This window comes from Ochotona princeps, chromosome 16 (genome assembly GCF_030435755.1).
Source record: "Ochotona princeps isolate mOchPri1 chromosome 16, mOchPri1.hap1, whole genome shotgun sequence".
In the NCBI taxonomy this organism is placed as follows: domain Eukaryota; kingdom Metazoa; phylum Chordata; class Mammalia; order Lagomorpha; family Ochotonidae; genus Ochotona; species Ochotona princeps.
The window spans coordinates 46,258,481-46,399,693 of record NC_080847.1 but is presented as its reverse complement, the minus strand read 5'-3'; the positions used below and the strand labels follow the sequence as shown (position 1 = coordinate 46,399,693).

At 54.4% G+C, this 141,213-nt stretch overlaps 1 protein-coding gene across 1 annotated transcript; it reads left to right on the top strand.

Moving 5' to 3' along the window:
- Positions 1-35,227: 35,227 nt before the first annotated feature.
- Positions 35,228-137,852, top strand: PEPD (peptidase D). Its single transcript, XM_004595013.3, has 15 exons — positions 35,228-35,316; positions 44,365-44,548; positions 46,745-46,872; positions 53,612-53,675; positions 60,473-60,520; positions 62,080-62,141; positions 72,857-72,901; positions 83,990-84,065; positions 84,987-85,033; positions 119,313-119,381; positions 120,712-120,789; positions 128,454-128,602; positions 134,600-134,784; positions 137,304-137,495; positions 137,702-137,852. Exons 1-15 carry the CDS (start codon positions 35,300-35,302, stop codon positions 137,837-137,839), a joined length of 1,482 nt encoding a protein of 493 aa, XP_004595070.2. The 5' UTR covers positions 35,228-35,299; the 3' UTR covers positions 137,840-137,852.
- Positions 137,853-141,213: the final 3,361 nt, after the last annotated feature.

The window sequence follows — 141,213 nt, the reverse complement described above, 5'->3', positions numbered from 1 at the left end:
TTGCTTCAAATATCTTGGATTTCTGTTGTTAGGTGCCTATGTGTTCATAGTTGTTAAATGTCTCACGACCACTGAACCTTTTAAACAATCAGTATAACTTCTTTTTTTTTTTTATTATTACAGCCAGATATACACAGAGGAGGAGAGACAGAGAGGAAGATCCTCCGTCCGATGATTCACTCCCCAAGTGAGCCGCAACGGGCTGGTGCGCGCCGATCCGAAGCTGGGAACCTGGAGCCTCTTCCGGGTCTCCCACACAGGTGCAGAGTCCCAAGGCTTTGGGCCGTCCTCCACTGCTTTCCCAGGCCACAAGCAGGGAGCTGGATGGGAAGTGGAGCTGCCGGGATTAGAATTGGCGCCCAAAAGGGAACCCCGGGGCTTTCAAGGCGAGGACTTTAGCCGCTAGGCCATGCCGCCGGGCCCAATCAGTATAACTTCGAAAGACAAATGTCTATCTACTTATCCTTTATCAACCTGCCGATTGTCTCTATAGTGTATCATTTTGATTACCTTTCCTTTTTTGTATCTTTTTTCATTCTTAGGGGTGACCTTTTGGATTTTTAATTAACATTTAAAAATTTATAGCAACAAAATATGAATAATGCTAATCAAATTATATTTCAATCAAATACAAGCATTCTGCTTCTATAGCTCTATCTCTCTGCATTATTATTATTGTGGTTTTCACATTTGCACGTAGGTGACCAGTAACAGATTTGCAACTATTGTTTTGTGCATTTGCCTTTTAAATTATATAGGAACAAAGGAGAGGGGACAGATTAAATCGAAATAAGTTATAACCAGGCAATATAATATTCATTTTTATATTTACCTGCTGCATACCTGTGTGGTTGTCTTTACCAGAATTGCTTCCTACTGTGGCTTTAGCTTACTGCCCAGTGTACTTTTATTTCAGTCTAAAGAATCCTTGTAGCATGTCAAGCGAAGGCCATTAACTTTTGCTTATCTCAAAATGTCTTAAAATCTCCTTCATTATTGAAACATAGTTTTCCTAGATGTAAAATTTCTAGTTGCACTCTCTCTTTCTCTTTCTTTTGAGGCTTTGATATGCTAGCTCAATACTTTTTGAGCTTCGTGGGTTTTGATGAGAAATTAGGTGTTAATTTTACTGGGGATATTTTATGTACATTATTTCACTCCTTTCATGCTTATTTCAAAATCCTTCAACTTTTGGGTTTCAAAAAACTATATATTATGCAAGTTCATGGAAAATGGAATTCAAGAATAAGTTTGCTTTGGTGCAAAGATATTCTCAAATCCACTCCTAGTTTTTCACAGTGTGGCTTCCTAGAGCTTTTTGAAGATCTATCATGTGTCTCAGTGTGGGTCTCCGAGTTTATTCCACTTGGGATTTGTTGGACTTCTTGGATGTTTATTTCATACCTTCTTCTGGTTTGGGAAGTTTTGTGAATTTTTCAGATCATTCTGCAAGGTATGAATGCCTTGTTGCATGTGATCATTTATTTCCGAGATTCCCTTAAATATTTGTCTCCTGAAAGTTCGGGGAAGGGAGAGTTGAAGGAACAGAGTGGGGAAGTGCTGTCTCTTTAAAGCTCTTCACAGAGGAAAATCTGCTTTACCCCCTGGGACCTGAACCAGCAGCCAGCCTCCAGGCCAGCTTCTCAGTGATCAAAAGCAGTGATGTGCAATCAAAACACACAGCACTGCTTTGGGAGGTCAAGGTCCTCATTCTACCTTGGCACCAGCAAGGTAAACACAGGTCCCTTCAGCTGTCTGCCAAGAAGCTGGTGGGTAGGCAGTGGCTGTCACGAGGAAAACCTCAGCGTGTCTCCTGGACACTGCGAGTGTTCAGTTAGGCTGTAGTTTCTAACACAGCTGATTTGGACAGCTCCAGAAGCTCACTAGCCATCTGGGCAGGATAGGCGCCTGTGGCTTCCAATGCTGCCATCTTCTGTGACGTCTCCCAGTCACCATGTCTTAGTATTCCTAAGTCCCAGTCCCAGCCCCAGCTTGCAGAAGCCAGCCCCTCTGTTACAGCGTAGGGTGGGCTAACACTTCAGACCCCTCCAAAGCCTCTCAGGTGTCTCTTTCTCCATTTTCCCCGGTCCAGTGGACTCCTCCCACTTCTGTCTGCTTTCCAAAACTCCCCAAAGGTTTTTGCCACCTGTTAACCTCTTCGGTGGTGTTTGTCCTTAACTGGCTTCTACCATTCTGAAGCATTGCTTCCCTTTTACAATGGCAAGATTTGGAAGGAGATGGGAAAAACAGTGCTTGAGATGGAGTCTTTGTTTTTATTTGTTGACCACACACTCATATCCTCAGATGCCCCCACAATGGTCAGGGCTGGGAGCTGGGATCACAATTCAGATCTCCCACTGTGGCAGTAGGGATCCAATTACTGGGACATACCAGGAAGCTGGAGGTAGGAGCTGGAGGTGGGAATGGAACCCCGAGCCCTCGGTAGCTCATCACTGGACTAAATGCCTGTTCCCACACCCCCCAGGTTTTAACAGAAACTCCAGGCTTGGCTCCTTGCCCCTGCCTCATTCCAGTGCAAGGCAGCCCTGTTACAATGGGCTGTCATTGTGCTCCTCTCTGCAATGACTTTCATGGTTAGTGGGGAAGAAGGCAGTGGAGCAGAAGCTTGCAAGGTGTTGACCAACCATTGTGGCCATGGGAGGGCATGAAGTTCAGCCCGGGGTTGTGTGTAGGGGCAGACGGGTCAGGGCAGGCTGCCGGGGGCTCTGCTCCATGGTGGAACAGCATGCTATGGCAGCTTTATTTTGTGTCTCACCTCGGACTGAATGTCTGAATCACAGGTGCTTTTGATGAGCTGGGAGGGTGCCTGCTCCCTCTGGGTGCAGAAGGAGTGCATGAGCCCTTCCATAACTCTACCAGACCAAGGGAAGGCATCTCTTTTTTCTCTTCTTCGGTGGTTAATATTGGGTTTCAGCCCAGCTCATGATCACAGCTGCTGTCAGAGGACCTACAGGAAAATCCATTTTTATTGAAGCTGAAAAGGTCAGTTTTCTTGGGTGTCTCCATGGTGAAAATAATAAATGCAGCACATTCATGCCCTCATGATATTTAGTCGCTCCAACTGCAATGACCCTTGGGAAAAGGCGCCTGAGATTTTAATTATGTTTCCTGTGTTTTCAGACCACAGTTGCTGCGGGCAAGACTGTCTGCTGGCCACTTCCCTCCCTGGGTCATTCAGGGGACAGGTGGCTAGGGATGAGCAAACCGGGTGGTACCTGCTTTATCCTAGGTGAGTTCCCGGGAGACGCAGTGGCTCAGAGGAGAGTGCTTCATTTGGGTGGTCTTAAACGTGGCTTAGCAGTTGTGTAGCTGGATTTGTTGGAGGACTGCTCCCACTCCCCAGTCTATCCAACTCCCACCTGCAGGCAGGGGCACCCTTCTTGGAAACACTCGAGATGAGGCTCAGCCTGTTGCCAGCCTCTGGTGCCTGAGGACCAGACACTTCCTACCGAATAGCCTGGTGTAGGAGCACTAGATGGAAAAGCACATGTCACTTGGATCACCTGATGATGGGCTCAGCAACCAGACCAAGGGGCAGTCCAGAGGGCAAAGAAAGAGATGCTTCGAGGACAGGGTGAGCCTCTAATCCAGAGAAGACAAGACAGAAGGGGTTGCAGAGAGAGACGCCAAGAGCAGCCTGGTATGTGTTTCTTTGCACTCATTCGTCCTCAGCTTGAGAAATCTGGGAGATCATTTCGCCATCTGTCTTTTGATGTGTGTCTTAGTGTGTATTTATTTATTTGAGTATTACAGCAGAATACCTGAGGCCTGAGAATTTATAAAGGATAGAAGTTTCTGGAGGCTGGGAAGCTCAAGAATGTAGGGGCTGGGATTGGGTGAAGGCGCTGTATTGTTTTTTAAGATAGAATTTTAATATCTTTTAAATGCTTATTTATTTTCATCTCCTTGAGGGATGGAGGGAGAAAGAGAGAGAGAGAGGGAAAGGGGGATATCTTCTATCTGCTGGTCCACTCTCCAAATGTCAGGCTTGGCCAGGGTGAAGCCAGGGGCCAGGAATTCCATTCAGATCTCTTACATGAATTGAGTGCTTAAGCCATGACCTACTGTCTCCCAGGATGCATTAACAGGGAGCTGGGTCAGAACCCAGGGGGCTGGATCAGAACTGGCACTTCAACTTGACATAGCACAAACGGCAGCTTAAGTCCCCCGTGAAACATGCCTTCTCTGGGCAAGTCCTTCCTAATGCATGACCATGTGGCAAGGACATCCCATGGCATATCAGAATGAGTGTGTGTGAGTGCAAGTCTCACTTCCTGTTCTCATAAAGTCACTCATGCCACCCTGGGGTCTCATCCTCATAACCTCATGATCTCGTCTAGCCCCAGCTCCTCCCAAAAGATCTGTGAATGCAATTAACACGAGTTTGGGGATTGGGTTGGCAATATATTAACTTTCGGACAATGCATGCAAACCACACAATCATATTGGTTCTTCCAAGTACACGGGGATTCCTTCCACCTGTAGACTGGGATCTGTGTTTTGTTTAGCAAAAGTGGTTTTTAATGTAACAACCCTTGCATTTATTGGCTCTCCAATAACTTCTACTTCTAGCTTCTCGTGCTGCTTTTTTGGCTGCATTCTAGAAAAGCCTCTCTGACTCATTCCCTGTACCTCTGGGTCAGATGTCCCAGGGTTTCCGGATTCTTACCATCACGCATGCCTTTGGAAACTGCCATGAGGCATTTGTATTCTTAGACAGTGTGCCCGACTTCTAGTTTTTTTGTGTCAGGCTTCGTTGCCATGTTCTCTTCATCTCCTAGTTTGCAGAGTCATTTTTCAAAAACTTATTTTTCTCAGAGTCAGAGACAGCGAAAGCGACAGAGACAAACAGTTGTAGCTCCCATCTCCTGGCTCATTTCCCTGAAATCACAGCAGCTCAGTCTGGGTAGGACTGAAGCTGGGAGCGTAATCTAGGTCTCTCACTTGGGCAGCAGGAATCCAGTTAGTTAAGCCATCACCGCTGCCTTCTCAGAGTGTACGTTAGTGGGAAGCTGAAGCCAGGCACTGGAGCTAAAAATTGAACCCAGGAACTTCGATGTGGGACAAGGACATCTTAACTGGCATCTTAACCACTTGATCAAACACCCACTGTGAGTCAATATTTTTTCTTTTGAACAAGCCCTACGGCTGTTTCTCAGAGTCAATATTTTTAGAATTCTGTTTTTCCTTTTCTTTAATAATACAGTTGTCTCCTGGTATCCACAGGAGACTGGCTCCAGCATCCCCTTATATGAAGTAGCATAGTATTGGCATAGAACCTGCACACAGCTTCCTGTAAGCTTTAAATCATCTCTTCTTACTTCTAATACCCACTACAATGTAGATAGCTATTAGGTTGCATTGTTCAGGGGATAATTATGAGAAAATTATCTGAGCACATTCAGTACAAATGCAACTTTTTGATAGTTCATCGGCCAACTCCTTGGGTGCAGAACCTGAAGCCAAGGAGAGCTCAGTGCACAATGTGGTTTTGTGCCCCCACCATCATGTCTTCAGGCTCTGCACAGCAGAGCTGCTTGCAGGTCTATCCATCTAGCTGAGGACCTGCTTCATCCCATCGTGGGAGGCAGGTGCAGCTCTTATGCAGGCCAGGTGTCCCTAAGGGCAGACTGAGCACACGGTGCTGAAGTTAAAGAGCCCTGGCTGCAGGATTCTGTGCATGGTGAACTCCGGGAGCTCCCAAGCCAACAGCCTGTGCATGGCCAGCACCTATGTCAATCCCTGTTCTGCAGTGAGACACAAGGACGTGTTCCACAATACAAGGTATCCACGACTGTTTCTCAGAGCAGACAAGACTGTGCTCCTGAGCTTGGGGTTGGGGCCTCTGGAGGCTTTGGGGCATGGAGGGAAGTGGCCTAAACTGCTCCTTCACTGTACCCTCAATATGCCTTGGCAGGGAGAGAAAACCACAGATGTGATGTTCCTCCAGCCTTTCCCCCTAGAACACACTATGTCCCCAGGAATGAGGGTTGCAGCTCAGCATAGAACAACCACTTTCCCTGCTCAGCTCTGGGTGGTTGTAAAGGGCAGTCGGCACCTCCCTTGGGGTCTAGTTACTGTGCTACTCAGCTTTTTACCACTGCAGCAGGACACCTGAGGCAACTAACTCTGTGAAGATAGGAGGCTTACTTAGCTAACCGCTGGGGTACCTGGGGAGGGCAGTAGCGGGCATGAGTGGGGGAGGAAGAGTCACTTGGTGATCCAGGAGTGTGAGTGTGTCCAGCTCAAGCTTTGGCAATAACTCTGTGGCAAGAACAGCCTTCCGCAACCACCTCCGTCCCTCCACCTCGGAACTGCCTCCTGGACCCATCTCCTCAACACTATGATAGGCTGGAATTGCATCTCATTCAACTTATGAGTTTGGGGTCCATACCCTAGCATACATTTAGGAGTCAGATCCTATTCAAATCACAGTAGTAGGACTTTGTCAACACCCCCTACCTTCCTCTCATAAGGCCTTGGTTTTCACCACACTTTTCATTTACACATCTTGTGCCTGTTGTTACACACTGTTGTCAATGATGATCCTGAGTACCTTTTGAAAAGCACAATGACAGAGATAAGGAGGGACTTTTCCATCAGCTGATTCACCCACCAGATGGCTGTAATTACTACGGCTGGGCCATATCAAAGCCAGAACCAGGAACTCCATCTGGGTCTTCCGAGTGCATGGTCCATTCTCTGCTGCTTTTCCCAGGAGAATTTGCAGGGAGCTATATTGGATGTGGGGCAGCTGGGACTTAAACCAGCTCTCATCTGGGATCTGCCATCACAGACAGCAGCTTAACCCACCGCACCACAACACTGGCCCTGCCTTGAATACCTTTTCTACACGCAGCTATTGCCAAAGAATTGGATGGATTGTTTTTCTTTTATTTATTTATTTTTTACTTTTTATTGGAAAGAGATTTACAGAGAGAAAAGATCTTCCATCCCTTGGTTCACTCCCCAAATAGTCACAATGGCTGCAGCTGAGCCAATTCGAAGCCAGAAGCTTCTTCCAGATCTTCCACACAGGTGCAAGGTCCTAAGACCTTGGGGCATCCTCTACTGGTTTTCCCGGCCACGTGGAGGTAGGTGGAAGGGAAATGGAGCAGCCCGAATATGCACTGGTGCCCATATGGAATCCTGGCACATATAAGGTGAGGACTTTAGGCACTAGGCTACTGCCGGGTCCAGATGGATTGTTTTTCACATGAAACCTGAATAAGGGACAAAGATAATTTGTGCATGAGATCAGGTGGATGACACATCTCCAGGGAATTTGGAGATGGAGAAGCAGTTCAGCCTCTTCCCTGGAGGTGGCAAGACAGTCACATTCACCTCAGATTCAGTGGCTTGAATCCGTTGAGACAACCAGGTCCTGTGAAGGCCTCAGCACACTGCTAATTTCCTTTCCTTCAAGGTAAATTGCTGTGGTATGGCTAAGTCACCCTCTGTTATATTTACAGGGATAGGCACAGCAAGTGTCCAATACACAGATGGCCTAAAGTTGGTATTAGCCTCTTCCCATTCAAGGCCCTGGGAACTGTTACCCAAAAACATGGGAGGATACGCTCTTCTGAGGTGAAAGAGACCACTGAGCTATTTGGGTTTATCCTGTAAAGCTAGCCTTGCTCTCAAATGCTTCTAGGACTATTACAGAAAATACAGATGCCTGTGTGGATGATATATATGGAGTCATGTGTCCCAGCAGGACCTTGCTGTCAGTCATGGACTGTATCTACACAATGGCAGTCCCATAAAGTTGTCAGGCAACTGGCGGTGGGGGTGGCGGTGTGGGGGGTGGTACTTATGCAGTGTAGGTTAAGATGTTGCCTTCGACACCAGCATCCCATGTCAGAACGCTGGCTTGAGGCCTGGCTGCTCCACTTCTGATCCTGCACCCTGCTAATATGCCTGGAAAGCAGTGGAAAGTGGCCCACATGCTTGAAGCCCTGCACTCATGTGGGAGAGCAGGATGGAGTTCCTGGCTATTGTCTTCAGCTGAGTACAGACCTCATTTTTGTGGCCATCTGAGGGGAGAACCAGCAGCAGAAAGATTCTCTCTCTGTCTCTCCATGTGTCTGTCTTTCTTGTCTCCTACTTTCTGTTGCTCTTTCAAATAAATACTGTTTTTAAAAAGAATTTGCAAGGGAACTGAGAAGTTCCTGTCCCTTGGGGACATCATCAGCACACTGGTGCTTATGGTGCTGGCCTGGGTGAACACATCCTCTGGGCTGCAGTGTGTACGTGGACAGCCCAGACAACCACGTCCAGAACGTAGTACGTGACCCCAGATCATAAGCAACTATTTGCTGGCTAACTGCTTTACTCGATGTTTACCATAACTTGAGAGTATGCAACCTGCTTCCAGATCTAAGGACTAGCAGCCTCAGTTCCAGGTTTGCCTTGAGTGAATGGAATGCCTGACCCATGCCCCCCCAGGTGCCCTTGGTATCCACACAGAGGTGACAAAAGTTTCTTATTGATACAGTTCTTAGAGAGTTTCCTGTCCCCAAAGAGCACACGATGATAAATGTCCCCAGGTAGTCCCACACGCACACAAGGTACAGAGGGACTGACCTACCTAAGTCAGCAGCCCAATCATGCCCAATGAAATTCAAGATTCATCTGTAGGACCCACTTTTCCGTGTGGAACCTCTGAATTGGGGGATGCACCGGACAGCCCAGAACTCCACTTTTGCTAAAAGTCAACTTAAGACTGTGAGCAAACAAAGCCAGCTCTGCAAATAGGTCTCTGTGCAAAGAGCAGTGTGGGCCTCTGCCCAGCGTGGGCGTGGACCAAGGTCTGACTCTGCTAAGTGGTGTGGTGACCCTGCTCCAGAGCTGAGGGACAGGAGATGAAGACTTTAGGGAGGAGGGGCCACTGTGACCCTCACCTTCCCCCAGCAACAGCAATGCAGCTTGCAGCTCTCATCGCACGGGTGACCACACAGCCTCTGTGTTTTGGTTTCTTGGCCTGAGATATGGGTTCACAACATGATTTCAGAATGAAAGGGATTTCTGGGGAGAAGAAAGGTGCCCTGCAGACAGATCAGCTCTGTTGACTGCCTCCCCACCCCCAGGCCTACCCGGTTGCCTCTCTGGCCCAGCTATGCCATGGGCTGGGCGGTCAGCTCTCAGGTCTGCACCCCTGGTCACCCCTGGGTCCTTGCAGTCAGACCTCTACAGCTGGCTATTCACATCGCAGCTGGCAGGCTCCACCCACTCAATCACTAAACCCCTTAGCCTCCCCCCACCTCTTCCCCTGCCACACATCACGGAGAAATAGGGAGCCCAGTTCAGCCGAGTCAGCAGACTCTGGAAGCCCGATAATGGCCCTGTCCCTGCAGGCCCTGCCATCAGGGAAATCCCATGTTGAGCCATTAAGAAAGCGACAGGCCTCTGGGGCCCACCGTGAATCCCTGTCCTAGCAAGGCTGTGCAGCATGTCGTGATGGACATCCTGGGCCCACCAGGCACTCTTCGCAGCCGTTAGCACAGGCTGTTCTCCACAGGCACTGCTGCCGCCCGCTCTGAGCCCAGCACGGGGAAGGACAGGAACGCATGTCTGCTCGGCTCCCTATCCCCAACGTCATCCTCTCATCTGGGTTAAGAGCCATGCTCACATCAGGAAATGCAGACCACGTGTAGACACAGAGCACAATGGGACTTCAAAAAAGTGTGTGGGAAAAGGAATGAAAGGATGCTTTTTCTTGTGCAAAATTACTGAAAAGCATGCAGAGTTTGTGTAAAAATGTATATGTATAAATATGAATATAATTTGCATTCGCTGTGCACTTTACCCACTGCACCACAATGCCAGCCCCTCTTACATGTTTGATCTTCATGTGTGTATACATTCATACATGCACTCACACTGAGAGATGCGCCCAACGTAGACACAGGTGCCCTTGTTCACACAGATATGAACACACACATTTTCATATGCACAATCACACACATGCATGTGCACAAGCATGTGTGCATGACAGCACATTCATCATACATGCATGCACAGGGACACACACAAGAACCAAAGTGGCTCGTCATCTGCAGCCTTGTTCTGGGATGGGTACTGTGCTGAGGGCCAGGCTGACCAAGAAAAAACAGCAGACACTGATCTGCCTTCAGACTCCCGTCTCTGCCCGTTGTCCACCAGGTGATTGGTTCCAATCCCTCTCCCCAACAGACACCATTTTATGCTCTGGGCACCCCAAGTTCCTCTCCCTCCCACAGCCCTGGGGTGGGGGAAGGAGTGGGTGCTTTTGACAGTTACTCCTCTTCCTCAGCAAGTGCATGCCTCCTCCAACTCCCATGCTTCCCTCAAGGCTGGCTAGCATGGCCCCTTCTCTGATCTCCCCACTCCAGGAACTACCTGGGGTCCCCCACCTGCTGCCCCTGAGCTAGGCAGCCATGCCTCTGTGCCTGTCCTCATCACACTGTCAGACAAGGCTCTTCTGTGTCTTGTTTTGCCAGTTCGAGCCCTCCTGGAGGGTACAGACCACACTCCCCTCACCTGGATGTATCAGGAACCTGGTTTGTAGCGAGCCCTCCTCAGCGAGTGTCCATTGGTGGGGACAAAGGGACAAGCTGAAGTCAGCTTTGTGCTGCCTGGAGCTGGGGCGGCAGGGCCTGCTGGACAAAGCTGCCTCTTGGCTCCGCTGCTCTTGGCTTTAGCTGTGTCCCTGGAGGAAAGATTCTGCAGAGGAAGCTCAGCCCTGGAAATGCCACCTCCTCGCTCGACTAATCAGGAAATACCCACCCTTCTAGGGAAGTGTCACTCGAGGAGTGTAAGGGGGACATCACATCAGATGTCCTGCATTCAGATCTACATGGGTTTCAGATCATTGCATGGAAACTCTGGGTTATCATCCAGCTGTGGCTGAGATGAGATGCCGAGCCACACAGAGCTCGGGAACGGCACACCGGAGTGGAAGGCCTGGTGACAAAGGGAGGGGAACGTTCCCACGGCAATGAATCTGATAGGAGGATGTTGCATCTCCTATCTGTTTCCATAAGCTGAACCTGTGCCCAGCGGCCAGTGCAGGTGGGAAATTGCATCCCATGTCTTTCATTAGTTCTTATGCTCCATTCCTTATCAAGACCAAACTCCTCAAACCCCACCTAGGACCACTCATTCCCATCTCGGCTTTTGCCTTTCCAAGACACTTCTGATATCTCAGTTCTAACTTCCCAGATTTATCATTAAAGCAATTATCAGTGAACAATTCTCTAGTTCCCCAAATCTGCGGGAGTATATTGGAAGATATAAATAATGCCCTTTCTCCCTGCTACCTACTTGCGGTGCTCTATAAATCTTAAGGTGTGCAAATTTCATCATTACTAATGTTCTTGGAAATGTAATACAACTTTTCTCATTAAAGGAGCCAGCCAATCAAATTGCACCCCTTACCAGCCCTCCGCCGTAGACCTACAGTATTTGCATTGCAGAACAACTGTAATTTTATTCATGGGTTGGCATAGCCTCGGCCCATCAGTAATTAAACAAGGAACAGCTGTCACTCTGCAGCATCCCAGGCAGCCTAGATGGAATAATGAGTCTCTATCCATGGCTCAGGAGTAGGGGGCTGGCATGGACGGGAGGCTGCACTGGAGGGGGTTAGTACGGGCAGGGACTGGCATAGCTATGGGATCTCCCTGCTCTCCCCTGGTCACGCATCCCAGATTCCCCTCCTGGATTTTGCAGAGAGAAGGGCACATGGGGCATAGGCAGGAGAGGGACTCCAGAGGGGGTTGCTCATACGCACACGGTTCCCAGAGGAGCCAGGCTTGCAGGGAGGTGGAGGATTCTTCCAGCTTCCACCTTGTATCTTTCTGTGCTCTTTGAAATATGTTAACAAAACGAGCAGGTATTCCATTTGAAATTCACAGAGAGCTGGAGAGAATGGCTAAAGAGGAAGAAGGCACAGGAACCAAGCTGGGCACCTCCCACCTGGGACCAGTGACTCTGGCAGTGGCAGGGATACAAGGATCCAAATGTGGCAGAAGTATGGCTGCTGGTCTCCTTGTTCCCCTCTTGTCAGGTGCTTGGCCCAGTTTCTCCCAGCTCCCCCATGCCTGTGCTCTGTAGGATCAATACAGCATTGATGTGGGCGCAGTCAGGGGCCCTGGTGGAGCACGATCAATTGAGTCAGGCCCACAAAAGAGGGGCCCTGTTGAGCAGGCAAAGGGGTACTGCCAAACCCTAGGATCCTGTGGGGCAGTGTGTCCTCCTGGGCTGCAATATCTCCCTGTAGTACCTCTCTGTCTCTTCCTCCCATACCTGGGACTCCTGACAAGCAACCAGCTCTCCCTGATACCCCTAACCATACTCACGGCCCTGCTGCTTGAGTGGCTTCTCTATACTGTACAAGTGCTCTGTGCCTTGAGCAGACAAGCCCAAGGTGTCTCCTCTCCTGACCCTCCACAGGTAAGGAAACAGAGGCTGGCAGGCATCATCTTTTTTTTTTTAAATTTTATTTTAAATTCATTAATTACATTGTATTATGTGACACAGTTTCATAGGTACTGGGATTCTCCCCACCCCTCCCCAAACCCTCCCACCATGGTGGATTCCTCCACCTTGTTGCATAACCACAGTTCAAGTTCAGTTGAGATTCTCCCATTGCAAGCATATACCAAACATAGAGTCCAGCATCTTATTGTCTAGTCAAGTTCAACGGCTTCTTAGGTATACCCTCTCTGGTCTGAAGACAGAGCCAGCAGAGTATCATCCCGATCAATTAAAAGCTCCAACATACCATCAGCAAAAATTTACATCATTATGGAATTAATTGACATAGTAATGAGTAACCAATATGTTAAAAGTAAATGCGATTTCTTATCCACCTTCTGTGACCATCTCATTGACATTTCAATTTTGGTTTATACACAACATATAACATTCATAACATAACTTGTTATACATAACATCATATCATCTTAAATTAAGGCAAACATGTGGTATTTAACCTTTTGGGATTGGCTCATTTCCCTTAGCATTATGGTTTCCAGTTTGGCCCATTTGGCCACAAAGAACTGCATTTTGTTTTTTTTTAATAGCTGAGTAGTATTCCATGGAGTAGATGAACCATAGCTTTCTTATCCAATCCTCTGCTGATGGGCATTTTGGCTGCTTCCATGTTTTTGCAATTACTGATTGTGGGCAGGCATCATCTTGACAGGACTCTTGGTTATAGTGAGCAAAGTCCAGACTTAGGCTCACACACTGGTTCACATGTCAAAAAAAACTCCAGGGGTGTTCTGAGCTCCAAGCATAACCACTAGAACCTTCTTTCTTCCCTGGGGCTCAGCTAAGCCTTTCTCCATATTGGCACCATTCTCCAGCTCTATGTGCAGGCAACATGGCAACCAGTGGCTCCAGGCCCTCATTGGCCCAGGAATCAATCCAGCGGGATGGGCAGGAGCTGTTTCATTGGTCCCATGCTTAACCTTAAACCAATCATCATGGCTGGGGAATGTGCTGCTCAGATTGGACCATCCCAAACCAGAAGAATGAGATGATAGGAAAGTGGATGAGTCCTTGCTGGTAGCAAAGCACAGATATGTGTTTCCAAGGCCAAAGCAGACCCAGGGTTTGGGCCAGCTCCAGGCCCCCCGGGGCCCTTCCTGCACTTTCTTACAGTGTTCTAACATCCCTGGATCTGCCTGGCTGTCCCCCTCCTCCACCTCTCCAGCGCATCACTTAGACTCCTGTGTGGGCCTCAGATCTTGGGGAAGGCTACATCAGTCAACAGGACTTCCACTTGAGATTTTTGGGAGACACAGGTTGCTGGTGGCCAGGACAAGGGATCCCTGGGCACAGGCCTTTTGAGCTGGAGCCCTGGGGAGCCCAGTGAAATTGCCTCTGCAGTTGCCTAAGTTAAATATATGGGATGTAATTATTTTTGGAACTATACCAATAAAATTGTCTCTGATTATTTTAGTCACAATACAAATAGCCTCAATTAGAGCAGAAATAGGGCACGGGTTGATGGCTCCCATGAATCTGAGAGTAACCTCAGCTCTGAGGCGGAAAAGCCTGCAGCTCCCTCCAGGCCCTGCCGTGAATCCTGCAGCACAATGGTCCCAAAGCAGCTTGCAGAGGTGGCAGCTGGAGGAGTGAGAAGGGGAGCTCCCTGAGCTGCTGGTGCAAAGCCTGGGTTATAACAGCTGGGCCCAGGCCTGTTGGGAGTGGGGAGGTTTCCAGGCCTACAAGTGGGATGTATGAGAGTCCAGAGCCTCACACCACATCACCTGTTTGTTTCTCTATCCCTCTGTAGTGGTGGTGGTTGAGGGTGCTGGTAGGGAGTTGACACTCCAGGGCTTGGATGGAGTCCTACTCTAGACGAGATTGTTTCTCTCTCTCTCAAGCTCTCCTGGACTTGCAGCCTTAAGATCTGGTCTAGCCAGCTGCACATCTAGGTTTCCCTGAATAAGGCAGTGTTTTCCACCTGCCAAGAAAAGCAGCTCCAGTTGGAGAGCCCTGAATCCAGCCCAGCTCCCTGGTTACAAATGGAGCAACTGAGGCATTAGGGGGAAGCATAATTTAGATCACACCACAGGGTGTCAGGAGACCATGGGAGAGTGTCAGGATGGGGGTCAGCACAACTTAGTGGCCAAGAGGCCAGTCCCTACCAATCCTCCCATCCTGCCCTCTCCTCTCCTTTTCTCCTGAAACCCAGCTTCCAGAAGTGTCAGCAATACATTTCTGTTGTTGATGAGCCACCCAGTTTACAGGATTTTGCTAGTTGCTGCAACACATGAACAGGTCCCAACCCTGGTCCATGGTCACCTGGTGCCATGGGTGGAGTCACTCTTCCCCCAATGGCAGTGGGATGGTGGGTGCACATGGCTGTGGACAGTACCCTGGGCTACTCACCAGGAGCACAGTGCCACGCCCCGCGTGTCCCATTGCCAGCACAGCACCGGGCACCTCATGGTTCCTGTGCCCATGGTGATGATCTTGGACCCTGCAAAGAGCACAGGGTGCTCCACGGCTGCAAGGTTGTGCAGGCACATCGCAGTGGGTGACCACGGGTCTGCTCCTCAGCCCAGCACACCTGCTCTCTGGTGAACGCCAGCACTTTTCTGTCCAACTCCAATGAAAATGCTTTGGCAAATTAGAAAACATAAATTAGAATTGCAAAAAAAAAAAAAATAACCAGAATCCTCCTGTTTTGTGTTAAGTTACTAGCATGTACGCTTTGAAGGAGGCCTTTTGAAATGTCACTTTCGGCTCAGCTCTCCCACCAGCAGATCCACAATGGATCTCTTTGTCATCTGCCAGGCCACCTTTGCAGGGGTTCTGAGTGGTGCTGCTTGTTTTGAGATGAATTCTCCTACATTTTCTAGGAAAATAGGAACACCTTATCTGCCAAGAAAGATAATACTGTCCCGGCCTTTCTGACCTTCAGACTGTGTTTCTGTCCCATCTCCCTGTGGTGCTCTCAGCCCCTTGTGGGATACAGGAGTGACTTACAGCTTCTCAGGTGACAGAGTTGGACCCCAAAAACTGGCTAAGACTCCTGTTACAGAGGCTTTCCCCAGGCCTGCAGCCCCCTTGTCTCCAGAGCTCATGCAGGAGATATTCCTGTTCTCAGATTCTCCAGGTGCCCCTCAGGAAGGTCTCAGAGCCGCAGGCAAAAATCCATTGCCTGGGTCCCCCCTCCAAGGGGTGTCATGCAACCCTTCCTTCGACACATGTTGACTGAACCACCCATCATCTTCCCCACCCAGGGCAGCAACTGCGGATGACCATGAGGAAGAAGAATTTGCTCATCATGCGGGTACACCTTGGGTTGGGATGGGGGAGGGGTGGACTTTGGATCTAGGTGGGAGAAGGACTTCTCAGAGGGTGGAGTGGGATGGCTAGGGCACTAGATGCAAGAGCAGGCCAGGCAAGCAAGAGGCCAGAGGTGTGAGGGAGCAGCTCCCAGGGCTGGGGCCCAGCCAGACAGGATTTGGGGCTGGGGAAAAGAGGCCACAGGGATGGAGGTTGGTGAGGAGTTGAGCAAGGAGGCTTGGGACAAGAGCTTTATCTGGAAGATGAGGGGCCTAGGGGTAGATGTGGGGAATTTCAAGGCTGTTTCTGGCTGGAGAAAAGAGAACCAGAATGGAGGACATTTCTGGGGGAGTTAGCCACTACCCCTGCAGGCACGGCATCTTGATTCACCCACTTAGCAATCGACCCAATGTCAGATGGGTTCATTCCTCTCCACCCAGAGGAAAGGAGAATCAGACAACCCACTGTCCAGCCCATCTGCCCTTCATCTCTGCCCAGTCTCCAGGTTGGAGAAAGACAGTCTGCAAGGACAGGGTTCATTTCACAGAGTTACATCATGCACTCGCGATGCTGAAAGCACATTGTGCAATGTTGGATGTTTGGAGGGGACAAAGTTCAGGGTGCCTGGGTTGCAAGACACACCTGCACACGTGTACTCTGCCCACGCTTCTCTCTCTCTCTTTCTCTCTCTCTCTCTCTCTCTCTCTCTCTCTCTCTCTCTCGGAGCTCCCCAGCAGTCATGTTTGTGCTGCAAACCTGGCCAAGCTGAGCCAGCAGTCCTGTTCACCCTCAGAGCACAGAAGATCCTGGAACCCCAGCCCCTGGGCTCTCAGGACCCCCTGATTCTATTCATCTCTCTGCAATTCAGGAGCTACCCTGCAAAGCACATGTGGGTTGGGAGTGGCCCAGCACCAACTTCCATTGCCAGGGGTCCTGACTCCCCCATGGGGGTCACTACTCCCCACCTTCCCAGCTCACATGCTGCAGGTGGAGCTGCACCCTACGTAGGAGCGGCAGCAGATGCAGGACCTGAGCCAGGCAGAGCTCTGCTCTCCTGGGGTTGCAGCAACTGGCCCTGGCATGTGCAGTCCCTGTTACAGCTAATCTCAGGACTTTGGCCTGAGCAACTGGGAAGCAGTACATGCCATATCTTAACAGATGTGCACCTGCCCAGGTGTAGGCAACCACCTGGCCATCCTGCAGAGCCCAGCAGAGTCAGCTGGAGCCCAGTGGCTCTGGCTGAATGCAGCCTGCTGCCCTGCTGGCATCTGCTCAGCCCGGAGTGGGCTGACTGTTCTGTCCTCCATGGCCCCAGAGGTGGCCCTGTGGCCAGCAGCCTTCTGGTAAACCTACCTCTTCTGGATTAAGTGTATCTGAAAGGGCTGCCTTGAGTAGCAGATGCATGCATGCAGGCAGCTCCAGGGTTAGGGGACTCTGACTGGTGCCAGGACAGCTCCCCGCCACCTGGGCTTCTGGAGGAAAGGACAGGAAGTAACACAGGTCCAGGGGTAGGTCAGCAGTGTAGGAGGCTCAGAGAAAGGTGCCTTGACTGGACCTTGGTGGTCTCTGGGTGAGGTAGGGCATACCACTGTGGGAAGCTGAATGGGGCTGGGAAGGAGGCAGTGGAGGGTTCTGAGTTCTGAGACATGGACTGAGCATAGAGGTTGGCACAGTGGGACGTCACTGGCTACATGATTTACTCCGGATGGGGACCCATGGATTTAGGGCTCCTGACAGGTGCGCTACTCTACAACTTCACGGAGGGACACATTAAGCCCAGAAGTTCCCATTCCACACTGAGCGATCGCATTCCTTTCCGCCTGGTCAGTCCTAAGCCGAAGCACTTCTGTCCCCGGAGGGTGTGAAGATGGATTTGAATTAACCAGGAAGTGCTCTGATGGCTATTTTAAAACGGCGCTTTGCCACCTGGCCTGACATCATAATTACCTGCCTATGCTGTCTCTCTGGCAGCTTATGAGTGATGGTGGGGATTGGGGTGATAATTGAGTGCATCCAACTCCCCGCCTCCTCTCCAGGTGCTCATGCCTCAGGGTCACCTGGCCGGAGCCTGGTGAGGAGCAAGGAGGTATTTATGCAACCTTGCCCTGCTGCGGCCAGCCCAGTGGGGAGATGGGGGTTGGCTGGCTGGCCCGGCCGCTTGTAAGTTATGCCCAAGACTAATGTTCATGATCCTGCCACTGAGTTGACCTCTGTGGGTTCTGTCCCCCAACAGATGCTGGGCTTCCACCGTGTGTCCAGCATGGCTTTGGGGACACACCCGTGGCCCTCAGGGAGCAAGGATGGACAGGCAGAGTGTCCCCAGTGACAGCAGCCAGTACAGGCAAAAGGCAATTTCAGAGATGGTGAGGGGTGGGGGAGGTTGGTGCTTGGGACAGAAGTCTGGAACCCAATCTGGACTCCCTGGTGGGTGGCCAGGATCCAGGGACTTGTGTTCCTACTATTTCCCAGAATGGACATGAGCTGGAAGCTGGAACTGAGAGCAGAGCTGGGACTGGAGAACAGGCACTTGGATATGGAATAAGCTGTCACTAGGGCGCTGTAAGCACTGTGCCAAATACCACCCCCGCTGAATCATTGTGAGTCTAGGAGCTGCCCCATCCATGTGGCTCTTTACTGTGCAGCGAGAGTTTCCCTAGACTTGCAAAGGCACAAGAGTGGCCAAGAGGTTGGGCTGAGACCCAGCAGTGTGGACTGAGGCACCCTATAGGCTCTGTCCTGGGCAGTTGAAAAGGAGCAGAGAGCTCAGTGGAGCACAAAGGAGCCGGGTACAGCTCCTTGATCCTGCATTTCCCAGCCACCAGATCCGCAGTCACTAAGTTTCTATTCTTTGCAAATGGAACACAATGGACTGAGGCCTGTGTGGAGCTGCAACTGGACTTCAGGGTAGCTGGGTCTTGCCATCATTAGCTGGCAGCGGAGGGAAAGGAAAGAACCACCTGTTACCCTCTGGCTCTAGGGTCGGGATGGGTGCACCATTTATCCAGCTGAAGTGGATAAAGGTACAGGGGGGCACAACCAGGACTGGGGGAGGGGCATGTTGCAGCTTGTACTCCCTCTCAGGGAGTGTGGCAGCCAGGGTTTCTGCACAGATGCTTACCTTTGTCTTCTGACCTCTGCTTGTCAATCCTTGCAGACACAGTGTCCTTGAGTGGCAGCAGCTGATGGACCCAAGCCAGCCAATCCGATTCTTCCTTGGGATTTAAGCTGGAAAGGGTGAGGGATAAGGCGCTGTTTTTTTTTTTTTCCTTGGGGCTAACAAGCAACTTTAGAAATGTTATGTGGCTGTTCGGGCAGTCACAGGATGTCAGCTTGTATGCCACAAAGCCTGGTTGAGGGGGCGGGGGACAAGGGACCCCCAGGGTCCAGCTATACCAGAAACAAGACACACCCCCGTCTCTTTACTCATCAACAGTGGGTGACATGCTATCTGAGGACTTAGTGAGGCGCCTGTGTTTCTTGCGTGCTATGAAAATGCCTTGAGTGATAACAGACACACTTGTGCATTTCAGCAGCTTGTAGCCTGCTCAGAAGAGCATTTCTCCCAGCCATGAATCTGCCAGGCTTTTACCAACTGAGTCTTCGTGAGGACTCAGTTGAAGAACCCAGCAGATGGTGTCCGCGCCTGCCGGGTGAGGAGGAACGTAGAGACACAAACGACCCGTGCACATGGTGCCTGTCAATCCTCAGCGGAAACTGAAGGCACAGCGCTAAGAAGGGATTCAGTGAAAGCAGCTCTGTGGGACAGCGGAGCGAGGCAACACTGCTGTAGAACTTCCTGGCAACTAGAATTGAAACAGATGAAGGAGGCTTGGGGAATATATGTGAATGGTTAGCTTGTCCCCTGCACAGCTTCTTGTGACTGACAATTTTCCAGGTTGCATTCTTTTTTTTTTTTTAAGATATGTGTATTTAAAGAGAGAGAGTGAGGCAGAGGCAGGAGAGGGAGAGAGAAAGGGGGAGACAGAGACAGAAAGAGACCTTCCTTTCTCTGGCTCACTCTCTAAATGGCTACAATGGTTGGGGCTGGACCAGGCTGAAGCCAGCAGCCCAGAACTGCATCCAGATATTCAGTATAGAAGATATACATACCTGGGCCATCTTCTGTTGCTTGCTCAGATGCATAAGCGGAGAGCTGGGCCAGAAGAAGAGTAGTTGGGACTCGAATTGACGCTTTGATATGGGATGGCAGTTTAGCAAGTTCTGCTGAGCCACAGTGCTGTCTCCTCCTAACTGTATTTGTGACAAAAAAAAAAAAAATGGGAGATACTTTGTAGATTTTTTTTTAGTGATGAAGAAGATAATATAATCACATTAAGAAGCATTTGACAATTGGAGGAGAAATGTGTTATAATCCCACAGCCTCATTAAAAGCCTTGTCAATAGTGATCACCCTGAGACTACAGTGTCAGTCCTTGCTGGTCCATGAGCCTGTGGGGTGTGTACAGTATCCCTTCCTTAATTGGCCAAGGGCCTCAGCCTGGGCTCAGAGGTGAGGATGAGATGCCAAAGAGGAACACTGAGGTCAGGCCAACTGAGTGGAGTCCTGTCATCTTCACTCTGAGCCTTCCCACCTTAGCCATTGCCTAAGCACAACCCTCGGTCCTTACTCTGGCTGGTCCTCACAACCCGAATCCTCTAGGGGCAGAATGGCCATCACTGACACGAGGCAGCCTTTCCGTGTGGAGAAGGGCACGTGGCCCGACAGGGGTTTGCGTGGCATGCCCACCCTCTCGGTGCACCTTATGATGGGTTTGTGATCCCTTCCTTTGTCTTGTGAATGTGTCTTCATCTCCTCCTGATGTCACCCAGCAGTTGTCCAGGGAACATAAGAGAGGCTGGAGGAAGTGATTTGCATACATCCCTGGGTCGGTGAGGGTACAAGACGCCCATCCCCCCAGGAAATGTTCCCAAGCACAACCTGTTGGGGCCATCTATTCCCAGACACATCAGCTCTGTGCAAGCACTTGGCCATTCAGCACCATGTGGGGCACCAAGCTCCCTGAGACAGACGCAGCTCCTGCCACGGGCTCCCACTTGGAGTCCCGAAGACAGATCTGCAGGAGGGGTTAAGGCACCACCCCTGCCCGCCCCCCATGGGGGATGCCTGCTTGCAGATCACATTGAGGGTTAGGGGAGGGGAGCCAGACAGAAACCAGGCCTGGTGATGCCAAGGGAGTCTTGTTCTCTGGGGAGGAGGAGTCTGCTAGGCGTCGTTGGAAGGGACCACATGCAGCCTCCATTTGGAATTAAAGCCTTTGCTGACACAATGAATTGGGTCAACTATCTCAAGATGACATCATCCTGGGCTAGGGTGGATGCTAAATCTAATGATGAGTGACCTTAGAAAGGACACGAAAGGAGCAGATGTCGGGGAGACTGTCATAGGGAGACGAAGGCAGGGATGGGAGTTTTGCCGCCACAAACCCAGCATGCTCCTAAGACTGGGACAGACGAGGCATGGGATCCTCCCATTCCAAAGGGAGTCAGTGTTGCTGATCTTTGACCCCTAACCTCCAAGATCTGTGAGAGGACAAGTGTCTGCTGTTTAAGCCACCAGCACACGGCCCTCTGTCACCGGGAGGACCTTGCAAGTCAGCACATAACCTGGGGCGGAGTCCCAGTCGGTGACCCTTGCACTGCTCCTGCCTGCTGGACTTGGTCATGTGCAATGCTAGGGCAGTGGCTGGGGCAGGGCAGGGGCAGGGCGGGGGCAGGGCGGGGGCAGGGCGGGGGCAGGGCAGGGGCAGGGCAGGGGCAGGGCGGGGGCAGGGCAAGGGGTTAACAGCAGCTCCTATGGGAGGTAGGACGGAGACCACTCCCATCCTGCTTGTCTTCCAAGCTCTCATTCGCTAGCAGAGGATGGCAGAGACACAAAGCCAATGCTAGCTCAAGGCGGTGGAGACAGTGCGCACACTGCAGGAGGATAAGGAGAACTGGAGAGAACTGAGCTGGACTCTATTCCATGCAGAGCTGGTGGGGTCTTTTGAAGGGAAGATGGGGAGGGTGGAACCATGAGGGCCTAAGCTAAGAAAGAGAAATACTCTTCAAAGGGGAATCCACACTTGGTGAAAGTGGGCTCCTATTGTCCCAAAGGGACTGGAAGATCGCAGCCCTACATTCTGGGGTTGGCTGGAACACAGTGTGCGCTTCTACATATAACAGCCTTGAGCATCCCAGGCAGGTTGTTACAATGCTTGATGGAAACTTGGGGGTGGGGGATGGGACTGAGTCGTCACAAGGCCACGGCCTTGAGCTGATGAAAGCTGCACTTGAGTTTATTCAGGAGGCTGAGTGTGTTGGGGGAGGCACGGTGCCACAGGTGGTGGAGGAGGCTTTGTGTCGAGGGTCTACCGGGGTCAAAGCCAAGGCTGCATGAAGCCTCAGTGGGAACTGGGCTCAGAGAGGCTGAGGGAGACTCAGGAATGAGTCTGGGGAGGACGTGGATGTCTCCTCATCTTGCCTTCCCCCTTGGGGGGCAGTTAGCGTGTGAGTTTGCGGACATGGCAAAACAGTACGTATTGAAAAGTGCACATGCCCTACAAGCTCAGCTCCATGCGTTTTCACTAATGTAAAAGCCTAGATGGCCACCCAGAGTGGTTAAGCCCCCAGCCCCCAGGAGTCCTTCCCTTGTCCGGCTTGCAGTCACTGCTCACCAGCGGGAGTCGTTGTTCTGAATGCTCCCCTTCCTTTTTTTTCCCTTGTGTTCTTTATATCCTTTCTCAGTTACTTATTTGAGAGGCTGAGAAATGTGGTTGGAGAGAGAGGAAGAGCCCCGCTCTGCTGGCTCACCCTCCCAATATCCTATCCTACAGCTGGGGTTGGGTTAGGTCAAGGCCAGCAACCCAGGTGTCCCACCCAGGGGCAGGGAGGGAGCCATCACCACTGCCTCGCAGGGTCTGCCTTAGCAGGAAGCCGTGTCAGGAGACAGAACTGGGAATGGAACCCCAGCACTGGGACAGGGGACACAGGTGTCTTCATGCCTGTCCCTGAGGCCTGGGCTCTAGATTCTGAGAAATTCTTCACTCAGTGCTTCGCTGCTGAGATGCCTCCCTGTCAGGGTGCAGATTCCATTCTACGACAACCCGGGTCCAGTGTGTCCAACCTACATCAACGGGCATTTTAGTGGCTTCCTGCTGGGGGCTCCCAGCACCCAGAACCTCTGCAGCCTGCTCAGCCATCCTAGCCCCTGGCTCTAACTCTGCTTCTGCCACAGCAACCATGAACCTGGCAGTGACCTGGGCAGGATGGGCCTGTACACCAAGAGCCCTCCCCTTAAAGATAAAGGGTGTTGGGATGTTGGATTGCCATAGCACAAGCCAAGGAACCCAGTGGTGCCAGAGAAGGTGTGACACTCCCACGTGCCCCCTGTTCTGGAAGGACCTGCTCACCCGGGCAGGATGTGTTCCCCTTGAATGGACTCAGTCACCTGTCCCACATTCTTTCCCATGTAGCCAGTGTTAACTTGATTCCCAGAAACAGGGGACCCACGTGGTGTCTGGGCAGGCTGGTGTCCCAACCCTATGGCATGCTGAGCCACTTTGCTGAGGTGTGATTAGGGTTCATCAAGTGTAACAGTCTGGTCTGGTCTCAGGACCATGGATATAAGAAGGCTTGCGAAGAGGGACCCAGCTGGGGGTGAGAACACCTATTGGGGTTTTCAGGATGGCGTCCCCACCCCCAGGGCCATCCTGAAGGAGGGTGAGGCCCATGAGGCTCCGGGGGATCCCCCAGCAAGCCCCTCTTGGAACCTTCCTGCTTCTGGAGTGTCTGGGAGGAGGATGTGGGATAGGTGGGCCTGTGGGGGTCTGTGCTGTGGCAGCTTCCCCTCCTGGCCCTCCCCCTGAAGCTGGTTGGGCCATTCCCTTAGCTTCCCTCCTCCTTACCCCGGCCCCGCCCGTTCTTTCAGGGCTCAGGTGCTGGGCTCAAATCTCTGAATCCATGGAAACCACGAAGGAGGCTGGAAACCCGGCAGGAGGAGTCGGGCTGTGTGGAGCCTGGGGAGGGGGAGGGGAACAGCCCCTTCCCAGTTGAGTAAAAGCCTGAAATACCATCTTCCTTTCTCTCTCTCTCCCTGGGCAGGCAGCCACCCCATCAAAGGATTAGTTCCCATTTGTCTCCAGGGCTGTGGAAATGAGTCAGGGAGTGAAAGGGGGTCTGTTTGCCTAGGAGGAGCTAGCAGGCCCTAGGTGGGGAAGCAAGGGTTAGGATAGAAGGGCAGGAAGTGGAACTGAAGGTCAGGGTCTCGGCTGCAGTGATGCAGGGGTGAGTCGTGGAGAGAGGTCATGGTTGGGAGGCGAGGCCAAGTGGAGTGCAGGCAAGGCCTGGGGTGGAGGAGAGGTGGGGTCGGGACCCCAAGTCTGGAGTCCATCAGCCAGACCTCCCTCTCCATTATTCCAGTGGGGTTCCCACTGACTTCCAGGTACCAGTGCTGGATAGTGCCGTGGTCTTGCAAACAAGAGCCGTACTTACGCTTCCAAGCACAGGCCGACCAGCCTTCCGTCCAGAGGCAGAGGTGGGCACACAATTCCGAGGCCAGTAGCTGGATTCGAGCAAAGTCCGCAGTGTGTGGCAAGGGAGCCCTGCAGGTTGATAGGCATCTCTGGAACATTTCCTTGTTTGCAGTTTATTTATTTCTAATTATACAGAGGCATGAAGATACATTCCTTAAAACCCATCAGACTGAGTCCCCTTCGTCGACCCCTGAAGACAGCTATTTTGGTTTATTTTCTTCTGGGCCTTTCCAGGATTTTCACACACATCAACACGCATCCATGGAGACCCAGAGAACCGTCTCCTGTTTTTACGAGTTTTGGCATCCTGAGTCGTGGAACACAGCCTGCACCCTCATTAGCTTTTTGCTCAACAATGAGCTGCTGAGATGACACCTGTGGATCTAGAACATTCCTTTGAACCGGTTGCACAGCATTCAAGCATGTGAGGAGACAAGAATTCATTTAGTAATGAACACCCCCATGGCTTCCCATTTTTCACTTTCACCGACCAGGCTGCAGCGAGCGCCCTGGGATCCCTCGCCTAGGGTTTGCGTGGCAGAATTTCTTGAGGGTGGATAATGAGAATTGCAAATGCAATGACAAATTCAGAAGGTGTCGTTTTCATTTATTTAAAAAAGGTAGTATGATATGAAAGGCAGACACAGACACTGAGAGACCTTCTGTCCTCTTCTGGCTGCCACAGCTGGGGTTGGCCCAGGTCAAAGCCAGACACCTGAAACTTCCAATATGCAGCAGGAACCCAAGCCATCCCCTGCTGCCTCCCAGAGTGCACCTCCTGGGGAAGCAGAGCCGGAACTCAAACCCAGGCGCTTCTATAGGAGGTGCAGACATGCCAAGCACATCATTATCTGCTGCACCCAGTGCCCACTCCTTGTTGTTCTGTTTTGTTTGGTTTGAATGAGTATTTCCAAGGTAACCTCCCAAGCAGCTGTTTGTTGACTTCCTCAAGGCCACAAACATCTGATCTGAGCAAGATTTTACTGCCTCTCTGGCTAAAGGAGTTCTCTTCCCTGGGCAGTAGGTAGGATGGAAGCAGTGGAGTTCTGGGGCAAAGGGAGGGAATAACATGGGTAATGGATGTAGCATTGATGCCCAGTGAGACTGTTTCATCTGGAATAGTTTGTCCACAGGGCCGGCATAGTAACATGTGTGTGGCTCAAGGCATGAGGCAGGCTGAGTTTCCTTAAGTGGCCGCCCAGACAGTGAGCCCCAAATCTGGCCACAACCACAGGAAGTGGGAGTACTGGTTAGAAGTCCAGCTGTCTGGCCATGCAGAGGACCTGGATGGAGGTCCAGGCTCCTGGCTTTGTCCTGCATCAGCCCCTGTCGTTTTACTCATTTGAGAAGTGAACCAGCAGATAAAATAACTCACTCTCTTGCTTTCTCTCTCGTTCTCTCTGCCTTTCAAAGAAGTAAAATTTCTTCAATATAAAGGAAAGAAATCCAAGTGAATGGATCTTAGCCAAGTCCACCAAGCCAGGCTCATCCAGGCTGAGGGTGAATGGCTGCACGTGTCTCCGATCTCCAGTAACACACACGGGCTGGTCCCTCTGCTGTGAGGCCCTTCCTTGGGGAACTTGGGCTCCTTGAAAACAAAGGAGACCCTTCCCATAAGAATTGTCCCCAGTGCCAGAGGGAAGAGGAGCAAAGCCTGTGGCTTTGGTGCCACCTCCACATCTAAAACTGGGTTTCTGGGCAGCCTGGAGGTTAGGGACCACCCACATAGTCTGTCTTCACCTTCAAGCAGAGGAGCTGCTGTGGAAAGGCAGGTCCCTTTTGCCACTGGACCCTGGTGACAAAAAAACTGGACAGTCTACCTCGCCTGGAAAGGGAGGTTCAGAGAAGCCTCGTGCTGGGCAGCCAGCTGGCCCTGCAGGCGGATTTGCTGTCTGCCTGCTGGGATGAGACACCGCTTTGGAGGGGTTGCACATGTGCCACAATGCCTGCCTCTGGCGCTACCACTGTGAGCTGATTTTCAGTCCATTTCCCCTCCAGCCCTAAATGCATGTGATATTGATCTCTGAGATCTGGAAATAAAATTGTGATTCTCTCAAGGGCAGTCTGACCAGCATGCCCAGGAAAGATGTGGACGACAACGGAAACTCCTGTCGGCTCAAGCTCAGCTAGCTGTGCTTCCTGCGAGCAGGAGTCCATTTCAGAGGTGGAGCTTCTGTGGGCACCAGGCACGGCCATGGCAGCTTACTGGGCACCTGTGACTCTTCTTACAAGATGTTAAGACTGGGCCTGGTGTGATAGCGTAGTAGTTAAAGTCCTAGCCTTGAACGCACCGGGATCCCATATGGCCGTCGGTTCTAATCCCGGCCAACCTGCTTCCCATCCAGCTCCCTGCTTGTGGCCTGGGAAAGCAGTCGAGGGCAGCCCAAAGCCTTGGGACCCTACACCCATGTGGGAGACCTGGAGGAGATTCCTGGCTCCTGGCTTCAGATTGGCTCAGCTCCAGCTGTTGCGGTCACTTTGGGAGTGAAACAGCGGATGGAAGATCTTCCTCTCTGACTCTCCTCCTCTCTATGTATCTGACTTTCCAAATAAAAATTAAAAACTCTTTAAAAAGAAAGATGTTAAGACTGAGGGCTGGTGCTATGGTTCAACAGCATTCCACATCAGTGCTGGTTCATGTCCCAGCTGCTCCACTTCCCATCCAGCTCGCTGCTTGGAGCCTGGGAAAGTAGTCGAGGATGACCCAAAGCCTTGGGACCCTGCACCTGCTTGGGAGACCAGGAAGAAGCTCCTGGCTTTGGATTGGCTCAGCTCTAGCTATTGCGGCCACTTGTGGGGTGAACCAGAGGGAAGATCTTCCCTCTGTCTCTCCTTCTCTGCCTTTCCATAAAAATAGATAGATAGATAAATAAATAAACATTAACAAGAAAAAAAAACATGATGCTGAGTCTGTAGCAAGTCAGCACTCCGAAGGGAGATGAAGTGTGCAGCTCAGACAGTCTGAGCCTCGCACCTGGGCGGTGTCTTCACAACGAGATGGGAAGTGGAGCAGCCGGGACATGAATTGGGGAGCATAGCTCTCACCTCTCCATGCCGGCTCAGCTTCCTCGCAAGCTCTAGGCTGTTCAATCAAGCTGGCTTGGGCATGAACTCCATGCTGTCACCTCCTAGCTCCTTAAATAGGCCACAATGCCCTGTCCTGTGCATTCCACACTGGCCTTGCCCTGGCCTCCACCTGTGACAGCCAGAGTATGTGGCAGCTGAGTCTATGGCCGGAAGTATCCAGATGCAACCAGTTCCAGCCTTGTCGGTGTTAAATGGAGCTTTCTTGTTCTCTTAAGAGTCTCTTTGAGCTCTTCCTGGGGGAAAGGGGCTTCCTTGGAGACTCTCACGAAAGTTCAAAGGCTCGTCCATTGCTGCTCTTTTGGTTGGCTGCACAGAAAGTCCCATCACATGTACCATTTCTTCTTTTAAAATGTTTTTTTATTTGAAAGGCAGCATTACAGAGAGAAAAAGAGAAATGTAAAGAGAGATTTCAATCTGTTGGTTCACTCCCCAAAGCGCCTCAATGGACAGATGGACTGACCAGTCCTAAGCCAGGAGCCCAGAGCTTCTCCCAAGTCTCCCACTGGGGCACAGGGGCCCAAGGAGTTGGGCCATCCTCTGTTGTTCTCCCAGGCCATTAGCAGGGAGCTGGATGGGAAGTGGAGCAACTGAGAATCGAAACAGTGCCCTCATGGGATGGCTTAGCCTCCTATGCCATGACACCACCCCAGAGAGATACCACTTCCACTACAGATGTCTGTGGAGACTGTGCTGCTTCCTGGGGCCCCATGGTAACTCAGCCACGCAGAACCCAACAGAATCAGGCTGTGCCAAGGTCACACAGTGACCCAGGTGGGGTTGTGAGGCAAAGGCCACATTTTGTCCCCAGGGATTCACAGTAGTGCATCTCCTGGGGGCTCCTTATGCCAGGAGCTCCTGCAACACCTCTCAGTTTCCTCTCTGGGGCACCCCCTCCTGTGCATCATATATATATAATGCATATATACTGCATATATATATGTGTATATATATATACTATACTGTGTCAGGACAGCTTTCCTGATGGCATGGCTCAAACCTGCTGGCAACCTACCTCAACACTCTTGCACTGGCTCAGCTGGTCTCTGTCACACACTGCTCCACAGTGGACTGGAAGCGGGTGATGGAGGCTTGCCTTGCCTGGTTGTTGCAGCCTGCCAGGTTGTTAGTGAGGCGACTTGCACACTGGTTAGCTGTCCAGGGCGTCTCTCTATCAGGTGAACAGGGCTGGAGCAACCTCCTAGGGTGTTTCACCCACCTTCATACCATTCAAATAAGTAGACTTGTCTGTCCTTCCTTTCTTTCTCTCTTCTTTCAGATTTATTATTGAAAGGCAGAGTTACAGAAGGAGAGAGTGAGATACAGAAAGAGATCTTGGATCCACTGGTTCAATCTCCAAATGACTGCCATGGTCAGAGCTGGATCAGGCCAAAGCCAGGAACCAAGAACTCCACCCAGATCTACCCACGTGGGTAGCAGGGACTCATGCACCCCAGCCATCCCCTACTGCTTTCTCAGGTGCATTATCAGGAGCTGGATCAGAAGTGGAGCAGCTAGGACTTGAGTTGGTGCTCCAAAGAGGAATGTTGACATTGCAAGTGGTGGTTTACCCTGCTCCTCCACTCACTGGACGCAGTCCTTTCTGGTGCTTTCCACTTCCCACCTGGGCACAGAAATAAGGGCTGGAGCCATCATGAGCCAGGGGGTGACCTGAGTGTCTGCTGGGACCATCTTATCAAACCTCCTTAACCATCCTGAGCTGGGGCACATCAAAACCTGAAACCAATAAGGACATTGAAGCTCAGGGCACTTGGGTAATTGTGCCATATGGTGAATGTACAGAAAAACTGAGAAGGGACCCAGGTTTCTATAGCTACCATTCAGCTGCTTTCAGAACCCTCTGTAGATACAAAAAATCCACAGGGGTTCAAGCCCCTTGCATGACGTCATGTAGCAGTTGCGTCAAATCTTGGCTGAATGTGAAGATTCAGCATTCTCTAGTGTGGAGGGCAGCTTGTTTCACAATAAGGAAAGTGACCACTACATTTGCATCATGTGACACTGTCCCCTGAGGGTCCTGGTGTTCAAGGTCCCTTCTGACCCTGAGCACTGCCCTGGAGTGTACACCAGGTCACCTTGTCTCCTCCTCCCAACAAAGCAAGTAAGAACTGGAGATGGCTTAAGCCCTGGCTTTGACCCTGAAGCCCTCCCTTCTCCGCTACACAGTCTCTAATGGATATTTTGTATTTGACAATGGCGTGGAGGCAGAGCCAGACAAGCACCTTAGAGTCAAAGAAATGGAAATTGCATGTTCTCCATTTCGAACAGAAACTAAGAATGACACTGAATATGACACAAGAAACTCACACTGAAATGCAAATAGCTGTGTTCTAGATGTTTTGATTGTGATATTCAGGATGAATTCACTGAAGTTGTGTTTTTAAAGGTTTTATTTGTATAGTGAGAAGGAGGTGCACCAGTATAACCTGATCCATCACTGGGCGTCACAGGGCTTGGTGTGTGCCTATTCACACTTCAACTTCTGTTTGGAAAATTAGGTGAGATTGGAGTTGTGATATAGTGCGTTAAGATGCTACTTGAGGAGTTGACATCCCATGTCACCCAAGCCCTGGTTGCTCCACTTCCAATCCAGCTCCCTGCTAGTAGCCTGGAAAGGCAATGGAATATAGTCCAAGTGGTTGGGCCCCTGTCACTCACCTGGGAGATCCGAATGGAGTTTCTGGCTCATGGCTTCAGGCTGACCCAGCTCTGGCCATTGCAATCATTTGGGAAGCAAACCAGTTGATGGAAGCTCTCTCTCTCTCTTGCTATAATTCTGCGTGGTGAGTCGCTACATACCACCTTTCCCACATCCCCCTCCACACCCCTCACCGCCCCCCAGCAAAAGCCAGGGGGGCAAGACAGCAGTCAGGGCACGAGACGCAGGATCTGCAATTGGCTGTACTGGTCACCAGACTTTGGCCTTGTGAGAAGTGATCAAGGGGCTGGATCCGTTCAAGCTTATGCCCAGGGACAGAGGTGTAGTAAGGGCCTGGAAAGCAGTGCCAACTTCCAAGGGTGGCCTGGTCACCAGCTTCCCAGACTCCTGCCTGTTCTCTGAGCCTACTAGATCTCCTTCAACTGTGTCGCATCCCTCTTCAGCTTGAGGTAGTTGGACCTGGTGGGCTGATTGCTACAGCAAACTGTGATGATGTGGGGTTTCAGAATGGGGAGAGGCTGCACCCAAGCAGGCAGGGACCTTGGCAGTCCCATGGAACGTAGTGGGGGGGTGGTGGCAGTAAAAGCACCATGGAAAGGAGAGAACAAAGGAAGACAAGGCTCTGAGAAGGAGGCACGCACGGTGGGAGGCGGGTTGGGGAGGGGAGGTCAGGCACACAGGCAACGGAGGGAGGGGAAGTAGGCACTGGTGACCTAATCTTTTTTTGTTTTTAAAATGAATTATTTATTTGGGGCCCAGTGCAATAGCTCAGTTGATTAAATCCTTTCTTTGCAAGCATCAGGATCCCAAATGGGCACCTGTTCCTGTTCTGGTTGCTTCACTCACTGCTTGTGACCTGGGAAAGCAGTCAAGGACAGCCCAAAGCCTTGGGACCCTGCATCCATGTGTGAGACCTGGAGGAAGCTCCTGGCTCCTGGCTTAAGATTGGGTCAGCTCCAGCCATGGTAGCCACTTGGGAATGAGCCAGCGGATGGAAGATCTTTCTCTAGTCTCTCCTCTCTATATAAAAATGTACCTTTCAAAAAAAAAGAAGAAAGAAAGAAATTATTTGAATAGCAGAGTGACAGAGAAAGAGAGAAAGCTCTTTCATCTGCTGGTTTGTTCCTCAAACGACTCGCAATGGTTACAGCCTGGCCAAGCCAAGAGCTTGGAGCTCCATCAGGTGTTGCATACAGGTGAAGGGGCCCAAGTACTAGGGCCATCATCTGCTGCTTTTCCAGGCATGTTAACTGGGAGCTGGATTAGAAGCAGAGCAACCAGGACTCCTAAACCAGTGCTCTGACATAGGATATCGGTGTTGCAGGTGGCACTTAGTCCACTGCTGGCCCCAGGTGATCCAGTCTTGATGGTCGCACTGACAGGAGAGGAGGCTGCTGGGTACACAGTCTGTGGGTGCTCTCACAAAGATCTGAAAGTGTCCTTAAATGCCACTCTGACAGGAGTCCCTGAAAGGGACAGTCGTGAACGCCAGAAGAGACCTAGGGTCCTAGCCAAGTCATTTGGTGACTTGGGACACAGGGACAGCTTCCCGGGGAGTTTCCCTCCAGAACACAAGCTGCAGATCCTAACCCTTTCCTCCCTGCTCTAGGACTTGAAATGGAGTAATGAAGCTACACTTATGAATGGCCTGGTTCAGTGCTGCTAATGCAATAAAGATGAGAGCAAGAAACAGGTGGCACTGCCAGCCATTCTGTGCTGAGTGTGGCTTAGTAAGAAATACAAGTAATTATCACCTGGCCGACCCCGCCGGCCAGCTCCACATGTGCGGAAGAATGCCATTTCGGGACTTTATATCCTATATTGAATGTCGATAATTGGATGCATTTGTAAGTCTCGCTGGAAGAAAACAGCTTGTGATTTCAAGATGAGAAAACAGCCTTCCAAACGGTGGAGAAACAATCTTCATACACCCAGAAGGAGCTGTTTCTCTTGACGCTTTGAAGAGGCTGTTGGAATGATTTGCCTTTCCAAAGCCACCATTCCGTTTCTCATCTTGAACTGCCACCTAGACTCTGGTGAGGGACTCATTAGGGACCGTGTTGTTGATGGGGGGGTGGGGCGGGTGCCTTCCAGGGAAGGCCCCTGTGCTGCCTGCACACAGCCTCTTCCCCTGTAAGGGGACAGACGTCCAGGTTGGCGGGGGCAGTGAGGGTCAGAATAGAACACTAGGGGAGCAAGGTTGGGGCCCTGCTCGGTGACTGCAGTGTCAGCTGAGGTGAGGCCCTGCAGGAAGGCACAGGCTGCACCAGGCTCAGGACTGGAGGAGCCATGGCAGCTGCTGCATTGCAGAGGTGGGGGGCTGGAGTCTGCCGGCAGCACAGAGGAAACACAGGCTCTGGGCTGCAACGTGTTACCCCGTCACATGTCGCCTTAGCCTTTCTTCCCAGTCCTTTTGGTGTTGGCTTTTGGAGACCAGTTTCAGCAGGCCATTACACTAAACCCAGAAGCCGTCTTGTATGAGGACTGACTGTTATGGATCCCGCTACTCCCATCCCATACCCTCTCCCTACAGTCCACTCATCAACTCACCCGAGCTCCTGTCTGTGATCTGGGTTTCGACCCCACTGCCTCCCAGCTCAGAATCCCAAAACCACACAGTGTGGGAAGCTGGCAGCTCTCAGACCTCCTCTGTAGCCATCTAACATGGTCACACCTCAGGGGATCTCTTTACCCAGGGCAGAGACTGGGCTTGTGGCTTTCAGGGCATGGCCAGCTGCTGCATAGCTCAGCAGCTGGGGCACAGCCAGCACCCACTGTGGCCCAACAGTCTTCCTGCAAACCAGAGTAGAAGAGGAACAGGGCTCATGGCATGGCTCTCCCAGGAGACATGCAGGCATAGCCTCTACATGGCTCCTGGGTTGGAGTCTGGCTGGGTTGCCCCCCGTAGACAGTTAGGCAGCTGGCAGCACTGTCCATGGGGCAGTGGCAGATGGGGCACCAGGGAGGGCAGAGAGGGGAATTGTGGGGGGAGTCTCAATAGGATTGAGACCAGTTGCTGCTCTTATAGGTGCTTGGCTGGGGGGCAGGGGACACTGGTGGGGGTTGAGGATGCTGGTGCCCCCACCCTCAGACACTCTGCCTCTTGTAGAGAGATGGTTCTGGCCAGGGGCCCATGACCTACCTAGGAGGGGACGCTGTGGCAGACTTGCTGGCGCTCTCGCTCCGTTGATTTACACACTCCCATTCTAACTCTCTAAAATCAATCTTTCCTCAATTGCCTCCTGGCTCCAGCGGTCTGCCCTGCATGAGTAGCTACAGTCTTCTCCCAACTGATGGAGAGGAGAGGGTGGAAGTGGCCCTGCTGGACCCCCTGATGGGCCTGGGGCATGGGGGTGCCCCTCTGTGCCCAGTTTATGGAATCGCTGGCAGAGCAGGTGCTGCCTAGAGACCGCTGCCCAGACAGGCCTGGGTGGGCAGGAGTCTAGGCGATACTCCTCTCGCCTCACCCCCCCCCACTCCTGCTTCACCACCATTACGACTGCCCACAGACAAGGCTCTGCTCAGTTGGTGGGCGGTCCTTCCTATTGTTTTGTAAATATCTGGGATAATTAATATGAAAAAGATATGAATAAGTGCTGAGAGCTGGCAGCTGGCTTAGTTTAGAATTATCTGTTTTCAAAGCGAGGGGAGAAGGGCAGGGAATAGCTGGAGGCTGGGATGCCCTGCTACAAGCAGTGCTCCCGCTGTGGCCCCTTCCCTGCGGGGCTGAAGGGCAGGTGGTTTTTGAGAGAGAGGGCAAAGCTGCTGCCAAGTTCTCTAGGACTGGGGCTGGGGAGGGGAGATGGGGTCTGCAGCGGGTGCCTCTGGAAGCTGCTAAGAGGTGGGCATGGACAGACCCTGGAAGTCAGAGAACCATGGATAGGTCTGCACCAGAGGTGAGAGGGGCTGTGTGGAGGGGACACTCAGCCCAACAGCTCTGACGCTGTGCCACAGGCTGTGTTGGTGACATCCTGGAGTGGTGGCCCCAGGGACTCCCAGTTGCCTGATAGATGAGATCAGGATGGCCCTGGGACTCCAAGAGCCACATGCCAAAAACCTTTCACCCCCACTGCTCCACCTGCCCTGCATAAAGGGACTGTTATTCTCTGGTCTAGAGGCAGCAGAAGCCCTTGGCTCGCACCAGCCTGGCCATGGTGACCCACATCCTAGTTTCAAACATGCAGACACAAAGCAGGCACCACTCCCTCGTCCCCACCTCCAGCTGGGGCCAAGAGCGGGAGCCCTGGAGGTACCTGTGGAATCCTGTCTATACGTATCTATCTGTAACACACCTGGGGGGCCCAGGACCCCAGGTACACCCTCCCCCACCAGCCCTGGACCCGACTCTTCTTTCACTGAGCTGGCCTCCTGCATGCGAGATCAGCCATGTGACTGACTGCTGTGGACCCCAGCCTTCTCGTCAGTGAAATGGCACGAACGACAGTGCCTACCCAGGGGTTGCTGCTGTGAGTTCTGTGAGCTAACGTTGCAAAGTGCTGGCGGCAGGAGGGCAACTTTTTTTTTTATTATTACAAAGTCAGATATACAGAGAGGAGGAGAGACAGAGAGGAAGATCTTCCGTTCGATGATTCACTCCCCAAGTGAGCAGCAACGGGCCGGTGCTGCGCCGATCCGAAGCCAGGAACCAGGAACCTCTTCCGGGTCTCCCACGCGGGTGCAGGGTCCCAATGCATTGGGCCATCCTCATCTGCTTTCCCAGGCCACAAGCAGGGAGCTGGATGGGAAGTGGAGCTGCCGGGATTAGAACTGGCGCCCATATGGGATCCCGGGGCGTTCAAGGCGAGGACTTTTTTAGCCGCTAGGCCACGCCGCCGGGCCCCAGAAGGGCAACTTTTGCGTCATGAATCACCCCCTTCCTCTGCCCCACTAGGCAGAGGAGCAAACTTCCAACATAGCTTCTTCCTCCTGAAAAAAAAAAAAAAAAACAATGTGTTTTTGCCACGGACGCTGCCCACAGCCGCGGCCCCAGCCTGCCAAGCAAGCCCCTCTAACATGCTCCAGCGTCTCTAAGGTTCCTCCCCGCTCCTCCGCAGGTTGGTGCTGGAGGGGGCGTGACGAACGACGACAGGCCACGCCCACAGGAAAGCCACGCCCGCTTGACCCCGCCCCCACAATGGAACTTGGCTGCGCTCAGCTGACGCCGCACTTCACGTGACGTTCGTGCCCAGTGAATATGGCGGCCACCAGCGGGTGAGTGCTGCTTTGCTCCCGGCTCCTGCCCGCCGGCTCCGAGAGGGGACCCCGGTGCTCCTGCCAGGATGGTGAACGAGGTCCCCCGGGCCCAGGCAGGCCGGGCTCGCGCTTCTCCCTGCGGGCCTGGCGTCCGAACGCGGGGCGGCTAGCGCCGACGTGCCCCGGGTCGGGGTGGGTGCTGGAGCCCGCTGCTTCACTTGAGTCTTCCTGCTGCGTGGCCGCCCCACGCGCGTTGGCTGCCGCGTGCCAGGTGCCCAGCCGGGGACTTCTCGGAGGAGGCCGTGTTTGAGCCGAATGCTTCCTCGCTTCGTTCAGGGTTCACCTCCTTGGAGAAGCCTTCCCGGCCGCCCCTCACGCTTGTGTTGTATGTAAGCTGTATCTGTAGTCAGCTGCAGAGACCACGAACTTGAAGTTGATTGCCTCCTCCCAACTTCTGGGGAATTCTGGGGCCTGAGCTTGCACCCAAGTTCCGGGTCAGTGCTTCAGGTGGGAGTCAGTGTAGACGGCTGGGCTGGCTGGAGGGTTGCAGGGAACTGTCCCAGAGGGAAGACACAGGCGATCAAAGGTGAATAGACAAAGGTTGACTATGGAGAAGATTCCAGGGAAGAGGAGGGTGCATTCCCCGCAGGCAGAGTGGTAGCCCTCCTCTCCTCTCCAGACTGTCCTTCAAGAGTTGGAAGGGTTTTAATTCAGTTTCGGTCTGCTTTATTTTTCTTTTTTAAGATTTCTGTATTTTAATTGTAAAAGCAGATTTACAGAGAGAAGGAGAGACAGAGAAAGATCTTCCATCTGCTGGTTCATTCCCCAAATGACTATAACGGCCAGAGCTGAGCCGATCTGGAGCCTGGAGCTTCTTCCAAGTCTCCTGTGTGGGTACAGGTCCCAAGGCCTTGGGCCATCTTCCACTGCTTTCCCAGACTACAAGCAGGGAGCTGGATGGGAGGTGGAGCAGCCAGGAAAGGAACTGGTGCCAATATGGGGTGCTGGTCTTTGCGGTTGTAGGATTAACCCATTGAGCTATCGGGCTGGCCCCTTCAGTCGGCTTGCTCCCCTGGGATGGGTGTGGGTTGGGTGGGAAGGTATATGGCTGCATGGTGCATGGGGGCTAGAAAGTAGGGTAAGAGGAGATAGGAGAGGGCACAGATGCCAGTAGGGGAGCTGAGGTTGGAATGGGGGAGCTGGTGGACGGCATGCATCTCTCATTCGGGAAGGCAGGGAGAATGGCATCTGAGAAAGAAGATTCTCTGTTGGTCCTCACATCAGGTGAGCCGGGAGCACACACATACTGCACATTCAGTGGGCGCCTGCTGTATTCCAGGAGGAGCACTGGGCCTGCCTGCCCTGAGATGCTCACAGGCCCCTGGGGCAGCAAATCGACTTATGGCACTGCCTTCCGCTTTGTCTGCCTGCCTCTCTACTTGCTGTGTGCCAAGGAAGGGCGAAGGCTCTGAGCTCAGAGGGGAGTGTGAATAGGTGTTACTGCCTGGATGGCCTTTGTGCTACTTAACAGACACACTTTTGGTGGAGAACTCTGTGTGGGAAGTCCCAAGTGCGTGTAAGGAACTCTGGGCCAGACTCTTGAACCCAGCCAATGTCCCTGTCTTGAAGAACACAAGGGGTAGGTGCATGCTGGTGCTCAGCTCTGAGTCTGTTACCTCTGTCTTCTAGCCACAGCTCCAGGGACTGCATTTGGGGTCAGGATTCCAAGCTGGTCTGAGGCTTGCAGAGGGGCCACGTTGGTGGCTGAAGGGCAGGGAGCCAGGATCTGACTGGAACCTGGGAGGATGGCTATTAAAGCACCTGACTCTTCAGGCCGCGGCACAGAATGGGTGTCTTGGAGGAGTGTGCTATAGGAGGGGACACATGACAGCTGCTATGGAAAGTGATGCCCATGGTACTTTAGTGCTGCCCTGCCCCTGATTTGAGCCCAGCAACTTCCTTCAGGAGAGGAAACCTAAGTGTGTTTCTGGCAGTGGTCTGCTCCCACCTGTAGCCCTGAGACCCATCAGAATATTAGGCGCGTTGTGAGACATCACACTTATCAGGTTATGGCCCCAGGCTCCCTGGGACTTGCACTGGGGTTGTCTGTGGAGTTGTTCCAAGGCCTGAAATAGGGGAGTCCCTTGGATTTCTGGGTGACTGGAATATGCCCTTTTGGATTTGGGGAGTGGAACCCTAACCTGGTATCTTCAAAACTCAACATGCTGTTCTTTGGGGAGCCTTTTGGGTTGGTCTTGCTGGAAAGGGGCTTCCAATTTGAACAGAGGGTCCCACAGCCTCCACAGGGTATGCTGTGAGGTCAACGTCTTCCCATTCCCTGCTCCTGGTGAGATGTAGCCCACCTTCTCCTGGAGCCTTGCTGTTCACAGACAGGGGTGAGACAGCTCCAGACAGACTTGCCTGCAGTTACTCTCATTGTGCCTTTTGTGTTCAACTTTCCTCTTCCCTTTGTCCACTCACCTGTTGGCTGTGGCATAGCCTTGCCCTCTAAAATGATTACATAAATTGCTCCCAAAGTGTTTAGGTCCTCTCTGCATCCTGCTCAGCACACCAGAAAATCACTGTCTTCCCTTTGGGCAGACAGTTAAAAAAATTATTTTAATATTACAAAAGTGAGGGGGTTGTAGACTCACGTGGTTGTCTGATTAGGATGGAGTGGGTGGGCGCCTGAATTTGCTTCAGAGGTAGTCAGTGAGGGGAGAGACAACATGTAGCTCCTGGCTATTGTCCCACATCAGCAGCAGGAATGGAGATAGTGGGTATTTTATGTCATTTTTGAGGCCCTGATGTGGGGAAGAATGTTCCAAGGGTGTTACTTGGGTAGTCTTGATTGTTCTGAGGGGTTGTTGACTTTGTCATACCAGAATCTACCTCAGTGTGCCTACAGATCTAGGTGCCTGTTGTATAGCCTGGCCCGGACTGTTGTTCAACCTGCCCTTCCTTCCATCTTTTGAAGAGGTACTTGAAGTCTTCTGTTGGCTTAGATGAGCTGGCTGTCTTGTATTTTGTGTTCATCTGGGTAATAGTCCACTCTTGCATGAGGGAAAGCAACTTAGGTGGCCCGATTGGGTAACATATGCTCCAGGCTGAACCACCTGTCTATGTGATTTTCTCTGAGGTTGGGGATTGAGTGCAGTTGTGTAGTTGGGCACCCCCTAAGAAACCTCACCTGGAAGGTTCTGAGACCTTGTGCTCAAGTGTGCCAGCTGGTGTAGGGTTGGGCTCAGCCTGCCCCACTGTGCCAACCAATGCACATACCAGTGGGTACAGCTGCCTGGTCAGTCCTGCCTCCAGCCCTGGCACTCACACAAACTGCTGGGTGCTACAGCCTAGCCGATCCCAGCCCATCTCTAGGCCCAGATCTGGTGCACACCATTAGTTGCTACAACCTGGGTGGAGTGATCTTGAAGAACCCCTACCTGGCCTTCTTCTCCTAGCCCCAGTTCTCGCATGTGCTGGTGGATGCTTGGGCAGAACACTTTTCCATAAAGTAGTGCATTTTCCTCATAGCGGGGCAAGAGTTTGCTTCCTTTCCTGCCTCTTCTCTTGGAACCCAGGACCAGTTCAGTTTGTATCTGTATGGCCAGCCTGTGGCTGCCTTGATGGATGCTTGGTGCTGTGTGAGTGAAAGGGGATATACTCCATTTCCTGCCTGGGGGGTGCAATGATGGAGGACAGGGGGACAGAATTCAGAGGAGTGGATGAAGAAGTAACTTCATTTCCTTCTCTGGTCGGCCCCCAGGGATCTGTGGTCTGGACAGGGGCTCCCATGTGCTGTGAGGTCAGCTGCTCCCATCCTGCTGTGGAGAGGGGCCCCATCAGCTGTGCCTGACAAAGGAGCTGTGGCAGAACCAGTGAGCAGCAGCAGGTGGGGCACCCTAGGTGTGCACCTGTTGGTTCTAGAATCTGCTGCAGTCAGCACTTCTGGAGAAAGTATCTGGAGGAGTCAGCTTCAGGGTCAAAATCCCGACTCCACCCAGATGGGAACTTTGGGCTCCTAGGCAGAGACCTCAGGCTGGGCCTGGGGACTGCCATTAGGGACAGATGTGAGGTGGCCCTCGACTGGCCCCTTTGCCCACCCTGGCTCTTCCCCAGCCTTGTCCTAATTCCACCCAGTGTCCTCTTGGTCCCTATCCCCTGTGTGTTCTTGCCTTCCCACCACCCCCCAGAGAATCCCCTACCCTTGACTCCCTCAGGAGAAAGGGAGCAGCCGGGTCTTGAACTAGCACCCACATAGGATGCTGGCACTGAAGGCAGAGGCTTAACCCACAGGCCACAGCACTGGCCCCAAAGAGCAATGTTTTAAAAACATTTTTATTTATTTGTTTTCACTTTACTTGAAATGCAGAGAGACACAGAGATCCTCTGTACTCTAGGTCTCTCACTCCCCAGGTGCCCACAACAATCAGGCCTGGGCCATGTCCAAGCCAGGAGCCTGGAACCCCATCATCGTCTCCTCCATGGGTGGGACAGACCCAGGGACTTGAGCCAACACCTGCTGCCTCCTAGGAAGTCCATTGGCAGAAAACTGGTTCATAAGTAGAGCCAGGACTTCAGGCACTCTGACATGGGAGCAGGCATCCCAGATCTTAACCACTGAGCCAAACACCCAATGTTTAAGATGCATGAAATACATATAGAGGATGACAAGGAGAACCAATTATATAGAAACACAGTTAATCAGCATATTAATTCAATCTGTGATGGAGTTGCCTGTGCCTCTTTATGAATGCATGAAGGAAGAAAAGCGAGCTGCACATCCAACAGCCACCTTCATTTTGAAGTAGGGATGAGCACCAGTGGCATTTTGAGATACTCTGCCAGAACTGATGTGACACGGAGATGCCTGTGATTTCTGTGGATGACAGATTTCACGCATGTTGCCACTCCCAGCACCGCCTGGCTAGCTGCTTTGGTGAGTAATTAAAGGAAGCATAAGTTGAATTAAACATTAGAAAAAAAGCAAATGAGTTTTTTTTTCCCTCCATCCAGTGAGCCCAAGCCTCTAAATTCTTTGTATAGCTCTGGTGGGGGGAAGGGTGTTGGTGAGCCTTAGGTAAGGAGGCTGTGGAGAGTGGGCTCAGGGCTGATACGGAGGCACACACAAGCTATGTGCGACAGGGACAGCCATGGGGGTGATGGCATGACACCCTCCCTAGTTTGACACCCAGGCCTTGGTGGTGTGGCCTCGGCCTGGACCTTGTGGGTGTGCCTTCTTTTACCCTGGGACTTGGGCGGGATGTGGCCTTTGCCTTTTAAATTCCAGGTGCCAGTTAAGAAAAGCCCTGGCGAAGATGAGTTGGGAATGTTTTATGGGAGCCATTTTTGCTGACTGCGGGGGAAGTCACCTGTGTTGGCTCTGGGCCCAGCAGTCTCTCTGGGGATGCTGTGTGTGCAGTGAGAAATCAAAGGGCAGGTTTCTACCCACCTTTGTTTGGGGGTGAGTAATGACTGCAGCGTGGCACGTTGCCTGCTGCTTGGACTGAGCTGCCCTTCGCGGACCTGCAACCTGTTGTTGTTGTTGTGGCAAGTAGGGGAGATGTAGACATTGCCAGGGGTTCCAGGGAAATTGTTCCGGAAACCCCACCCCACCCGCCCACTTGCGGATGCTGAAATCCCTGATATAAAATGGTGTAGTATTTCCATAGAACCTGCACCCATCATTGGGTCTATGTTGTTTATCTTTATGTTAGAGACGGAGACACTCAGGCATACAGAAGTGGAGATGCACACACACAACACAGAGCTCCCAGTTGTCATCTGCCAGTTCCCTCCCTAAATGCTTCCAATGATCATTTGGCTGGCCCACGGCCAGGAACCCGGAACTCTAACCAGTGTCACAGGTGGCAGGGACCAAACGACTTCCAGCATCGACATTGGCAGGGAGCTGGAGCTGGGCAGAGCTGAAACTGGAAATCAAGCCCCAAGTACTAGGATACGGGACACAGGCATCTTGACTGGCATGTTCACAGCAAGGCCAAAGTGACCTGTCTCCTGTACACTTATTTAAGTGAAAGAATTAGAGAGAGGGAGAGACAGATCTTTTATTCACCTGTTGCTTGCCTGAATGGCTGCAACATCAGGATAGGGTTGAGCCAAAGCTAGAAGTTTCCATTGGGTCTCCCACATGGTGGCAGGGGTACATACATTTAGACCATCTTCCTCTTGGTTTTTCCAGGCCATTGACAGGGAGCTGGATGAGATATGAAGCAAACGGGACACGAAGCAGCATGCATGCTGGTGTCACAGGTGGCAGTGTTACCTGCTATGCCACAGCATCAGTGTCCCTCCTGTATGCTTTAAGTCATCTGTAGATTGCTTACAGCATAGAATGCAGTGCACACACCCTGTTGATGGTTGTTCACGCTCTACTGTGTAGGAAAGGGTGACAAAAAAGAAGCCTGTACGTGTTTAGGACAGTGCAGTTCATTTCTCCAAATGTAGAGTCTGAGGGCAGATGTTCGTTTAGTCTTGATGCCGACTGCCCAGTGAGAAGTAGCTCATCAGGTTTGTACTCCTAATGTGTTCCTTGGGATAGTCGGGCCCCAGAGTTTGTGTCCAGCTCTCTGGAAAGCCCTCTGTGCGGGGGCATGGCTTCAGGCTGGGTGGAGGCAGCCCCTGGTGTATGTAAGCATGGTAGAGTGGAGGGAGGTAAGGGGTGGGGCTGGGCTCTGCAGCCTGGGCTAAAAGGCCCGGGGGTGGGGTGGAGTTGGGCATTCAGCCAGGGCTGTTGCTGGGGCACGGGCTGAGTGAGGCTGTCTGTAGCCGTGCCCTAGGGTTGTGCCTGTGTGCTGTTGGGGAGCCTGGAGACAGGATTTCTCCCCTCCCCCTGCCTGCACTCACCCCTCTGCCAAGCGAGGGGCTTCCCCAGTGAGAGGAAAGGGCCAGGGAGGTCACATGGCATCCCGGGCCCAAGTGCTAATGGCTGCACTTTCAGTTCCTGGTGGGGACAGCTGGAAGGCCATTGTGTTTATTAGCTGTCACATGTTCATCCTGGGGGCTGAGCATGGTAGATTGGCAGCTCTGGATAAGGGGAGTCCTGGTTTCACCCCAACCCTCCATCCCCAAGAGAAGATGGGCACGTGCTGGGGAGGGCATTCAGCAGATGTGGAGTGTACCTGACCCTTCTCCCTTCCTGACCAGTCTCTGCAGTCAGCAGAGGTCTGCTACAGTCTCCCCTCCGCCTGGTGCGTTGTGGCTGGGAAGTGTGTGGCAGTGTGGGTTAGTTGTGACATCGTCCACACAGCAGATATTTCTTGAGCACATGCTGTGTGGTAAGCAGGTTGCTGGGCAGAGACGTAACAATGCTCAGGGCAGCCCCAGTTTTGCCGGAGTGGGTGGGGCACCCAAATAGCACACCCGTCCTTCTGTTCCAAGGTCTTTGGGTCCATGGTCCTGGCTGAGGCCAGTAGTGCCCTCAAGGGGCTGACTGGAGAGGTGAATGCAGACACACTTAGCAGAACTGTGGGCAAGGGAAGGGGAATCAGGGAAAGAAGAGGAGGGAAGTGGTATGGAGCCTAGCGAGGAAGAACCAAGTCCTGAAAGATGGATGAAGAAAGAACCACCTATACCGTGACCCAGGGCAGCTAGACTGGAGCCGTGCCCGTGGGTGGAGAGAGGTTAGTGCCTGCTGGAATGTGCATAATTTAACGGGCCTTTCTGGGATGAGTGCCGACTGAGTTGTGGGGGAAAGTGGAACCAAGAGGGCCATTGTCCACCTGGACACTAGACTGAGCCTCTCTGGGCAGGTGGCCCTGGGCCTTGCGAGAAGGGATTGAGTTCTGATTGGTGGTAGAACTGATGGCTTTGCTGAAGTGTCAGGGGACAGGTGACAGCAGGGAGACAGCTTTGAGGTCTTGCTATGCCCCTTAGTTGGGGTGAGTGGTGTCTGATAGGTGGGGTTGCCTGATAGGGGGCTCCAGTGGCATGTATGGATCTGGTGGAGGTGCCATTGGGACTCAGAACCCACAGACATGGTGAGCTCAGCTGGTGTGAGAGGCAGAGGACCAGGATTTGGTCAAGCCAGGAGGCAGGGTGATTGAGGTTGGCACTGGGCAGAGCTGGTATTGGGTAAAGAGCCCAGTCTCCAGTGTTGTGGGCCTGAGAGGCCTGGCAAGGACTAGAGGTGTGGTAGGGTCATTGTGGCCTGATGGGGTGGGGGAGACAACAGGTGGAGGTATAGGGGGATGCCTAAGCAGAGCCTTGCAGGGACAGAGACCAGGTGACTCTGGAGAGAGAGAAATATTTACTGCTGGGGGTGCAGTGTGTGTGTCAAGCACAGCATTTTCCAGTGTTTCACCATGAAAGTAACATGGCTGGACTGGGTGGTGCTGTGGCTCACCAGGCTATTCCGCCACCTGTGGTGCCAGCATCCTATATGGGTGCTGGTTTATGTCCTGCCTGCTCCACTTCCCATCCAGCTCTCTGCCTATGACCTGGGAAAGTAGTGGAAGATGGCTCAGGTCCTTGGGCCCTTGTACCCACATGGGAAACATGGAAGAAGCTCCTGGCCTTTGGGTTAGCTCAGTTCTGACCATTGTGGTCCTTTGGGAGTGAACAGCAGATGGAGGATCTCTCTCTGTCTCTCCTTCTCTCTGTAACTGTGCCTTTTCAATTAAAAAAAAAAATCTTAAAAAGAGAGAGAGATGGTTGGACTGCCCACATGTGGGTGCTGAGGATGGTCCTGAGGCTGGAGCAGTTCTGTCGCTGGTGTAGGGGTGACTGGGTGTGCCCAGGTTGGGGAGAAGCCTTCAGTGGAGCAGTTACATGTGTGTGGAGGTTCTGGGGCAGATGGGGAAGCCTATGTGGGGTGGGTGGGGCATCTCCCTGCTCTGCTGGGCTGGCTGAGTGAGTCCATCCGCAGCATTCCTGGTTGGCCCTCACTGTGTGCCAAGCTGGGTAGAGTGTGGCCGACAAGGTCCTGAGGTCCCCTGGCAGCCCAGGAACACTGCATGTGGCTCACAGGCAGGCTTGCTGCATGCTGGTTGGGGATAGGGCGGGCACACTTCTGTGCTGACGGTGTCCTGTGTTTGTGTTTCTTTGCAGACCTAACTTCTGGCTGGGGAACGAGACCCTGAAGGTGCCGCTAGCACTCTTTGCCCTGAACCGGCGGCGCCTGTGTGAGCGGCTGCGGAAGAACGAGGCCGTGCAGGCGGGCTCCGTGGTGGTGCTGCAGGGCGGCGAGGAGACCCAGCGCTACTGCACCGACACCGGGGTGCTCTTCCGCCAGGTAAGGCCCTCGCCCCCCGCTCCCGCTTCTCCCAGGGCTTGCCTTCCGTGCCTGCTGGGCACTGGGCAGCTCTACTTTGTATGGACCGTGGAGGGGTCCACTAGAGATGGTACAGGACCAGAGAGCCCAGGCAGCCCATATCCATGGCTGAACACAGAGCTGGCACCAGGCAGGCCTGGCTCTGTGAGGTCAAGGTACAGAAAGAGGATAGTCTCAGGGGAGCAAAACGGTGAGGCTTTATGGAGAAGGTGGCATTTGGGGTGGGCCCTGCAGGTCAGGGTGAGCTCAGACAGGTGGGAGGAGAGTGGGCACAAGTAGACAAGCCCAAGGTGGGGTTGAGTGGGCAGCTTTCCACAAGCCAGGGAACTTTAGACGGGTAAGGTCCTTTTGGGGAGGGCTGAGTTCTGACCGCAGTTTAGGGATGGAGTGTGTGTGTGTGTGTGTGTGTGTGTGATTGAGAGAGAGAGAGAGAGAGAAAGAGAGAGAGAGAGAAGAGCACGCTATGGGGTGGCTTGTCTGTGTGGGCAGGGTCTTGGTCTGTGCTGACCCAGTGACCCACACTGGATCTCACTGTCCTCTCCTGAGACGTGGTCCAGGGGCTCCCTGAAGGTTCTGGAAGTGACAGGACATCGGGCTGGATGTGATGGCCTCAGCTGTGAATCAGTCAGCGGGACCAGGAGTGAAGGCACCTGAGGAAGGAGGATACCTGTCAGAGAGAGCGGCGGGCTTTTGCCGTTCCTGCGAAGTCTAGCATTGCACCCGTTAGGTTCAGGGGTGATTGAGAGAGAGAGAAGAAAAACTTCTAGTTTCAGGCAGAGTTTTATTAGTCAGGGGAGAGATCGCTTCTCAGCCTTTTGGCTAAGATCAGGTATAGTCAGGGGAGAGAGTCTGACGGAGTGCTCCCTGGTGGGAGACGGTCCTAGGACCACTTACACATGACGGGGGTGACTGCATGAGGGAAATGGCCACCAGGGTATAGAGCACTGCTGTTATACATCTTAAGCACAGGGGAATGGGAGAAGGCAGCAGCTCTTTGATTTCACATGCAAGTGACATGTAGTGAGTGATTTGTAAAATGGGGTACTAGCGGTGGGCTAGAAGAGGCTGAGTGGTTCCTGTGGGGGCATTCCAGGGATCCCTGAGGAGATGAGGCCTGGATGATCCATCATGGATTCACTCTGCCCAACCCAACAGCGCCCATTTTACAGATGGAGACATTAAGACTCAGGGGGAACATGACTTGCTAAGAGGTGGAACTGGGATCAGAACTCCATCTGCTGAGCCCAAGATGAGGTTCCTTTCCTCCTCATTGCCAGGCCTGGTGCTGGGGGTCTGAGCCCAGTGGGCATGCCAGAACCGCCCTGGAGTTGGTTGGAGCTCAGGGGGTGGGACTGTCTTGTTTCTAGGCTGTGATGGTAGGGTAGGGGTGGGGGATGCAAAGGGAAGCTGGGCCAGGGGACAAGGTGGCAGGCATGGCCTCCCCAGCCAGCCACAGGCTAGCTGATGACGGAGGCCAAGAGTGGGTGGCGAGGGGGATTTTCCGGCAAGCACTGCCAGCCCAAAGGTCCCCTCCCTCTGCGGCCGCACGCCTGCAGCACCACACAGGGCTAAATACGGCTTCTCTGACGCTTCTTGAGGCTCGCAGATTCTGCGATTTAAAAACCAATTTCCTAAATTTGGCCGTTGGCTCCCCTGCGGATGTTATGCGAGGTTAAATTTGGATGAGATCCTCCTCCACCTCGTACCTTTATCACTAAACACTGCAGTCAGCTGCCCTGGGGGTTGGGAGAGGGAATTACGACCTCCTAAATCGAGGAGTGCAGCTTGGCTGAGTGTAGGCATCCGGCCCAGAGGGCGGCAGAAAGCGCGGGCCGGATTTGTGCTGCTGGGTGGGTATGTTCCAACAGGTCTCAGGGGGTCTCAGGGGTGTAGCTGTTGAGGTGAGGCACAGGTGTGAGTCTGTATCATCAGACGGGGCTAGAGGCAGGGCTGCAGGGCCCAGGGGACTGCCTGTGCCAAGGCATGGCAGGATGAGGCATTAGAGCCTGCAGCCGGAGCAGGGATCTGAGCGCTGTGTGACAGGGCTGCGGGAGGCTGTGGGGCACTTTCCGATGGAACAGCACGTCCTGTTTGCTGTGTCCCCCCTTGCCCTCAGCCCCACTTGCTGAGTAACCCACCTCCTTGTTCCCATCACAGGAGTCCTTCTTCCACTGGGCTTTCGGTGTTACTGAGCCAGGCTGCTATGGCACCATTGATGTTGATACTGGAAAGTCGACCCTGTTTGTGCCCAGGCTTCCTGCCAGCCATGCCACCTGGATGGGAAAGTAAGGAGCATGCTATGTCTCATCACCAGGAACTGATGGGGTGGGAGTCCAGGGACGGGTCCGCAGGTGGTGATGAGGGGCAGAGTAGCAGGTGGCAGTCAGGCTCTCAGCGGCAGCTGCTCTGAGCCGGAGGCCACCGGGTGGGGGCAACAGAACTGGCATCACAGACCTGTGGGCGGTGTTGGCTTGGAGGCAGGCTGTTCAATCTGACGCTTTGACCCCAGCGGGCACCCACTTGCTGGTGATCTATGTGGCTCTGTGGCTGGTGGTGAGGGTTTGTGTGGGTCAGGAGGAGGAGCACCCTCTGAGGCACCTGATGCCTGTGTCTGGCCTCCTGTGGTTCCTCTGTGAGGCCTTAGGGCCTGGCCTGGGACCAGAGAGGTAACTGTGCCCCAGCCTCCATGGCAGCTGGCCACGCCAGGGCCCCTGCGGAGCCACTCTTGCCTGCTCTCAGATACTGAGCAGAAGCTGTGTTTAACCAGAAGTGTGCAAGGTGATCGGAGGGTCCCGCGCAATGCCGCCTGCCGCCCAGCCTGTCATTTCTGCCTGGAGAGTGATTATCCTGGGCTAATGTATAAATTGCAGCTTTCATTGCCTAGTGCCCCAGAACTCTCATTACCAGGCGGACAGGCGCGGCTGTGGCTGGTCTGAGTGGCAAGGGCTCTGGCTGCCGCAGTGCTAGGCTGCTTGTGGGGGCTGGGGAGGAGGGTTCCCTGATTCCCCTGCTTCCTGCCCTGTCCCACCCCTCACTGTCCCCTGCCCTGCACACACCCCTGTCCTCCCCCACCGGCAAGTACAAACCCCACAGCCTCCCTTGTTGGCCCTGCTGTGTGGCTGTTCTGCTGCAGGCTCACATACTGGTGACAGTTCTGCATGGAGGTTACCTGGCAGGATCCCAGCCTGGCCCTGGGCCTGTGGAGACTCCGCTGTTGGCAGAACTGGCAGAAGAGGAGCCAGCTCTGTTTTTCCTGGGGGTGTTTTCCTGGCTAGGCCCTTGCAAGAGCAGGTAGCTAGTGGATCCGTCCTGTCCAGCCAGCTTCAGGGATCCTCGATGGCCACACTTACCGCCACTGATCATCGTTATCCCACACCTCGTGAGTCCTCACTGCCACCCTGCTATAGAAGACATTGGGTACAGTATGGTGGTGGGAGCCATGCATGTCCTATGACTTGGCCCAACTCATCTCAGCTGCGACCAGAAGCGGCCCAGTGTTCTTGACCCAGGTCTGGTTACCAACTGGGGGCTCCAGTTCCTTCCCTGTGAAGAAGCAGTGATGTTCTTCGTTGCCCCACCCCTGTCAACTGCTGCTGTCATTTCAGTGGTTGGTGGTCCCTCTGGAGATGGTTACACTTGTGACATGGTGGGAGGCTGTGATGATGTCGTAACACATTGGTGTGTCCAGAAATGGCCCCAGGGAGCAACATTTTTAGGTGGAATCTCTTGTTTCTTCTGCTTAGCCCCACTCAGAACTGGTTCAGTGTGTGGAAGGCTGAGAGACCAGACTACCAAGGTACATTGTGCCTGCCACCTGCACTCCCCCTTGGGATGTTCACCCTGGGGACTGGCACTGTGAAGCAGGGCAGACTCACCCACTTGGTGAGACCTGGCTGGCAGCCAGCTTCGTCCTAAAGCCTTCCCAGCCTGGGGTGGGGATTGCCTGTTGGGATCCAGGGAGACCCCAAGCTTCAGAGTTCATTAACATGATCCGTGGGCTTCCACGCACTGTCTGGGTCATCTGTTACCCAATCCCTGCCTCTGAGATCTGTCTCTGCAAGACAATTCTCCCAGAGTCCTCTCTGCACCCCGAGGTAGAGCAGATGGAAGGGGTCCTGGTGTTTCCCATGAGGGGCCCATCTCAGGAACAGCTGGTCCCCTGTGCAGCTGGGTCTTCAGCTCTACTTTACCTGGCTTCTCTCTAACCCAGCCCACACCATGGCCTTTCTTCCTGGCTCAGAGCCCATTGAGTTGTCCCACTGGCCCATCTGTGAGGGGTGGGGATAGGTGGTGATGGAGGAAGACAGCTCCAGGAAGGGCTTGATCTGTGCCCCTGTCGGTTCAGGGCGTTGGGGAGTTCTGAGTATGTCTCCTTGTGTTTACTTTGGACCCTAACACAAGAGAGTCAGGAGGTGTCTGTCCATGGGTTGGGCGTGCACATCCTCTGAGCTGTGATGGAGAGGCTGTTCCTGCCCCCAGAGACCCTGCCTTCCACTGGCTGACCCTGGGTGAATCTCACCATACCTCCCTGCAGCTTCTATCTGGGAGCCAAATGGCACTTGACTTGAGGGTTTTAAACCCCAGGATCTGATTGGTCAGGGAACAGCTGTTAGCAGTTGGCTTTTCAGCAGCGTAATCTCCCCTAATACAAGAATAATGTCCTGCATCTTGGCCACAGCTGGGCTTCTGAGTGGCTGTTAGCGGTTCGCCTGTGGTCCAGCCCTGCTTTGCTGAGCCAGCTCATTGTCTAGGACTGACAGATGGGATTGAGTGACCTCGAGGGTTGCAAATGGGTCTTCAGGGACAGAATCCCCTGTTGGAAAAGGCTCCATGTGCACAGACTGGGCAGGCTTGGGGAATCCCAAGGAGGATTCTTGCCCCACAACTGCATTACGGATGCTGCATTCTGCATTTTGGACTCCTGGCTACAGCCACCCTAGAACTGGCTTTTCCTTTCCTCTGCTCTGGGGTGACTGCCCCCCTCCCCGCCCCCCATGCCCCAGCTCTAGGGAGTTGTAACTGTGTAGTAGAGAAGGGCTGGGGAATGGCGGGGTCTGCCTGTAATCAGCAAAGTGCTGGGAGCTGGGCTGGAGGGATTACCTGGCCTTTGAGATCAGAACCTACCAGAGCGAGCATTTGACCTTCAGCTCCCTGGTTTCCTCTATGGTCTCTATCTGATGGCTTTTGAAAATTCACCCGGCAGATCCTGCCATTCAGTGTCGCCTGGGGAAATCTTGCGTGAGATCTGTCGCTTGCTGTGCTGAGTGTCCAACTGCCATGGGCATTCTGATGCTGGCCCGTGTCTCTCCCCACCCCTGCGCTTTTGTGTGTGTGTTTGGGGGGAGTGGGTGAGCTTCTAGTTTGTTATTATTTGTTGTCTTTGCTCATAGAGGTATGATGCTATTTGGACAAGGGAGCGATTCCCATTGTTCTTCATCAGAATGAGGCTTAACCAATGGCAGCTTTGCCTATGGCATCTGGCAGCCTCTGAGCAGATGGAAAATTGCCTCTGTGATTCGGCACCCCGGGCAGCTTGGGATCCCAGAGAGAGCAAGCAGCTTTGGGCCAGGTCGGAGACCTCCTGTGCTTTGCAGCTCGGCCTGGGCTGTGGGAGGAAGTGCTCTGCATGCCAGGGGCCATGGCCAGAGGGACTTTGTCTAGGGCTCTGGGGGCTGCTCCTTTTGGTCTAGGAGCTGCTGTGGCATGTGTGTGTGGGAGGGGTAGTGATTTGGTATTTGTAATGTATTCACAGTGTGGGGCATGTGTGGTTATTGGATGTGGTTGTTGATGGCACTGCCCCCTTCCCATGCATGCCCCTTTTTATCCCAGGGACCAAGACTTCCTCAGCCTCTGTGGTCTCTGTCTCACTCCCTCTTAGATCAGGATAGGGAGCTCTCTGAGGGGCATAGGCCTTCCTGGGAAACTGATCCTGGGCCATTTGTAACAGACACCTTAACACCAAGGCATTGCAGTCCTCAGCCAAGCACCAACCAAGCGCCAGCTCCTCCTGCAGTGGCCATGATCCTGGTGCTGCTTGGCTGCTCGGCTGCTCTAGGGAGGCCCACCCCGACAGAGAGAGCTGTGCTTTTCTCTGTGACAACCTAACGAGATCTTGAGACGGTTGCTGACTTGCTGAAAGGAGCCAGGGCTACTACCTGTGTGGTACTGTGCCCGGGATGCAGGGCAGTGGTACTGTGTGGAGCCGAAGGCCGCCCCGGCTGTGGAAATGGATGGTGACTGCTGTAATTTGGTCTTATTACTTATTCATTAGCCGCAGGCAGGTGGTCAGCTAGCCGCCGGGACCTGCTCTTTGGAATTTCATTTTCCGGAGGGCTCCTCAGTGTCTGCACTGTGTGCCATTAATTTAATACCTCTTTCCTGCCAAGGCCCAATCGGGGATTGGCGCTCACTGCAGAGTGAGCAGGCATCAGTTCTGACCCGGGCACCCAGCCATTGGCAGAGCAGGACTACATGGGCCTCGGGCCCTGGGGCATGAGAGTCCCTTTGAGCAGGGGACGCCTTTCCTTCTCGTTTCCCTTGGCACTCGGAGGGAGAGCTGTCTGATGTCTGGCTACTTGTATTCGGAGCTCCTGGACGATGGGGCCAGGTGTGAGCAATACGCGTGGTGGCATCCGGGCTCCAGGTAGGGTGGAGTGCAGGCCTTCCTTGTGGCCATCTCTGGCACTGACCGGCATGGCCTCTCAATGACCTCTCCATTCACCTACTCAGAGTGACTGGCCATTCTCTTTCCCATCAACGCCACCAAAGCAAGGCTGACAAGCCCTCCAAGACTGACATGACATGACATTCTGCCTTCTGTATCCCTTAAGATGGCATTTCAGTGATTTTCATTAATTTTTTAAACTGTAGTTAAAACTTAAAAAATAAGTACCACTTGACTTCTCTCTGCTCAACCTTAAAGAACAAACTGCACAGTGCCAGGAGAGACGCTCCCAGCTTTCCACATGTCACCTGTGGAGTGGGTGCTCCTGCTGAGAGCCGGTCAGGAGCTGGGCAGGTGCGTCTCTGTCCTGGAGTCCCAGCTAGCACTCTGGCTGGACTAGGGCAGCCTGCTGCCCCAATCAGGGTGAGCAGCATTTGTTGGGGCTGACACCTAGCTCACTTCTTCCCAACACCAGGAGGTACAACAGCAGGTGCTCCCGGGTCAGCAGCCAGTAGAGTGGCTTAAGGCTGTCGAACAAGGAATGGAGAGGTGAGCCATAGCCCAGGGCCACCCACAGTCACCCCTGTGCTGCTCACCACTGCTAGTTCTGTGTTGTGGGGTCCTTGACCTCGGCTTACTGTTTGAAACAGTCCCCAGGCCTCCAGTTTGCTGTCACTGGTAAGGCCTCATTGTGGGATGGACAGGGAGGGTAAAGGCACGATTCCTGGTGGTGTCCCCTGGCAAGGTAAAATGGGTCAGCTGGGAGGTTTCAGTCCTCCAGAGGAGTGGAGGCGAGAAGATCAGGTGCCCCTGCTGATGGCCAAGCTGCCCCTCTGTAGGGAGGCACTGAGGCTGGCCTCAAAGCAGGGCCTTCATATTTCCCAAGAGCCTTTGGGGAGTTTGCCATTCAATTCCTAGCACAGCTGGAGGTGGCAACCCTGAGGACGGACTGACCGAGGACTGTTGTGGTGTTGGGACTGGGGCAGGGTAGGACATGCCCAGCAGTGTGTCTGTGGCCCTGCTCTGACCCTTTTCTGGTTTGTGCGTTTGTACCCAGTTGCAGGGTCCACTGGGTGCTGAGGCTGTGCCCACTGCCCTTGAACCGGTGGCACTTTAGCCAACCCTGCTGCTAGGACCTCCAGGGTCCAGGTGAGCCACCTGCCATCCGTTCCCATCCTGGAGCAGCCTGAGGCTGTGCTGCTGGAGGGATTTCATCTTGGTCAGCTCAGTTCTGGGCCCTGTCCAACATGGAAGCCAGCGTGATTACATCAGGCACATTTCATTCATGGCAGGAGCTTAAGGCTTGGTGAGCATTTGGGAGAACCCAAAATGGAGAAGAAACCAGGGGTGGCAGTAAGACCAGAGTCTCCTCACACTGCATTCTGCTCATTGCATGAGACCATGAGCTGCCTGATTGGTCTCCAGGACCCTGATGCAGGTGCTCACTTTTCAAGGGGGTGGTTGTGTTTGAGACCCCAGGTGCCTTCCTGTCCCACTGCACCTGCATCTCTCTCCCCGGGCACCCCTGTCTCATCTCCTCACCCTGCGAGAGCCCGGGAACCACAAGCCCAGAACCATCTGCTGCCTTTTGACGGAGGCTTCCTGTGGATCCAGAGCTATGGGATCACAGCAGTGTGGGTGTGCCCTGACGACGGGCTCCCCCAACCCATGACGCACTGGTGCCCAGGGGTGGGGGGAAGATGGCATGTACATGCGTCACTGGTCTCGGCTGGCCACAACCCACAATGCAGTCGCTCTTCCTCTGCATGTGGGCTGTGTTTCCAGCAGCAGCGCTGACTCATCTGTCCACCAGGAGCCTGGGATGGGGGCTGCTGGACCCAGGTTGGGGGTCAGCCTATTGCAAGCTCAACTAGGGGCCCATCCCCAGTGGGCAAGGGTTGATCAGCCGCATCAGCCCTGAGTCTCCTCACCAGCTAATTTCTTCAGGGGCGGTGAGTAAGCAGGCGTTTTCTCATCACACTGAGTCAGGCTTCCACTAATATGTTAGCTTTGCTTTAACAAGGTTCCATTCCGGCCTCATTTCTTGTGCCTAAGGGTGGGCTCTCACTGGCCAGTGGGAAACGAAAGACTGGAGTGGTGTTGGCAGCTGCTAACTGCAGGTGGGCAGCGTCATCAGAAAAACTGAGCTGGGGAGGCGCTGAGGGAGGCAGGTGCAGCTCAGTGGTCACTGTGGCCTGGCACTCCTTGTTCTCCATGTTTGTGATGGGCAGACTCACGTGCTGGCCAGGATTGGGACAGGCTAGGCTGGGCCTTTCCAGCCAGATTTGGCAGTCGGGAAGGTGGATGAGCGGGGCCATTGCCAAGCCCTGACTGTGGCACTCCCTGTGCTTGCCTTTGAGGATCCATTCCAAGGAGCACTTCAAGGAGAAATACGCCGTGGATGAAGTCCAGTACTCGGATGAGGTGAGTGGCTGATGTTTCTTCTCTCCTAGCTGCTTTGGACTTCCAGGAATCCTGCACCTGCTCTCCCTGGCACCAGCTTGGCTGAATGTCAGTGACACCGGAGACCCCAAAGGACACATGCACAGCCTTGGAGGAAGTGCTCTGGCATAGTGGAGGGAAGTAGGATGTGGTTGTGGCTGCTGAGATGCACTGGGATGGAGACCTGGAGGCTGGCCAGCCTGCCTGCAGCAGGGATCCTAGTCTAACCTACATCACCCCCTGACCTTGACCTGGGTCTTCCTGTGTCAGGAGCCCTCCCCACAGGTTTCCGCTGACTGAAGTTGCTGGTGTCAGCAGAAATCCAGGCCACGAAGGTCTGTGGCAGAGGGGAGTTGGACACCCCTTGGCTTGAATCTGTTTCTTGCATGGTATTGTGTGGCCTGGAAGACATGTAAGACTCTCCTCCTGGGGTTTTGAATTTGTCCTGAGCCCTAGTAGGTGGAAAGGGCTGCTCTGACAGGGCAGGGGTTGGCAGAGGTGAGAGCAGAATTAGGAACCCTGAGGTGTAAGTGATCAAGTGACAAGGCCCTTGCTGCTGCAGCTGCAGCCTGGCACGCTCACTACTGTGCCTCTGAGTCCCATCACAACCCCATGTTCTGCTCAGATCATGCTGTGTGGAAGGTAGACTATGCAGGGGTCAGGAGGTCTAGCCCAGGCCTGGAAGGATCAATGGATGGAGCATGCATGGCCGTGTGTTCCCAGGTCAAGTGTGGGCATCCTTGAGCCAGGGCAGTTGTGGAGAAGTAACCAGGCCCATGTCCCCTTGGCAGTACTCATTGGTAGTGCTGGGTGACAGGCAGGTTCCAGACAGGTGGCACTGTGAACAATGGTCTGCCCCAGCATTGGGGACCTGGGCCAGCCTGCTCTGGGTAAGCAGTTCATTTTAATCCCCCAGGTGGGCACACAAGCAATCATAGTCCTGCCCTGAGTTGTGCTGTCTTGGGATGCTATTTCAACCCCTCCCCATCCTTCAAGGCCTAGCATCTGTCTAGGCATCCCTTGCGCTACCCGTCCTGTGAACACAGTGGAAGTTGAGTTCTCATCAAGGCCCTGCTGTAGTTGCTTTCTCCCTGCCCGGTCCTAGGACAGAAATGAATGAGACCAAGGCTAACCTAAATAGACCAGGCCCAGGAGGGAGTGTGGAGGTGAGCAGTACCGCCCCAGCAGCTCATGCAGGGGCACAGCTCCCCATCATGGGCCAGTTTCTCCAATGCCTCTTTCCTGTAAGGATGTGGTTGTAGGAGGGGCCTCTGCTGAGCCTCTCCATGTTGTAATTTCAATATCAAGGAGCCTGTCAGTGCCTGCCCCATGTTAGGCAGAGAGAGCAGAGATATCTTCTATCCACTGACCAGAACAGCCAAGAGTGAGCCAGGCTGAAGCCAGGAACTCCATTCCAATCTCTCAAAGGCTGGAGCAGTCAAGCGGTCTTCTGCTGCTGGTTTCCCAGGTGTATTATCAAGGAGCTAGATAAGAAAATGAGCAGCTGGGACTCAAACCAGTGCTTCTACAGGATGCCAGCGATGCAGGTGGCTGTGCCACAACACCAGCCCTCCTCTCCCCAGATGAACTCCTAGTGCCATCTTCCAAGAGCTGTCTGAAGTGCCTCTGTTTCTCCCGCTTCCTGAACCTGCTGCTTGACATTGTCATCCCCTGCACCTTGACCCTCCTGGGCTCAGGGGAGAGCAGCCAGCAGAGACCCTAGTGTTAAGAACCTTAGTACCTGCCTTAACCCAGAGCTGGACTGGGCTAACCGCTGGGTTACCACCACCGGGCTGGGTTAACCCAGCTGCTGCCTGGTGTGATTTTTGGTCTTATATCTGGGTTGGGGGAGATGCAGCTCTGTCAAGACTCTGATTTCTGGGGAGGGAAAGAACTGGGCTTGGTATGGGAGATGGAGGAGTTCTCATTATCAGGGATGTCCTCCATGATGCTGTGGAGTGACAGCCCCACAGACCTGCCCTTGTGAATCCTGAATGTAGCCTGCAAGGGACAGCAGCTCTCTAGGGCTCTGGAGCGTTCTAAGGCACTCCATCTCCATCGTCCTCGCCGTCATCCTGGTTGATGAGTTTTCCCGTCACAGTGGCTGCAGCTGTTCTTGCTGGCAATGAGGCTGTGTTGACGTGGTGGGACAGGTGCTTCCTAGAAAACACGTGCGGACTCTGGTGACATTGACGGCTCACATGAGTCCTCTCGCCCTCCTGTGCTGCACCTGCAGCCCCTGCTTGCAGGCAGGGAGGCCAAGGCCAGAGCCCCGAAGGGACCTGTCCATGCTCTCCTGTCCCCCATCTGGGGAACAGACAGAGCAGAGCCCCTGCCTTCCAGGCCCCACGTGCTCTGTCAGAAGTTGGGGGTGGGGCTGCTGCTGGACTCTTCTGTGAAGGTGAGCTGTGCTTTGACACATCTTTGAATTTCTGTAGCTCGAAATGGAGCTAGCCAAAATGTGCCCATCAGTGGGCTGGAAGATGTCCCTGGCTCCAGTATGAAGGGCAACAAGGAGCCCCTGATTTGGGAAAGGGCTTCCTAGGCCAGCTGTATTTATTTAAGATTTTATTTGTAAGGCAGTTATTGAGGGTGGGGGTGCAGAGAGAAGGAGAGATAGTGCTATCCTCTGGTTTACTCCCCAAATGGCCACAAAGGCTGGGGCTGGGTCAGGCTGAAATCAGGAGCCAGGCGCTTCATAAAGGTCTCGAATGTGGGTACAGGGGCCCAAGACCTGGCCATCTTCTCTGCTTTCCCAGGTGCATTAGCTGGATCTGAAGTGGAGCTGTGGGGCACCAGCCAGCACCTGTTTGTGATGCCTGTGCTGCAGGTGGTGGCTTAACTTGCTATGACACTGCACTGGGTCCTGTAGGCCAGTTGTACGATTCTCAACCTCATCTACTTTCAGGCAACCTTGAGCATCTCTGACAAGCCATCAACAGCTTATGGTAGACCCCTGTCTTCCCAGAAGGAGGGCCCCACAGGCTGTGTGGTCATTTGATAGCACATAAAGTGCAGGTGTTTGATGGCTTGGCCAGCCTGGCTAGGCAACTCCTCCCTTTCCCTAGAGGACCTTGAGGTTATTTACATAGAAGGGGGCCACTCAGGAACCCTCCCTGAGAGGGGCATCCCGGTGTTGATGGCAGAGACCAATGCAGAGGGCCGGTGTCTGTACCGCTGGGGACTGGTCAGCTGCATGTCGTTGCCTTGTTCTCACTCTACGTTATGGCACCAGGGAGATGGTAGGAGGGCCCGGGGGGGGGGGTGCAGATGTGGGAGAAACCCCTGGGACCAGGCTTTGATGGTCTCGATGTGGAGAGAGGAATCAGGGAGTGGCGGAGTCTGTGTAGGAACAGGGAGGCCTCCCCTTCTCTGATAGGGCAGCCGCTGGGCACAGCTGCTGACCCCAGATGCTCCGGAGCTGACCCCAGGTGCTCCAAGAGTAGCTGCACATCCAGATTGGGATGTTTCCCGATAATTCTATTTCCGGAACACGCTCAGAATTCCAGGGGCCCTGCCAAGCAGCTGCCTGCCTATGTGCGCTACAGTTTCAGGAGGCGGCCTTGGAACATGGGCTGCTGGCGGGAGCTTCATTGCTTAGGGGCTGGAAGAAGCCCAGAGGCCCCCTGCAGGATGCAGACATGGCTCTGTCTCTGGACCAGTGCCCTGTGAAGAGTGACCCTGGTTAAGAGGGCATGGCCAGGGTCTGTGGGAAGCCTTGGATGGGCCCCAGTAGTGACTCCACACCCCACCGTTCTGCTGGCTCCTGTCCACCCTGACCTGCCAGGTGGTCCAGGCTGCCTGGGCAATTGATGCTGGCTGTGACCTGGAACAAGGCAGGGGCATTTAACAGCCCTAGTTTGTGAGAGCTGATGGGTCCCTCATGACCAGGCTCCAGAGAAGGCCCTAGCATGACAGCGCCATGCTGGTGTGTGTGTGTGTTTGTGTGTGTGCAGGAGGGATTGTGTTTCATGCCTGTGATACACAGCCACGTCCTGTACCCCTTGTTATTGAGACCCACAATCAGGGGTGTGCTGAGAGCCTAGTGCTAATGGGTCTCCAGGGGAAAGGGCGGGAGCAGCTGCCATCCATGGAGGTGACGGGGACCACTTAGGCAGCCGCGATCCATCAAAGACGTTGTCCTGCCAGGACTCACCAGCGCACCCGCTGCCATCGGTTTGCACGTCAGGCGGCACGACAAGGGCTGCCTTCCCCTCCATTATTCCTAACCAGCACATCGAGAGAGTCGTTGCAGGGAGAAAAACCATCAGCTCACACATTTGTCATCCTGCTCCTCTCTCCCAAGGACAATAGCAGATACAATCCCCAAGTGCCTTCTCACTCTCTGATTCTGCTGCTGTAATTGACAGAATCGTTCTGTGCTGATGAATGCAGACCTTCACGTCTGTGTAACAACGCACCCAGGGCCCCCTCAGGTGCAGCTATGCTCCCCCTAATGAGCCTCCCCCTCCCGCAGGAGGGGTTGTGGGAGGGGAAGGGACTCAGCCTCAGCATGCAGGACAGAGGCTGAAGGACAGCAGCCACTAAGCACCAGCCACAGGAAACGCTGTGACACATGCCTGCGGGGTGCTCCACTATGGCCCCTGCAAAGCTTGACCAGCTGTATGGCTTTTGAATTGGCAGGTCACTGGGGACAAATTGGAATTTTTATTTAAAAAAGAAAAAGATTTAGAGAGAGGGTCATTCACACTTTATTGATTTCCTTTTTTTTTTTTTCAACAGATAGATTTATTATTGATTTGAGATGCACAGTTAGAGAGACCTTCCATCTGCTGGTTCACACTCCAAATGATCACAGTGGCAGGAGCTGAGCCAATCCAAGGCCAGGAGCCAGGAGCTTCTTCTGAGTCTCCCACATAGGTGCAGGGCCCCAAGGCTTTGGGCCATCCTCAAGTGCTTTCTCAGGACACAAGCAGGGAACTGGATGGGAACAGCCAGGAGGACTTGAACTGGTGCCAATATGGGATACCAGTGCAGCAGATACAGGCTTAACCTACTATGGCAGTTTTGGCCCTTGGAAAAAATTTCTAAAGGAATTTAAGGAAATCAGAGGGCACCTCAGAGAGTTTATGGGAGCATGGAATTAAAAGACAAGCTTATTTCAGTGCCCCCCAAGTTTTGAAATCCATGCTTAGTTTTTTTTCCACCATCTACATTTCTATAAATTTATTATTTTGCAAGGGAGAGCAAGCATATGCTCCATCACAGGTTTATCTCCCACAGGCCTGTGATGGTCAGAATTGGGTCTAGAGCTGGGAACCCAATCCAAGTCTCCACGGATGGAGGAGACCCAACTAGGCTGCCTCCCAATGTCCACATGAGCAGGACGCTGGAGTCAGGAGTTGGAGATGGGACTTGAACCCTACAAAGCACTCCCACACAGGACACAGGCATGGTAACCCCTCAGCCCAGCACCCACCCCTTCTTGAGCTTGTTAAAAACCTCTAGTCAAACCTGGATGTGCCAAAATGTTCCTCCAGCATCATAATACTTGCCAATGATAGGAAATGTGTCCAGTAGAGGAGTGACTAAATTGATTTCTCCCCCCAAAGGTTCAAGTCTAGGCTTTAATCATGCTTTTCACTGAAAACCTGGGCACGTTCTGACCCTAAGGCTCCTTCCTCTGGGAGCATGGGTGTTGGTGACAGAATCTGCATGGGTGTTGGGTGACCAAGGGGGTGACGAGCGTAAGGTGAGCGGCACCGGCCACAGTCAGAGACTCGGTGGACGGTTACTGTCCTTGCTGATAGTGACTGCTAAAATGTGTGTTTGAAGAATATTTAATGACAGGAAATAAGTGAAGCATATAATTTCCTCTGATCCAAATGTCATTACAGATTTCAGTTTTTATGGGCAGAGATAAAAAGTCTCTGGGGACGGGACTGCAGGTGCATTTTATCTTTTTATAGTTTTCAGTTTATTCCAGCTTTTCTCTTAGAGTATCTTTGCGTTATAAGAAAAGGGTTTATATGCGTATGTCAAAACTAATCAAAATATTCACGTTAAGTATGTGTTGGGCACAGCATGTCAGTAATCACTCAGTCAAGCTGTGAAAACAATGCCACCTCCTTTCTCGCTCTGCCTTTGTGGTGTCTATAGTGTGAGAGTGTAGCGTTGGGGAATGAGGGATGCTGGAGGGGTGGGGGGTTAGTCAGAGACCATAGGGTCTGAGGAACCACAACAGGGCAGACTGATGGAAGAGGATGGGCAGAGAAATTCCTCCCAGTAGGGTGGTGGGCTTGCAGGGGTCAAGGTTCATGTGGTACTTTGCCAGTGGATTGATTGATAACCACTGATGTGGCAGGCCAGAAGGGAGGGAACAAATCTGCTGGGGGGGTGGGCCTGGGACTTTCAACCCTGAGAATAAGTGTACAGAATGGCCAAGATGGTGGAGGCCGGGGTTGGAGTGGGAAGGCTGGAGCCTGTGGGAGGCATGAGTAGAGGGCGGTGGAGTAGGGAGGGTGGTGTCAGAACTGGGAATGGGAAGTTGGCCTAAGGGGCTTGTGTGTGTTGGGGGCTGTATCCCATCCTTCCTGAAGTGTCTTCCTGGTGGTCTGGAGACAGGTAGAATGGTGGAAAGCATGAGGTGTGGATCCCTCCCCTGTGTAAGCCCTGGTCTCCTATCTGTAGGGTGGGGACCACAGTCAACAGGGCCCACTGGATTCAGTGGGCACTGTTGTTCTGAGGTAGTGGAGGGAGGTCCTGGCCATCCAAGTTCACAGTGGCTCTAAAGCGGATTTCCCCTTCTGACCTTCCAGATCGCCAGCATCCTGACATCACGGAACCCCTCCGTCCTCCTCACTTTGGTAAGTGGCTGCGGCCAGGGTTTTGCTCATGGGAAGGGTTCTGAGAAGCTGCCTCCCCTTGCCAAGGCTGTAGCCAGAGAGGAGAGGATGAAGGAGGTGAGAGGAATGGCCGTCTGTAGTCAGTGGCCACTCCTGACCACAGTCAAGGCTGTGTCTTTGCACCTCCCTGGAGTGTGCTGTGTCGCCTGACCAGGTCAAGGTGGACAAGGCCCTGCGTCCAGGCCAGGGTTCAGAAGAGTGTTTTGCATTGGGCTGAGCCCCCGAACACTAGTGTGTGCCTGCCCGGTGTCTCCGCTGTTGTGGTAGTCTGAAAAACACACCCTTGGTGCCTGCCCCTGAGGTGGCTGGGCCGCAGGGGCTGTGCTCTGGGGCTGTGCCAGGCTGTGGGGCTGTAGCCGGGCTGCGGGGTGCTGTGCCTGGTAGGCTCTGGGGCTATGCTGGGCGGGTCTCGGCGAAGTAGCCTGTTGTCCTTGTGTGACCTTGGGAGTTTCATGTGTGTTGGGTGTGCACACAGCATTGCTTCCTGCCAGAGCGATCCTTCTCACCTCTTTTAATTGATTTTACAGAAATAGTTCTTGTTTTTTAAAGCTCCTTTTTTCCTGTCTGCACTTCGATGGCTGGGAGGGAAGGCCACGTTAAGGTGATCTGGGTTAGATAATAGATGACCCGGGTGCTTTATTTGGGTGTACACTGGCCACTGGCCTGCAGTTTGGGGACAGAAGCAGTGGTGATTTAAAATGCCTGGCCTCCCTGGGCTGCCAGAGCTGCCTGTCTCATCTCCATTCTTGTGTGTGTTCCCCATGGCTCCTCCTCACACAAAAAGGAGTGGGTGGAGGCCAGCTCTGTACAATCCTGCCAGTCCTAGCTCCCCCCTCCGCCACCCGTTCTGAGTTCCTAGAAGGGCTGACTTTGACCACAGTCTCCCCTTGGGGAGAGGAGGCTGGTTCCAGGGACCCCAGATTCCACAGTTCCTGTACAGTGGTGTAGTGTCTGCCTGTGACTTGTGCACACCCTCCTGTGTGCTGTAAATCCCCTGCAGGTTGCTTATGATGCCCAGTGCGATGGAAATGCGATGTAAATTGTTTTCACACTGTATTGTTTCGGGAATAATGACAAGGAACAAAGGTCTGTATGTGTTCACTACTGATAAGATTTTTCTCTCGGAATGTTTTCCACCATGGTTGGTCGTATCACAGAACCTATGGTCCGGAAGGGCAGCTCTGGTCTTTGGGGCCCTTGTGCTGCTCTCAGGGAAGACTGGGAGGGCCAGTACAGCAGGGGCGTGGCTCAGGGTCCAGGTACCAGCACCTGCAGGACCTGGCTGGCAGCAGCCAAGTGTCCCGGGAGGAGGCCTTACATGCCTGGAGTGTTGTGCAGTGCAAGGAGTGGGTGTGCCAGGCTGGGGTACGGTGGTGATCCTGTTCGCGCCCACGCTGAGCCTGACTGCCGAAGACAGGCTGTCCTGAGCACCTGGGGAGACCACATCCTCGCCCTCCGCGCCCACTTCCACGGCTCCTAAGTGACATGTCTGTGTTCTCGCATCTTTCCTCTCTCCCCAGCGTGGTGTCAACACAGACAGCGGCAACACCTGCAGGGAGGCCTCTTTCGAGGGCATTAGCAGGTGAGTCCTGGGGCTCTGGGCACCATCTTCCTCGCCTGCCTCACCACAAGATGTGAAAGAAACATGCTGACAGGAGGATTCTACAGGGGAGTTTGATGGGGTATTGGGAGGGTGTGTTTAGAAAAATAATTTTTTTTCCAAAATTATTATTTATTTATGTGTAAGGCAAAGTGACAGAGAGGAAGGAGAACAATAAAAAAGGATCTTCCATTTGCTGGTTCACTTCCCAAATGGCTGCATCAGCCAGGATTGAGCCAGGAGCTCCGGGATCTCCCATGGAACGGTAGGAACCCCGGCGGCTGGACCATCTTCCTGGCCTTTCCAGGCCCGTAAGCAGGGAGCTAGATTGGGAACGAAGCAGCCAGGACTCGAACCAGCACTATCAGGTGCCAGCGTCATGAGCAGCTGTGTAACGTAACTCACTGTGCCACACAGAATAGTTTTCTAAAGAGCAGCGTCTCCCTTCTCTTTACCTCACCCCACTGGCCCCCAGAGAGGTCTGCCTGCTTCTGTGGGCACATCCCTGGGGGTTGGCTGGACAGTGTCTCTGGGTCACTGCCACTTGGGCGTGCATGGTTGGGCTCATGCTGCAGAGGGGGGACCCCTGCTCCTTGAGTGTGCATGGAATGGGGGCAGGGGACACCCTCGGGCCCCAGCCCCTCCCCCACCACGCCATCTCCACGGCCGCAGCATCCTCTGTTGTCCTTTGATGGCCTGGGTGGTAATGGAGGAAGCACCTGATGATTATGTATGAGCTGAGCCGCAGGACTCGTGCGCACGTGTGATGCGGGGGTGATGAGGGAGGATTACGAGCTCATCAATATGTATCAGCCCCCCACCCTGCCCCAGCAGGGAGAGCCTCGGTGGGAGCCGGGGATGGGGCGCCACCAGCTTGGCGTCTTTTCATCACACAGATCCCCGTGTCCCCTCCAGAGATTTCCTCAAGCAGCCCTGCCTCCCCGCAGCCATCAGTCCGGCTGGTTGAGATGCTGGTCATGGAGCCGCCATCTCTTCCCAGGCCCTTAAAAGGGGGATACAGGCACAGCGGCTGCTCCCTCAGTCAAGCCTTCCTGTATGCCCCCAGCCCTGCATTCACCTGCCTCGACCACCACCACGGTACATCTCTGCCACAGCCTCTGGGTCTCTGCCTTGTGGGCCCCCTTGCTCTGTGAACTTGGCATTTGGCTTGCCCTCTGAGCATATGTCACATCCTGTCGTGAGGGTGTGAGGTCCCGTTCAGCCAGAGCCTGGCACAGAACTGGTGCTCCCAATCGAGTCCCATGGCCCTGCTGGCCTCTGTGTCCTCATTTGTGCGGTAGGCTGGGTGGACTTGAGGATTACTTAATTTTTTTTCTTTTTTTTTTAAAGATTTATTTATTTTTATTACAAAGTCAGGTATACAGATAGGAGGAGAGACAGAGGGAAGATCTTCCGTCTGATGATTTACTCCCCAAGTGAGCGCAACGGCCGGTGCTGCGCCAATCTGAAGCCGGGAACCAGGAACCTGTTCCGGGTCTCCCACATGGGTGCAGGGTCCCAAAGCTTTGGGCCTTGCTCGACTGCTTTCTCAGGCCACAAGCAGGGAGCTGGATGGGAAGTGGAGCTGCCGGGATTAGAACTGGCGCCCATATGGGATCCCGGTGCGTTCAAGGCGAGGACTTTAGCTGCTAGGCCACGCCGCCAGGCTCAAGTATTACTTATTTTTAAATACCAGTGGGCTGTGGGGGTATGTGGGGTATGTTGGTGGGGGCGTCCTTACTTACTGCCACCCTCGCCCGCTCCCACATAGGCCTGGGCCCTATGGGTGGTGTGATGATGGATGTGGTTCCGGGTGAGGGCTGCTGGCTATCCTGGCAGGTTTCCCCAAGAGAGGCATATGGGGACCCTGAAACTGTGTCAATGTCTGTGGTGGCCAGGAACAGCCGGCTGGAGGGATTCTCTGCTGTGAAGGCCTTCCCCTGCCCTGCCCTCCCACCAGCCAACAGATCCCAGCCTGTTGTTTCCCTGAGTCCCTGCAGCCCCCTGCCCAGAGTAGGTGCCTCTACAGTCCCCACTTTCCCATCCCATCCCCATTCCCTGCCACTGCCGCCCACTTGGCCTTCCAGGACTTCAGAAGCAGAGACTCTGCCACACAGTGCACTAACTCTCCTGGTGCCAGGCTGGTCCAACCTATGATCTATGCCAGGCCCTCTGCGTCAGGGTCTGGGCCGAAGGCTGCCCTCACTCTGTGTCCCGTGCCTGTGGGCTGGGTGGCTGGCCAAGGCCTCTGACTTGGCGGCTCATGCGCTGCAGATGAAAGCCTTGACCATACGTCTCTGCTGTGGGGTCCGCTGGCCTAACGGTGGTGCTCTCTCTCTCTCCTCAGCCCCCCACGTCCTTCCTCTGGACCTCACGTCTCACTATGTTCCTTCTCCTGTAACTCCTCCTTTGGGGGGTTGCTGCTCCAGGCACTGCCCTGGGCCCAGACTCTCCTCCATCTGATCCTTGGGAAGATTCATAGCTGTATTTCTGGGTACCATGTGCAGCTGAGATGCCTGCCTCACAGCCACCTGCCCTTGCTGCCAGCACCTGTGCCCTGCCATCTCCTGGCATCCAGTCAGGACACTGGGAAGCCTTGTTCTCAATGGTTACCGAGGCTCAGTCACCACTCTCCCCTGCCTACCAAGTTCATCCCAGCTGTTTGCTGGGGATAAGAAATGCCTGTTTTCCAAGCAATATGATCCTTGCTGTCGTTCTACTTTCTACTCAGCTGCTCTGTCCCCAGTTGCCTCTCACTGCCCTGATGAAGTCCCGATTCTGGAAGGTGTCACTTTTGATCCTTTAAAACACCTCTGAAATACCTCCCCACCGGATCTCTGACCTCTCCCTGTGACAGAAGCTCTGATTTGACTTCCTGGTTTGTCCTGGAGGGGCTGTCCCAGACCTGCTTAATCCCTTGGTTTGTGGGGAAGAGGGACTGTTGTAGAACAGCAGCCTCACCTGGCCACCCATCCCAGACCTTCTGGGCCCTGGTCCAGCTGGTCTGTGACCTTCTCCGTCAATGTCATTTCTTGGGTTTGTCTCCAGATCTGTCACATGTGGGTTTGGCCATGGCCTTCAGCCTCCCTTAGACCTCCCCAGATCAGAGCCAGGCCAGCAGGGAGCATCCTGGGTCTTGCAGCTGTGGGACTGATGCAAGTTAGGGACAGAGGGAATGGGGGAAACAGTGGGAACAGGGGTGAGCTGCGGTGGCAGACACGCAGGTGGCATGGGGCTGCTGAACTCACCAAGGAGCAGGCTCAGTGTGGTTATGCTGGGGCAAAGGAAGCAGGTAGGTCTTGTGCTGAGTTTGGGGTCTGGCTTGGGCCATGACTGCCAGTATGGCTGGTGTGAGCACTAGGAGGAGGAGGGAAGGAGAGGCCCCACTGTGGGCATCAGTGGGAGGGCAGGTTACATGGTCTAAGAAGCACAGCTAAGACTGGCTGAGATGGGCGCCAGGGACCACAAGCACCCAGGAATACTAGCCCCTGCAGGCCAGGCACAAAGTCAGACACGGTAGGTCTCTGGCATCCGCATTACCGGATGGCTTATCCTGAGGCAAGACAGCTGACCATGGCTAAAGAAAGAGATGGCCCATGGGTGACCACATGGCCTGATGGGAGGCTGTCTTCATCTGTCAGGGGTGCAGAGCTGAATGGGGGTACCCTCCTGGTGTGAGATGGGCAGAATCTGTGGCTGGGAGCCCTGGGCGGAGACGAGGAGTTACAGAGGACTCTCTCGCCATTGTCTGGGAGAGAAGGAGGGTCGATATTTTACATCAGCCGGCTCTTCAGGAAAAGCATATTTCTTATCTTTTGGCATTGACTTAAATTGCCTTGCAGAGTTGAAGACAATTGGTTACAAATTAATTCCATTTAAATAAGCAGTTAAATATGAAATGCTGAATCTGGGGGTTGTTAATGCAGGAATATTAATATTCAAAGATGGAAGTTTTAAAGCCCGGGAAATAGAGGGACATTATTAAAACTTGACAATCACAGCAGAATGCCAATTTGTGGTTTGGGGATAATTTCTGGTGACTGTTAACTTACATATCAAGTTAATATTTAGGATTGGCGCTCTCCTTTGGCCCGTGGAAGTCTCCATGAGATGAGGTACTAAGAGGAGCTGAGAGTTTGCTGGGGATAATAATAGCTGAGAGTTTGGCCTGGCCCCCTTGCAGGGGCGGCTCTGGGAGCTGGAGGCTGCCTGTCCTTATTCCATGGAGAAGGCAGAGGCCATGAGCAGGATTGTTGTTTTTTTAAGATTGATTTATTGGAAAGGCAGAGCTTCAAAGACACATCCTTTCCAACTATTGGTTTATTCCCCAAGTGAGTATAACAGCCAGGCCTGGGCCAAGCCAAAACCAGGAGCCAGGAATGCTATCCTGATCTCCCACGTGGATAACAGGGACCCAAGCACTTTGGCTACCCTACCCTCCACTGCCTTCCCAGGTATCTTAGCAGTGAGCTGAATGGGAAACAGAGCAACCGGGACTTGAACCAGTGCTCCAAAATGGAACACCAGCACCACAAATGGTGGCTTAATGTGCTGTGCCATAGCACCAGCCCTACACTGCTCACTCTTTCTTTGCCTGCCCCCAATTTAGAACCCACCAGGAAATTTTCAACTTTCCTCTGCTTCCAGCACCATCTCCCACCCTTATAGGTACTGGTGGGGTTTTGTAGTAATTTTTACACAATTAATATATGTTTGCTGTAATAAGCATCAGGCAACACACACACACCTACACCCCCCCCACACACACAATAGAAACAAGATCCATACAACTTTCACTTACCCAAATTTATCCAAATTTCTCAATGCCCAGAATCAAAGCTTTCTACTGCCTTGCATCTGTGTGTATTTGGCGGGGGGTGGGTCCTGTGTGTATGTATTGGTCTGACCTGTCTAGCTATGTGTGGATCTTTGTGTATTTTGACATACACCGATGCATGTGTGTGTGCCTCTGTGTGTGCGCCGGGGTGTGTCTGCCTGTGCGGTGTGCATACAGAAACCCCCTAGCCTCCGTTTCACTCTCTGCAGTTTGTAGTTACCCATAGTCAGTGCTGTGGTTTGAACAGGATCAGGTCCTGAACTCTTGCAGAAAGTTAAATCCCACAGTGATGGCATTTAAGCAAGTGTGGAAACTTAACACAGTTATGGTGACAGATAAGGTGGGGCTGGGAGGAGGTCCTTAGATCACTGGCATCCTCGGGGTGTATTTGGACAAGGTTGACTGTGAAAGTCAAGTTCGGCCCAGCCACTGTCTGTGTTCTGGCATGCCAGGTCCTCTGCACACACTCCATCATTGCCCTGCTCTGCCCTCATCTGACCTACCTACCAACCAGTGGGTCTTACCTGATCTTGAACTGTGAGCCTGGGTAACCTCCCTTCTTCCAGGATCACTTCTCAGGAAGTTATTTTAGTAAGGAAAAGTCACGGTCTGCAAAATAACAGAAATAATCAATTCATACATTTTGCATTGCAGGCCGTTCTGAATAGTAAGGTGAAATCTTTGTGGTCCCATTCCCTGTTGCTCTGGGTGTCAATCATCTCTTTGAGCTGCACTGTGACCATGGCCTGCTTAGCTACCTCCACTGCTGTGGTAGTGCAGTACTTGGGTGCCAGTGGCTCTCGGTCTGCTTGCTGGTCCTGAGGGCAGTGTGGCAGGGAGAGCACCTGGCACCAGTCAGGAGAAGCACAGGTGGATGCTGTGGCAGCACTGCTGGCCAGGCAGAGGAAGAAGGGACTTTGGGGAGCCTGGGCACCTGCATGTGCCTATATGTGTTTCTGAGCATCTGCTGCTTTGTGCCAGGCCACTCCACAGCATGTGTGTGTACATTCTCATGTTGTGTAGCATTAAGCCGCACTCCCGTGTCTGTCTGGGAGATAAGCAGTCACTCCTCCTAGGGTCAGTGTGACATTTGGCGAAACACGAGGTAGCACCTGTGTTGTCGTCTTGATTTATGTCGTCTTGCTGCTCTGTACTTCATCCCAAACCACGTAGCTGCAAGGAGTCTCAGATACTTCATTAGCAGGGTTTTGATTCTGTGGCACCTCATTTGACATGGAATCAAGTAGTCCTGTTTTATGTAGATCTGGAATCTTCTGTGTTGTTCATGCCCCTTGTCCAGGAGTCAGGAGCCTACCAGCCTCACACGATGGCATTAGGCAGGCATCTTCAGATGCAGAGCCGAGGCAGCCATGGAGTCCCCGTGCTTGTGTGTGGTGTCGTGGAACGCAGGGCTGGGAAGCCTGCCAAGGCCTCTGCCGAGAACTGTACCCTGTGCTCAGCCATGTCTCATTCCCAGCTGTCATCAAGAGCTTGAGCTCTGGGTCACACATAAATCTCTCATGCCAGAGACATACCCCGTGCCCTCATACCTCACCCTTTTGTCTCCTGGGGCTACTTTTTCAGTTACATCCATTGTATCAAAGAATTGCTGTTACCTTTGTGGATTTTTCTTGATGTTTTTTTGTTTCATTGCTTTCTGCTCTTTTTGCATATCCTAATTCTAGCAGGTTTTATTTATTCTTCCTCCAGCTTTTTGAGAAGGAAGAAAGTGTCAGTCTTGGGATGGCAGCTAGACTATTGATTTTCAGTGTTGTTTGCTACTAGCTCATATGCATTTAGAACTATACATTTTCCTCTGAGCCCTGCTTTAGCTGGATTTTATAGGTAATGATATTTACATTTTTTAATTTCACTGTGATTTTTATCTTTGATTAATGGGTTTGAATGGAAGTCTGTGACTTAATTTCTAAACAATTTTTAATTTTTATGGCTTCCTTTCTGTTACTGATTTCTGGCCTAATTTTAGGGGATCAGTGAATACTGTCTGGAATTTTTAGAAATATAAACATTGTTCTGTGTACTGCTGCCAAGGGTGTATACTCTGCACCTGTTAACTGTAGTGTTATGTCAAGTAAAGGGATTACATATATTGTTCATATCTTCCCCAATTTCTCTGTTTGCTTGTTCTTATATGGCAAGACAGAGATGTGTGGAAATCTCAAATTCTGCTGGAGGATTCATCTTTCTCCTCTCTGTTCTATTGCTCCCTAGAAACTAACCTTATTGAAATAAAATTTACATACAATGAAATTCATTATTTGTAGAATTCAGTACATTTTAATAGTTTTATTGGTACATACTATGTACATAATTTACTCATTTTAAAACTTTTTAAACAAGATTTATTTTGATTTGAAGGACAGACTTAGAGGGAGAAAAAGAGAGCACAATGGATCTTCCATCCACTGGCTCATTCCCCAAATGGCCGCAGTGGCCGAAGCTGAACTGACTTGAAGTAGGAAGCCTAGAACTTCCAACTATTTGGGCCGTCTTCCCTGTTTTCCCAGGCACATTAGCAGGGAGCTGGACCAGAAGTGGAGCAGCCAGGAGGCGAACTGATGTCCGTGTGGAATGCCAGTGCTGAAGGCAGGAGATGGGCTTACGGAACTGCCACACTGACCCTACAATTTACCCACTTAAAATAGTTAGTTGAATGATTTCTAAAAATTGACAGAGTTGTGCTATTTCATTGCAGTCAATTTTTAAATGTTTTCATCATTCAGATAGAACCCTTGTACTCATGTACACACAGTCTCCATTCCCCTGGACCCTGCAACTAATAATCCACTTGCTGTCTCTATGGATTTGTGAGTAAACTCTGACAGTTTATATAAATGGAGCCTTTCAATCTGTGGTCTTGTAATCTGGCTTCTTTCACTTCGCATGTTTTCCTATTTTTTTCAAAGATTATTTTATTTATTTGAAGGGCAGGGGGAGACACAAAGAAAAAGAGAGACAGGGAAATCTTCCAAACAATGTTTCATTCCCCAAGTGGGTGCTGAAACCCTGGGCCTGGAATTCCATCTGGGTCTCCCACAGGGACAGAAGCACCGGGGCCAGCTTCCACTGCTTTGCCAGGTGCATTAGCAGAGAGCTGGATTGGGTTGGAGCAGTTGAGATACAAACTGGCACTCAGATGGGATGCCAAGGTTGCAGGTGGTGGCTTAACCCTCTGCACCCCAGTGTGGTCCCCTCGCATGTTTACTTTTTAAAGATCTGTTTATTTATTTGAAATGTAAGGTGACAGAGACAGAGCTTCCATTTACTGGTTCTCTCTGCAAATGGCTACAACAGCTGGGGCTAGACCAGGCCAGTGCCAGGAGTCAGGAACCCCATGTGGATTTCCCATCTCCATGGCAGGAATCCAAGTACTTGGGCCATCATCTGCTGCCCTCCAAGGCACATTAACAGGAAGCTAGATTGGAAGCAGTGGAACTGGGACTCAAGCTGGTACTCAGATGGGATGCTGGCATCTCCAGGGGTGGTTTAACCGGCAACATCAGTGTTTGGCTCACTTTTCTGACTGAAAAATACCCTTTCTATGGATATCACCTTTTGTTTGTCCTTGCACCAACCGATTGGTGCTTGAGTTGTGTCTTTTGGTTGATGTGAATGTTGCTGCTGTGAACATTAATCTGCATGTTTTTGTGTAGGAATGTGCTTTTGGTTTATACCTAGGAGTGCAATCCCTGTGTCATGTGGTAGCTCTTTATCCTTTTTGAAGAACTACCAAAGTTATTCTCAAAGTGGTTGTATCCATTCACATTCTTCCCAATAGCCCTCCACATGCTTGCCAGTACTTAGGTGATTATTTTATTACAGTTACTCAGGTGGCTGCGAGGTTTTTATCTGCAGTCTCCAGAAGTCCAATGTTGTTGAGCATCTTTTCTCTGGAGAAGTTTCTAGCCAGATGAGCTGCCCATTTCTGAATTGAGTTATTTACCTTTTCATTGTTGTGTTGTCAGAGTTAGGTGTTTTGGATTCTAGACTTCCGTGACTTGCAAATATTTTTTCCCATTGTGTGAGTTGTCTTTTCATCTTCTTGATATTGTCTCCCAAACAGGAATGTCTTTAGTTTTGATGAAAGCCGGTTTACCTATTTTTCTTCTGTTGCTTATGCTGTAAGTGTCATAGCTGAGAAATGATTGCCTAGTCCAAGGCCATACAGATACAGACTAATTTATTTACTTGGAACAGCTATCCTCCTTCCACGGATCACTCCCCAAGTGCGCCCAACAGCCGGGGCTGGGGCAGGCTGAAGTCAGGAGCCAGGAACTCAATCTTGGGTCTCTCACTTGGGTGGTAAGACCCCAAGTACCTGAGCCATCGTCTCCTGCCTCCTGGGATGCTCGTTAACAGGAAGCTGAAGCAAAAGCAAAGCTGAGACCCAAACCCTTAATAAATGGTACAGGTGTTCAGTCAGCCTCCTAACTGCTGCATCAGACACCCACTTCTGTACAATTAAGCCAGGGAGAAGAGCGGGAGTTAAAAGCCAAAAGCATGCTTCCTCTGTCTTCATCGTTTCCTCTGTGCCACCTTTACTCATGCCTTCTCCCTTCAGGTCGATTCCAGTCCTTCTACAATGCTCTTCCTTTCAGTCTGAAGGATTCCCTTTAGTATATCCTAGTGTAGGTCCACCAACAGGGAATTGTGTGTTTTCATTTTGAAGCATGGCTTTACTGCCTGCAGAATTTTTTTTAAGCTTGATTTTACTGGAATGCAGATTTACAGAGAGAAGGACAGAGAGAAAGATCCATTGATTCACTTCCCAAACACTGCATTGGTTAGAGCTGATCCAATCCTGAAGCCAGAAGCCAAGAACCTCTTCTGGAAATTGAACTGGCGCCCATATAGGAATCTGGCACTTGTGGGGGGAGGTTTAGCCAGTGGAGCCATTACTACAATGGCCCCACCCACCCCCCATCCCCACCTGTAGAATTCTTTTTTTTTTTTTTTTTTTTTTTTTTTGAAGATCTGTTTACTTTATTGGAAAGGCAGATGTACAGAGAGGAGGAGAGACAGAGAGGAAGATCGTCCATCCGATGATTCACTCCCCAAGTGATCACAACAGCCGGTGCTGCACCGATCTGAAGCCAGGAGCCAGGAACTTGTTTCTGGGTCTCCCACACGGGTGCAGGGTCCCAAGGCTTTGGGCTGTCCTCCACTGCTTTCCCAGGCCACAAGCAGGGAGCTGGGTGGGAAGTGGAGCTGCCGGGATTAGAACCGATGGCCATATGGGATCCTGGCTTGTTCAAGGCAAGGATTTTAAGTGCTGTGCTATCGTGCTGGGTCCAACCTGTAGAATTCTTGAGTTGACTTTATTTCCAACGCTTTGTGTCATTCCACTGCCTGCTGGTCTTCATGGTTTCTGATGAGGAATCAGCCGTTAATCTCATTGGACACTCCTTGGCCTGTGACAAATTAGTTACCTTTCTGTTTCTGCTTTCTGTTTCAAGAGATTCTTTCAGCTGTTGATCCTACTTGGGCTTGATTGATTTTTGTGGGTGTGCAGGCTAATGCTTTTCGTCAAGTTGGCAAAGTTCAGCCCCTTCTGCTTTGTCCTGTGTCTCTGGCACTCCTATTATGCTTACATTGGTACATCTGATGGTGGAGCTAATGCTACAGTCCAGCCACTTTGCTGTCCAACCAGCCACACCTGAGGACATGGCCCAGGCTGCCAAGCCTCCCAAAGGAAGTGAGCAACAGATCTGCTGCAGATTGGGGGTTCAGGAAGGGACTATTTAGGGCTCTGCCTGGGTTCTGATGTGTGTCTTGCAGGAAGCATTTCTTTCTGGTATATGATCTGCTACTGAACTGATGACTTACTTTCTGTCCACAGGTTCAATGTCAACAACACCATTCTTCACCCAGAGATTGTTGAGTGGTGAGTATGGTCTGCAGCCACCCAGGCTATTCAGGTGCTCAGTACATGGGGAAGGGATTTCCAGTTGTCTCCACACATCCCATCTAGCCCCCCTCCTCCCTGCCAGGAATCCAGTTCCCAGAACTTTCTCCCTCAACCTCTTCTGTTTGTTTGCTGTTTGTCATTGGCTGATTTCTTTCCCCCATAAAGGATATGAGTCACTCAAATATCAATTACATTTCTCTTACCAATTCCTTTTTAAAATCTGCTTAAAACTCCTCCTGGAAGTAAGCCAAGATTCCGCAGCTCAGATAGACGGTAGATAATGAAGATGGGTAGAGAGAAGCACCACACTTGATCCCCTTGCCAGAAAGGTGGTCATGCAGATGTGTGTCGACAGCTGTGGCATCCTGGTGTACTTGTTTGTTTTGTTACCTCCCTTCCTCCCTTTTTGATACCAGCAGCCCTTAATGGTGACACAGTTGCAGGGCCAGCCTGATGGGTTGCCTGTGGCTTCTGTGGGCCCTGGACGTGGCCTCCAACTCTAATTTTCTTCCCAAGCCATGAGAGGCCTTTTAGCAACAGTAAAACTTGCTCCTTGTTTTCTGGCTGTGCTTACTGCAGATGAAGAAGAGGGATACCACAGGGCATTTGTCGCCTTGTCTCTGTGCTGGGAAACGTGCTGGGAGATGGAGCCAAGTCCACAGGGTCACATTTACCCATCTGGGTGAGAGATCTGGCTCCCCAAGCATCAGAGCTTGGGAACTGTGTAAAAGATGAGCAGGAGGTGACCACCATCAGGGGTGGGGCAAAGGCAGTGGTCATCCAGGCTGAGGGACCATGCGTCCATAGAATCAAGGGGAAGGGGAGTCTGAGGGCAGAGTGGTAGGCAGGGGCCAGGTCAGCTTTATTGTTTGTCTTGAGTGAAATGGGTCTCCTTTTAGCAGGAAACCCTTGAAGGGTTTAGACAGGAGACTGATAAAGAGCAAGATTGCGTTTGTACAAATCATTTTGGCATCGGTTATAAGGGCAGGGTGGGAACAGGTTACCAGTGAGGCTGTGGCAGGGGTCCATGTGACTCTAAAGGGGATGGCGGTGTGACGGATTTGCCAGCTTAGAAGGAAAGCCAGGAGGAACCAGCAGTGAAAGTGGCCCTGGGTCTTTGTCATGAGCAGTTGGGTGGTGACAACTGAGATGGGGACGACTGGTGGGGGTGGATGCCCTGGCAGACCTGGGACCGGTGAGGGGCATGTGGAGTCTAAGGCAGGTGCTGGTGGGTGAGAGGGCTGGGCCGCAGACAGAGATCTAAGGGCTGTTGGCAGATGTGGGTCCCAAACCTTGGGGGTCCTAACCCTGTTGGCAGCCCTGGCCCAGCGCCCAGCTCCATTTTGATTTCAAGTTCATGACTGCCTCTTCTTGTTGGATAAAGTAGCAAATGCCAGTCCCTTTACTGTCCCCCTGGTTATCCAAAGAGTAAATCCCAGATGGGCAAAATGGCCCACATCCACCCAGACTGTCTCACGAATGACTTCCCATCAGGGCACTACTCACTGTCTAGCTACTTTGGAGACCATGGCTGGGTTATGGGTCCCAGTCTCTTGTAAGAGAAAAACCATTAGATCATCACTTCTGGAAAGAACACCTGAATCCCAGTGACATTTCCCAGATGCCAAGGCGGATTCTGCGTTTATCAGGACACCTGCCGACTTTATTAAAGCGAGCAGCAGAAAGGACTTATGTGGCATTTGATGGCAGTAGGACTACTGTGGAAATGTCACATCATCCTTACTGCCTCAGGGGTGTATTTTAATAGCCTAGGATCTTAGCAATTCAGTTGCTCTCAGATCTGTTGTGACCGATGCCCTCCCTGAGTGATGAGTGACAGAAGGAAGGGCCCCGGCTGGATCAGTGACAGGTCCTCCATGGACAAGGGTTGGGGGTGGGAGGCTTTTCCAGGACATGATGTTACAACCCAGAGTTGAATCTTTGGGCCTCGAACCCTCAACACTTTCATCACCCTCTTTCCCTAGGCTTTGTGGAGGGTAGCTGCTGCCCCACGGGTCATGGGAGACCACGAGTCAGGCCCATCGGGATTCTAGCCACAGCCTGGCCTCCACTCAGAAGTCACTGGCCTTTCCTTGTTGAGCCTCAGCCACTTCCTGTGTAAAATGGGGACATGGACATGGCCATCCAGTTTGTGTGGACTCGATAAGTTGTCCAGCCTTGGCACTAGGGTTTGATTGCAACTTGAGTTTGCTCCATGAGGATTCTTGTGTTGGAAGCTGTGGCCTCAGTCCCCGGTGTGACTTGGTGGCTTGGTCAGGAGTAATTAGGTCCCACAGGGCGCTGCCCTCAGAAGGACTGGGTGGAGTTCTCCTGGAAGCCCGCTTGGTTCTCGCAAGAGGGCTGTTAGGGCAGAGCGAGCTTCAGCACCCCTGCTCTGGCTCCCTGTGCTCCAGGTGGATCAGGTGTGCTCCAGCTCCCACTCGTGCTCCCACTGCTGTGATGTCATCTGTCAGGAGGTCCTCGCCAGAGCCAGGCTGTGACCATGATGACCCAAAACTAGGCGCTAAATGAGCCCCTTGTCAAGACCCCACCCAATGTTGGGTGTGTTGTTCAGTAGAGGGCAGCAGACTGGCAGGGTGAGTGCATGCTCAGGGGTGGCACGAGGGCAGGAGCTGCATGCTGACACATCTAGATATACTGATGGTGACCTGCTGCTGAGCCCTCAACATGGGTCTCCTAATGTAAGCAAGTTTGTTATGTGTTTTGTCAGGTGCTGTAGGGTTGTTTTGTTGTTGTTGTTGTTTCCTTTTAAGGTTCATGTATTTATTTGAAAGGTAGTTATGGAGAAACGGGAGGAGAGACAGAAAAAGAGATCTTGTATTTGCTGGTTCCCTCCGCAAATGGCCCCAACAGTCAGGGTTATGGCAGGCTGAAGCAGGGAGCCTGCATCTTCTAGGTCTCCCATGTAGGTGTAAAGCCTCATGCACTTTGGCCATCTTCTGCTGCTTTTCCAGGTGGATTAACAGGAAGCTGGATTGGAAGTGGAGCAGCTGGCACTCAAACTAGTGCTCATATAGGATACCAGCCTAGCAGAGATGTAAGCCACTGCACCACAGTGTGGGCTCCAGCTAGGTGCTGTAGCTCTCCCCTGCTACAGATGAGGAAACTGAGGCACAGGGAGGCTAGTGACCTGCCCTAAGATGTTGGTTGACCTCAACGTCTCTCAGTGCGGGGGTGTGCCCTGGAAGGTGGGGCCTGCCGGTCAATCTCAGCCTCAGTTCCCTGAGCCCCACCTGACTTAATCAGGAGCTCAGAGCTAGGCCAGATGTGGTGCCAAGGCCAAGTGCAGGGAGCTAGAGGTGTGCAGCTTCCTCAGCGTGCACACACACCCCCAGCTCCCAGCTGGGAGCTCGGCTGGGGACACAGGGTTCCAAGCAGGAGGCAGCGAGCAGTGTCTGCCTGCACGGGCTGCTTGGCTTCTCATTTCTGTCTAGGCGTCATTTGTTTCCTCTGTGTGACTGTTTTATTGTTTTCCATTCTCCCAAGCAGCGCCTTTTTGATTTTCTGTAAATTCCTCTATAATCATACTCTTCCCCACCACACATGAGATCATAATGGATCGTTGCTGTTCGGGCACCGGGTATCGCAGTTTGAATGTGAAGGTCAAAAGTTGAAACTCAATAAGAGCAGACGTCTGACTCCCACCATTTAGGCTGCGGTTCTGCTTTCCCGTTTTGCCGATGATTAAATTGATCTGGAGGTAGAGTAGGGAATAAAAGGTGACGCTTTCATGCCGTCTAATAGCTTGGTGCCTTGGGTTCCGGCTAAGTACCTCTGGAAACATCCCAGAAGAGCAAGCGTGTCAGCAATCGCCGTGCGCCTCCATGGGTTTTAAGTGAGACTGAGTCAAATTGAGTCACACGCCGGTTGTAGAGCTGTTAATAACACGGAGGGGAGGTGTCCCGCATGCATTAAGCAGGCCATGAGTAACGTGTCTATTTCTGCTCCCCTGGCTTGCTGTGCATGCAGGGGACATGGTAAACTTGGGGATGTCAGAGGCTTATGGGCCCCAGAGAACCTTCATCCCAGGCAGCATGTTCCAAACTGGAGCGGGGGTGTGAATGACGCCTTTGGTCACGTGCAGAGAACATTCCAGAGGGGTTGCACATCTTCATCTCTTAATGAGCAGGCATTGCAACTGGCGTTAACGAGGAAGGGGTTCCAAGGGCATGGCGGCTTCTGAATTTCTTTGCATCAGAAGGCAAGAGCAGGGATGCTGCAGCATCAGGGGCAGAGGGAAGGCCCCGGGCAGTCCCTGGTGCAGGCAGTCCCTGGTGCTGGGCTGAGCCATCGGTATCTCACAGCCTTGGGCCTTGGAGAGGGCTTGCCCATGAAGCCTCATGAGCATGTGTGATCCCAACCGATAGTTTGTCCTGTCTGTCCTGTTCTGGGATTTGGTGGCTGGGTTCCAGGCTGTGGAAGGGATGATCATGGGGTCCCTGTGATATGGAACACCCCCACCTCCACCCCAGGACCCTTCTGCCCGACCCCATCTTCTCCTTAAGAGGTGGGCTCCCTGACCCTCACGGTGATTTTTGCTGAATACATGGTGCTTTGGTGCCAAGAGACCGGCTTTGGAAATGCTTCATTCTCTCTGGTTGCCATGTTAATGAGCAGAGCATTCAGACCTAAGTTAATTGATATCTTAATCCTGGCTTTAATGCCCCAAGGCAGTTTTGTGACCTGTGAATATTTAAGGTGGAAAACAAATTGCTGAAAATCACTCTCTGCCCAGTCCAGCTGTGGTCATTTCTGGCTTAGGCAGGGGACACTGGCGGGCACCAGAGATGGAGTAGCCACCTTGGCTGCGTCAACCTCCCCGCTTAGGTGCTGCCACCTCTCTGTCAGCATGCCCCCCACTCTGTAGGTGTGGTGACGCCCACAGGCACAGCTGGAAGCCAGGGTCCCTGCAGGAGACCAGGCAGTGCCTGGGGCTGCTGGCCGCACCTTTTGTCCTGGCCAAGGAACCTTGACTGCCCTCTCTCCCTTCCAGTCCTGAGCTGTGGTGGTCCCCTGTTGCTTCCTGGAGGAGAGGTGGCTTTGTCCTCTTGTGGCACTGTCCAGCCTTGTAGGTCGCCCATCAGTCTCCCCACATGGCTTGGACTGAGTGTGAGCTCCGCTTGCTCCAGGGCCTGGTGCCTGTAGAGGAAGCCCAAGAATCCTCTCTGCCTGTGGGCAGCAGACACGGCCTCACCTGTCCATCAGGCTGAGACCCTCCTAAGATGGGCAGAAACCATGCAGGATGCTGGAGGGTCCTGTTCTCTGTATTGATCTTAGAACCAGCATCTCATCCTTGGGTCTTGGAGATAACCAGGCTAGATAAGGGCATGTCCTTCTCCACCAGGTGCCCAGGCAAGGTTTCAGGTCCAGAGCACCAGAAGGATCTTTGGTTAAATTAATGCTCAGTGGGTGTCTGTTTAAGTCGGCATTAAACTGGACCAGGTCAGAGCCAGCATGATTTGCCCTGGTTCACTTTTTGTTGTTGTTTTTTTAATGTGATAAAAAAAAAAAAAAATTCATGGTGGGCTGATCAGCTAGAAGCCCAGATCATCACTTTCCCAAGGTGAGATTAGATAGGGAGTCCAGGGCCTTGGATTGCCTCTTCCTCCTTCTGTGGGTGCCACAAAGGTTGGTGCTACAGAGGCCCAGGGAGGCCACTGCCCCACCCTGCCCAGCACTGTAGGCTAAGCAGCATCCCATGGCCACCTGCTGGATGGAGCTGGGCTGGAAGAGACCACTGTGGGCTCGGCTGCTGTTTCCAGCTCTGGAGCACTGCCTAAGGAGTACTGGTGAGCCAGGCATGGTCCCTGGAGGATAGGGGCCCAGTCCCATCTTTTTTTTTTAAAGGGGCTTGAATTGCAAGTTTGAATGCTGGCCCAGGATTCCTGGAGACTGTCCTGGTGACACAGAGGCAGGGATTTAGCCTGCATTAGGGACTGGGGGCTGAGGGAAGGCCCTCCCTGACTTTGAGAAAGGTGGATTTCCTGTAGAAAGTGGAAGCTGCACCTCGGGTGAAAGGACCAGGGTGCTGGAGGGAGGAGGCAGCAGGGGCGGGGCTGGGAGTGTGAGGACAGTTTTATCTTCCCTCTGAGGACACCTAGAGGCCTCCAAGAGGCCGTGGTGACGGGAAGCACGCTGCACCAGGGTGGCTAGAGCCGTGAGTGACTGAGCTGCTGTCAGAGAGCAGACGGGGCTTGAGACCCGGGTCAGGCTGGAGAGGGATGAGTGTGCTCAGAGAGGTGGTGGAGGGGGCACTGTACCCCCGGGCCCCAGGCTGGACGTGGGGGGCGATGGCCGGAAGAGGAGGAGGTGTCTTGGGCAAAGCCTGGGTCCTTGACCTCAGAGAGCTGTGCAGAGGATGTCATGGCGGTTCTCACACCAGACTGCAGGTGCCCAGGGACCCCCAGTGGGACCCCAAAGGCTGAGTGTGGGCCCGGCAAGCTCATGGTTGCAGGGATGGGAGTGGAGGGCCAGGCAGTGGCAGGGGCTCAAGGAGTAGGGAGGCTGTGGAACAGAGGCTGGAGTCAAATGCAGACACTGGTGCCCTCCATCCCTGAGGCTTCCTGTCTCTCTGATTGAGAGGGGGAGGAGCTAAGTGAGGTTGGTAAAGGAGGAGGAGGCAGCCGGGAAGGAGCTCTGGCCCTGTCAGTGTCAGTGTTCCTGGGGCTGCAGGGATGAGGGGGTGGAAGGGAGGAAGATAAGTGCACGTGTGTGTGCATATGTGTATGTGTGCACATGCATGCTTGTGGAGGGGACATCTGTGGAAGGGAAGGGAGGAGAAGGCTTGGGCGTCCCTGTGGCGGGGAGAGGCACAGCGAGGCCTGTCTGGCTGCTGTCCCCTGTGAAGGAGAGTTCACTTGTTTGTGGAGGGAGGACAAGGCAGGCAGAGGAAGTGGGGAGGAGACCTGCTCATTCTCCTCTGGCACTGGGTGACCTGGAGCTCACAGGGCTGGCTGGCCAGCTTACCATGTAACATGCCCGGAGCAGGGGAGGGCTGAGTCCTGTGTGGGGGTGGGCAAGATGGTGGCTGAGGGGTGGCAGAGAAAGAGAAGCAGAGAAGAGGTTCCTATCCAGGAGCAGGTGAAGGTGGTAGGAATTCAGAAGCCCAGGGCTGGGTGTAGCCTGTTGTCCCTCAGGTTGTCACAGCCTTTTGAGTCTAAAGAGGCCAAGGGTGAGGTACAGGTGGCTGCTACTTGTTCCTGCAAGTGGGTTTGTACCACAGGAGCCAGAGCTGCCCAACTGAGCCCTGCCATGTCTTGGGACCCCTCGCCCTCCAGGGAACCAGCATGGGACTGTGGCAGGGGAGGTACCCTGTGATAGAACAGCAGTGTCGCCTGCAGGAAGAACAGCTCTCCCTGGGCTCCGGGCGGTTTTTTTTTTTCCCCACTGTGTCCAAAGGCGTCGCACGTGGCAAGAACCCGTCCTCATTTTGTGGTGACAAATGGCTGGTGGTCCCAGCTGGGTTGGCGTCATCGAGACGCTGTGAAGTCAGTGGCTGGCGGCAGCTGGGATGTTCCCCCAGGGCCCAAGGTTTCACTGCTGCTGCTGCTGCTGCTGCTGGGCTGGGAAGACCTGTGTCCTTGCCTGCCTGGCTGAGGTCAGACTGCTCCCCTGGGGCTAGGGCAGCTGATTTGCCCCCAGCAGGCACTGCCATCTCCAGGGTGCTCACGGGCATTCCCCCTGCAAGGAGGAAGGTGGTTGGGCAGGAGCATGGTAGAGATGAGCCCCTCTGATTAAGGGGTGCAGAGCTGGCCCTTCCTTGAAGCGCTGGACTCTCCTCCTGCAGTAGCGGACCTTGCGCAGGGGGGTCAGCGGGGGCTGCTCCGCCTCAAGTCTCCAGATCTCGGCATTACAGACTCCCACACAGCCTTGCCCTGCCCCCTTCTGGAGCAGCCGCCCTGCCACCTTGTGTCTGGGTCTACCCTTCACCACGTGGTACTTGTCCCTTCTCAGTCTCCGAGACCCACGACAAAGGTTGCTTTACATTGTTTTGTCATCTGTATCTGGGGCCCTTACCTAGCCATAATGTGAAGTGAAAGGGGGCATTTGCCATGTTGCACAGCACATCGGGAAAGCTTTGGGAGTGTTGTCAAAGCAGTCTGTGCGCTTGAGTCAAACAATCCTCCGAGACAGAATGGTCCGGGGAAGCCAGATTCACAGCAAAGCACCGACTCCTGCCTTCTGGAGCTGTACATGGTGTTTAGCCTGTTCTTTTGAAAGTCAGAGTGAGAGAGTGAGAGAGTGAGAGAGAGAGAGAGAAGGATCATCCATCTGTTGGCTCACTCGCTGCCTGATCCCAATAGCCGGGCCTGGCCTGGAACTTCGTGGTTTCCCATGAGAGTGCCAGGGGCTGAAATACTTGAGCTGTCTCCTGCTGCGTTTCCAGCAGCTTTAACAAGAAGCTGGTTGTAAGCAAAGCAGCTGGAACTCCAAATGGCACTCTAATGTGGGATGGCAGGCAGTGACTCAAGCTGCTATGCCACAAACCAGCCCTTGACTTTTGCTTTAAGGATACTTCTGGATCAACTCCACTTCTTTATTCCATTATTTCATTTCATTCTGTTTTTGGTTTTCTCTCTCCCACCACCCCAGCGTACATCCCTAAAGATTTTCTCCATTTCTGAGTTTTTTAGTATCTGAAAAGAACTGTTTTTTTTTCTTTGTATTTGATTAATAGTTTGTCTCAGTGTGTATTTTTTTATATTTGCTCTAATGTAAGGAAAAGGAATCAGAGTAGCTGAGTGGACCATGCATCCTTTGATATTATTTTAGCTAAGACTCAGTTTTTCCCATCGGTAAAATGGGTACGATAATTCATTTTTTTTTCCAGATTGCTCAGAGATACATGGGCAGAATATGAACTAAAGCGTTCTGTTGGGGGTGAGTGCATAGGATGGAGTGAGGGAGCAGGCTAGCAGCCACAAGAGCAGTTCAACTCACCCCCAGGGGAGCTCCAGAGCTGGACTCGTCCATCATGAATGTCCCAGCTGAAGCAAGGGGGTTGGACCTTTGTTGTTTTCTTTGGAGGCCGGTGTAGGGGTGTGGCCATAGGGAGTATAGTTTTGCAGAGGACTGGCCAATTCCCTGTAGCACGTGTGACGAGGACTTTGGTTCTGCAGGTGGGCAGGGCAGCCAGCATCCATAGGACCTACACAGAGCGGGCCCAAGTCGGTGATAATATAAAAAGAAGGGAGGCTCTGTTTGTTTTCTGAGATTCATCTAGCTTTGTGGGCCTGATGTACCTGTTTGGAAATATAGTCAGTGCTGCGTTCCATAGGTCCCACCAACTGCAAAGCAAAAATGGTAACAATTCCAGAAAGTTCCAAAGAGCACCATTGGAATTTGCCACATGCCTAACCCTACAGTAAATCCATGCGAAGCAAGTGCTGTCCATGTTGGGATGCGCTGAATCACCTCTGCCAGTCACAGGACTCTGTCATTTGCCTCAGGTCTCCTTCTTGACCAGTGTGATTTACACCTGGGAGGACTGCCTCTAATCTGAATGCATAACCACCATTCCCTGAGCCGTACAGTGTAACAGCTGTTTACATAGCATTTGCATTCTGCCAGGTGTGGCAAATAATCCAGAGATGTCTTGAAGTATACAGGAGGATCTGCATAGGCTAAATGCAAATAGTATCCCATTTTATTTTATTTATTCTCCAATTGGCCACAGTATCCAGGTCTGGACCAGGCCAAAACCAGAAGCTGGGAGCTTCTTCCAGATCCCCAACCTAGGTGGCAGGAGCCTAAGCACTTGGACCGTCCTGCACTGCCTTCCTAGGTGTGCTAGCAGGAAGCTGGATCGAAAGGAGAGCAGCCAGGGCTCGCACACATGGTGGCAGCATCACAGGCACAGCTTAAGCCACAAGGCTGCCCCTGTACCATTTTACTTGAGGTACATGAGTGACTGTGGATTTAGTGACATAGGAATACAACAATGAGAATCAGGGCAGCTTGCGAGGGGCGACAGGGATCTGTGTGGCTTTGGCACGGGCAGTGAGCCCGAGGCAATATCCATGGAGTCTGTGGCATTGACCAGGTCCTGCTCTCAGTGCTTTGAGACATCAAACCTTCATTCTTACAGCAACCCAGCATAGACATCATTTGTGACTGTCTCTGATTTTACTAATGAGGAAACTGAGGCTCCAAGTAAGGGTCCTAGCTACACAGCTGGGAAGGGGAGGGGGCTGTGACTGGGAGTCCCTCTCCAAGGCCTGGCCTTGGGGCCTCTGCACTCTGCACTCTGCACTCTACCATTGAAATGTCCTGGGCTGGACTCAGATGTTTGAGACGGGCAGAGGCAGACTCACATTTACTTAGCCCCACTGTGTGAATCTTGCTTGGGAGGAGAGTGAGTGCAAGATGAGAAACCGAATCCCACCTGGGCCCCTTGGCCGGAGCTTGTTGTGAGGACCCTGTGGTGCCGCGGGGGGCCAGGTGCAGGACGTGGGCGGTGATGACTCTTCTCCATTCCCGGGGGGCACAGGGCACATGAGGCCTCACCCCAGTCTCCACCTAACCTGTGAGTCTCAGGCATCCCCACACATGTCTGTCCCCACTCTCTTTCCTGACTGTTCTGCCCTGCTCATCTGTCCTGGTCTCCTGCTTCTCTCCCCCAACCAGCTGCTACCACTCGTTGTCCTGCACACCCCCCATCTCAGGCAGACACCTGTGTCACATGGTGTTCCATGCTGCCCTGTGAGTCAGGCTGGAAGTAGGGGAGACAAAGTGGTGCCTTCCTATGGCAGGAAATAGCCAGTGTGCCCATGGCTGATATGCAAGCGGGATGGACAGCTGCTGTGTTCTCCACCACAACCCACACATACCCAGGGGCTGTCTTCTGTACTACTTATTGCAGCTGATTCCCCCTGGGGTGGGAGGTGCTCCCCGCTCCCGGCCTGTACAGCTCCTGGCAGGCTTGGCACAGTGCCCTACCCAGGCCTTGCTGGGTGTGTTGGGCCCCAAGAGCTTTCTGGAGGAATCATCTGGCCAGCCGTGCTGGAAGTCACTAACTTGCCACCTTCTCTTCCCTCTCTGAAGTCGAGTGTTCAAGACCGACATGGAGCTAGAGGTCCTGCGCTACACCAATCGGATCTCCAGCGAGGCTCACCGGGAGGTGAGGTGGCTGCCTGCTTGGTTGGGTGGGCAGCATTGCTTGTTCTGCGTGTGTGCATGCATGCGCACTGAGAGGTGTGGGGACCCCTAGTCCCCAACGGCTGCTTGAAAGGGAGGAAGTTTGCATGGCGATCACTCTTCACTATGTCCTGGTGGACTCGGGACAGAGATGGCGAAGCCCTGCTCTCGTCCCCACCCTACTGAGGCTGTGTGTGGGTGTCTTGAGGGACACCCAGTGTGGCTGGGATAGGCCAATGCCTACCATGAGACGGTCACGTTACAAGGCAGGGTGACTGATGGGCAACGTCATCTATACAGACCAGTTTTTCCTTTTTATAAAAAAAGGTGCCCTTCAAAAGAGAGAGTGCTCCCATGACAGGACTGGTCCACAGTCATACCTGGGAGCCAGGAACTCCATCCGGGTCTCTCATGTGGATGATCAGAAACCAAATTATGGTTGAGCCCTCCCTGCTGCCTCCCAGGGTCTATGTTAGCAGGAAGCTATAACAGGACTGACATAGCAAGCCCAGGGAACTGTGGAGTGGGTTGCAGGCCTCTGTGTCTTAACTACCAAGCTAGATGCCTGCCCCAGCATTCTCTGTTTTATGAACAGTAAAGCAAAGCCAAGTGCTTAGTGGTAGTCATGATGGCTGTCCTCCGCCCACGTCCTCTGCACAGTAGCTTGGTGCTCGACATTTGCCCGCTTTCAAAAATGGAAGTGCTCCATGGTGGTTTAAATAAACAGAATGGCTCTAGGAGCCTTAGAAAGTTCCAATTTGTCACCCCTTCGCATGACCAGGCGCACCTGTTGTTCCTTCCCTTCTGTAGAGAAGGCGCTTGTTTGAAGCAGCCCTGCGTTATTATAATACCATGTTACTTATCTGCTTAACACAAATGGCTTTGCTTACTATCCTTCCTCTAGGTCATGAAGGCCGTCAAAGTGGGAATGAAAGAGTATGAGATGGAGAGGTAAGCGGTGTCTCTCTTGGTAAAGATGGAAATAAAACTAATGATAAGAAAGTGATTTATATTCTGCAAGCGAGTAACAGATGAGGTGCTGCGGCCGCCATGGGGACGGTGAGCAGTGCTCAGCGTGGTGGGCTGGACTGGTTTTTCTCCCGCCAGCAGCCCTTGACCGAGTGTTGGGTGGTAATGGCCTCTGATTACTTTCCGGGGCGGTTTAGTGCCCAGCACTCCACTCTTGGACTTCACTTCTACAATTTGCAGTGAACTTGACCAAATAGCGGCTATTGTGTGTGTGAAGGCTGCCAGTGAAGCAGCTTGTCAGCTTTGTGTGTAAACACTGCTGTTATGTCTGCTGTGTGTAGACTGCTGGGTCGAAGGATGTTTAAATGACTCCTAAAGTGCTCTGGAGGGCTCCAATTAGGCCTGTAGTGAGCAGTTCACCCAGGGTGTCTACTGGGGCTGCCCAGCCCTGCTCTAGGTCCCAGGGTCTGGCACACTGCTGCCTGGGGGCCAGCAGGGAGCCACTGGGGTCAGGTCCAGACCACCCATGTCTTCCTTCCCACCCACAATCCAGGGTCTCCCACCAGCCACTGTCCTGTCAGCGAGCTCTAGAAAGGGGACACTGAAAACGCTGCCACTTTGTACACCCTACCCTGGCCTCCCCCAGGCCACCTGGCCTTGCAAGTTATCTGCCATTGCACCTTGTAGGGCCCAAGTTCACCCGAGGCTGCCCTGGGCAAAACCCCAGCTCCATATTGCACCACCAACCCCTCTGGCTCACCTATGTTGTGTTAGCACGGGGTACAGGGCCAAGGGGCAGGTAGGGTCTGCAAGGGGCAGCGTGGACTCTTTCTTTCACTGTTACCATGGCTTTGGGGCCCATGTGCTTTTCCAAGTGCAACCTGAACAGGGTATACCCTGAAAGGGGAAGGTGAAAAGTTACCTACTGTTCGGTTGTCCCCACAGAGGGTGGGCAGCCAAGGTTCACCAGAGAGAACAGGGCAGAGCATTCAGAGATGTGGACCCTCACGGCAGAGCAGTGTCTGTGGTCTCCCTCAGCCCTCTGCACCCTGAGCCTCTCGGGCAGGAAAAGCACTGTGGGGCCACCCTCAGGAGGTGGGCTGGGCAGTGGCTCCCTTAGGTGGCCACTGCCCTAGAAACTGTCTATGCATCGTTGGGCCAGAGTTGAGGCTGAAATAAAAATAACCAAGAAACCAGAGCAGGATGAGCTCAGCATGGCACGGAGCCCTGCCATGCATCCACCCCTGGCATCCCAGAGCAAAACCCTGCTCCTGCTGCTAAGGCTTCATGGAGCTGCATGGGTCCCAGAATGCTTCCTCCCCAGGTCTCATCCCCCAGCCCAGGTAATGGAAGACTTTTTGTTTTTAATTTAAAAGGGAAATTTCAAATGGAATAGAATAGTACAATGAACCCCGAAGTCCCCATCAGCGTTTTGTTTAATTGCGCTCATTTGTCTTGCTGGAATACTTTAAAGCTGGATCTCAGAATCTCAGTCATTTCACTGGTAAACACTTTGTAGGTATCTCAGAGTTTTTCTTCCCTTCCTATGGTCACCGTGTGTATATTGTATCGCATTTACCAAGCTGATGGTGCACTCGGGCCTCAATATCTGTGGCTCCCACTCCTGCAGATCCAACCCATCGCAGATTGGAAATATTCCAGTTAGAAAAGTCACGTTGTCACCCACCCGAATGGACGTTTTTCCCTTTTCCTTATTCCCGCTGCAGTACAGTGTAGCACCTATTTGTACAGCATTCACGTTGTGTTGAGTATTACAAGCAATCTGGAGATGATTTAAAGTATACGGGAGATGGTGCGGAGGTTTTATGCAAACATTACAGAAAGAACGTGAGCGTCCTTGGATTCTGTTGTCCTCAGGGGTGTCCTGGAGCCGCAAGTCCCTCCCTAGTCCCCAAGGGATGACTGTGTTACTGTGATGCCTTCAGGTCACCCCTGCCCAGTCTGTATTGCTGGAAAGATATCTTACTGTAAGAGTTGCTGTGTTGGAGTTGGCATTCCTGCACTGTCTCCATGCTGCATTTGGCCAAGGCTCAGCTCTGGGGAGAGATCCCTTTTGCCCTACAGACTGCTGAGCCTTCCACCCATACTACCATGCACAGGCTGGCCCCACTACTGCCTGCCTTCCCTGCATACCAGGCAGCCTGAAGTTGGGAGGCTTGGCCGAGGGCTCCTGTCCAGCAGCAGCTCTGCAGAGGGTGCTGACTGCTGTGAATTCAGCGGGATGGGCCAGGTATGTGCATCGTTGTACTCCTGCTGTGTACCACGCCCACCCGTAGCTGCTCATGGGTGCTGCTGGTAGAGGCAGCATCTGCCATCAGACCCACGGACGCCATGTGACATTTGGGTGTCTAAGAATATTGAGCTGGGGAGGTAGGGTTGGGACTGGGAAACTGCTCTGTAGAAAATGGACGGACGACAAAAGAGATGGAGTCTGTCCCAGGGTGTCACCACTCCCTGAAGATGGTTGTCCAGGGTGTGTCATCACATCTGGGAGTGGCCCTGGCTGGACTCAAGAGCATCCTCTGGCTCCTGGGGACATCTGACTCTTCTCAGTGTACCACTACTCGGGTTTCCTTGTGTCCTGTGTCCTGGAGGGCTGTGTCTCATTGGGATAGCATCTGAGAGCCCAGAACTGCCTGGGATCATTAGAAGGATGGATGTGGACTGGAGGAGAAAGGTCCTGAGCTTTTTCTGCTGTCCCCTGCACCACTGGGGATTTCTGAAGTTTCATTAACTCACTGCAGAAATACGAATCTGCCAGAGCACCTGTTAGTGGCTCAGGAGGCCCTGTGAACCCCTGGATTTCTGCCCAGGAAGGTCAGAGGCAGGTGGAGCAGGTGGAGCAGAAAGTGAGCAAACACAGCAAACCCAGCTGGGATCCCTGAAATCTGTCGATTCATGCATCGGGCACCCGGCCAGCCCCAGCCTCCCATGGGGACCTTGATGTCCCATGTCAGGGCTGCAGGCTGTCCCATGTCAGAAGCTGGCCAGGAGGCCAGACTTCATCTCTCTGTGTAGCTTTGCTGTCAAGGACTTGTAAAATCTGGAAGGCAGTGTTGTTTTGTTTTGTTTTCAAAGGAAGCAAGCGAATGGCGTTTGCGTAGGCACCATTTCCTCCTCCCTATGCTTGTGGGTGAGGTTGCAAGTGAAAATCATTTTGCACCATTGAGGTGTAGTAAATTGTGCTAAACCAACAGGCAGGTCATGTGTGAGTAAATTGGGCTCGGACAGCATCCCAGTTCAGGCCCAAGCAAGCAGTCCGTTTTATCACCTCATATTATTTAATGCGAGGAGCATAACCAGCTTGTAGCAGGCTGGCACGGGTTGGCAGCCAAATCAATTACCTGCGAACACTAATTTAGAGCATGCCCAATTGGCTGTGTAAGCAGGGCCTGGTTCACATTTGCCACCAGGAGATTAATAACTTGATGTTTTTGACAGCCTGAGACCTTAATTGGCATTACGGTGTCTCTCCTGACTGTTTGAGTGGGGCATTTGGGCCCTTTGATGACTGCGCCCGTTGAGGTCATGGGTGAAGTTGCTGGCATCTCATATGAGCACCGATTCAAGTCCCAGCTGCCTCACTTCTGATCTAGTCCCTGCTAGTGCCCCCGGGAAAGCAGCAGAAGACGGCCCAAGTGCTTGGGCCCCTGATACCGGTGTCAGGGACTGGATAGTGTCCTGGCTCCAGCCTGGCTCAGCCCACCCTTGCAGCCATTTGGGGAGTGACTCAGTAAATGGAACATCTCACACACTCTCTCTCTCTCTCTCCCCCTTGATCCCTTTCTTTTATACTTCCTTTGAAATAAAGAAAAGAAATATTTAAAAATCATGTATTGGTATGGCAGGGGTGGGTAATATTGTCCTCCTTCCCTGGCTGGGCTTCTTGGTGCCTATCTGAGATCCCTCTGTAGACCCCTGGTCAAGGCTGGGGTCATCCTGGAGCAACGCACAGGGATAGCCTCTTTTTCACACCCCACCCCCTGTTGATGAAGCACTTGGCGACTGGGCTGCTTTCACACCAAAGGTCTTGTTGCTTTGGACAGGGAGGGTGCATGGTCCTGTGCTCGGTGGGGCCAGCTTTGGGTGGCAGTAGGGGGACGCAGCCTGAGAGTCTCTTCCTATCATTAAACACAGACACACATACACACCACCTGCACACACTTAGCACATGTCACATCACACATATATACACCCACACATACACTTATGCCATGTAGCCACATATCCCTATATACCAGAGATACGCACACCACAGACCACATGTGCACACCTAGCACAATACATATTCCACATATCACATGCACCTGCACACATACACACACCAAAACACAATGCATAAAACCTATCATATACACACACACCACACGCCTGCACACCAGAAACATGGCACACATGACACACATACATCATACCACATACATGCCACAGACAGCTTTGCATGCATTCACATGTTCCTCATACTCACTGCACATAGACACAGCTGCACACTGCACACATGCTCACACCACACACATGCTCCACCAGGCGTGGGGTGCTAGGGCGGGTGGGTTGCTCTGTGAACTTGTGCAACCCAGGGAGCAGGTTGTGCAGCCTCCAGCTGGTTGTTAATAAGCAGGTGGCTGTGTTTTTCTGGACAGGAGACTTTAGCTGCAGTGAGGGTAGTTGGCAGGGTGGGGGCGAGTTGATGCCCCGTATTGCTACGAGCCTAGCTGGCGTGTGGACCACACCAAGAGCATGGGCAGGCTCAGCACACCCCTTCATGTGCCCCCCTCTGCTGCCCCTGCTGTGCCCCCTGCCCAGGGACCCTGCTTCTCTACCAGCCCTGCATGGGGCTGTGTTCCCAGCTCCAGGGCCAGGAGCTGCTTCTGATCAGTGCCTGAGGGCTGGCCATGCTGGCACGTGCTCAGCCACAACCTTGCCTGTCTCTTGTCAGGGTAAGGTGCCCCCTCAGGTTACACAAATGTCTTGCCAGGAAGTCCCTCTTCCCTTCCTTTTTGGGAACTTCTGGAGATGCTGGGTTTCTAGTTTTTCTGGGCCTGGTGTGAGCTGATCCGCCCAGCCCTGGGCAAGCCTGGATACTGGGAGGCAGCCAGCCCTCGTTCACCTGTCCCCCTTGAAGAGTCCCTAGGTCTGGTTTGGGGTCCTTCGAGGCAGTTTGGATCCAGGCAGCCTTACCTGAAGCCCCAGGTAAGAATATGTGGTGGGCCCCTCCCTGTGAGCTGGGGCCTCTTGGATGCAGACCCGGTGTGCAGACTCTTCCTCCTTGGCCACGGTGGCTGCCACGGGTTCCTGCCAACACTGCCATGGCTGATGGCTGTGGGGCTCTGTCAGCTGTTTGGTCCATCCCCAGAAGGCAGTCCCGCCTGCACCTGGCCAGCCATGCTATCTCCATGGAGTTAACTTCATCCCAGGCCACCCTGTACTGTACTAACAGGGTTGGTCCTAGGTGCCCACCCACCCAGCTCTCTGCACACCACCCGACATCAGCAAAGGGGCACGCTGTAGGGAAATTTACCCACATGGCTCGGCATTGCCAAGTGTCTCAGAATGTGGCTGGGTCCCTTGCTGGTCTCTTTGGGTTAAGCCGTTAAGCTTGTGTCGCCTCTGAAAGGGGCTGAGAAATGGGCCATCCTGCCAGTCTGTAGCCTGGTAATACAGGCAGGCCTGCCCGAGCTTTGGAGGGCCAATAATAGCTGCAGTAGGCCCTGTCTGTCCAGGGTAATTGTCGGCAACTGCGGTACCCAGCACGCACCCTGATGGAGCTGTCTCTGGCCTCTCACCACAAAACCATCCTCACTGTTGATTTCAGATAATTAGTTATCGCAGTGTAAGGGAGTAGTGTTTTCTTCCTGACTGACAAGAAGTTTCTTTCTTTCTTTCTTTCTTTTTTTTATCAGGAAAGGGTGCTTAGTTTTATCAGCTGCTCACTTGGCTTCTCCCTTGGTGCCTGGGGCCCTTGTTCGGGCATTGCATGTAGTCATCCGTCTCTCTGGATGCCTGTCTCAGCTGTGCCCATTTCTCAGACTGCCCTCACTCCTGGTGATCTTGATGAGCCCTGCTCAGGTCATTGCAGGACTGCCTTTGTCATAGCCTTCTCGTGGTTACACTGGGGTTGCTAGAAGAAGCTCATCAAACTGGGGTCCGGCTGTGGGTGTGTCCTGGCCCTGCTGGCATAGGCCTCACTCCCATGGCTGGGACAGGGTTCCCTGCCACACAGCCTGCATAGGTGGGCCACCCCCTGGAGGCTGGAGCGCCTGCATGCATTATTCATGACTCTCCTGTTTCCACGTTCATTGTTTATCCAGCCATTTACTGCTATTTGCTCCTGTCTGTATAGACTTGTGGATATTTATCTTATACTTTGGGTTGTAATCCAATATTGCATTATTTATCTTGTTGCTCAAGTCACTCCTGCTTTGGGCATCAAGGGTGCTCTCGTTTCGCCCTAGGTCCCTCTGAAATATACCCCCATCCCTCCACCAACCACCAGCCCCCCAACTTTCTTTTTGAGCTTTTCTGTGTTCCTGACCCAGCAAGCTGTTCTAGGCATGTGCTCTGGGCTCCCCATGCTGACTCTAGGGGTGCCCTGGTACCTTTCATTGCAGAATGAACGGGCTCTGGGAATGCACTGGGTGGGTCAGCTTTAGGACCAGACTTCTGGAGCAGAGCCATTACAACCTCCCCACTTACACCCTGCTTTGTCTGCTCAAGGGAGGCACTGCCGTGCAGCAGCTGGAGGGTGGGCCCAGCTCAACTGCTTCCGGCTGTGTGCCTTGGTCAGATTGGTAACATTACCTCAGTTTCTTCTTCTGGAGAAAGGGTTCCTAACAGCATTGGTAGGATGATCAGGAGATATGATGAATGCATTATTCGGGCATGGTATACAGAGAGGGTGGGCATGGACCAGACATCAGAATGGGGTTCATTATATTGCTGTTCTTTTACTGCCACTTTATGGAGGCTCGGAACAGGAGATAAGGGCCAGGCCTTATGACACTGTAAGTTCAACCTCTGTATGAGATGCCTACATCCTGAGTAGAGTGCTGGGTTCAAGTCCCAGCTGCTCTGCACTTCTTCCAACTCAGTTCTGTGCTAATGTGCCAGCAGACAGTGACCCCAGTGTCTGGGTCCTTGCTAAACTTGTGGGAGACCCGGCTGGAATCCCTGGCTCTTGGCCTCAGCCTGGCCCAGCCCTGACTTTTGCAAGTGTTTAGGGAGTGAACCATCAGGTTGCTGTTTCTTTCTTTCTCCCTCTCTCAGTGACACTTCTTTTCAAATAAATAAAAATTTTTTTGAAAATGGAGATTGAAGGCTGTAGAATTTTTTTTTTTTTTTTAATAGCTAATTTGGGCCCGGCGGCGTGGTGGCCTAGCGGCTTAAGTCCTCGCCTTGAATGCACCGAGATCCCATATGAGCGCCGGTTCTAATCCCGGCAGCTCCACTTCCCATCCAGCTCCCTGCTTGTTGCCTGGGAAAGCAGTTGAGGACGGCCCAAGGCCTTGGGACCCTGCACCTGTGTGGGAGACCCGTAAGAGGTTCCAAGTTCCCGGCTTCAGATCGGCGCAGCACTGGCCATTGTGCTCACTTGGGGAGTGAATCATTGGACGGAAGATCTTCTTCTCTGTGTCTCCTCCTCTCTGTATATCTGACTTTGTAATAAAAATAAATAAGTCTTTTAAAAAATAGCTGATTTATTTGACAAGTAATTACACAAAGAGAAAAGGAGAGACAGAGGGAGATCTTCCAACCCATGGTTCACTCCCCCGAGTGGCCACAACAGCTGGAGCTGGTCCAGTCTGAAGCTAGGAACCTCTTCAAACGATTGGGCCCTCCTCTGCTGCTCTCCCAGGTGCATTAGCAGGGAGCTGGATGGGAAGCAGAGCAGCCAGAACAGGCACCCATTTGGAATACTAGCACTGCAAGCGGTGACTCAGCTAACCACACCATAGCATCTGCTCCAGATCATGTGTGGTTTTCAGCTCTCTGTCATGTTTTGGGGTCAGTGTTTTTGAGATAACTTTTGGGAAGCTCCCCACACGTTTGTGTGTTTTCTGGAACAATGCAGAAGGCATCACTCGTGGCTCTTCCCGAGAGTGTGAAGTTCTTTGCCAGCTCTCCAGCTTCTCTCATGGATTGCCTTATTACAACTTTGTTGCTCTTAGAGTCAACATTAATATGTCTTTATGGAAAGTGTTTTTCCCGTCCAAGATTTAGAACCGAGACACCGATTCGAGTCTCCAAGAAGTTTTGAAATGTCTGCTCTGCCTGCCATCCTGCTTCCCTCCCCCCTCACGTTACATGTTTGGGTTCTTTTTCTATCGACGAGCACGGCCAGATTTTGTGTTTTATTGGGCTTTTCATAAAATCAGTTCTTAAATTTATTTTTCGGCTCTCCCGTTTGTCTGCCTCCTTGATTTCCCGTTGTATTATTAATCCCTCTCTCCTCTCCTCCTCCAGCCTGTTCTGAGCTTCCGTCTCTTCACTCACCTCACTGAATCCTCAGTTCATTTTCATTCTTTTTTTGCATTAGCAGTGAGTGCAATGGGGTCCATCTCTTTAATACCCACCCTGACCATATCCTCATAAGCTCAGTAGGCTTGTCTTTTGATCCAAGAAATGAGCTTAGTTCCCTCTCCAGGAAGATGTTGCTAGATTTTCCCGGGTTCCCTTTGCATGCTTGGTTACCGCTTTTGTCATCATTGGAGTTGGAGAATGCAGCCTTGTGCGTTTGTTTAAGTTTGAGGGTTTTTTTTTTTTTTTTTTGTGGCTGACTGAAAAAATATTTTGTCTGTGTTTTATAGGATCCTGGAAGGTGTGTAATTGTGATTTTTAGAGCTAGATACACATCAGTCGTGCTTTTAGCTCATGATGCCAGGCCTCAGCCTCCTCCCTTGCTTTTATGTGTTTGCTCTAGGAGTTGTAGAGGTAGATCAGCAGCATCCTGGCCATGGGCTGGGAGCCTGTGCCCCCAGAGAGTGGCCTAGAGCCCCCAGAAGGGCTTCCCAGGTCCTCTGTCAGGTCAGGATTTTGGTATCCCCCCCACTCCCTCAACTCTGTCTCCCCAGGAGGAATTTCTAGCGCTTGCGAGCTGGTGGCCTCTAGGCTGGGCTCGGTGCTCAGGTGGTGTCAGTGGGATGTTTGGCTGGTTTTGGCTCATTGGATTCAGTGATTCAGAGATTGGAGCTGGTGTTGTGGTACGGTGGGTAAAGCTGCCACTCGTGATGACGGCATCCCATATCAGAGCTCTGGTTCAAGTCTCAGCTGCTCCACTCCCAGCCCAGCTCTCTGCTGACACATCCTGGGTCGCAGCAGATGATGGCCCGAGTCCTTGGGTCCCTGCCACCTGCCTGGAAGACCCGGCTGGAGTTCCAGGCTCCTGGCTTTGGCCTCGCCCAGCCCTGAGTTGCTGTGGTCATTTGGGGAGTGAGTTGGTAGATGGATGAGTGATTTCTTTGCTTATGCTCACTCTTGCTCTCCCTCCCTAACTTCCATCTCTCTCTCTCTCTCTCTTTCTTTGTTTCTTTCTTTTTTGCTTGACTTGTGTTGAAAAATCAGATGAGCTGGCAACTTGGGCTGGAATCCCTCCGGAGCTGCAGCCTAGGGCATGCCACACCGACCCAGCTTGTTGTTACCTCCCCCCACCACTCTGCCCCCGCCCCCCCCCCCCCCCCGTGCCCGGCCCTTTTCATCTCTCTCACATTATTGGTTCTCGCAATTGAAAAGGATTTCTCCTATCGGTGTCTCTATCAAAAGAGGTGAAGATAAAAGAGTCAAAAGGATCATGCATTTCAAGAAAAATGGGAGTACTGTGGGGAAAACACTGCTTGTGCATTTTGCATGGAAAGATGGTGAGCTGCACTCCCACCAGGGGCCTTGGTGCCTGAGCTGGTCCTGGTCTTCCACCCCCACCTCAGAGGCTCCTCTCTTGGTTTGCTTACATGGCTCTGGAGGAGCCCCCTGGCAGGCACGGGGATGGCCGAGGCCCCGCTTGGCAGAGGTTGCCCTGCTTGGCTGTGACCACAAGAGAGATCCACTCCTTGACTCAGAGCGTCTAGCAAGGAGTTCCCCTATAACCACAGTTCCTCCGCCTCGGCTCCCGGGGCAGGCAGACAGCTGTGATGATGCTGCAAGGGTTGGTGCTAGCTTTTAGAACTTTCTCAGCCAGACCCATTACATGCTGGCGCACACAGGCGCTCCCTGTGGGAGCAATTATTTCAGGCCGTGAGTTTTTCGCCTCCTAGCTCTGGGTTCTGTGGCTGGCATGACGGGTTTAATCCAGGAACGCTGAATGGCATTTCCATGTCTACCAGTAGGAGCGTCTGCTCTTGAAGCCCGAAGGAATTGTGTGATCGCTCTACCAAGGTGGGCGGGCTTGTGGAGTTGGGGAGGGGGCACTCACTGCTTGGAGGCCCCAACAGTAGGCTCCTGTCCCCTGGCAGGGAGCGCAGACATCAGAAGCCAGGCTCTGCTGCCTGCTGTACTGTGTGTCTGCCTCCACTTGGTGTGGGCTCCAGAGCGCCTTCCAGTGGCCGTCCTTGGGCAGTGCCGGTGCTGGCTGCAGCTTTCCTGCAGGCCTGCCTCCGAGCAGGGTGAGGAAAAGCCCCCAGCCGGGGAGCCAGCGCAGCTCTGCCCACCTAGCCGTCATCCTTACAGCCTTCATGCTGGACTCTGAGACTCAGAGGAGCCAGGCTGTGGCAGCTGGAGTGATCCTGGTGCTGGGGACGGCTAGCATGGTTCTTCCCTGCCTGCGGTGATAGTGTTGTCCTTGTCAGGTGGCCCGGCACCTGCAGCATCATGGCAGGGGGACTACCAGGAGAAGCTGGGATCATTGCTGTCTGCTCACAGACCCAGCCAACTGCCTGCATGTGCGTTCTCTCTTGTAAAAAAGCCCAGTCTGGGGAGACAGAGCCCCAAGGATCCTGTGTTGGTGCTACCATGTGGTCCCCAGGGTGCATGCACACACACACAGATTTACACACATGTGCGTGTCATGGCATCTCCTGGGGATGTACTTTTGTTTTTACTCCTCCCAAAAGATTTGGGGGGGGGTGGATATTAATTTATTTGAAAGAGAGCCTGGAACTCCATCTGGGTCTCCCAGGTGCTTGAGCCATGTTCCACAGCCACCCCAGGTTCATTATTAGCAAGGAGCTGGATCGGAGGCTGAGCAGCCAGGATTGGTGCTGCGATGTGGGATGCCTGAGTCCTAGTCAGTGGCTTCACCTGCCACGCCACAGCACAAGCCCTGGGTGAATACACTTGCGACGACTGTCTGGGCTGCCTCTGCCTCTGGGCTTGTTCTCATGTCATGGCTTTTAGAAGCGATACGGTGGCCTGCTAAGGTGTCTCTCAGGAGAGTGCCAGCTGGGACCAGATACACCGTGGTTCCTGTACCCAGGCTGGTGGGACTTGTTAGTGGAGAGCCCTGATGGTCCCATGTCCAGCCCAACCCTCTATCCTCCCCACCCCATGGTAGATGGGGGGCCTGGTTAGGGCTGAGCCTGACCGGCCTCTGTCCCAGCCAGAACACTTCTGACACCTTCCTGGAGCTGGCAGGTAGCTGTTGGCGACACAACTATAGGCCCTAGACCTGGTCCTAGACCTATGTGTACAAAGGTGGGGGAAAATTTTTAAAAATGGGCCTTTCTCCTCAGTGCAGCAATGAGCACTGGATCCTCCGCCCGACCCTTGTATAAGCATCCATGGCCGTGTCAAGCCCTTGTAGGGGTAGGAGCTCAGGATGGTTTCAGCAGGAAGGCTATGCAATCAGACCACCTGCTCACTCCCATCAGACACAGCCGGCTGGAGGGCCTTGGCCATGGCTGGGCACCTGGTGCTGGCCGAAGCTGGACAGCTGTCCTACAGGTACAGAGGTTCTGGAGAGAGCATGCAGGTGCCCAGATGAGCCTGGGGCCAGCAGCCAGCCAACCTGCCTGGTCCATGAGACACAGTCAGCGCTTGCCCTCCCAGCTCGGTGCTGCAGAAGCTTCAGGCAGCCTGTGCGCCTTCAGCCTGAGTTGGAGTCTTTGAATCATTTATCTTGGCAGCTCTTCTTAAAGCTGGGGAAAGGTGGAAATTCATCTAGGTTCTACGAACGGAGCCTGGAAGAAGAAAAAAAAAAAAGAAAAGAAAAGAGAAAGGTGTGTGGTGGCTGCCGTGATGGGTGGCGTGCCTGCAGATAGCGCTGGTGGCTTGGAGATCAAACAGCTGAGAAATGGTCTCCCAGGAAGAACCCAGGGAATTCTAAGTAGGTAATGAGTAGTGACTTTCTTTTGATTTACGGCAAGGCTTAGCAATCAATCTATAATGCTTTGAAGAGGAGAGAAATGAATCTTAACAGGCTGCCAAGTTGGGATGGGGGAGCCAGCGGTCCTTTCCTTGGTGGTGGGGTGAGAGGAGTGGGGGAAGGTGCGGGTTGGTGTTTCCCACGAGAACCCGGGGTCCCCCCGGCAGGCGGCAGGTTGGAGGGACAGGCTGCCCATGTCTTTTTCTCTCTGGTTCAGAGCTAAGGTCACCCCATCTCGGTCTGTCGCCCCCAGGCCTAGGGCTGCATAGCAAAAGACCATAGAGCTGGCGGCTGAGACAGTAGACACACTTGTTAAGTTCTGGGGTGGAAGGTCAAGGTCAAGGTGCCAGCAGGATTGTTTTCTCCTAAGGCCACCCTCCCTGGCTTGCGGACGGTCACCTGCTCCTCTCTGCACGGCTCCCCTGCACCCTGTCCTCCTGGTGGCAATCCTGGGAGCTGGGATTCCTTCCAGCAAGACTAAGGGCCCGCGCAGACAGCCCCAGTGCATCTTTGTCACCGCTGCTTCGAGGGGGGCAGGAGCCAGCCCAGAGCACATTCTTTGCTGTCTGAAGAAGCCAGGCCTACTTCAGGCCTTGTAGGCTCAGCTTTCTGAATGGCTGGGGCTGGGCGGAGGCCAGCCTCGCAAGGGAAACACAGGCAGGAAGGGAAAAGGGGGTGACCTGAGAGAGGAGGCGGAAGTAGGCACAGAACTCCACATCCACCATGTGGAGAGAAGGCGCTGTCTTAGGAAGGAGGGTGCAGGGGTGGGGCTGGTGGGTCAGAGAGGAACGTGCAGCTGGGCCAGGCCCTGGGAGTCAGCAAGTGCCTGGAACAGCCTGAGCTGTGGCTCTGGGTGGCACGCGCACGGAGGAGTATCCCAGGGAGGCTGGTGCGGGGGCCAAGTACGGAGATCTGGAAGTGCGCCAGCGTGGGAGCTCCTTGCATTGGCCTGGGGGCCGGGGTCCTGCTGGGCTGTGGCGATCTCTGCCGGATGCAGGAGTGCTACCTCCTCTGACTCACCAGCCGTCATTGACCCAGGAAGACACAGCTGACTTTTGAGGAACTTGTCATTTAAAAACACCTTTTTATATATAAGGACAAATGGCCGAGACATTGTGAATCATGATGCCTTATGAGCTGGGATCAGGGTGGAATCTGACCAACTCACTAGGTAAGGAAGTGGAAAGAGACCGCCAAAGCAGGGGCAGGGTCTGGACTTCCCACCAAGCCCTGGGTTAAGGTTGGCCTTGGCCAGGAAGCCAGGGACCACCCCATCGCTCAGTCCCTGGTGCTGGTCTCTCCGTTCACAGACAGCAGGGCCAGAGCAAAGGGCTGGGCTGCTCGGTGGGGGAGGCCTGGGGAAGCGGAGAGTGCAGAGGGGTGGAGGGTGGACAGGGGTGCGCCAGGTCCCAGGAGGAGTGCAGTCCCCTCTGGCCCCAGGCTGCAGAGAGGATAGTGATAACAGCACCAGCAGGTGCTCGGTACATGTTCCGGAGTGAAGGATACAGGTGGACAGCGAGGACCTGGTAGGTTCAGTCAGTGTTTGGCCTGGCTAGGGCATGGGGTCACACAGGTCAAAACCAGGCAGTGGTCACGAGGGCTGTGCCGTCTCCCAGGCAGCCGTGCTTCCTGGGGATGTGGTCCCAGACCCTGGCGAGCCCGATGGCCCCGTGGTTTTCAAGGAGACAGGTCCACACCACTGGGGTAGCAGATAAGGGGAGTGTGTCAGTGTTGCAATAAGGACTGTGTGGCAATCACATCCAGGTGGCCACAGAGCCCGGCCTGGGGCTGGCCTCCCCCCAGGATATCAGATGCCCAGCGGCTCTGCAGATACCATCTAAGGAGGTGGCAGGGAGCCAGGGCATTGCTCTAGGTTGGACGGCACAGCATGGCAAGACTCACCAGGATCACCTGGTGTCATAGGTGTGGCCACATCCATCTGGGTGGGAATGGCCATGCCTGGAGGTAGGGGTGGGGGGTCAGTGGAGGGGAAAAGGGTGTCTGTTGCAGAGAGCTCTGACGTCACCACCAGGCTTTCCCCTCAACCCTAGGCCTGAGTGCATCGAAGCTGGCTGATGGGTGGTGCCATCACGCACCACCTATCCTTGGCAGGTTTATTATGTGTGGGCATACTGGGCCAGGGGATGGTGGCATGTTCATGGCCTTCCCATGCCAGGCCAACACAGGCAGGCATCAGCGGCTCTTCTGGGAGAACCTGTCCAGGAGTTGTAAGGGTGGGAATAAACAGATCATAAAATCCATGCACATGGTTGGTCCAGCATATGCACACATTTCAGAATTCGGCAGCAAAATAAACTCCTGCATGCCCTCTTCCACAAACTTACGAAATTACTATTGCATGCCCTTGTGCCCAATGGTGACAAATATCACCAAAAAAGTGAGAGTGGGACGGGTGGCACAGGCAGTGTTGGCAATGACATTCAAGTCACTCTGAGGAGGTGCGGTGTGCTGGGCATCAGAAAGGATCAGCAGGGGGACCCTAGGGGACCAGAAGTTAAGGGGGGATGCAGCCTGATGGTGAGCAGAGGAGCCTGCCATGTGCAGGGCAAAGGCCAGGGGTCAAGGGCAGACTCAGGGAACCAGTGAGGGGCTCCTGCAGGGACCACAGGTGCCAGGGCCCTGGAGCCAGAGAGGAGAATCAGGCAGGAGCCAGTATGTCTTGAATGCGCCAGAGTGGCTGTGGGGCAGAGTGTGTTGTTTGAGATCAGGGTGAGGACCCCTAAGTGCCCTGGAAAGAAGCAGGTGCTGTTGAGGGGGGGAGGGAGAGCCCGGGCCACCTGGGCGGGGGACACTGCAGCAGCAGCAGCAGGTGGGGGAAGGGCTGCTCTGTCACTCGGGAGTTTTATAAATGATTCGTGTGTGTGCTTGAGGAACAGCTCTTGTGAGATCATTATTTAGGAGCGTTTCCTGCAGCCCCGACTCCTGGTTTGGCATTTGCTCCTGGGAGCTTAGGGGAGGCATTAATCAAGGCCTAAGGGTGGCAGTACCTTTGAGGTTGTGACATGATTTAATCCTGGACCGCTCTCGGGATGTGATGGGGGTGGAGTTGGCGGGGATGGCGGGGTACAGCCTGATCAGGATGCTGTGGCTGTTTGACCTGATATTCCAAGAGCCATCCCTTATGGCTATGCCTCAGCTGGATCCCAGGAAGTGGAAACAAATGACCTTGGCCCTCACAGCCTGAGCTGCCACAAGGTGGGACAGAAGGTCACCTGGCCCCTCCAGGAGAGCGCCTAGAGGGGTTTCTGCTCCTTCCAAGGTTCCCCTTGGTTTAGCTAAGTGTTCAGGCCAGAGTGAGGCAGGGTGCTAGGAGGCATGGGACCCAGGTCCAGCAGGTGCAAGGGAGATGTGCCTGGGTGGTGAGAGCCCTGGCCATGTCTGTTCTTCCCTCTTGGAGGAGCGACTGAGAAGGGAGCACTCCTCAGCCCCACGGCAGCCCCTGCTTATCACTGAGTCAGTTCTGATCCAGGGACTTCCACCACCAGGGCTGAGCTGTTGTCTGCGGGCAGAACCCCGCTGTCCCCACCTCCTGTACACAGTGGCTGCAATGGTCCTGGCTAGCTGGAGGGAACCTGGGAGCCCGGTGTTGGCCTTGGTCTCCAAACAACAGAGCTGGCATTGGTGAAAGCCTTTCACCCACTCTGTTCCTGACATCCTGCAAGCTCCACCTCCTGGCAACGAGCATCAGCACAGCCATGCTGGTGTGGGGGCCCGGGGCTGCTGGACCTGTAGACAGCTGTGCATGCCAGAACCCCAGCACCTCCCAGCCTGTCCTCACAGCTCCCTCCCTTGGCTCCCAGGTGGTCCTCCAGTCTTGCTAGTTGGTGACCTCTTTGGGGCTTGATTCTGGGCAGCGGGCCGGTCGGGCACCTTTGGCAGCTCATTCCTTTAAGGCACCATTCTCTCATGTTGTTGTTGGATGCTGTGCCGTATTACTCCTCCTGCACTGTGCAAGTTTCTGATCTTGTCTTTGTGAAGTGACTTTGTGTGAGACCCAGGGGTTGGAACTTGGATTCTGCGCAGTAAGACACAACAGAAAATGTCAAAAGTCCACCAGAAAGCAGAGCCTAAACCTGAGGGTCCTTGCACCTTCAAAAGTCTCTGTTCAAGTAGTAGAGACCCCCCCACCCCCCCACCCAGTGTTGCCACCTGCTTCACAGGATTTATCCTGATGGGTCGTGTGCATTTAGCCATCGGGAAGGATATTTGTCATCTTGCTACACCACATCAAACACCGGGTGACCTAAACGAGTGTGACAGCCGAGAGTTCAGCCACAGTGTAAAATTTCAGCGTTATTTATGATGCTCAGCCGTCCGGAGCCTCCAGGATCTCCTTAATCCCGTCTGGATCTGGAGCGCTGTCTCCCGGGCCTGCCCCCGGGTCTCCCTCAGCTGTTAATAACCACTCCTCCGGGTGCCCTGTGTGCCGACAGAAAATCCATCGGAAGCTTTTGCATCTCCTGTGGCTGCTACAAATTGACGTCCCTCTATTGATGTAACTGGTGCCTGCCAGATACTTGGGGACAAATAAAAGTGGTTGGGCGCCAAGACGGCGCAGGCTGCCGTTTGTTCACGGATGCTGATGGTCACGCATGGGATCCTTTAAGAGAACATCAAGAGGAAGGAGTTGGCGGAAGATGTCGGCCTTGCATGCTGTGCCAGCACTGCCCCTCCCACCACCTTCTCTGCTGCTACTCTTCTCACCCGCCCCTTTCTCTCCAGCTCTGGATGTCTTGCACTTTCCTCTGCCAAAGATGTCACCTCCTCCAGGAAGTCTTCCTGTGACCCTGCTCTGCTGGCCCCTGACTTCTATTTTGTCCAAGGCACCACAGTTAACCAGGAGTTGCTTGTCTGTGATCTGGGGACCGGGTCTACCTCGCTTCTCCTATGACTGTGCAGGAATGCCGTGGTGCAGTTGGGTGGCTTCCTCCAATGGATTCCCTTCAGGACCCTCCTGGGATGCAGGGTGGGGCGAATGGACACCCCTGGAGATGCCAGCCTGTTCCTAGTCTGTGCCCCATGGAGTGATTACAGCAGCAGGTGTGGGAAGATGGAGGCGGTGGTGCATTGATTTTTCCATGAAGTTGCGATTTGTGGTACAGGAGGCCTTCTGGCAGTCCTTCAGCCACCTTCTTGGAGGAGCCCTGGGCTGCCCCTGGGTACTCTCCAGGGAGGCCAGCCTAGTCAGTAAGACACTTGACTGTGGCTACCTTGGTCCAGCAGGAGCTCCCAGCTGTGGGCATCAGGAGACAGGGAGGAAGGCTCAGGCTTGCCTTCCGGTGAGGTGCCTGGAACCAGTGGGGGAGGCTGCACACTGAGCCACGCCCCCTCTAGTGCTCCCCACCAGGCTGTCCTCCCCGCATCCCATCCCTATCCATCCTCCTCGCTCCCTGCTCTCTCCTCCTCCTCTCCTCCTCTCTCTACACTCCATACTTCCTCCCCGTGTCCCTGCCCTGCTCTTGTGGGCCAAGAGTAGCACCACACATACCAAGGTGAGGGACAGAGCAGTCAGAGGGAGCCCTGGGGCTGTTTAAGCTTAGCTGCACCTTCCCCCAGCCCACCTGCTTCCCCCTCACTGCTTCTTGAACCTGGCCTTCCCCCGCCCCACTGTCCCATCTCCTGCAGCGTTGGCAGGGGCTGGGGGACTCTGTGTCTGGGGAGTCACAGACACCAGGTGTCACAGGGCGGAGGGATCACTGACACGCAAACCAACCTGCAGAGTAATGCCAGTGAGCTAGCTGGGGACACTGTGAGACCTGTGACTGCTGCCTTTGGGGACCACCTTTCTCCCACCCCACCCCAAGACTGCCATGTGAGTGAGAGGTCAGGGTCACACTGGGCACAGCTGGCAGCCACATTGTCCCATTCTACAGGCAGGATCAGTGAGGCCACAGAGACACGATGCGCAGGGTACAGGAACCCCACACCAGGGCTTCTAGGGGGCCCTGAGCTCTGACTGTGTTTTATCCTCCGCTGACCAAGGCAAGGGCCACCTGTCCTCCATGGTCTGCAGGGGCTGGGCAGCATAAATGTCAGGAGAGGTGACCGGAGCTAGCTGAGGGGCCTGCCCAACCCGGGCCTCTGATCTGCTTGCCTGCCAGGGTCTGTTTTCCATCCTGGTAATGACATTTATTATTCACAAACAGCTAAAACGGGCATCTGGGGCCAGCCCCGCGGACTGTCACAGCTGAGGTTCCACTTGTTGGGACCTCACCGGGAGTCCGCTGTGGTTTGAATCGGAATCAGAGGCAGGCATGGCCCAGGGGTCTATGAGCTTGGATGTGAAAACAAAGGCGTCCTGGCACTTGGTGGCTTCCGGCAGCCCGAGGCAGGCATGGGCAGCCGCCATTCCTAGACTGTGCCCTGCCTAGAAATTCTGCAGTGGTTGCATCTTCATCTCACGGCCTCCCTGGCCTCCCCAGTGCCCCAGGCTCCCTGCAGCAGCCTGGTACCAACCCGTCCCTTAGCTCCCCAATCCCGCAGGCACCTTTGATCCCTGCTGGTCTTTGGGCCTGGACCTACACCCTGTCCTCAGATGTGTGTGACAACCCTGAGGACTGCGCCTCCTGGTCCACTCCAAAGACCCAGCTCAATACAGTGGGGAGAGGAGGTGATTCTTTTACTCACTTCCCCACCCTCGTCTGTGCTTAAGTTTCCACTTCTGCAAGGTCTACTTGCAGAAGTTCTGATGTCACCGCACTGAGCCAGCTGTCCATCGTGCCCTGAAACCAGGGGGACCACGACACAGGTCACTGGCTTCCCCTGCACAGGTGCCTCCCATGCCTCACGCTCAGGCCTGTACCTCCAGGCCCTCGCAGGGATGGGTTTGAAGGTTTCTTCCCCACCAAGGAGACAAATTGAACAGAACACAGGGTGAGCTGATATCCCCTCCCAGCCCCACAGCCATCCCATCAAGCAAATGGAGTGGGGAGAAGCCACAGCATGTGTGTGGGATGCTGGAAACCAACAGATGGCTGCTGTGTGTGGGGACAGGGCAGCTCTCAGGAGGGTGACCCCAAGTGCCCTGTCACCTGCTGTGTACAAGTTCCCCAAGAGGTAGACTGCTCCCACACTGGAAGAGTAGGCACCCCCCACCCCGAGGAGGAAGAGGGTGGTTCTGGAGCCAGCTGGAGACTGGATATGTCCCAGAGCTCTGTCTCCGGGATGCTACTGCAACCGTGCAGCCACCTGGACACCCGCAAGGCATGCACCTCCCTGAATGTAGTAGTTACAGTTCAGTGAGCCTGGTTGCAGAAAAAAAAAAAAGCAGACTGCGTGCAGAGCAAGTTGGCAGGAACACCACCATGGTTGGCTGTGGTCCTGGCAAATCCCACCTCCACAGCCCCCTCTCCTCACACCAGAGGCCGCAGCTGACACCCTGACGTGGCCGGCTGTGGCCTCTCAGAATTCTCCTGGTGGGTGATGACAAAAAGAAAATGCAATTTTCAGTGCAATTTAGGAACTTGCCACCTGTGCCATGCATCAAGGCCGGGACCTGAATAGTGAGTCTATTAGAAGCAATTATAAGAGGGACAGCACTCCTTAATGTTGGGCATTTGACAAGAAGGTTTTTAAATATGGGACATTAGTTAATAAAAAGTCCCCAGAAGCCCATTGTAATATATTACCTCTTTGCTAGCAGCACACAGCCACTGCAATAGGTAAAAAGTGAATATAAAATTAATATATAGTTATTATTAAAATTGCCTCTTAAATGAATTAAATGCCCTGGAGGTGCAGAGTGGGTGGTCTTATTCCAAGAGCGTCTCAAGGGATTCAGGGTGCCCTGTGTGTTTGTGGGGGTGTGGGGCACCCAGCAGTGTGGTTTAAGGGTGGGGACTCCCCCACCATCCCGTCCCAGCACAGTGCGAGAGACTGGACCCTGCAGCCCAGCCAGGAGGCACGACTCCCTAAAGCAGCTGCATCCTCAGCTCCTCAAGTTCCTAGGACACCAGAAGTCTCACACCAGTTCAAACCAGTTAGGGCCATCCTGCAAGGGTTTCTAGGAACCGCTGGCTGGTTCCAGGAATGGAGAAGAAGCAGTTCCCCTCAAGTGTTTCCTCCCCACCAGGAGCTCCTGGTCCAGTTAAGGAGACCCTGCCAGGCCACTGTGCCTGTATTTTTTTTTTAAAGATTTTTTTTTATTTTTATTACAAAGTCAGATATACAGAGAGGAGGAGAGACAGAGAAGAAGATCTTCCGTCCAATGATTCACTCCCCCAAGTGAGCCGCAACGGGCCGATGCGCGCCGATCCGGAGCCAGGAACCAGGAACCTCTTCCGGGTCTCCCACGCGGGTGCAGGGTCCCAATGCATTGGGCCGTCCTCGACTGCTTTCCCAGGCCACAAGCAGGGAGCTGGATGGGAAGTGGAGCTGCCGGGATTAGAACCAGCGCCCATATGGGATCCCGGGGCTTTCAAGGTGAGGACTTTAGCTGCTAGGCCACGCCGCCGGGCCCAACTGTGCCTGTATTCTAAGGAGCTTTCAAGGCCGTGACTGGAAGTCCTCTGGGATCTGAACTGTTGGCTGAAGCCCAGTGTGATGTCAAGGAAGAGCTAGGGGATGTTACGGTTGCTGTGCTGCAGCCCCTCTCCCCTCATACCTGCTACATCTGCCCACAGTGGATGCTCAGTCTCCCACGGTGGCACAGTCCTGAGCCGGGTGGCTGCCTCCTTCCCCCAGAGAGGTTGGTAACTGTGGTTTCCCAGACGACCACTCGGGGGGATGGAGCAAATCCCTTGCAGTGGAGGCTGGAGCTGGTGGTGATTTTGGGGGGTATGGCAAGGATCCATGGGAATGCCAGTAAGGATGTTTTCCAGCCCATCCGTCACTCCTGCCATGCCCAGGTGGGTGTAAAGGGAGTCTGGGAAGAGGTGAGGGGTCTCTGTGGACGTGGTCCCTCCTCGGAAGGACTTGTGGTAGAAGGCAGAGGTGGGACCATCACAGAATCACAAATGCCTCTCCCATTCCCTTCTGAGGCATTCTTGGAGTGTAGTAGGTGCTCAGCTTTCACACTGAGGGTGATCTCACCCGCCTCGGGGAGCGTCCTCACCTGGAAGAAGGAAGGATTTGGGCTGCTTCGCTTAACCTTTCACCCACACTGGAGTATAGAAAATAGAGACGCAGCTGTGGTGGGTCCCTAAAGCCCGGCTTGAGGGCTTTTCAAGGAGGGTGGTGGATGGTGTGCGCTTGCGACCCCTTGTGGCGGCTTTGTAGAATCGTCCTGGGCACTCAGCTATAGTGGGTGTGGGCCGCTGGGGCAAGGCCAGGTTGAGGGAGCTGACCTCTAACAGGTACCTTTTATCTCTTAGCCCCCAAACTATTTTCCCAACATAAATAGCTTGGCTCTGATAGGAAAATAATTCCTTTTGGCCAGTAGGAAACTCACTCAGAACACTATAAATAAAAAATGACAAGACCATGTGGTGCCCAAGCCCTCTCCACCGGCTGCTTCATATTTCTTCAGGGGCACGGGTGTGTGGACTTTGATCCGAGGCGCACACCAGGGGTTCCCATCCTGTGTTGTGGGAGCCTAGGCACCACTCAGCCAGTCCTACACCAGGAGCCGTGCGTATGAGCCTCGAGTGTGAGCCAGGCCCCAGGCCAGCTCTTGGGGGCCAGTTCCGGCGGGTGGAATGACCAGAGGAATTGTCCAGCCATCTTCCAGAGAAGCTGCCTGCAGTGCTGGCGTCTGTTTGTAAGCAGGTGGTGCGTGCTCCCCGGAATCCCACCAGCTGGGGTAGCATACCCGCCACAGAGGGCTCCTGTGCCCCCTGAGGCCTTGGGGCAAATTGTGTCCTTCTTCATAGTCCCCCTGCCAGCCTGGTAAGGGAAGACCTTCTGTCCATTGATTCACTCCCCAAGCATCCACAACAGCCGGAGCTGCGCCAATCCAAAGCCAGGAACCAGGAGCCTCTTCTGGGTTTCCCACGTGGGTGTAGGATCCCAAGGCTTTGGGCCATCCTTGACTGCTTTCCCAGACCACGAGCAGGTGCTGGATGGGAAGCGTGGCTGCTGGGATTAGAACTTGCACCCATATGGGATCCTGGTGCATGCGAAGCGAGGACTTTAGCCACTAGGCCACCGTGCCAGGCCCAGCCTGGTAAGGGAAAAGTGCATCCTCCTTCATCTCCTTGACTCCACGCTCCCTTGATGACTCAGTAAGGTTCAATGTCCGTCCGAGGTGTTCTTGGGGCTTGCCTTTGCGGCTGCTCCTTGGGACTTGTTGGAACCACGTTGCACGTTCCCAGAAGCATCTTGTGATTGGGAATCCTCATGTAGTATCCTGATGTCAAACACACGTTCTCCATGTGATTGGCAGGAGCCTTGAGCGTTAAGTCGAACTGATGCTTTCTGGTGACGTATATGTCTGCGTAGTTGCCTCAGTACGACTCTGCTGTTTGCACTCATTGGCTTCTCTGTTTATGATTTTACCATTTCCCTTGAAGACCACTGTGTTGCAGTTATGAGCCACTTTGATCACCAGTACCAGCACAGAAGCACAGCCGTGTATCCACACGGTTTTATCTGTTGTACTTAACTCCTCCTTGAAGATGGATTTCACAGTCATGTGAAAGCAAGGATTCTGGTTATCCTACTCCCACAAAAAAAGAACTGCTCAGCCTGCTCTCTTTGGAATTCAGTGTCCCTGCCCCCTGATTTAAAATTCTGCCCCAGTGTTGTTTGAAATCTCCACCTGCGTGCATCAGCATACCACAGCGTTCGCCGCTGTAACATCCGAACTCCAGATCTCCATGGCTTAGCCCAGTGAGGGCCATTTGTCACTCACGCGTGTGGCTTCTGAGGCTGCCCCGGGCCTGCTTCCTCTGCCTGAGTCTTCCCGCTCTAAGAAGGAAAAAGGAGAGTGGAGAGAACCTGCTCTCCACAGCAACATCCTGGGGGTGGGCATTCAGCACAGCCTGGGACTTGAGGCACCTGCACCCCGTGTCCCAGCTCTGCCCCTGATCCTGGCTTCCTGTGCATACAGCACCCAGAGAGGTGGCCCGTGATGGCTCATGGCCGTGGCTCACACACATGGACTCCCAGGCTCCTGCTTTGGGTTTGTTGCAACCCTCGCTGTTGGGGGCGTTTGAGGAGTGAGCCCGTGGATGGGAGATCTCTGTGTGTCTATCCCTCTGCTTCTCAAATAAGTGTGTTTGCCACAGCCTGGAAGCAGAATGTCACGTGTCTTTATGTTCCTAGGGGTGGATCCAGCCGACAGGAGGCTGAGAGAAGAGGTGTGGAGGAAGCGTACCCGGAACCCGCATACCAGGGCCACCTCTGGGTAGCTGGGGTTAGGTTGCGTGTGCGCGCACACATGTGTGCCTTCATCCCAGCCAGGCATATTCCCACAGCTATTCCTGCCCTCTATTCTCCCCGTCTGCGGTGCCCTGAGGACCCCCTACTGTGTACTCATCGCTGCAGACTGGGTCACGAGGGCAGCGATGTATTGAGGGCTTCCCTTAGGGGACTTAGGTGGGAAAGGGGTGGTCAGGTGAAGGCCAGGCTCAAAGGGAGTCCTGTCACCTGGGGTTTTCTTGGTGAGAGCTGGGAACCCAGGGAGGATTCCTGCAGGAGGCAGCAGGGCTGGCGTGTGGATTGACACCGCATGAGGGAGGATGGCACCAGCAGGAAGTGAAACGTGTGCTGGGGGCCCATGGCGCCACCTTCCCATTGGGTGGAGGAATACCTGGTTACAGGTGCTCAGGTGCATGGGGGGGAGGGTGAGGTGAGGAGAGGAGGCAGTTCTGGGAAGAGGGCAGATGTTGGCAGAGTGGGATGACTGTGTGCTCAGGCTCCCAGTGGGCACCCAGCAAAGCACCTGGAAAAACGGGATGCCATGGGGTGACTGTCTCGCCAGCGCTCTGGATCCCCTAAGCTTTAATGGGTGATGGTGTGGTTCTTGGGGGCCCCACTTACAGGTTCAGTGAGCTGCTGTGGTGTGTGTGCGAGCAGGGAGTGGGGAGGCTTGGGACCTCCTGCCTTCTATCAGGACAGACCCCGGTTCCGGACCAGCCACTCCCATAATGCAGCAGGACTCAGGCCAGAGGCCGTAAGGACCCTTCCCCGAGTGGGTGTGAGTCCTCAGGATCAGGGCACATGGCCGAGGTGGGATTGGCCCCTGGGGGCACCTGCTGGGTGTCTGCTGGCCTCAGCGAGCAAGACAGGCTCCTTAACTTAGCATCGTAGGCAAAGGATAATTAAAATATAATTAAAAGCATGCATTCTTCTAGTTATTGGCTTTGTATAATATGTGTTTAAAAACAAGACATCTGTTATGGCTTCCTCTTGAATATATCCAGAAACCAAGAGAAGGTGGCATTTTAATTAAAAATGGATTATTTCAAAAACAGTTTAATCATCCTGTCATCAGAGTATTCTGTCCCTGTTAATTGGCCTTTGTCAAGTAAGTTACTCAATGTGGAAGTGGATGGGGCTTGTTTCTGGAATCGCCCTAGGTGAGATACAAAGAGGGGGACTTTGTGGAGCCCCCACCCCATTTTCTCCCACTCATGTCTTCCCAGTGTTGGCAGGAGAAGGGTCCAGGGCAGGTGGGTACTAGGTTAATCCCCTTCCCTGTCCTCTGAGTCGGGAACAGATGGGGCGGGCATGTGTCTTCTCCCTGCCCCCTCTCCCTTCTGGGCTACTCCTCTAGGGCACACAGATACAGAACACTCTGGAAGTATCCACCACCAGCCATGCCAGGCCCTGGCCCCACCCCGTGGCTCCCTCCTGGGGTACCCCCCCACCCTTCAACAGGACCTCCTTTTCTTAGAGCAGTCTCTTTGTAGGGGTGGCCCCTGTGCAGCCCCATTTATTATCTGCAGTGGATAAAGACTTTCTGTGTGATGAATGGCACTGCTGGTGCTCCTGCCCCCAAGTGTGACTAAAATAAGCACCTGCAGGCCTGTTTGGGAATGGGGATGGGGCTCCTACAAGAAGGGGTTCTGGGCTGCTTCCACTTTGCAGCCTACCTGCAGCAGGTGGGAAAGGGCTGGGTGCACTGAGCACCCTCCCAGGCCAGGCCCAGCCCTGTGGTGTCTCAGCCTCTTACGTATGCCTTTGGCTTGGTGCTGGACGTGGTGGTGCCTGCATCTTACCCTAGGCACCTGGAATCCTACCTTCTATCTAGGCATCCAGGTTCTTGCTGCGTGCAGGTGGCCAAGGGTCCTTTGAGCCTCCTGCTGTGGACTGACCATCTCCCTGAGCTGCCACTCCCAGGCACAGCACCCGCTGCTGCTTCCACCCCCCACCCCCGCCAACACACACACACACACACACACACACACACACACACACACACACAGTTCAGTGGGGTCAGCTTGGGGCAGTAGCTGGGGAGCTGGTGGAATGTTGGCCCTGGAGCTCAAAGACAGCTCAGAGTGCCCCAGGGCCTAGTGGCAGGGCCTGCCGGGGCTGCTCAGAGCCAGGGCTTGGGCACTGACACCCAGACAGCACCTCTCACTGCTGCTGGGAGAGAAACAGCGCTTTCCAAAGAAAGTTCTATCTGAAGTAGCATGTTTGTGAAATAACTTAGAACTGTAACACTGAGAAAGAAATTTGACATGTAGAGATAAATAAAGTAGGTCTTGGTTCAGTGAAAACACAATCCTGGGTGCTTCTGAAGTCCATCCATGTGCCTTCTAGGAGGGCCCTGTCTGGGTGGGGGAGTGTGGCTCCTCTCCCCCAGAGTTGTTCCTGGAATGCAGAGGAGTTGAGGCTGGGGACACCGTCAGGTGGAGAAGGAATGCCGGGCACAAGTGGGAGTAATACCCTGAGGAGGCCTCAGCCTATGACCAGACCCTACAGCGAGTGCTGACGTAGTCAACTGGGGGCCTGGGCCTCGCTTGGAGGTGGAGTGGGGCGTCTCCCGAGAGCTGGATACTGCTCGTTCAGAGCCCTCAGCAGCATGCTTCCTGGAGGTGGTTGCATCCCCCGAGACCTCTGGGTATCCCATTGGTTGGCAGGGAACATCACTGGCTTGGTGTGCCCAGAAAAATGCCAAGTATATACCGTCAGTGTCCAATAAACACCTTGTTCTGTCATTGTGGGGACTGTCCCTGCTCCTGCCCTGAGCCCCTCCTCTGGGACTCTCCCTGTGTGACCCAGGCTGTCTTCCTGGGGAGGGTGGGGACTGGGTGGGTAGCAGGTGTCCCTGGGAGAAAAGATAGCCTCTGGGCCATGTCGTGCAAGATGGGTCAGCCGTTTTAGCCCTGGCTGGCTCCCACACTGCCTGGCCCAGGTTGAGAGAGGAGAGTTTGTTTTCTGGACAGAGAATGGTATTGCGGTGGGAGTCATGGCAGTCGGCGGGAGGAGTGAGTTGGGGTCAGATGTGCCCAGACCGGGATCTCGGGGCGGGGCAGGGCAGAGGGCAGGCCTGAGGGATCCATAAGGAAGAGTGGACCATTCACTTTTTTACAAAGGGAACAAGCCGCTCAAAAAGGAAGAGATAAGAGATAGACACGGGAACCTGCACACACCTGCCCACTCATCAAGGAGGGAAACACTGTGTGTGGTCCCCGCCCCCAGATTCCCAGTCCTGCAGGCAGGTGGGCCACAGGGTGCACTGCATGGGACCCTTGAAGACCCCTGCAAGCTTTGTGGGGTTCAGTTAACAGAACGTGCTTGAGACTCAAACACCTGCCTGTGCTCAGTGCTGAGGTGGCTGGCATCCCATGGAGAGGTGGGGCAACATCTGCACCCAGCCGTGCCAGCTTGGCCAGCCATAGGCTGCAGTCCCCCTGCGCAGCTGTTTACCCATTCCACTCCGACACCAGGAACGGACACCGGGTGGTGCTGCATCCAGCCCGGCCAGGTGCTGGTGTGCCTGCATCCCATGGGAGAGACCGTGGGGTGCAGGGATGGCTCAAGGGGCGGGGCCCAGCTGTGTTCCTAGCTCCCAGTTTCAGTCTGGCCTACTCCCAGCCACGGTGGGCATTTGGGGAGTGAACCATAAGAGTTCTCTCTGTGCACCTGCTTCTTGGACCTTGTCCATATCTACATTTGTGAATATAAACACACATGAACAGCCTGATGGGAGGCAAGAGTTGGCGTGGCTCAAGAGAAGAGCAGCAGGACCCGGCGTGATAGCATAGCGGTTTAAGTCCTCGCCTTTCACGCGCCGGAATCCCATCTGGGCACCGGTTCTAATCCCAGCGGCCCTGCTTCCCATCCACCTCCTGTGTGTGGCCTGGGAAAGCAGCTGAGGACGGCCCAAAGCCTTGGGACCCTGTACCCACATGGGAGACCCGGAAGAAGCTCCTGGCTCCTGGCCTTGGATTGGCTCAGCTCTGGCTGTTGCGGCCGCTTGGGGAGTGAACCATCAGATGGAAGATCTTCCTCTCTGTCTCTCCTTCTCTCTGTATATCCGCTTTTCCAATAAAAATAAATAAATCTTAAAAAAAAGAGAAGAACAGCAGATGAGGTGGTGAGGATTGGAGCAGGCAGGGGGCGGCCCTCAGCAGCTCTCTGGGAGACTTTTGGGAGAGACCTATCTGTGAGACGGGAGGGTGAGAGAAGGTGGGGTGCGGATGGGAACACAGGGGTGGGTTTCAGCATTGTCTCTCTGGGTATGCGCTCTGCTGGAGCCAAAGCAGGCAGGACCCTAAATCGCCTTGGCCATCAGGCTAGCAGGAGAAGTGGGCTGCTGCCGGGCGAGCCGTGGCACAGGGGCCGAGCAGCCATAGTGACAGCCCCTGGAAACAAAGCGAGTGTGGACCTATGGATCGGGACCATGTCCTCACTGCAGACACTGAGGGCCCCTCTCTCTGGGCCTGGGTGGGGCTGCTGTCCTTCTGAGCCCATCTGGGTGGAGCGGGGGGAGGGGTGACTGTGTCCTGGGGAGTCAGTGAGGGAGTTACCACACAGTGAGTGCATGGATCCGGCTCCTGGAGAAAACTCCTGGCTCCTGGACTTTGGCTGCTAAAGCCGAAGCCTTACAGAGTCCCATGCCGCCGCGTTTCTGCTCCCGGCTATTTGCTCAGTGAAGATGTGGGTGCCACGTTCGGCGCTACGTGCTATTCGCAGTAACTATGCCCTGGGATCTAGGTGCTCCCCTGCAGGAGGCAGAGGGGATGAAGGAGGCTGGGGCGTGTGTGTGTGTTCCTGGACCAGATATGCCAGTTCATGACACTGTGTCCTCAGAACTTGGGGCCTTTCCTGCCTGGGCAGCAGATTGCAGCAGAAACATGGCTCTGTAAGAAAAAATGGACAGCAAATTGTTTAGTAAAGAAAAAGAAACACCTACATTTGCACATTAAAACAAGCCCTGAAGACTGGCAGCTGCTCCTATTGGGAGGCTTTCCCTGGACGACAAGATAAGAGCTTTTTACTTTTGTCCTCTGGGTCGCTTCTGAGGACTTGCCAGGGTAGCGGAGACCTCTGCACCCGTGTGATGGCCAGCACTGCGGGGCTTCAGCGGCTAGGACGGAGGTTCATTTGTTCCGGTCCCCAGGACCCAGGAGCTCAGAAATTCAACTTAATCAGGCATGGCAAGAATAAAGGGGGAGATTTGTTAATTGAATGTCATGTTATGTCCTCAGTTATGCTTAATACAAGATAGGCAATTTAGAATTCCCAATTATCCAATTAAAATGCTAATTATTTCATACCTTGATAAGGGCGCTCTTGGGGGGAGAGAGAGGGTGAGCCACTTCTGGCTCCCTGCCTCCCCACCTCCCCATCATGCACAGTCTTTGCCGCTGCCCTTGTCCACAGTAGCTAGGGCCTCCGCTTCTGGGGTCTCCGGGCCCAACCGCCTGCTCCTGCTTTGTACCAGCCGGCCACCTTCTCCTGGCCTGGGGGGAATGTTTATTTTTGCTGGCCCCTCTCAGCTCAGCTGGGCCTCCTGGGTTGGGGAGGGTTTAACCTTGGCCTTGTTCGTCCCCAGTATTGATGTAGCTTGCAGCCTCTCCCTGCCAGGGCCTCCTTGGCTCCCACAGCGACCCCTAAGCAGCGCAGCCTTCGCCTGCATGAGCCTCCTTGGTTCCCGCAGCAACTCCCAAGCAGGTGCACTTCCAGCCTCCGGGGACTCTCAGAGCCAAGGCCCGGGGGGGGGTCCAATTCCAGATCCTAAGCTTGCAGTCAGGAACCCCACATGGGCTCCACACCAACTCCACAGGTCTCTCAGCTTCCCTGAACATCTCACTTCTGCTCTGAACTGCCATTCTCTTGCTCGCCTGTGACGCAGGACAGAAAGCTGCTGTGCCTTGCAGCAGTATTATGTACAGGTGGCAGGCCACGGGCCTGAGGACGGGCTGGCCACATGGAGGCAATGGGCTGCAGTGGCCTGGCCTGGCCTGACCTTCAGGAGGGGCTGCTGGGACGTCTCACTGCCCCCGTTGAAGCAGTCTTGGTGTGAGGGTGGTGGAAGGGGTGAGGGGGGAAGCCATGAAAGCTGCAGTCCAGGTGACTTCCCCGTGGCTGCAGCCAAACAACTGTGTCCTCGGGGGTGCCGCACCTGGCAGGCTGTGCCATGCCGCTGAGCAGCCTGCCCCCTCTCACCAGTCATACCCAGCACATGTCTCTTTAATTGAAACCATTCACTGTAGGTGACCACCGTGGGACTGCTCCTGCCTCATTGTCCTCGGTGGTGATTTGGCCAGCTTTGTCTTCACCCTGATCCCTGGGGGCAGGGGACACCAGGGCAACCCCACATTCTGGCACAGATGAGCGCCAGAGCACGCCCATGGGCCGGTAGGAGTTGGCTCCCTCTGCTAGTTGGCCAGAGCCCTACACAGTTTGCTGGATTCACCAGGGCAGCTACTATAAAAGTGGATGGAGGGCCCGGTGCAGTGGCCTAGTGGCTAAAGTCCTAGCCTTGAACCCACCGGGATCCCGTATGGGCCCGCTACTTGTTTCCTGGGAAAGCAGTCGAGGACGGCCCAAAGCCTTGGGACCCTGCACCCGCGTGGGAGACCTGGAAGAAGTTCCTCGCCCAGCTCAGCTCTAGCCATTGCAGGCGCTGGGGGAGTGAATCATTGGACAGAAGATGAAGACTCCATCTCTCCTCCTCTCTGTATATCTGCCTTTCCAGTTTAAAAAAAAAAAAAGTAACTAAAACACATGGGAATTTCAAGTCAGTCTCTCAGTGCTAGGACATCTGTGCTTAGAGCAGTTGTGGGGCCTAACGTGTTACCAGATGCTACGCAGGCCTGTGCCTCCCCCATTTTTTCTTTTTTAAGATTTGTTTATTTATGGGCCTAGCGCAATAGTACAGCGGTTAAAGTGCTCACCTTGAACGCACCGAGATCCCATATGGGTGCCGGTTCTATATCGGCAGTCCCACTTCCCATTCAGCTCCCTGCTTGGGGCCTGGGAAAGCAGTTGAGGATGGCCCAAGGCTTTGGGACCCTGTACCCATGTGGGAGACCCGGAAGAAGCTCCTGGCTCCTGGCTTCAGATTGGCTCAGCTCCAGCCATTGTAGCCTCTTGGGGAGTGAATCATCAGACGAAAGATCTTCCTCTGTCTCTCCTCCTCTCTGTATATCTGCCTTTCCAATGAGATTTATTTATTTATTTGAAAGTCAGAGTTCAGATATAGAAAGAGGGATATACATATATATAGAGAGAAAGATCTTCCATCTGTTGGTTCACTCCCCAAATGGCCAAAGCTGCTGGAGCCAGGTGGGTATAAAGCCTGGAGCCAGGAGTTTCTTCCAGGCCTCCATGAGGGTACAAGGGCCCAAGCACCTGAGCCAGCCTCCTCTGCTTTTCCAAGGACATCAAAAAGGATCTGGTTGGAAAGTGGAACAGCCAAGACCCAAATCTGCACCTATCCTGGCACCACAGGTAGCAGCTTTAGCCACTATGCCATGGTACCACCACCCCTGTCCCTTCCTCTGTTTATACCCCCAGTACACCCTTGAGCAGGTGAGACCCCAGGACTGGCTTCTAAGAGGGCAGAGCAGCCACATGGAGGGATGGTGGGGGATGCACCCCTCCCGCTCCAAACAGGAAGTATGTGTCCCGGGAGCCGGAGTGGGGGGCCTGCCTCTGCACTCTCCCCACAAACCACCTGGAAATGCTGCTTGCATGTCAGCCTGCGTGGGGAAGGGTGGGTGTAGACTCCCATGGGGCACCTGGCTGTGCTGGAATGGGCTCCGGGATCTGTGTGTCCTCTTTGGTTTTAAAGGAGTAGCCAAAAACCTTCGACTTCCTGCCTGAGGGTCCCCGTCCTGTAGTTCCCTATAGGACCTCTAATGATGACACCTGTAGCCAGAACTGCTGACCACGGTGCTCCCTGGTGCCAGGCACTGCTGTGTGAGCTGCACACATTTCACTGGCACAGCAGTTGCAGGGCAGAGGAACCCTTATCATCCCACTTGACAGATGGGACAGACGAGGCCTGGTGGGGGCTAGGGAACTGGTCAGAGAGCAGAGGTTTGGCCTTAGAGTCCGTGTCAAGCGGAGCCCCACGAGGCTAGACAGGTGCAGTCAGAACTACAGGACAGGAAGTACACACACGCGTCCCCCTACCCCAGCCCTCCAAGATGAGCTCACAGCCCAAAATGACAAGGCCTAAGCCAGTGGTCCACGGGAGCTGTCAGACAATGCCAGCAGGGCCTGCCCTAGCTAAGGGTGTGACTGCCCAGCTTGGCTTTTTGTTGGCTCCTGCCGAGTGCTGCAGGCATCATCCCATTTATGGACAAATGTTTTGTTCTCTTCCTGGCCTGAGGGTTGCCATTCACACAGGTCATGCGCATTTGAACCTGAGATGTGATAGACTATGTGCTTGTGAACTCCAAGGGACTATACTTGGCCTTCACCTGGAACCTGTGTATGCTTCCCTCCTGCCTGCCTGCTCTGTTACCGTTATCCAGTTCTTACCCCCACCCAAGTCCACCCTCTCACTGCAGGTGCCTTGCCTCCCAGGTCCCTGCTTTACATGGGGTTGGGATCTCACTTCCAAGTCTCTAAGACCATGTGGCCCCTTGTCTTTTCTGACCCCTTACCCCCCATCTGTGTTCAGCTGTGCTTCCCATGTGCTGCGCACGCCCCGTGAGCGTCAAGGCGAGATGGCTTCCGGCTGACTGCTCGGCCGTGTGGCTCACAAGGTGCTGACTGCTGGCCTGCAGCCACAGTTGGTCGGATACTTGGCTCGCACCTTGGCTCGCTCCTCAGTTGCTGTGTGTCTTCTGTACAGAGGCATCTGTGTGCATTGTCCTGCCATGATCATGTGGTGTTTGAGCCACCAGTGGAAAGGCCAGCTGGGCCTGTCCTGTCTCTGCTCACCCTAGCCGCACCTGCTGAGCTCAGAGCCAACTGTGCGTGGCCTGCAGCCCAGGCATGTTTCCCTAGGTGGGGACACCCACAGCTGAATCCTCTAACCCTTCAGGATCAGACACATGTCAGACTCCCAGAATCACCACCTCGCCCCCATAACGTACACATTTTTGTGCTGTCACAGACCAGGCACGAAGTCTACAGAAAAGTGAGGGCCTGTTGTGTCCAGGTACTGTTGCCACCATATCCCTAGGGACCAGCCACACACAGGCGCTGACATTCAGAGCAAGGACCGTTGGAGATTGCGTTTCTGCTTCTGGCATTTCTCCTCCTCCTTCCAGTTCCTCTATTTTGTGCCCACGACTGTCCAGGCTGGCAGCCAAAGCAGCCAGCGTGGGCTGGGTGAAAACTGGGGCCACCTTCCCTCCCTGAGTGTCTCCCCTAAGCTGTGCCTTTGGCTCAAAAGCATTGCTTTCTCCACCTCTTGAGACCGAGGCAGACACTGACTCCCGCCACCTGGATGCTGAGCTCCGGGATAGCTGAGGAGGGCCCTGTCCCATCCTCTCTCCTTGGTGCAGTTCCCAAAGCGCTCGCCCCTTCTCCCCCAGAGATCTGCAGAGCCACCCATGCATCACGGCCACTTAATGCCCCAATTGGGACAATCCTGTGGCGTTTGTGTTTAAGCTCCTTTATGCTGCATTCTCTGCAAAAAGGCCTATACCCTGGCTGCACTGGTGCCAGGTGGGCGGGGTGGGGGCCACCTCGGCCTGCCTCTCACCAGTGCCTCCATGCCCGAAGGTCAGGCAGCTACAGCTCAGGCTTTGCAAAGGAAGTGGGGTAGCTCCCCACAGTGCCCGTTCCACTGCTGGTTTCTGCTGACGCCAGCACTTGCTGTGCCTGAAAGACCGGGTGGTACTGGGGCAGCCCAGAGGCTCAAGGCAGACGGGAGGAGGAAGACTCTGAAGTCCTGGGTCATACGGAAGGGTGGGAAGGGTGAAGACAAGATCCTACTCAATGCAGTGTCCATGCATCCACCTCCAGGATCTGCTCCAGGTTGGCTCGGTGCCGCCCCTGGGACCAGCCAAAGCACCTGTTTCCACTGCCGGTCCTTGCAGTGGCTGAGTCAAGCCCAGGGCAGGGCTGGCAGGCTTCTGCAGAAGTCTGCTCTCCTGGAGGCCTCCCTGGCCTCAGTCTGTGAGCTCCACTTCTGTCCTTCCCCTCCAGACAGGGCTGCTAGCCACACTGCTCAGGGTGGGAATGTGTCAGAGGACCCACACAGTTTGCTGTTTGTCCCAGTGGAGACCACCCCGCTCTGCCAAGGGATCCTGCATCTGTAGTGGCCCACCCCTTGCCCCTGGCCACCCAGCATTCTCACTGTCTCTTCCCCGGGGACAGTGCTGGGGGGCCAGAGAGACCCTGTGGCTGTGCGGCCAGGCCCTCCTGGAGGCGTGGGCGGTGCCCCCTGGACACAGAGTCATAGAGAGACCCTCCCAGGCTGGGGCTTCCGCAGGCATCATGGGAGATGGGGCCTCCTCCCTTCCTGCTTCCATCAGCAGGTGCTCTGCAGTCCTGTGGCCAGCCTAGACTCCGGGGCAGCTTGGGCCTTAGACGACAGACTGAGGGTTTGCACAGAGTGGTCAGGGGGTAGGTGGGTGGGCCTACGCTCCCTGCGGTGACTCTGCCCCCTGACCAGTACCTTCTCTGCAGCCTCTTCGAGCACTACTGCTACTCCCGAGGTGGCATGCGTCACAGCTCCTACACCTGCATCTGTGGCAGGTAAGTGCATCCTGGCCATCCTCAGGGCGGTACGGGAGGCTCCACCTTCCTCCCCAGCCAGGACATGTCCACACTGGTGCCCAGCAGCCCAAGCTCCCATGTCACACTGCCCCCCACCAGCAACACCACCAAGGCTCTGGCCCCAGGCTGCTTCTGCCCGTCAGGCTGGCATCAGGCAAAGGGAATAACCATCCTCCCCATAGCAAGGGGGACTGTCATGCCCGACTCCCTGTGTCTTGGGAGTCAGGCCTGCCTCACCCTCTACAAACACACACACATGGTGCATGAGGCCCAAGCTGTGTCATCAGGGAGGGACATGGAGAGGGCTGTGTGGATGCTGGGGATGGGGCCAGTGGTCCCTGGGGTCTGGATGGCCCTTTGCATGTGGGTAGGCGTGTGTGTGTGTGAGTGCATGTGGAGCTGGGGCTGTGCAGTGGGTCTGCAGATGACCTGCTGTGGCTAGGAGGGAGGGGTGCTGCATGTGAGCCAAGTGTGGCTAGGAATTCTCGGAGGACACACATGGCAGAAGCTTCTGCACTGATGTGGGCTCTGGGGTGCAGCCAGCCACGGGGCCATGTGTGTCACCGCCAGTGTCCATGGCAGGGCAGTTCCTGCTGCAGGCAGACCCCTTCATCTCTGGGCTCCCCCCATGTACTGCCCTGGCCCCTGGCCGGCTAGGGCAGAGCTAGGCGGCTCTGCTAGCGCACACTGCCTCAGCATGAATAATACATGTGAGCATCACGGTCCTTGGAAATGTTCTTCTCTGGTGGATAGAGAGAAAAATCATTATTTCTACTTTTATGATTCCTGAGACTCCCGAACATGGCCATAAATATTACACCCAGGTGGGATTTTTTTTTTCCCTTTCCTGCGGACAGACTTAAAAAGTTTTGTTGGTTTTTTTTTTTTTTCCTCTTAAAGGCATCATTCGTACACAGAGTTCATTTGCTCTCTCTCTCAGCGCTGTCTTCCTGGCCCTCCAGCAGTAGCCTGGACCCCTGGGGGCTTCCCATTGAGCAGCTGCCTTGGGTCCCTTCTTCTGGCCCACAGCTGCTCCCTGCCGCACTTCTGGTCCTCTCTGGGCCCTGCCCACAGCCTGAGCCCAGGCGGCAGCTGCCCAGGTGGCACGCACAACTGGGAAGGTCACGGCAGTGCCACTATCACCAGTGCCAGCCATGTGGCCCTAGCGGAGGGGACAGGTGACCCTGTTCCCACCCCCACTGCAGGCCTCTGGCAGGAGATGGCCCTGCCTCCGGGCAGGGGACATGGTGCCGGCCCCATGCCTGCCAGGCCAGGCTGGCTGCCCGACTCCCCTTCTTGCTCTTTGCAGTGGGGAGAACTCTGCCGTGCTGCACTATGGACACGCGGGAGCCCCCAATGACCGCACAATCCAGGATGGAGACATGTGGTGAGTAAGGCTGGCCTGCAGCCCTGCTTCCTGCCTTTATGCAGGAGCTGCTGGGCCAAGGTCGGACTCGGCGTCAAGATAACCAGGAGCCTCCTGGTCCTAGGTGGGCCAGCCACAGCAAGGTCCCCAGACCCAAGCTTAGCTCAGACCCTCTGCTGGGGTGCCAGCCTGCACAGTGTCCTCTCAAAGAGCTGGCAGCTTTCCAGGAGGCACTGAGGGAAGGGAGCCCTGTAGCTTCATGAGGGTGCTGACATGGGCTCCGAAGAGGGCCTGAGGCACACCAACCACACCTGCTGTCCAGCCCGTCCGGCCTGCTCCTCCCTCAGAGCTTGGGGTCTGGATGGCCCTTGGGATGGTGGGGCCCTCCATTTGTGGTAGCAAAGCCCAGGACAGGACCGGGGGCAAAGCTGCCTCAGCTCCTCCCCCAGGGAGAGGGGTGAGGCCACCATGGGTGTACCCACATCCTCTACCCTTCTGGGAGCAGTTGTGGTCCTGTTCCTGAAGCCCTGCCACTTGGGAAGCCAGTGCGATCTGGGGGGAGGGCACTGGCCACTTGGGACTGGACTTCAGCTGGCGATGGCAAAAAGCAGGTGTGAGCTCCTCCCGACCCCTCCTGCGACTGTGAGTGAGCTGTGCAGCTGGTATCTGCAGGGACCCCCTGGAGTCTTTCCTGATGCCCTTTGACCCTGGAGCCCAGCCCAACTTGGTCCGGGGGTGGCAGGTCCTGGGATCCCAGTCCCAGGCAGAAAGCAGAGAGCTCCAGCAATACCAGTGGTTCCCAGGGTCCTGGAGCAGCTGTAGCCTGGGGGAGGGTCCCAAACCCGATATGTATCCCATGAGTCTGCTGGGAACGAAGCAGTGTGTGGCTGCTTCTCCCAGGGCCCAGCTGGAGATCCGTGCACTGTGCCCATGTCCCCAGCCTTGCTGGGCTGCAAGTGGCACCTGCGTCCTCCGTCGCAGCTGCAGAGATGGGAGCTCCAAGGAAGCCCATGGACGGGAATGCCAAGTGCAGATTGGTGATGTTGTTTTCCTAGTGCCAACTTTGAAACGTAGCCAGTAGAATAATTATGAGTTTATTACAGTCAATTTATTATGCGGCATTTAGAACAACATGTTTTGTTGATTACTGCTACTGCCAGATTGCTGGCGGCATTTATAATCCATTGTTTTATTGAAATTGATCTGCCGTGCGCCCACTGTGTTCAGTAAATAATAAATCACTCTGTTACCCTCCACATAAAAGCCACGCTGCTCCACCATAAGGTGTGAAGCCAAAACAGGCAAACGGCAGGGCTCCCCGGAAGCTGAGGGCCTCCCCAAGTAGCTGACGCACTGGGGCCACTGGACAAGACTCCCCAGAGCTATCCCAAGTGGGGCCGGAAGGTCCTTCCAGAGCAAAGGGGATGCCTGCTGCACCTGTCACTTCTCACTCCTCAGGACGGGTGTCCCCCAGCTCCAGGCCATGCACCCGCAGTGAGCTCAGTGGGTTCCCAGATCAAGCCCTGTTCTCTCTTGTCCTGGTTGAGCTGGGCAGCCCTGGGGAGAGGTGGGAGTACAGAGTAAGAACATGCAGGCTGCAGGGGGGCATCGACACACACCCTTTCTGTTCTCTGTGTGCAGCCCCGTCGTCATCCCATGGGGCACAGGTGCCACGAAGGACTTGCCCTTGGCCAGGGCCTGGCAGGGTTGCTGCTCCAGGGCAGGGTAAAGAGTCAAGACTCAATACCAGGCACCCGTGTCTCTAGCTCCAGCCAGCCCAGCCAGCCCTGTAGGTGTCCTGGGCTTAGGGATTCCAGGGTGAGGGGGACCGTGGCTATGATGTAGTGGGACTCCCTGGGGTTTGATGTTGGGAGCCAAGAGGCTTCCTGTAACTACCTGAACCCTTCCCCACTGGCCTTGGGGTGCCCTGTGAATCCTACCCTTGGCAGCTTGCTGTTCTGGAGCAGCCAGTAGCCACTTTTGTTTTTCTTTCTAAAACCAACACGCTCACCTTTAAAATAAATTTTTAGAAGATTTATTTATTTGAAAGTCTGAGATAAAGAAAGCAAGGTGAAGTCAGAAAGAAAGACACTGCATCATTGATTCACTCCCCCAAATGGCCACAACAGCTGAGGGTGGGCCAGCTGAAGTCAGGAGCCTGAGCTCCATCCAGGTCTCCCACCAGGAGACCAAGCACTTGGGCCATCTTTCGCTGCTTTCCAAGGCACAGGGAGCTGCATCAGAACTGGAAAAGCCAGGACTTGAACTGGTACTCATATGGAATGTCCAAGATGGAGGTGGTGACTTAACCCGCTGTGCCACTCCGCTGGCCCCCAAGGCACACCCCCTGAAACAGGGCTACAGAAGCGGGCACAGTTGGCCAACCCTTATCCCAGGTCACTGGGTGCCCTTTCTAATTGGGCAGCCCAAAAGGACCCTCCCGCACTGATTCTAGCCCCAGGTGTGGGCACAGCTGTGGATGGGACTTGCCGCTCTTCCCTGGTCACACTCTGCCCCATCCACCTCTAGCCCACCTGAGCTCTGTATCGAGTCACCAAAACCCATTGAAGGCAAGAACGTGGCTGGGCCACTCCTGGGCTGACTCCTGGGGCCCTGAGGGAGGCACCGTGGTGGGGAGGAGTCCAGCATATGCCCACTGTGGGCTCTGATTTGGAAAGCAGCCGAGATATCCTTCCTCTCCTGACAAATTAGCTAACAAGAGGGTCACACACTGGCCCCTTTGAGAACCTTCTGGGGCAAAATCCAAACATGATGCACTGGTGTTACACAGCTCTGTGGAAAGCATGGTTGGCGCGCCTTCCAGCACTTGCCAGAAGAGGGCAGTGTTGTCTCAGGGCGTGTGGGTCCAGCTCACCCCTGGGTGAGTGGTCTTGCGCTAGACTCCTGTGCGTGGGAGCCTACGGCTGGCCCAGCTAAGGAGGAGGGAGGTCTATCCCAGTGCCAACTCAGCAGCTTGCCAGCGTCCTCTTACCCTCCTTTCCTGCCCAGGCCCCCAGCCTGTCTTCCCTGTCCCAGTGTGACCATCCCCATACCCTGGTCACCAGAGTCCCTCTCGGCTACCAGTTCCACCCAAAGAGGGGCTTAGAGATGCCCTGAACTATGGCTGCCACATGTCCTTGCTCCCAGTGCCTGAGCCACAGCCCCGACCTATGGGCCTCTCCTTGACACAGCTGTTTCCACCACAGCCCCTCACCCTATAGGCTAGGGTACCCAGCACCCAGGGTTTCAGGGCCCCCTTGGCATCACTGGTCCCTGAAGCAGGGATGGGATGATTCAGGTCACAGCTTGTCTTGAGTCTGCACAGTGGGCCCTGATCGGGGTGTGGCTCTGGGCCCAAGTCCCTTCCCCAGCTGCAAGTAGTGCGAGAACCTCCCAGCCCTACTTCCCCACCCTAGCCCGATGCCTGGGGATGCGGTGGAGCACATATGTTCCCCCAGGGCCCGCGCCCCACCCAGAACCTCCTGACCTTGACCTTGCAGCCTCTCTATGCCCTCCTGATGGCCCCCAGGCAGCTCCCTTCTGAGAACACGCCCAGTCCTTGCAGCCCATCCCGACCAGCTGGGCATGGCCTTCAGCTCGTCCTTAATCGTGTGAACACACCGTTACTCTGGCCAGACACCCTTGCCATGTGCTTCTGTGTGTCTGTGGAGGCCTGCGGTTGTGCCCACTCAGCTGGCGTCACAGCCCAGGCAGCCAGGTGCACAGGCCTAGTGAGACCCCGGTGGCCAGAGTGGCAGAAGGAGGCATGTGCTGTGTGCATGACTCTGCTCCCTCCCCTCCGCTGCCCACTCCCTGTCTGCCCCCCACCTTGGCCATCATGTTATAGATGCAGCAGGTGCCACTACCAACCCCAGGCAAGGGGCTATGTGGCTTCTGGGGCTCTTGGCCCCCGTGTCTGTTCTCCTCTGTTCCCCAACCCCTGTGAAGTGTCAGCAGGTGAGTGGGAGGGCTGCAGCCCCACATGGCTGCCTTGTCATCATGTGCAGCAAGGATGGCTGGCTGCTGTGGTTCCTGGAGACCCAATACCTTTGCCAGTGTGGACCCTTCACTTGGGCAACCCCTGGCTGCCAGGCCCCCAGGAGCCACTGTCTTATGGCAGGGTCAATGGGGGGGGGGGGCAGAAGTGCCCAAGAACATGTTGGGAGAGGGGCCCACGAGTCATGGCTTTTGTTCCCTGCCCACTACACCTGCAGACTGGTACTTCAGGAAGACCTGGCCAGGAGCTGGGACTGGCAGCGTGCAGGGGCTGCCCACTGCAGCCACTGAGAAGAAAAGCGAGCCGGGGCGCCTTCCTCTGTAACTCATGCTGAGGTCTGGAGGGAAGCGAGAGTTCCCACTGCTCAGAAATCCCCTGGCGTGGCCTGGCTGGCTTGGCCTGGGACACAGACTGGGGCAGTCGCACGTTGGGGTCTGCAGAGTCCCAACCACCGGTGTTGGGAGAAACAAGGAGCCATGCCACCATCCAGACACAGGCCACAAACAGAGGACAGAGTGGCCCCCTGGTAGACACTGCAGCACGTGCCCTGGAGCACACCCCACAGGGAGCCTGTGGGGGGGATCTGGGGAGGTCCCATAGTGGCAGGTAGCCCAGGCCTTGGAGCCACCCAGGAAACAGGCAGCAGGAGACACAGGGCCTCCCCCCTCTACCATGGCAACGCCAGCGTATTGCTTGGAGATGTGTCCTGTGTCCCCAGATGTCTTTGATTATCACACAGAGCCACTGGGCCAAAGATGGTAGTGTCCCCAGTGGGTGTCCCCAGGCAGCCAGGAGGGGGGAGCCAAGTATGAGCAAATTGTCCACCGTGAGCCTGCATGGAGTGGGCAGTAAGGAGGGGCCACGGTTGATTTATACGAGCTGTGGCTGCGCTCCCTGGATTCCGGAGTGGTTCCAATCTGCAGCACTTAGGCATGTAGAAGCTCTGAGGGAGGGGGAGGAAAAAAAAGACAGAAAAAGATAGGGAACTGAGAACACAAAAATAGACCTCAGCCCCGTGCCTGGGCCTGGCTGGGCAGCGTGGAGCTGGCCGGCTGGGTGTACACTTCCTTCCCCGCAAAACGGCTGATCATAAGACATGAAGAAATACAGTTGAAGGCTTCTCGAATTGGGAAGATAAGGTCAGGCTCGCTGCAGAAATGCAGGCAGCTGCTGCCCTACACCGCTGTAGGTGATTCTGCTGTTTGCTGTGTCCGGGAGCTTCCTAGTTTTTCATGCAGTTTAGTTTTTTTCTTTTAGATCAGTATCATGCATGGCAGCTTTCTGCCAGGGTTGGGGGATGGTGGGGCGGGGGGGACTCCCCAGGAATCTGTGTCTCTCTCCACTCTCCCGTCCACTATGCCATGCTCCTGGCTCTGTCCCATCTGCCCGGGCCATTCTTGGATGTCTTCAACCGGCAAACCACAAATCATTTTCCTTCATCAGCTCTAGGGAGCCCAAAAGAACATGCTTTGCTTTCCCAGGGCAGATCTGGGGTCCCTACTCCCTACCCTGGCTCCACTCGGGTCGGCCCCACGGGGACCTGGTGCGTTAGGGCCCCTGCTGTGTTTGTCATGCTCTGTCTTTCTCTCCATGTCTGAGAGATGGAGTACCCATCCTTTTGGCCCACAACAGCCAAGGCTGAACGGAGGCCAGAGGCAGGAGCCCGGAACCCAGCCAGGTCTCCCGTGGGGGAGGGGGCACGAGGCCCACCCAGAGTCCAGGGGGCGGAGACCCGGAGTCAGGTCCTCCGATAGCCACAGCCACTGAAGCCGACTGCAAGGCCCATCCCCGTTTTAGAGATGGCGAATACTGGGGCCCTGAAGGCAGAGTCAGAGCAGGGGAGCTGCAGGGGTCTGAGGGAGCGACTGCTCCCTAGACTCTGGGCTTTGCTGCTCACAGCACTCAGCGCCCCCATTTCCCCGTGGGTGTCAAGCTCAGAGCTGCCCCACCCTCCTGGCCAACCACAGCAGCTGCTGGCCTCATCACCCAGCCCTGCGGGCGGGGCCTCCCCGGGGAGCCGATGCCGGGTGGGGCCACGCGCTCAGGACCGCCCTGTGTCATTGTCTGCACACAGCCGGGCTGGGCTGCACCACCCCTTCCCTGCCCCACCCCAGGCTCCAACTGGCTGCCTGACTGATGGGCACTCCTCCCCCTGCTGAGGGGTGGTCACCTGAGGTGTCATCAGGTGCACTGTTGACATTGTTTACCGTGTCTGGCCAGCAGAAGCACCCAGCCAGGGACTTAGGATTCCCAGCGAAACATCCAGGTACCCTTCATCTGCCAGTGCCGCCCGGCAGACCACGTGGCTGGACTTCTAGTTCCAACATGTGGCCAGGGTCCCACGCCCTGCTCTGTCCTTTGGATTAGGTCTCCTTCCCCCCCCCTCCAACACCCCCCACACACGCCAGGCAGCACACAAACAGCTTCTGGAATGTTCAGCGGCTGCGGTTAGCGCACAAGTTGGATTGGGGTGAGAGGCCCTTGTACAGGGAGCCGCGGCTGTGCCCCTGGGCCCAGCTTTGGCAGGACCCATGCAGCTGCACATGCCCCTCCCCCCCCGCCAAACCCCCGCTCAGGAAGCCCAGCACGGAGCCAGACCCTTAGCAAAGCTGGGCTCATAGCCAGGCCCGGAGGAGGAGGGCAGCCCTGTCTCCTAAGGCACTCCTGGCTCTGCCGCTACCTGGTCCTGTGGATCTCAGACCTGGGGCTGGTAGGACTTGGTCCCCCAGGCTTACTACCACACCCCTGGTCTGCTGTCAGCAACCACATGGGAGACCTTTCCCATAAGGGCTGCCTCCTCCATGCAGTCCTGGGAGCCCCTCCCATGCCCTGGGAGTGAGCAAGGCAGACTCGAATGTGCCCAGGAACAAACAGGTAGGTGCCCGTCACCAGGAGTGCAGGAGGTGGACCCAGCCACCGTCTTGACTCAGCAGGCCTGGCCCGCTGTACCCCCACTGCCCCGCCTGCACTGGCTCACTGTTCCTGGAACCCTGGCCTTTCCTGCCCTCCCCTACATGCTACACCCTGCGTGTGCCCTGCTGTGTCACCCAAGGGTACAGAATGGCAGCACCAGTAGGCAAGGCCCCAGGAAAGCCCTGATGGCCCCGGGGCTGTCCTCAGGCACTCCCTCCTGGTCCTTGCCTGCCTCAGGCCCAGCCAGAACAAACCCATCCTACCCCTGTGCAGAGAGGGGTGGTGTCTGACAAGCTTCTATGGCCAAAGGACCCCAGAGTAGAGAAGGAGGTGGCAGCTGCTGGCTGGTTTCCACCCTGACCCCACCGGGCCCAGGTGCCCTGCTGGGTACATCCAACATGTCTATCCGCAGGCCCCTGGCTGGCCCCTGCTGCCTCTCCCTCCCATGAGCCTCAGCCTGTGCGGGATGCAGGGCAGACCTGGGATGGATGTTAGGATGCTTATGTGGTAACCATGGCCCTGGGACATGTCTGTCTCCCCTTTGCCAATCACTCCCCAGAGCAGGGCTGGTGGGTGGCCCCATCCATCTCCGGCTGAGCTCCGTGTCCCAGGCTTGTTTTGGGGACTGAGGTCCCTCGGGCCCTTAAGGTGGAGTGGCCCCCCCAGCAGTCACTCCAAGAGACGGGGTACTGACTTGAGCCCCCTGCTGCACCCAGGGCTGAGGAGAACGGTGTCTCCCACATGCCTGCAGCCTCACACTGACCTCTCTCTGCAGCCTGTTTGACATGGGTGGTGAATATTACTGCTTTGCTTCCGACATCACCTGCTCCTTTCCTGCCAACGGCAAGTTCACCACAGACCAGAGGGCCATCTACGAGGCCGTACTGCGCAGCTGCCGTGCTGTCATAAACGCCATGAAGCCAGGTGAGCTGGGGGCTGGTGGGGGGACAGAGCGGGGAGCAGGTACCTGCAGGTGCACTCTGTGACTTGAACCTGCTGCCCCAGCCCACCCCAGCTGTCAGTTCCCCAGAGTTGCTCCCAGGAAGGGGGCTGACCATCGTGTGGGGGCAGCCATGAGTTGGGGGGCACAACACAAGACCACTGCAGGTCAGTCTGACCTCTGCCGGCGCCGGCTGCTGCATCATCAACTTGAGCCCTGCCCCAAAGCAGGAACCATTCCCTGCAGCCAGTCTTGGTTCATACATCTTGCTCCTGCCCCCACCCCTCTGGTCCATGCAGGCCCTGCCAGTCTAACCCTCAGCATCCCACACACAGTGGTCTTGAGCTGTGGAAGTCTTATGGACCTCCAGCCAGACCAGCTAGCGTTAGGACACTCTTTCTATCCGCTGCCCCACTGCCAAGCCCCCTACCCTCCCCCAGTGCCATGCTGGCCTAACACAACGAGTCTGGTAAACAAATACAAGCCCGGGCAGAGAGGCCAGGCAGGTCCCAAGAGGAAGAGGGGTGATGGCGCCCTATTTGCAGCTGTGGAGGAAAAGCGTGTCATGGACTGATGTGTTTGTTGCACGGCGGCGCAGCTGGGTGGGGTTCGTGGGCCCAGAGGAGGTATAGGAGGATGACGGGGTGGGGGAGAGCGCCGAGTCCCTTCTGGGCTGCCTCGCTGTTAGCTGCTGCATGTCTGTCTTCCTTTCTTCACACCAGGGATGAGAAGTGTGGCTTCAGTTTGCAATCTTGCCAATCACTTAAACGATTGCAGATCATTTCAACGCAGCTTGAGCTGGGGTGGTCCCTGCAGCCTTTGCAGTGGCCTGGGGTTTCCATGCCAACCCAGTGTGTACAAAGCTGCCCTTTGCCATGCTCCCAGCTATTGGCCACTCCGCAGCTCTGCCCAGGTGGGCCGTGTCACTGTGACACCTGTGTTGACCGTGAGTGAGGCCTGCAAGCATCCCCCAGCAACTCCCACCCACCCAGGCAGAGCTCTGCTGCCCTCCAGGGACTGGGGACCCTCATGCACCTGTATGCCATACCCAGGGCCACACCCAGGGGTCCGGACAAGAGCATGGGGAGGGAGCTGACCTGCAGCAGACTGCACATTAGGCAGGGAGAGAAAGAAAGAAAGCTTCAGCCACCAGCACCTTCCGCAAAGCCAGAACTCAGTCTTGGTTTCTCACATGTCCAGCAGACACAAGTGCTGGATCCGGTAATCAAACCCAGGTCATCGGTTGTGAGGACATGGGCATCAGTAACCATGAGGCTCCATGCCCACCCAAGGGCTGGGGATCATCTGCAGAAGGGGCAGCAGGGCTGTACCTCTCAGGGGGACCACTGGCAGGATGGGCAGGAGGTTGGGGGAGCTGCAGGCCACCTGCACAGTGTGGCTGAGCCCTGGCTGCAGGAACGCCTGCTGGTGGCACCTCCAGTCGATGTCCTGGCCACTTAGGGCCAGGCAGGTGTCCCTGTCATTCTGTCTAGAGAGTGACAAGGCCCACAGGCTGCAGAAGACCTCTGGCTTGACCGGGGGTGGCTAGAGCCACTAGGCCGAGCTCAGTTGACCTGCAGACCCTAAGGGAGGGCCTCACTCAGGCCCACACACTTCCCTTCTGCTGCAGATGAGGGAACCCATGCAGGGGTCTGGAGGACCCTTTTGAGGAGGGGGTGGAGCCAAGTCCTGGCAGTACTGCCCACCCCACCGCACTAAGTTGGACCCTCTCTGGGTCATGCTCAGTCTGGGAGAGGGGCAGGAGGCCATGTCCACAGAGGTGCTCTGCTGATTAGGGTGGAGGGCAGGTCACCTCCCCCACAGCACCACAGAGGCCACGGCCAGGCCAGCCCCCCTGGGATGCATCCCAGAGGAGAAAAGCCCCTGGTTTGTGGATCCAGCTCCTGGGCCAAGACAAATACCCCAGTGAGACTGTTGGGCTGCTTCCTGCAACCTTCCAGGGGAGAGTCAATAAAGACAAGCAGGAAATCCCACAACGATGCCCAGAGGAGAGGCAGAAATTAATGATTAGAACACAGAATGGCTCCCAGCTGATGTCGCCCCAGAGAGTTGAAGAACGCAGGCCTGGCACCTCATCCTGGGGCCCAAGGAGCTGTCTCCTCTGCCGCTCAGAGGCTGCAAGGCCAGGAAGGGTAGCAGTGGGGGCGCAGCAGGCCCACTGAAATCTCTGTGGCCTCCTGTTACTGGGAACCAGGAATCTGAGCTGGCCACAGGCACAAGTTCTTTTGGTCTCACCCACTCACTGCCACACCTTGCTGCCTGCAAATACCCAGCCCCCCACCCCAGCACCCAGGCCTCTGTGCCCCTCCCTCCCATGAGACCCTCTGATTGCTGGCCATGCCACATGCCACATGAGTGACACTTCCCGTGCATGGCTGCTGTAGCTGCCTGCACTGTCCCCGACTCCTGGCTCTGGGTCCTGGCCACTTTTGAGGGGTGGGAGGACTACCCAGGGGAATCCAGAGGAGTGGGTCCCAGTGGCAGGGAGTGCCCTGCCCTCAGCATGGGCAAGGAGGAACACCTAGCTGTGGGTTGTGCACATGTGTGAGTGCAAGTGGACACCCACAGATGTGTCCTGGCCCTGGGCCAGCGCTGCCACCCTCCCAGATGGGCAGTGCCGGAGTAGCTGGACTACCCCCTTCAGGGCCTTCTCCTTAAAGATGACACAGACAGTGCTACAGGGAGCACATGTCATCCCAGCCCTGAACCCCCTCTGCATCAGGGGCTGGGACTAGCAGGCTCCGTTTGCATCCCCACGGCTGGCTGGGGGCTGGCTGGCAGGTTCCTCCCATCACCATGTTTGTGTGCTCCCCAGGCGCCCTGCTGCACTGTGAACCTCCAGCGGGAAGAGGAAAATGCACTTCATCCCATCTGGGCACCCCGGGCATGGTACAGAGCCAGTGGCTCTCTAAGGCCCCAGAGTTGGATTGGGGTCCCCTTCCCACGGCCTCTGCAGGGCAATTATTGGCCACTGGGACCCCAGCCCCGAGCCCTATCTCCTGCACCCACAGAGTGTGGCTCACCCAGCCTATATCACACCCCTTCCATGCCCCCCCACCTAGGGGTCACTGCAGATGAAGTGGACTCTGCACATGGGGGGCCCTCTGCGGCCCTCCCAGCTTGGCTCAGCCCTGGGATCACCCTAGGGTGGGAGGCTGAGCTGCAGACCCAGCAGGAGAAGGTGCTGAAGATCCCCCAGGGCCGCCCTGTACTCATCTTGGGGCATTGTGTCCCTGAACTGAGGGTCTCCTGAGGTAGGACAGATGGACAGACAGACCCAGAGGCTCCGCTGGGCACCCTGGGAGGGGGCAGGGCACGCCTGGATCCTGGGCCCTCATGACGTGCCATGCCCAGAAGAGGTCTTGGGGTTTTAGGGTCCCAGGGCCATCACCAGGTCGCAGCTGTCCCCATGTGCCTTGCTAGGGTAGAAGACCTCTGGCTGCATCAGAGAAGGCTTCCTGGAAGAAAAGCCCCAATCAGAGGCCCACAGGAGGGAATGGGGCCTGAGGGACAGTCCCACCTAAGGGACCATGTGGGCACAGCACTGAGAGTGCCTGCTCTCAGTCCCACTGGCCTGGGTCTAGCTACCACGGTCATCAGTGGCTGAGGGACTTGGGTCAGGAGATGGCTGGGGTGGCCAGGTAGGGTGTGGGTGACAGCAGATGAAGGGAATAGTGAGGCCCTGGCAGAAGTGAGGGGCCAGGTTAGAGAAACCCTTCAGGTAGCCAGGACAAGCTGTCGTGCTCTGTGACATCCCTGGTACAAGCAGGCATGGGGCCAGGGGCTCTGGTATAGGAGCTCTTGGGAGGCTGGGCCATGTCCCAGGGCTGGCAGAGAGGCCCCCGCTGCTTGTGCCCAGCGCAAGGACAGTAACCTTCACACACTTGAGGGGCCTCGCCTCAGCCCCGAGTGTCGTAACCACCATCCGGGCCAGACACTGGGGCCAAGTTGCTGGGGGTTTAATCACTGTCACAGCCCTAACCACACACAGGCAGAAACTCCCCGGCCCGGCCAAGAGAGCTGTGTGCAAGGCCTTCCCTGAGGGCCCTGGCGAAGCCGACCAGAGGCGCCGCGGGGCCGCCTGGGCCTACACGTCCAGGCAGGCGCCGGGCCGGCCCCAGGAGGGGCCCCCACGAAGCATGATTTATACCTGATTCCCACCCTTGCTGAGGCCAGGCCAAGACCACAGCCTGCGGTGGAGGCTGGCCGGGTTTGAAGGCTGCACTTCTCCGAGCCCCCCCACGGCCGTGGCCAACAGCCCAGGGAAGCGGGTTGGGGGTAGGGTGGGAGTGCCAGCAGAGCTGGAGCTCACTCTGCCCAGGGCGGGGGCTGGCAGGCTCCACCCCTGGAGCAGCTCCTGTGGGCAGCAAGCTGGCAGGTGTGTGCAGGGGACAGCTGCTCGTGTGAGGTGCAAGAACCCTGGGCAGGATCCCCACAAGGGCTCTCAGGGAGGGGCCAGCTTTTGTGCTGAGACAACCCCTCCCACAACAGAAGGATTCAGGAACAAGGCCAGCACAGAGAGCATGGGCAGGTGTCAAGATGCTTCTGGATTGCAAAGGGGGGGGGGGGGCTGTGTGTGGGAAAGGCGGGGCTTATGCCCCCAAGACCCCAAGTGTGAAGCTGGCACATGGCAGGTTGCCACGGATGTACACCTAGAAGCAAATACCACCATCTAGGAGTGCGGGTGCCTCCCTCTGCCCGAGCAGACACCAGAGACCGCATGCCAGCTTTCTAGGGTCCACGGCCTTCAGTAGTGGTGACCTCTGAGGTTTAGGGAGGTCACACAGGAAGGCTGGCCATCAGGGCCATTTCCAGCCCTCAGGAGTGCTGACCAGGCCAGCCAAGGTGTCATTCATACACATGATTGCCTGGGACCCCAGAGTGGCTATCGCCAACCCTGTCCCTCCTGTGCAAGGGGCCAGGCCGACCGCTCTGACGAGGGTCCCTGTCTCCTCTTCCTCTGGAGCATGTGCAAGCACTGCCCTCTTACCTCTTACCTCCAGCACAGCCAAGAATATCGCCATGGGGCATCCAGCATTGGCAGGGAAAGGGCCCCACGGTGTCTGAGGGGGCCTCCTCTGCCGCCCCGCCCATTGAACCTTGGGGACCTTGGAGCTGCATCCATCCCAGCCCCCAGCAGCAGCCATCGCCCACACCAGGGCAGAGCAGAGGGCAAGGCTGCCTCCGAGCCAAGCTTGTATGTCCCTAGGGAGAGCCTTTACCAGGCAGCTGCCATAGCACCCACACTGGCTGCCCCCTCTGGCCAGTGCCCCCGGACAGGGATCTGGGCCCTCACCCTGCCCACCTGGACCCTGTCTCACCCAGCACTTGGCTGGCTGAGGGTCAGGGCAGGAGACTGGCTCAGGCTCCTTGCAGAGTCCAGAGGTGGGGCTGGAGCCCCTTTGTGGGGGGTGGAGGGTGGCTGAGCACTGTAGAAGGGAACTCTTCTTGGGTGCCCTATGGTACTAGGGTCTGCTTCCCAGAGGACTGGGCAGGGCTGAGGACCCTCTGCTGCTGAGATTCAGTGACCTTTGCCCCAGAAACCCCAGGGCAAAGATTCATTTGATTGGTAGCCCGGGCTACAGGACCCTCTTCCACTCACCCACCCACACAGCCTCTGCTAGTAAACAGTGAGGCTGAGCCAGCAGCACCTGCAAGTATGAATCAGCCCCACTCTTAGGGTGTGCAGGGTGCCCCCTCCTGTAGCCCCAGCCACAGACCTGGGCGCAGGGCCCACGGAGGCTGCCCTGGGGCTGCTGGGGAGAAGCTCACGCCCCCCCTCCTGCTGCTCAGCCATCTGGCTGGGCTGCCCAGGCCCCAAGGCGTTGGTGTGACACAGGCTAGGGAATAAGCCTGGATAAGCCTGGGCTGGCTGGCTCCTGGGGTCAGAAGGGTCCTGAGGTGGGACCTCAGAACTGAGAGGGCCTGCCTAGCTCACTGCTTCTCCTCCTGAGCCACAGGCGTATGGTGGCCTGACATGCACCGCCTGGCTGACCGCATCCACCTGGAGGAGCTGAGCCTCATCGGCGTACTGAGCGGCAACGTGGATGCCATGGTCCAGGCCCACCTGGGGGCTGTGTTCATGCCTCACGGGCTAGGCCACTTCCTGGGCATTGACGTGCACGACGTGGGAGGCTACCCCGAGGTCAGTGGGAAGCTGTCACTGAGCATGGCTCTGGGACACAGCCGATGGGATGGGGGTTGGCCCCAGGAAAGGCCCTGGTCCAGGCAAGGCAGATGCGTGGGTGTTCCTCCTCTGGCTGCCTGCAGGGGCACTGGAATGGTTCCCCTGGACACTGGGTGTGCAGAGTCCTGTTCAGTGCACGAGGCTTTGGTGATAGCGCCACCCTGAACCCCTAAAAACTTCCTGTATGTAGCTGTGTGAAGACACGTGCCCCGGGCCCACTCACTCTTCCTGCCCAGGTACCTTTGGGAGGCTTGTGGCCTCGCCCACCCCTCCTAGGACCACCCAAAGAGGAGGCCCTCTCAGGCAGGTGGCTGTGGCTTCTCTAGGCCCGGCAGGATGGGGAAGCCTGGCTCCGTGCCCACAGCACAGGGACTGATTAGGCAATGGGAGCACGCCCTGGTTTCCGCCAGCCAGTGGGCCAAGACCAGGCTTGGCCTGGTGGCTATGGGGTATTTTGAAAGCACCAAGAATGATTTTTTTTGGGGGGGGGGGAATAGTATTGCTCAAGAGGAACATTATTATTCAATTATTTTTTTCCTCAAGTGTAAACAGTTAAATTTGGAGAAACAAAATCAGTTTTAATTTCCTAATTTCTCCCCATCCCATTGTGTGCGGGGAGCCAAGAGCAGGGCCTTCCAGACATTGTTAGCCGAGCTTCATTATTCATTCGTTGCCAGGGCACTTTTTTTTTTTCCACCAGAGAAAATTGGCAGCAACCAGTTTTCATCTTTTCCAGTAAGCAGCCCTTTGTGCTCAGAGTCTATTCTTCTGACAGATAAACACAGTGGAAAAATATGGCTTTTCCTATAAAAGTCATTTGTTTTAGTTCAGGCCTACACACACATCTGGGGCTCCTTTGCTCAGAGCCCTCGTTCCCGGGCAGAGGCAGGCATGGGCCCCGTGGGTGCAGGCCCCTGCACGCCCCCAACAGGGTGGGCGCCCAGGGCCACGGGGACTGGCCCCTTCGCAGGAGGCCAGCTCTCGGTCCAGCGCTGCCTCCCCTTTGACCCTGCTCGGGCCGTTTTGGCTGGCCTCCCTGGCATGCTCAGGCCTGTGTCCTGTCCCTGGTAGACCCCCAGCCACCCTCTGATTAGGCAGCCTCAAACCAGTGGGCTGGGGAGGCACCACCTTTGCCCTCACCCCTGGAGGGGATTCTTTCCATCCAGTTTGGCAATCTTAAAACCTTCTGGCCAGAGGGAAGTGTGTACCCCCACTGCACCCCATGAAGCAGCTTTGCGTGGGCCCCCAGAGATGGTGGGGCAAGGCCTGGCTTCCACAGCTACAGGGAAGAGGAGGGGACACGCACTTGGGGTGTGCATGAAGGGTCTGGTGGCTGGAGCTGGAGAGTCATGCCAGTGGGCCGGGCGGGTGGGGGAACCAGGCACTGGCTTCAGGTGGCAGGAGCAGGACAATTCTAGAGACTCTGACAAGCCCCCAGCCCTGCCCCCTAGCGCCTCTCAGCTGAGCATGGGGACCTTGTTCTAATGGGACCTTCCAGCTGAGCAGGACCTTGCTTCCCAGCATCCCCCTCTCCTCCAGGTCAGTGGCCCAGAGGAAGGTACTGTGGGGCTCGGGCCTCAGTAGTGAGCACATGTGCTCAAAGCATGGTCAGGGTGGCTGTTCCCACTCATGCAGTCTCGGGGCCGGCCTTCCCTGCTGTGCCCTGCCCCGGAGGCTGGGCCAGCCTGGTGCTGGTTACCTTACGTGAACCACTAATTGAAGTCTGATGTTCTTGGCCCCCAAACAGTCAGAATTGACAGCTCCATCTCCAGCAGCTGGGCTTCCTGAGGGGAGCCACAAGCAGGACCGGCTCAGATCCTGACCAGAAAGCATGCTGGCCATCCACTCGCTCAAGAGGTCCTGGCCACAGGCCACATGTGCACCCCAGGACCTAGACAAGACTTCTGCCAGTACCCTGGGTGCCATCTGCCCCAGGCTAAGGTCCTGTCTGTGCACAAGGAGGTGCACATGCTAGGAGACCCATCCTGATGCCAGCACTTGCCCCTCTTCCTGGGTGGGCATGTGGTAGACCTGGGACCTGGCCTGGCAGGGAGGCCGGACAGGTACCTTGGGGGCCAATTTGCACTCGAGCCACCTGGAAGCAGAGATGCGGCCCCAAGGAGGCCTCACAACCTTCCTTAAGAGCTTTTTTGGCTTCCCTGGTCTGACTGCTATCTTCCCCCCTGGCCAGGAGAGGGGCTCTGATGACGGCAGCCGGAAAGCTGGCCAGCCCCATGGGCCCACCCAGGCAGCCTGCCCTGGCTGTGTGTGCACTGCTTTCCCTGGGGCTCTGGAAGGCAGTTCTGAGGGTGTCCAGCGCCAGGGATGTTCAAAACACAGGGTCAGAGAGAGCTGCCCGTGGCCAGCATGCAGCAGTGGCGAGTCTGGGCTGGAGGCCCCCAGGTCAGAAAGCCCCAAGGACAGTGGCCAGCCCTGGAGCTGCCGTCTGGGTCCTCCAGTCCCTCCCGTTCCCACAGGGTGTGGAGCGCATCGACGAGCCGGGCCTGCGCAGCCTGCGTACCGCAAGGCATCTGGAACCTCGCATGGTGCTCACCGTGGAGCCAGGTATCTACTTCATCGACCACCTCCTGGACGAGGCTCTGGCTGACCCAGCCCGTGCCTGCTTCTTCAACCGCGAGGTCCTGCAGCGATTCCGTGGCTTTGGTGGGGTGAGTGCCTGTGGGTCCCACGCTCCTTCCCCCAGCCCCGACTCCCTGCCCATGCGGGGGGCTCCAGCGCCCTGGCAGGGACAGGATGAGGAGGTGCTGTGAGCAGCTGGTTGGCCTGCAGGGCCCTGGAGGCCAGCCCCTCCCACCCTGGGTCCTCAGAAAGCTCTTCGGCTCCCCGACGGCAAGCTCCTGTCCCTCTGGCTCAGGTCCGCATTGAGGAGGACGTCGCGGTGACTGACACTGGCGTGGAGCTGTTGACCTGCGTGCCCCGCACCGTGGAGGAGATCGAAGCGTGCATGTCGGGCTCAGACAAAGCCTTCGCCCCTTTCTCTGATCCGAAGTAGGGTCCACCAGGCGTGCCCCTCTCTGTGGTGGGGAGCCTGCTGACTGACCCCCACCACACACACTTCTGATCAGATAGTGCTGACTTCTAGGCCACAAAACCCATTTGTATTAACCTTCTGTGAGATCACACCCTTTGTCTGCTAAGCACTTTGCTTAAATGACAGTGACTTAAAATGATGCCTGATAAACCAGTGCCTCAGTAGCAACTAAAATGCCGGCTCACTGCCACTGATTTTTATTGTTTCTCAGGAGAGAGGCCTTCCCAGGGTTTCTTCTCAGACAATCACTGTGCAGAATGGAATTTGCAATAAAAGGTTTCCAAAAATGGTCTGCTGTGCATGCCACCCTCTGTACACTCAGCCCTTTCCAGACAAGCACTCGGAACCGTGGCCTCTGGGAACAAGTGCTAGCGCTGAGTTGGAGCTCAGGAAACTCAGGGCTGGGTACACAGGCCCTCTGGCCTCCGCTGCTGCCTCGGCCAGGCCTGGCCACACAAGGGCAGTGACCTGGCCCCAGGAACCTGCTTCGAGTACTGGAGTCCCTGCCAGACTTCGCTGTTGTTGTCACTTGTTACAAACTTCCCAAGCCTAACAAGAGTCAGAACCACAGGGTTCTGGGTCAGAGAGCCCCAGGACCCACATGAGGGCAGGACTTCCGCATCTCAGTTGCTAGGGATGATACAGGGAGGCTGTTGAACAAGCACCCCCCGAGGGCTCTTCTACCCTCACATACCAAGCTTCAACCTTTTCAGTACCCAGTGGGGGGCTGTGTGCAGCAAGCCCTAGGCCCTCGAGTCAGTCCATCTGGTGGACACAGCCTACACCCCCCATCTCTGCAGACTCAAAGGCACGATGGTTGTAATGCGGGCATTGCCACAAAGTGATTTACAAAGCAGAATTACAAAAGAACCTGAGATGCAGGGATTTCCTCATTTTCACATTGGACACTCACGAGGGTCTCTGTCCCTGATGCCTATGCATGTGGTATGCACCTGCCAGAGACACTGCCACCTGCCACAGCACTGTGACAAGGCAGAGCTTGCTTGTTCCCTGTGTACCTGGCCCCTGCCCCACCCCTAGGAGTTTCTAGAATTCTGTACCCCTCCTAGGTTTGTCTCCACAGTGCTCTCACCCAGGCATTTCTGAGCCAAGGGGAAGTGCCAGTGAGAACAAGATGAAACCACAGTTGGGGTGGGAGAGCCGGAATGCAGAGTTAGACTCCCAATCACCAAGGGAAGGATTTTTTCCCGTGGCAACATCAATGTATCGTGTGGCTACATTAGAGGGTCTAGGGCCCAATGCAATGGCTCAATTGGCTAATCCTCCCCTTCCTTGCAAGCACTAGGATCCCATAAGGGTGCCAGCTCATGTCCCAGCTGCTCCACTCCCCATCCAGCTCTCTGCTTGTGACCTGGGAAAGAGAGGAGGATGGCCCAAATCCTTGGAACCTTGTACCCACGTGGGAGACCCAGAAGCTCCTGGCTTCAGATCGGCTCAGCTCCAGCCACTATGGCCATTTGGGGAGTGAACTAACAGACAGAAGAGCTCTCTCCTTTTCTCTGTGAATCTGCCAATCCAACAGATAAGTCTGTCTGACTTCCTCGCCACTAATCTTACCTGCTCCTTAGATGTGAGTCACCTGCCTGTGACACTGAGCAGCGTGTGAGGAGTGTCAGGAAGCTCAGGGCTCCCCGAGCCCTTCCATGCCACTGCCCTGTGACACCGTATCCCCCTGGGGTTGGAGTTCCTCTAGGTTAGGCTGAGAAAAGCAGGTGAATGCCTCACACATCTTTCACCTTCTTCCCCCACCCAAAGCACCCACCCCACATAGACCAAACAGAGCAAGTGGACCTCTCAGAGTCACCCTGTCCGAGGGACACTGGGGACAGACACAGCTTCTGCAGCCCAGTTCAACAGGTCAAAAGGTTTCCAGGTGACTGGCACTCGCCACCTTCTCTATGCTATGTTCCTGAGGCTGTAACCAGGGTGTCAGTCTCCTACCTTTGCAGAAACTGGTACATCTTCAAAACTAGAGACCCTTCCAGAAAGCTGTGTGGAGCAGCCTCCTCTGGAGTTCCAGAAGTCTCTAGGTGCTGCCAGCTCTGCTCTCAGAGCAGCCAAGACAGCTTCGGCTCCAACACGCATGCACAAAACACTGTGAGAAGCCCCATGAGAGTTCCAGTGGTCCAACAGGGCACCTCTCAGGGTGGGTCTGAGTGAAAGGCAAGAGGCACATTCCAAAGAACTGACCCAGGAAGGAGGCAGTGCTATTCCTCAAAGCTCAGGAAAGCACTGAGGCAGACACAATGGAGGATGCCTGGACTGCTGTGCAAGGAGTCAGCCAGGCTCGAGACAAGGGGTTAGGGGAGGTGATGTGGACTCAAAGGTGGTGATGACATGGAGAGACACCCGATCATGGTGAGAACTCGCACAGGGGCCACGGACAAGCGTAAGGTGTGACAGCTAAGGCCAGGGCCAACACTGCAGCACCTGTCACTTGGTGGCTGTGGGAGGAGCCAGGATGCTGCTGTGAGCAACGGCCCCTCGGGACTGGTGGTCCCTCCGAGCTGCCGGTGAGGGCCGCAGATATGCCAGGGCCCAGAGGGCAGGCCAGAAGACCTTGCACCTTCACAATGGAAAGCATCTCTCAAACTCCCCGTGAAAAGTTACCGGAGTCTAAATTACAACAAATTTATGAAAGTTAAATGGGGGGCCCAGCGGCGTGGCCTAGTGGCTAAGGGATCCCATATGGGTGCCGGTTCTAATCCCAGTAGCTCCACTTCCCATCCAGCTCCCTGCTTGTGGCCTGGGAAAGCAGTCAAGGACGGCCCAATGCATTGGGACCCTGCACCCGCATGGGAGACCCGGAAGAGGTTCCAGGTTCCCGGCTTCGGATCGGCGCAGCACCAGCCATTGCTGGTAAATCATCGGACAGATCTTCCTCTCTGTCTCTCCTCTCTGTATATCTGACTTTGTAATGAAATAAATAAATCTTAAAAAAAAAAAAAAGTGAAATGGGAACACTATCCACAGAAATAATTACTGTCATTTTCATTGAGATGCTTATAAATAGAAATTCATTTCCGAAGACATGAAAGACAGGAAAGATCCTGAAAGAAAAGTCTCCAAATGGCATCATTGTTGGAACATTCAAGTCAGTCTCTTGGAATCATGAGCAAATTCACCTCCAGAGACGCTCTTCCACATCACACACATCAAGGTGACAGATAACCTGTCCTATGGAAGCTGTGCCCTTCCTGCTCTGTAAATGGAAACTATATAAGATATGAAGTGATTAAACAGGGTATCATTTTATTGTCTTCAGTTTGAGAATAGACCAACTGTCTAAATGTACAACTTAAAGATTCATTCCA

Excerpts from the sequence above, each read along its gene's own strand:
- PEPD (XM_004595013.3), top strand. Across the intron at positions 85,034-119,312 it reads AAAGAGTATGAGATGGAGAG|CCTCTTCGAGCACTACTGCT; the intron begins GTAAGCGGTGTC and ends CCTTCTCTGCAG. Across the intron at positions 134,785-137,303 it reads ACGTGGGAGGCTACCCCGAG|GGTGTGGAGCGCATCGACGA; the intron begins GTCAGTGGGAAG and ends CCGTTCCCACAG.